The sequence below is a fragment of the Thamnophis sirtalis genome, unplaced genomic scaffold (genome assembly GCF_051295495.1).
Source record: "Thamnophis sirtalis isolate CommonGarterSnake01/CBP01778 unplaced genomic scaffold, rThaSir2_p1.2 scaffold_4, whole genome shotgun sequence".
Taxonomy (NCBI): domain Eukaryota; kingdom Metazoa; phylum Chordata; class Lepidosauria; order Squamata; family Natricidae; genus Thamnophis; species Thamnophis sirtalis.
Genome location: NW_028261384.1, coordinates 38592184 through 38736362, shown reverse-complemented (window position 1 = coordinate 38736362; position 144179 = coordinate 38592184). Strand labels below are relative to the sequence as shown.

Genomic DNA, 144179 nt, shown 5'->3' with positions numbered 1-144179 from the left:
ACTTTGTTAATGTAAAGTTTAAACAATAAGAAAAATAATTTGCACCATTGCTTAATCCATTTGTGAGTGTGAACAGGCTTTGTTATATTACCAAAATTAGTTCCTTTAATCTGCAGTGTGGTATCATAGTGGACCTAGATAATCAAATTAAGTAGGCAACAATCGATCAATGTGTTAGCTTGTTTCCTGCAAAGTTTTTCTGGGGGAATGGAATAAAAAACTTGCCTTTAAGTCAATAAAAGCTGAAAAACCCACTCCTCTATTTGGAAGTTTATAGCATTTTTCTGCCAAGTGATGTAACATTAGGCACTGATTTAATCAAATATCCATCACTAAATCCAGGCTATTTTCTGTACCCAATCTCTCAAAACAAAAATTGAAATTTAAAAGGGAGTGAAAAAAATTACTTATGTCCAATCAGAAACTTTATTCTGTTTTGGGGTGGTAATGGATACTAAATGCATTTCCATATGAATTTTCCTATGTTCCCGAGCATTGTTTTGTACTGTTCAATCAAAAGTTATCTGGAAAAAAAGAGCAAATATAACAAACTACAGACCTATCTGACAAGCCTCAATTTTCTTTCTGATTAAATTAATCAAAGCTATGGAATTCCAGTCCTTCTGTACATAATATAAAATGTCAGTGAGAAAATTAAGTTAAATGAACCATTCTATATGACTCTTATGAGTGGAAATATTTTTCCATGCAGAAAGCACTACGTTTTTTAAAATCTTCCTACTGTGTGATATGATATTTTTCAGTTTGTGACATACAGTATGCTGTAATTTGGTGGTAGATGGTAGATATTTGATAGATGGTAGATATTTGATAGGTTAGGAAACGTCTTTCAACTAATGTCATTACCACTTTTTCCCTTGAAGAATTCTTTATTTGGATATTACCACCCATTGCTGGTCAATATCCCTTACGAATATATATCCATGTAGATCACCAGAGAAACAAAGCAGGACAAATGTAACAATTCAAACAAGGTGTTGATTTACTCATGAGTCAGTCTGATTTTGAAATGGTTATTTGGTTCAGTATGTAACAAAGTAGTTATGACCCTGACACTAGCAGAATAGGTCTTGTGGGACACTGCAGGAACAATTGCTTTTTTAAAGGATCACCTATGTCCATACTAATCACAGCCAACCAATCTTAGTTTCAAAATCCTGCAATAACCCTACCCTCCCTTTCAGTGAACACTCTGAGCATTATGTATCCACAATACATACACACACACACACACACACACATACACACACACACACACACACACAGCATTTCTGCTGATAAATAAATAAAGGGAGACTAGTATAGTTCTATTTCAAGCTATTTAGCTGTCATCAGCTAGCCATACTCTTGCTGGGATTCGAACCTTGGCTGTTTTTACATGTTAGGCAGTTGTATTATCCTCTAAGCCACAAGCTCTCTTTCCTTATCAGCTGAACCAAGAAAATGATTAAGTGTTATATCAAAGCACCTGGTATGCCCAAATATGGGAGGGAGAATAAAATTCATATTTTATGATTTTATTTTGTGTGTGTGCGTGTGCATGTATGTATGTATGTATGTGAGTGTGTACACACACACACACACACACACACACACACACACACAAAATAAAATAATAAAATATGGATTCATAATATTGCCAAGCATATGAGAAATGGGAAAAGTCACATCATCAAATTACTATTCATGATTTCATTGGAGCACATTTATATTTTAAAGATGCTTAACATTCTCTATAAAAAAAACCTTCCCCCTCCCAAAAAAAGCTCTAAAGGTTGATGAACTGACATGTAACTTGTTGATTGTCAATTCAGTAATTTAGCACACCTAGCACATGTAAGAATGAGTGAATTTTAATATTTCTTAAATATTTCCACTTTTTGTATACAATGTAGATGAAGGCCACAACTGCAACCATAACATTTTCCAATATTTCCAACATTTTAACATTGATACTATCACTTGTTTCTTAATATGGAAGCTAATATCATGAAAAAATGTTATATAACTCTGCAAATTGTTTGCAATATTTTTAAAGAAGTCATTAGGTCTTTGCTGACATCAAGAAAAATGGTGGGGGTGGGGAGAAACAATGTGTGTGGATAGGATTTTCAGTTTGAACATTATAGATGTGACAGTAACACAGATGCACATGTTGGAGCTAGTGTTGCTTCACACATTTTTGTGCCTGTGAGGGGATTACTGTGTAAATCTTTGACTCCGTCAGAATAGTGCCTAACCCTTCTAGGGCCTGGACTTTCTATTCCAGTCTCCCTTCCCTACAGTCAACTCTTTAAGAGGTCATTCCAATGAGAATGAAGCAGGAGATGATCAGACAAGGTTGACATCTCTCCTATGTCTCTTTTCTGTGTGCTAAAGAGAACTGGTGCTGAATTTAATCTGTTTCTGCCAGTGTTCAGGGATAGTTTTATTTATTTATTTATTTATTTATTTATTTATTTATTTATTTGGTTGTTTATTTGGTTGTTTATTTGGTTGTTTATTTGGTTGTTTATTTGGTTGTTTATTTGGTTGTTTATTTGGTTGTTTATTTATTTATTATTTATTTATTTATTTATTTATTTATTCATTCTTGTAACAAGTGTATCTGACTAGCCATATAATAAATACGTGACTTTATTAGGACATCAGCAGGGGGTGGAAGTACACGTGCTTTCAAGAGATCGAGCTTGAAAGACCCCTGTAATCGCAAGGACCTGAAGAGGACGCTCATTGCGAAAGCTCGGGAAGGAGGGATCAGTACCGCGGACAGCTCCCCACGGAGCCCTTATTAGCCCTGAATCTGCGAAGCAGCGAGCACCACTTCGCTCCCCCATCTCCGCTTTCTTCCCGGGACGAAAAAAAATAAAAAATAAAAAGATTGCGCGGTAGGAAATACGCCCAGATCCAGACTGCTGCATACATCATCTAGACGACGCGCATCAAGCTTCCAAGTCGGTACTGCAAAGCATAGAATCTCTTTTTATTGGATCTCCAACCGTGGCCTTGTGGACTGTGGATATCCCCTGGCTGTTAAAGAGCGGAGAAAAGTTTCAGCGGGTAGGGGGACGAGGAGAGCATTCCTTGTCTCCCCGCCCCAGAGAAGGCGAATGTCTGGTTTTAGTAGCTGAACTGGTAGGAATGATGACGGAGAGAGGATGTGCACCAGCAGCCAGATCATCGGGAGCCTCCTGCTGTTATCCATGCTGGAGATAGGGCTGGGAGTCTCTAGCGTGGCCGTGGGGGCAGTCAGCTTCAGCTTCGTTTTTGCAGGTTCTGAGCGTTCAACTCAGCTGGGAGACTCTTCTCCGGTATGGAGCGGGGTGTGTGTACGTTAGCTATTTCACTCTCTTTTAACTCTTGGTGGTGAATGCAGTCTGCTCTCGAATCCCCCTTCTTTTGTGCAGCTCTCCTTTCTTTCCTCTCCCTCGCTTTTCTTGCATGCTTTGTGTAGTTTGACCTGCATGATTCGACCCTAGAAGCTGCATCTCTAATTCCTAGAACAAAACCTGAACTATATTTGAGCAAGCAAAGGGAAGGCTATGCCCCCCCCCCCCCAGCTCCCTTCAAAGCCACAGAACACTGGGGGTCACATACTCAGGGCCAAAAAAATTGGGAATGTCAAACTCTACCCTCTCTAACCACACTCTATGCTGACGGTATAAAATAACCTTGTTCCAAACATCTGACAGTTTCAAGTCAGGATAAATAAATGTCTATGTGAAAAGTATACATTTTTGAAAAATTGGAAGATCTGAGAGTTTTGAAGCACTGCATTATATGCTTGTGCTTAGGCAGAGTCTTCTGCTTAAGGTTTCACTAGCAATTCAACAGGCCACTTTACATTTGGGGGAATTCATTTTTCATTGTGGCATGTTATATTGTTGATCAATTTCTTGGGAAGAAAAGCAAATAAAATGCTGGTGTTTACATTGTATTCAGTTTCATTGTATTCAATTTCATGAGCTGGACACTTACAGCAGAAGCTTAAGTAAGGATAGTCTTAAACTCCTTCTGAAAGGAGTAAAGTAATTTATAAATTTCATTGGCTTTTGTCTCTGTGTAAGCAAAGAATATTCAATTTCCATAGATATTACTGATCATTTAAATTTAATTTAGTACTAAATTAGTAAAGTATTAAAAACCACCTAAAAAGGTAAGATTTAAATATGCTTAATTTTCTACATAGTGCCCAGTACTGCTTAAAGTTACAGTGATGGCAATAATAACTAAACAGTCTCATTAAAACATCAGTGGAACTTTTGTCCTGAAGAGGAAGTATAAGCTGATTGAAGAATTTACTTTCCAGTTATATTTCCTGTAAATATAATATGAAATTCATAATTTTAGTTTTCATTTGCTAGAACAAGATAAAAAAGATATGATACTTTTATAACCTGAACTGTTTTTTTTTTAAAGGCAACCAACTGGAAATAAATGAAATATTATTCGTAAAATGTCTACCTCTTTGATAGAATGAAAAATGATGTAGCAATGCTTATGAGTGCATATACTCTCTTGTTTTAAAGTGAAAACTTTTGTTTTGTTTAAATGTCCACTTTTGTATACCTCCATACAATTACTGACATTTATAATAATGGAAAATAGTAACACCCGGATTAATTTTGGGGAGCAGGAAAAGTATCTATAGATAATTGTGATAACTAGGGCTCATGTCTTCATATTTTTAGATTGTATCATATTTTTGTGCAACTGAACCGAGAAGTATTCAGGCCACCTGCAAAGCAACCAAAATGGCTGTTGGGATTACGCAAATCCCACTCTTTTTACTTTTTTAAGTTCACAAATTTGTCACAAATTAATATTGTCCTGTTGATATTGTTCTATTTGAAAGCGGACCCTGCACCTGCAGGACTAAGCTAGGAAAAAGAATATTGTTTTATTTGTAATGTTTAGATTTAGCCTTGTATCTATTATGCCACTATATAGTTTAAGAAAGATAGTTCACTCTTTTTCCTTTCTAGATCACTTGTCTCTGTGCATACCCATGTGTTGAGAATTGTGTGTCTCCTACATAAGCAGCATGTGAATTGTTGCATCATATTCATTTCCACTGCAAAATGGCTTTTTGTGAATGACCTGTATATATCTTTCTCCATTAATACTGGATCCTTAATAAGGAGAAGAAAGAAATAGTGTGACTACCAGATGGCTTGTAAATTTAGCATTTTCACCAACCAAAACTTGTGTTCTTATGGATCTCCAGTTTTTATCTTCTAAATTGTCATTTTCAAGAAGTTTTGGAAATTGCCTCTATCTATATTATACTGAAGTGTTCTTAGCATTACTTCAGATATAAAGCTCCAGTAGTTGCTTGGGACTAGAAAGGATGCTGAATTTATTTACATAATTAAATGTCCCCTAATTTCTGGCTTCTAAAAGACTAGTTAATGTAAAACCTTCATATGAATGGCTAGTGAGAATCAAACCAATAATCTGCTTTTAATTACTCTAGTACTGTGATGGCGAACCTATGGTAGTCGTGCCAGAAGTGACATGCAGAGCTGTCTCCCTAGGCATACCAGCTGTTGCCTGTTTCTCTTCCGGGTTCTGGCATGTACATGATGATGGCCAGGTGTCTTTCACATGCATGGGAGTACTGGAAACCAGAAGAGCAGCTCCCTGGCATGCATGTGCTTGTGGGAAGATGAGTTTCTGGTTTCCAGTGCACATATGTGCGCTGGTCAGCTAGTATTCACCTGCACATGCATGCCAAAAAACAAAGACCAGTTGACCTGGAAACCAGGAGTTCAGTTTCCTGGTGCATACATACATTCCAAGGAATTACTCTTCTGGTTTCTGGTGCTCCCACATGTGCACTCCAGAGAGCTGCTCTTTCAGTTTCTGTTGCTTCTCCCACCCCTGCACATGCACATATTCCCATTTCGGCACATTGTGCCAAAAAGTTTCGCCAACACTGCTTTAGTATAAAGCTGATGATTTTATAATTAGGGTCATATTACATTTTAAATAATTTAATATGTATGATTTCATGTGTAACACATCCTTATACTGTGATTTTATATAATATGCTATGCCATAAACTCTTAATTTGTAACAGAAATGACTGGATTCAAACAACAGGCAATTCTGCCCTTAATCCACTGTCTATATTCTAGGAATTCAGTTCATTAATCTGAAAAATCCCAACTAAATTTAATTTGGGGGGTGGGTGTCAAAACTTAATTCAAATAATAGACTTGATTAACCACTGCTATGTTTTCAACTATGATAGACTCAGGTAACAAAAATAGGATGAAGCAAAAATCCAAAAATGAATAACTTCTGAGGCATAGCATTATGGCAAAGCTAATTTGCATCTACTTATTTTCTATTTTCTAAAAATAACATAACATAAAAATGCAAAGACCTTTGACCCACTTCAGTTTTCAAATAGCTATATAGAAGCCCAGTTTCATACCTAAGGGACTAGCAGAAAGGTTACTATGGAAACCTTAACTCTGAATATCCCATTTTACATAGATGGAAATAATCCATATCTCTATTTCATCTACATCCTTACAAACTACAAAAATCCTCTGAAACTATCACATAACATGTTTTCTTATTTATCTGCATCTTTCTTACGTATCTTACAAATTGCTTTAGCAAACTCCACATGATATAATCCAAAGGCCCAGAAGATAATTATAAAATACCAAATAACAATGTAATAAATCATCACAGCCTATAAATGTTTAAGCTCAGTTTAGAATTATTAACATGAAATCAAAATCTATCACTAAATGTGATAGTTAAAAACTATGTGAATTTTTTAAAAAATTAAACATGTTTTCCAAAGGCAAAGATAGATAAAGCAAAACAGAAAAAAAGGATTTTTTTTTAGCATCATCCTTGTTCAATCGCTAAGACCACAGCACACCAAGCATAGGCCTTAGTTACCATTATAAAAATGATTTTTAGCAATAATAACAATAGATAGACAAAAGCAATCATATAGCATGATGCTATTCCAATAGTCAGTGTTATACTGATGCTTTCCAAACCATTAATTAAACTTGATATCTCAGTTCTAAGAACTATTTTTTCAAATAATGAATATTCATAAATAGAAATTAATGAAACTATTTAATTATGCACAAAAACTAATAGCATACAATTAACGAAGTCTTAACAAAGGTGGTTAAAACATCCTATTAGCCTCTATCAATATTCAAACTGGGAGATGGAACAATTTCTGGCAATAGGAATATAACTGGACAACTTAGAAATCTTTATTCTAAAAGCAAAAGAACTAGGGGTTTTGTTATCAGTAAATACAATCACATTTATTTAAATGTGTATATATATTGTGAAACTTGAACCACATGATATTCATCAGTATTATGTCAAAATATATTCTGTAGTATAGGAGCCAATGTCCATGAATATAAAGATTTCCTGGACTACATATGTAAAGAATCATAAAACTGAAAAGGGCATTACATTTTTGGGTACAGTCCTCTGCTCAATGTTAAAGCATCCCCAATCAATGAATTACTAACCTGTGTTTGAACACATTCAATGTGTTCAATGTATTCAAACACATTGAAATGAACATGTTTCAATGAAACTTTCAAGAATTGCTTTATTATGAAGAGCCCTCCTCCCCACTTTAAACTGCCTTCCTGTATTCAGTAATCCATGCTCTCTACTCTCGACTGATACAAGGCTAGATTATTTTCCTGTATGGTTTCTTTTCAGATATTTGAAGACTCCTCCCTCAGTCCTCTCAAAGTATACATGCTGTTTCCTTCAATTTCCTTTTATTGGAATTAGATCATTTGAACTTCTTTATTGCCTGTGTTAGAACTTTCTTCAGTTTGATATGGTCCTTGAAACACCATTTAGGAGTTTTAGCAGAGCAGAATAGAGTGAAATAATGATTTCCTGTGGTTTAGAAACTCTTCTTCTGTTGATACAGCCTACACTTCAATTTGCATTTTGGCAGCCTTGACACATTGCTGACTCATACTAAATTTATATCAACTCCTTCTCTGGGATGTTTTCTCCAAATATTATTAGAGGCCAGGTTAACCCCATTCTGTACCTGTACATTGATTTCATTTTCTTAAATGAAAAATTTGGTATTTGCATTTTCAGATAATTTTAATTATATTTATTAGAATATAATTTTTTTGCTCTCCGAAGACTGAAGAAAATTTCATTAAAATTATTTCTGAATTCTGAATAAATGTGCACATTGCACTAAAATATCAAATTCAGATAAATTTATGGACCTTGTGAGTGAGACCAACCTAATATCTCAAAATATAAACATTACCAATATATCTTAGAATACTTGTTTACATTTATTTTGAAACTGAATTCTATTCAATTGTAAGATATGCAGGGTACTGTAAATTCTCATGTTTCCTCAAAGCATTTTGAATCACATTAGGATATGGAGATGGCATGATCTGTCTATAGAAGTTCTGACATGTAGCAGTTTTAGTAGCAAAAAGTGGTTTCTATACATATGTTGCACAGAAATAGCTGGAAATATTGAATAAAGTGATTGGTGTTTCCAGATGAGGCCTAATAATTCACAGTAGTTTTCCAGACAAAATATTTTGTAGAGAAGATTCGAGGAGATTCTTTGCATAAATCATCTAAATATAGCATTTCTTTAGCTTTGTGAAACTCTTCTGATTATTAATATATCAAAAAAGAAGAGAAAAATAGAAGGTTCATTATCTTAGAAATCACTTAAACAACTAATTTTATAATGCCAAACTTTGAGATGATTCTAACGGTTTATAGAAAAATGAATTCAATCATAGAGCAATTAAGATCAATCATTCCATTAATCAAATCTATATGGAAAGCATTATCAAACCTGGCTCTCACACATAAATATCAAAATGTGGAACTCTTTGGTATTTTGGAATGTTATCTTCTTTGCTTCTAAATGCCTTATTTGCTTGTGTTTAGCCATACAATGTGATCTGTAATTGGTCTCTTGAGTGGAATACAAATACGTCTAAATTTTTGAAACCAAACAAAGAGTTAGTTCTCCATAGAAACAGAACAACCAATCACCAGAGTATGTGTAATACTGAGACATTCACTATTAAGACAACAGCATAGCCACCCTGAAACAAAGATTAATAAAAAAAATACTTTTGCTAAACAAGCCTGTACTGCAACAACCAACTAGAAATGAATTTACAACATGATCCTGGTTATAAATGTTTATTTTTCTGGTATTTAATTTTCCACACAAAAATGCCTAGGCTCTATAGAACAATTTTCTAATATAGATACTGTAATTACTTTGTAGGATTTGGAACCTGTTTTTATGTATGCTATTCTGTTTTACTTAATCAGGGCTGACCTCCGGTACAGGATGTGGGATTTCTAACTTCTTAAGAATATTTATGGAAAAGATACTGGGATAGTGGCTGACTACAAACTGAGTATGAGTCAGCATTTGAGGAGGCTGCCAAATACAAATGCAATTTTAAACTGCATCAACAGAATATAGTTTTGAAATCATGGGAGGTGAAATTCCATTATGCTGATCAGCTGATGCATGAATATTGTGTTTATTTCTGGATCCTATCCTTTAAGAAGGATTTAGATTAAGAGAGGGGAAAGAAGATGATCATGGACTAATAATGAGATTTTGCAATAAAAGACCAAAAGACCTGGGTTTGCCTACGCTAGAGAAGATCATAGGTAGGATATAATCAAATATTTGAAAGAAGAACATTGAGACCTGTCCTCTGGCAGCCTAGAGAACAGGACATGTTATATTGTATTTAACCCACAGAAACGTAATTTCTGATTGAATGTTGAAAAGCATTAGCTTCCGCAGTTTAGAAAAAGAACAAATGTTCTGGGATCTCTTCTTTTTCACTGACTGTACCCAAAATATAAATTAACTTGGTGCATATTGGAAGTTCTTTAATTTGTGCACTGAGAAATGGATGGCACCTAGGGGCCACATGATTTCCTCAAAGTGTATGATTCTATAATTATATTTAGAAGAGATCTTGAATTTCTATTCTTATATTGATTCTCATGTAAAGATTCAGTATTTCTTTTCAAATTCAGAATTACATGGATACCCGGACACCTGGTTGCAACATACTTTAATGATTAGTGCATTTAGCCTGCAATCTCCATCTTAAATGTCTGTGGAGATTCTCAGTCTTAAGTCTTCATCTTAAACTTTAAATCTCCATTTTTCAACTATAAATCTTACAATTAAAACAATTGTTCCATTTTATGTATTGTTTTCTTTAAATTGTTGGATGCCATGCCATTTTTCCCCCTATGAGTAATCATTCTAATGAATGAAAAGAATATCCTAGCTTTCTGAAATAACAGTGCATGGATGCTGGGATCCAAAGTACATATGAGTAAGAGTGGGTAAAAGGGTTGATTTAAAGTCACTCTGCTGAAATTGCTTCCAGATAGACAAAAAGACTCCTTTAAGTCTACTCGGATGAATTTTAGGAATGAAAGTTGGGAGAGACCAGGGAAATGACACAGAGGGGACTATTGTGCTGACTCAACAGTATATAGCTAGAATTAAGAACTGTCTCCTTTAAGAAACTACCTCATGGGAAATGTAACTACCTTATGGGAAATGTAGGCAGAACTGCCTTGTGGGAAATGTAGTTCCATAACATGTGACCATATCTATGTTCCCCAATTGGGCAGCGAGGTACTCTGCCCGGGAAAAATGATTTATTACCGGACGCTCCTTGAAGAGTTTTCTGTGTTAATTGAGAACAATGGGCTAAACACATGTATCCTCACCTCTGCTTCATCAGAGCAATGGAAAAGCATAGTTTTTTCACGTTACACAATGGACAGATCAAAGTCAGATGTATCTTAATATTGAACTGTATTTTTGCTACTAAGAATTCCTATTGATAAATTGATCTGAAAGACACCAATCCTGAAGCGTGAAGTTTAAAGCTGACTGGCTGCACACCGGGTCCAGAACAGTGAAAAAACTATGAATGAATATAGCAATAGCAATAGCAGTAGACTTATATACCGCTTCATAGGGCTTTCAGCCCTCTCTAAGCGGTTTACAGAGAGTCAGCATATTGCCCCCAACAATCTGGGTCCTCATTTTACCCACCTCGGAAGGATGGAAGGCTGAGTCAACCCTGAGCCGGTGAGATTTGAACCGCTGAACTGCTGATCTAGCAGTAGCCTGCAGTGCTGCATTTAACCACTGCGCCACCTTGGCTCATCAAAACCATCTCCTCTAGCAAAAGGACTCTGTGTAGCTAAGTTCCCCCAGTAACAGAACTCATCCCCTATCTTCAACAGTTCCCTTCTTGAGAACAGAGAGTGTTATTTCTAACCACCTGCCTTCTCTCAAAGCAAAAGTAAAGCAAAGTAACAATGTGAGTTAAAAATCTTTGCCAGTGCAACAAAGCTGCCTTCATAGGATCGGCTCGGTCTGCAATAAATTGAGCTTCAGGGAAACATCTTGACATCAGAGAGACAAGAGACTTTAATGTGTTAGTTTGCATAACAAAGCAAGAGCAATTTACCCTGAAAAGCCTGTATGTCTTACTGAGGGTTTCCTACAGAATTAAGAACAGCGTTTGGAAAGGTTCCATAAAATCGGTATTTGAATGAGTGAGAGGTCAGCCAGACCAAATTCCTTTGAAATTTTATTGCATGTTGTCAAGGCAACGAAAGCCATAAAGGGGCCCATCACCGCCCAAGACAATTCAATTTGTGTGTGCAAGCAGCGACCTCCAGTGGGCCATCTGCAAATTGCAGTCCAGCCAAAATATAGTTTATCTTTGAGTACAAGCTGTAAGCAAGTGCGACTTCCGCTGAAGAGATTGAAGTATGTTTTTGTTATTTCACTACCTTTTGTTTATGAGTTATTGAAAGAAGGTCAAGCCCTTTGAGAAGTTTCACGTCCAGGCAGGTCACCAGATGGATTCCGAGTTTGGGTGAAAATCCCTTAGGAATGCCAAAACTGGAGAGGAGCTGAGTGAGCCTCAGAAAGGATAACCATTGCCAATAACTCCAAACAGTAGTATTGTAACGCACCCTAGTGGTTAATAAGTGAATTGCACTTGCTTCTACAAAGTATTGCAACATGTTCTAATGACTGACACATGAATAGCCCCGAGTTTGCAAGCATAGCAACGCACCCCCAAGTGGCCAACAAGTGAATTGAACTCAAAGAATTTAAAGAAATTCTTTGAATTAATCCTGGTCATATAGTTATTAAATCTTTCCAGTCATGGCAGTAGGATCAGACTCGCCGAACCCCATGATTGAACCCAATACAGATTCAGTATTAGTTAACCACAGCTCAGATTTAGATGTCCAGCTAGCAGGAAGGTTAGAGGCAACTCAGATATCCTATGACCTAAGGCAGTACAGAAAGCCTACACAGATTAAGTAGTCAAACCTCTTGGAAGAATGGGACAGCTCTATCAAAGGTACGAGAGTTGTTGGGAGAGGTTGTAACATTTCTATGATGAACTTAAAGATGATCTACCAACCGAACGTCTCTGAACCTTAAGTGAGGACATAGACATATGCTACGCACAAGGGGCAATATATGGAGAATGCCTCTGCAACATCCAGAGTCAACTAAAGGATGATGAAGAAACCCAAGATAAAATGCTGTTCAGATGTTAAAAGAGGATGCGTAGAGCAGTTTCGACAAGGCAAAGACCTTATCCAAACCAGCCTGAGGAGGGAGACTGCCCTGGGCAAGAAGGATGAGTCCAATGTGCCTCATCCTTCGCATGCATCATCTAAGCATCCTCATCTAGTCCCAAGGATACACAAGGAGAGGAGGCCACATCTCTGGTATCTCATCGTTCACACAGGTCACTACGGCAGTCTCACGCAGCTTCCTCCCACATCTCCTGCCTCATCTTTCCGACTAAAATCAATGTAATCTCAAGCGGGTAGCAGTGTCTCACAGCAATCTTCCTGCTACAGTCAAAGGTCACGGGCATCTCTAGTTGCAGAAGCACAAATGGAAGCTGAGTTGGTCAAAGCAGATCTACAAACAGCTAAAGAAGAGCAGCTGCTGAAGGAAGAGATGGCAACCTTGAAAGCCACAGCTCAAGCAGAGATGGCAAGCTTGGAAGCCAGATCTCAAGCAGGGAGAGCAGCTGCAGAAGCCAGACTTCAAGCAGAGAGAGCAGCTGCAGAAGTAGAGAGGGCGGCTGAGAAAGCTAAAGTTCAGGGTAAAATATCTTCAATGCGAGCAGGAAGCAAAAGGGAGACTAATATGGGCCAAAGCTCTACATGCTGAGGCTAATAGCGGCTTCCCTGACTTTGACCCTGGAAATCTAGAGGAAGAAACCCCTAACACACGTTTGAAAGCTTACATAGATGACCAACGCGCGGCACAACAGGGAGAATCACCAAACCAACAAACTAAGGAGGTGGATCACGTCGTTCAAGTTGCATCACTCGACCCCTCCCTTGGAATGGGAATATTAAAGTTTGAAGAAGTAAATGGATCCTTCTCCCATTTATATACTTTATATAACTTGTATGCAGTCATGTCTAGTGAGGTTTATGGCTGGTGAGGCACTAACACAGTGGTGGGTTTCAATTTTTTTTAGACTTGTGGACTTCAATTCCCAGAATTCCACAGCCAGGCATGCTCAATTCCGATTTAAAGCGACAGCATTTGTTTTTCTCCTTTGCGAAAAGTTTCCTTCATTCTTTTTCTTCTCCCTCCTCCTCATTCCTCCCCCTCCCTCCCCCTCTCAAACAGACACACTCACACAGAGAAGTTGGATTGAACTATTTCTCCTACCCCCTTCCCTCTCTCTCTCACTCTCTCTCAAACAAACACAAACAAAGAAGTTGGATTGGATATATGCCTCACCTACGTCAGGAATTTTTAGGCTTTTAACCTTTGCTTAACTCTGCTCGAGTGATCATAAAACGCCTAAAGTCAGACTAGATGAGGCACGTCATTCTCCTGCCTCCTGTAGAGGGTGCTTTTTTAGAGGCTTTTTTAAATATTTAAGCAGAGTCATCCACGGCAGCAACTAGCTCAGCCTGACCTCAGCTCTTGCCTTTTTCCTTTTACATTTTTTTTCTTTTCATGATTACAGTGGTGAGGCTCTGCCTCCCCTGCCTCCCCTGCCTGCATGTCCCTGCTTGTATATTGTGTTCGCATTAGTTATTTTTCTACCAAGAACCGATCTGTGTGCATGAGTGGGTAGATGACAGAGAGACACACAGAGAAGAGGGGGTGAGGGAGGGAGGGGAGGGAGAGAAAGACAGACAGACAGAGACAGAGAGACTGTGTGAATGAAGTTTAGCATTACTACTAATAAATTATGGTCTTTTCCTGTGGTTAAATAACTGGCCAAAATATTTGATTATTGCAGGATATAAATGCAATTAATAATTAATTAATTTCAGGATTAGTCTGACTTCAAAGAACAAAGAAGGAAAATTATTGGACCTACTGAACCCTGAATTAAAATGTTCTTAGAAAAACATTTTGAGCAGGACACTTCTTTAGCAGTTGCTTTAAAATAATAAACTGAAATTATGTCTGTTGAACGTTTCAAATTTGAAATTGTTTGTGATCACAATATTCAAGCTCAAATAGATGTGGGTCTTTTGTTTGAATTTTTTGAAAATCAATCTGGAAGTGTTTAAAATTTAAGTTGCTCTATTTCAAAAGAAATAGGGTTTTAACATAAAATGAGTATTTTTAAGCTTAGAATATTTCCAGAACCTATATAAAATATTACATAAAATGTTGTGTACATCCTACTGGTTTTATCTAATAATTAATTGTGCATAAATTTCTTAAATTCACCAAACAGAAAAGAGCTGTAGTATTTAACATTTGGAAGCAAAAGCCATGACAATAATGTTTTTATTTAGACATTTTTCAGTTATAGAAATTATGTATATGTAAATACATATATACATACAGACTTTCACACATGGGGAAAAAGAGAATTTATCACAATTTTTTTCAGGGCCATATAACAATTATCATATTTAGGAAACTATAACAGATCACATGATTGAGAGTACTGTTCAATCATTTATCAATAATCCAGAATAATGTGTTCCACTATACCCATTTATTTCATTGATAAATAATTTGAATTAATAAATTATAGTGTTGCTTGATGCATTGCTGTGAATGTGTTGACCCTGACTAGCAATCATGTATGTAGCTGAAATATGTAAAATTAAATAGATAATTATCAAAGAGAGATGGGGTGAATGAAATTTGCAACAAACACAATATGAATGAAACACAACAAACTATAATCTTTGGAAAATCAGGAATAAAAATGGATATTTTTAAATATATTCATGATCTTGCAAAGAAGTCCACGCTTGAAATGAAATCTATGCTCCTTTACTTAAATATTGGCATGTGCCAATATTTAAGTAATATTCTCAAAACTCTGCTTTAACCTACTACATACTTTAGTGTTGTGGCCCAGCAGGAGTAGTTGAAGCTGCCACTAGACTCCGACAGCAAGGGGCCCTATAAGTTGGCTTTGGAAGATGTGGAGGATGCTGAACAGGGTTCCGACTCCAAGCAGGGCGCAGAGAGGCTGGTTGGCCACTAGGAGGCGCCTGAGACTTGGACCAGTGGGGAGGAGACAAGGGAGTGTGATCTGGATGTCAGCAGTGGGGAGGAGCCAAGGGAGTTGTTCCTAGATGCCCAGCACCAGAGAGCTAATAGGTGTAAGGAACAATTATGCAATTACAGGAAGTAATTACACTCAGCTGGTGGTCATTAGGCTCCTCTCCAGACTATAAAAGGACTGCTTGTGCACACATCCCTTTTGCAGAAGTCAACGCAGGAACAAATGTTGGAGAATATTATTGTGAGCTTGGCAGGCTGGATTGCTGCCATGGCTTATATGTGCTGGATTGCTGCCCAAGCTTGTCTGTGCTGGTTTGCTGCCAAAGACCTGTCTGTCTGTTAATTAAATGCTGTAACTTATCTTTGGCTCGAAGTGTTTGTTGGTATGGGAGGAGGGAGGTCAGAACACTTTAGCATAATAATTTTGGGGCGTACCTTTTTTTTTTTAAAGGTTAAACAAGATTTAAAGAGATTTCTCAGCCATGATGAACAATTTTAGAAATCCCTTTACTGTACGAAGATTATTTTTTTTAGGAACATATAACTATTAATCACATTTTGTTTGGTGCTTTGCTTGCATCTCTTGACTGTTGATTATAGCCTGCAGACACTCCTACCTTCTAGTCTTTGATTTCCTGTGTTGCATATTATCATGAACATTCTTACTACTTGGCCAAGTTTGAATTCATAAGAAAAATAGAGTGCATTACAGTTGTGTTTTATAATAATCAAAGACTGGTTGAAAATTATTTTACAGAAATAAAAAAAACAAATTCTGGATAATATACCTACTATACATGCTGTAGTATATAGTTAAAGAGAGATCTTGCTTAGAAGCATGCAGTATTTGAACTTGGAAAAAACATTAGAAATAATACTACTAAATATACAGAGGTTTGGCTAAATTGAATCTCGACAAACAGAAATTATAATTTAGACATCATCTGGTTGATAAAGGTATTCTGTTAAAATACAGCAAGGGTTCAACTATTGTCCTAGACCATAAAAATATCATGTATGCCTTTCTTCTTGCAGTTTTTGCTTTGTGGAGTATGCGGAATATTCTGTGCCAAAAAAAAGTCAGGACTTATTGTAAGTGTTTTACTAAACTTTTTATCAGTATTCATAAGTGAAATGTAAGCTTTGCATATCGTGACTCTTTATATTTCTTCATTTCAGACTCAAAAAGTTAAATATAAGTTAGAGAGAGATATAAGAATATATATCTAAGTTAGAAAATTAGATATATCTTCATCTAATGAAATGGATACAGTAATTAAAGCCATTATATAAAACAAAGTACTAAGTCTATACTGTTCTTGATTTTGTTCCAGTTTTAGCTTGATAGCAAATACTGGACTGAACATTAGGTGTTTCTGAACTATGAGGTAAACTTATAAATTTCTTAAGGGCAAAGAAAGACTTATTGAGGCTATGGAATTTCCCAAGTAAGTAAAACTGCTTATAGGTAGTCCTCTAATTACAACAGAAATTGAGCATGGATTTATTTTAAGTTAAAGTTAATTTATTTTAAATTATCTTAAATTAAATGGTTCATCTGATTTTATGTGATTACAGCTGATTTTATGGGTGTTTTTTTTGTAGTGGCCATAAAGCAAATGTACTAGTCATTAAATGAACATGATAATCGTTAAATGAGGCTGTTTTCCCCAATGGGTGTTTTTTTTTTGAAAGCACAAAAAAATCACAGTCATGTGATGTGGGATGATGCAAATAGCCATAAAAGTGAGCCAATTGCCAGTGGGCTAAAAATGCAATCAGATGACTGAAATCATATTAGAATTCTAAAACAGGTTGTAAATAAATCTGTGAAGGCCCATTATGACTTCAAGTGGTCACTAAAGAATTGGTCATTAAGCGGGGACTACCTATATAGTATATACTCATTGCAACTAGATAGTAGTTGAAATAGAACATAAACATGTGAAAAAGAAATGCAATATTGATGTTGATCGAGGGAGATGTTCAAAAGATGATTTGTATCCGCCTTTACCCTTATTCATCATTCTGCAGGTATTCCACTTCTGGCTCATAAAACAGCAGATCTTTCAAAAGGGTTGTTAATGAAACAGGACTAAGCAAGAGATTTTAGCAAGCATCTAATAGTGGTAGATTTATTCAGTTTCTCTGATTAATCCTTCTTTAATCATTACAGTTCCATATGGCCAGCCAATGCTGCTAATAAAATGTAAGCTATCATTGAAAAAAAAACTACAAGACATTGGAACTGATAGAGGAGCCAGATAAAAAATATATTTATATATGTGCCCTACTTTCACTTTTCATATCTTCTTCATTTTCAAGTAGTTCAGAATAGAAAATCTACCAAATGTACTTGGTGTTGGTTGCTTTGGTGTTGTATTCCAAATTGCTGTTGGTTAGCTAGTCCAGTATATTATTTGCCTGAGACTTATTAATACTGAACAGCACAGTTCCTAGCATAGGATATGTTTGACCACAAAAATCATTATTTCATCATTATAGCATGTAAAAAATGTATATTTTTCTTGCTATTAAGTTTCCAAACAACAATTCTTATTTACCAGCTTAACATTGAATGGGAATGGGAAACAATGCCATAATGGAAAGGACATGCTTTAATCAGTCCATATTTTGTAAGTTAGCATTAAAACAATGACACTCAATTTTCTTAACTGAAACAAAAGAAATATAGTAAATAGATGTAGTTATTGAAAGGTTTGCAGCTACTATTCTTATTGTTCAAATGTATTTTTATCAACATGTTTGATTGATTTTTTTGATGTGACGATTGAGTTCAAATTAATATATAACTCAGTTGTTTTCTCCATCTTATCATCTCACAGAAATGTGAATTTTTTTTCCCTATCAGATGATACTTTTCTCTGCTTGCTGTATCTGTGGGTTAATTGGAGGAATATTAAACTTCCAGTTTCTTCGAGCTCTAACAAAGAAATCCTCAGCTCTCTATCCACTGTACCTTACCTCTATGTCTCTAGCATGCATTGGAATTGGTGGTTGTACCCTTTCTTCATGGCTAACTTGCCGACTAGCCAGCTATGAACAAAGAAGAATGTTTTCAGAAAGAGAACATTCATTGCATCACTCTCATGAAATGGCTGAAAAAGTAAGTTCACGTTTTTTTTATTTGTTATGCTTTTTTAAAAAAAATCTATAATATACAGTCCGCCTTACATGAAAATTCTCTGATCGATTTGTAAGTCACTGGAAAATAATGCACATCTATGTAATATCAACTATATTACAATTTGAAACATTACACTTATATATTCCAGCTTTTCCAGTAGTCTCATTTCAATAAAATGCATCCACTAACTACACAGCTCCATTGTGTAACTATAATGCTTTGCACTAAACATAGAGCTCCTTAGAGCTAAATAAGCTAATGGCTGCGTAATTGTATATCTGTTTCACTTCCTGCATTAAAATATATTTTATAGTCAGTAGAGCTGGAGCTTACCAAAGATTAAGATCATGTGTAGGAGGACAAGCAACACAACCTGCAGCTTCATACAATGAACATGCCATTGGATTGTACCACTTTAGATTGCTGATGGGAGAGCAAATAATTATATGTCTCCTGATTAGTTCTTGGGCAGGATTTGGCAATCTACCTTTAATATAGCTAAGGATACAGAGCTATTTTGAAAAAAAAAAAAAGACAAATTGTCAACTCTTAAGCTTAGCAGGTATTTCAAATACCTATTTTTCTCATGCTTTTATTGGAAACTTGTGTATGTATGAGACCTGAAACATTCAGTTTACTAAATGCCTACATTTTGCTGCTGAATCTCAGAAAAATTATCTGAAGGAAGTCTGAGGCTGTCTACAGATTGTGTGCTGCCCATCCTTGCCCTACTGAGGAAAGAGTAGGATGTTAGTTTGAAAGCTAAAAAGTGTTGTGTTGAACAGGAAGTCCAACTTTGTCTAATACTAATATGCACCAAAACATATGGAAATGATTGTGCTTTATTTATAATTTATTTTGTATTAGAGATTAAGGGGTATTGAAATAATCGACCTGCCCAGCTGCCCAGTGATACCCCCAACACCAGAATTACCTCCAAGGTATGCTGAATTCTAGGGAATTATGATGAATTAAAAATGTTGCTTTTAACAGAAACACATAAACTAATCTTTCTTTATGCTTTTAAAGAAAATTCTTAACTTAATGATTATTCACAGAAATCTTCATCCATATTATACGAAAGACTTTATTAAAATCTATGTAGAATAATGCTAGAGTAGGAGGCTTGTCATCGATATATTGAATATACAAATAGCTTGTTTACACATATGCAAACACACATATATACTGTATACCCTCTCTTTTTACATACAGTATATTACTTTTCTAATCAACCTGTTGTCTTAGCTTCATACACATTGCACTACCACTATGAAATATGTTCTTTGCTTACATAATTATTATACTTCTTCAATTATTCCATTTTACACTTGGGCTATATAACTCTGTCCCTGTTGTTTGACTGACCAAGGTCAACCAGTTTATTTATTTATTTGCATACACACAATTGCATATTTATTTGCATATATACATACAGAGGTAGATATTTTTTAAGAAAATATATCTATTTTGTATGAAAATCATAAAATGGAAGAGGGAAAAGCTTGAAGAACAAGAGGAAGAGGCACTGCCAAGGGGCAATAAAAGGTGCTTATGCGCGGAAATTTGAGAAAATGTCTCAAATAGCCTCTTCCTAGTTTACACAAAAATAAAGAGGAAGGGGCAAGCATATTCAACTTGCAAATTTTGTGGCCCTTGTTGCTATAATAAAATAGTCCTAAACCAACCTAAATGGCATTGGTTTCTTAATTTGGACTACCTTGTACAGCTAACGCTCTTCAAGTAAACAAGCACCATTGTTTTATATATTGAGACAGAGACTTGGGTGAGTCCTGAACTTATTTTATGAGACTGACTTGCATTATATATATCCACTGTTTCAAAACTAAAGAAGGTGAATTTATGCATCTAACTCTGTTTCACAGCAGACAGGTGTCTATATCACCACACCCTCACCTCAATCAACATTATCTGGCACCTTATCTGGAAATCCCAGCTGAGTCCAAGGTATGGGCATTGGAAAATGTTCTAACATCATCTCTTTTGTCAATGAACATTTGGTCCATTTCCTTAGGTTGAGATAAAAATGGAGATGGGATAAACATACAGGAAAAATAGTTTATGGCAACCATTTCAGATGGTGCTTCTCACAGGAAAAAAACATTTTCCTACATGTGCTGCTAGTTAGGAATATTAGTTGGCGTATGAATAACAGTTGTGGACAAGTGTAACACAGCCAGGAAAGGAATCCTGCCAGGAAAGATTCAAGATCTAGGTGTGGTCCACTTTGAAAAGAAGATGAAATATAAATAAAAGCTGAAGTGAGAGGTAACCCAAGAATTAAAAAAAACCACCCATAAATGTCTCAATCGATGAATAAGTCAAGATCAATAAGCCTATTTTACTTCAATGTCACTTGCAGGCAATCAAGGATATCTTCATTTTAATATCTAGCACATATATTAATTAATATATGTGCTAGAATGTCTAAGGTCAGTTTGTGAAAAAGATTGTGCTCTGCATACTTTATAATTTTCTGGCTGAAGCATGGCTTTCACTAATCTTTCGTATTTTTGTTATGTTACATCATATCCTAGATATGTAAGCTATAGCTAGCTCAACGTTGGCCCTATAAGCAACCTGAGTCTTTACAACTGAATAAGGCCAAAGCTTTCCCCAATAATACAATTTATCACATTGTATATCAGTTTATTTATATAGATTCATTCTTTTGTGTGGAAAATGATCCTTGAAAGTAGTGCTTACATGGGCCAGATGTTGGCTACAAAGGTGTGCTATTTAAATCTGGGCTAGGTTATTGCAGTATAACTGACTTTGATTACCCATTTCAATTCTCACAGGAAGTGACAGATAACATGTGTAATGGAGGACCACATCTAATTTATAATGGAAGAGCATACTGAAATATTTACAATGTTTAAAGAACAACTATGTTTAGGATTTTCTTGAAGAAGAAAACTCAGAAGCCAACAGCTTAGAGACAAGGTCCTAAAACATTATGGCTCTAACTTGCAATAATTTCGCAACTTCAAAACAACAGCACAGTCACATTTTCTTTCAGAGATTTGCTTTGATTCCCATTAACTGAAGTTATATAATTGCACATTACTATTTGTAATGTTGGAAGATAACTATTTGTAAAATTGGAAGATATTTGGAAGATAAGTATTATCACATTTGATTTTTTTCCTGAGTAATTTTTAATGGCTGTGATAATATATGAAACTTACTTTTCAGATTTTACTGATTTTTTTTAGGAATTACTTTTTGATTTGATTTCACCACTATATAAAAAAAGAGGGTTTAAATATTGGATTGCAAGCTAACAGGAAAAGAATTTGGACATGAAAATGTTGTCTTTCCTATGCAGAGTGTAATGAATGAATTATGAGAATGCTATTCTCCGCACCACTGTCTGTGTTTTGAAAAGTTTTGGGAAGTTTTAAGGATACTATGAGGTCAAACAATATTTTGCTGTAAAAAATGTACATTTTTCCAATTTATGGTATATTTCCTAATTTGTTCATAAAAGATGTGAAATAAAATGAAACATAGGAATGGGATTATTTTTTTAATCATCCTAACAATTTTTACAATGATCTACAAATCCAAGTGAGATACAAGGGAGCGTTATAATTCTCCACCGAATTTAAGGCAAGTGTTCAGAAAACGTTCAGACCTTCTTTATTTAACTACAGCTCATATAATATATTCTTGTTGTTTTACCACATTTGCATCTTTTAGCAGATAAAAGTTTGTTATCAATATTATGCATTAGAAATAAACATAACAATCTGTTATTATATAATATTAATAATACTAATACCCCGTTTCCCCAGAAATAAGATCTCCCTGCATAATAAGCCCAATCAGGCTTTTGAGCACATGTGTTAAAATAAGTCCTGTCTTATTTGGGGGAAAACACGGTAGCACTATAACGTCTCCCATAGTCAACTGATATACGCACCAATTACATAGTCATAAAAAGAACAAATACAAAGAAAAGTACAAACATTGATGGTACAGATATGCAGAAGAAGGATGATATAAACTTTGAACCTCAACTCAATGGTAAGACTTTCAAGATGCCAACTAGAGAAACTAGGATTATGAACAATAATGATGAACCTATAAAATGCTTGCTAAATACCACAACATTTTGGGTGACACTTGAGCATCCACCAATACCCAACTATATTCTTAAATATCCTTGTATGCTCTTCTCATGTGATTTTTGGTGGCTGAAAAAGCACCTGAGAATGGGTTGGGGTTTTAAGTGACTTCTGAATTCTCTGGAAGTCATTTTTCTGTAGTTTCTGTAGTCCTTGAAAATCAAATGAGAATGGGTATGCTTGTGCAGTTTTCAGAGGCTGCGCAATGTTCTAAGTTAGAAAAATCCTCCATATTTCTTGTAGGTGATTGCTCCTGAATCCAAATCTGGCATCAGTACCTCAAATTGCAAAGATCAAGGATTTCTTCCATTTTTCTGCTGGTTGGGTCAAAAGTCACCCAGTTTTATGGAGTTCTGTCAATCCTAAAGGGTTAGAAGTGCAAGAGTCTTGTAACTTGAGAGCTTTAAGACTTGCAAAATGCCAGAGTTTCTGAGCCAACATTTTGGTTGCTAAGCAAGAGCGTTGTTAAATGAGTTTCACCACATTTTACAAGTTGGCCACGCCCACACAGTCACATGGCTGGCAAGCCGCTCCCACCCAGTCATATGGCTGACAAGCCACTCCCACAAAGCAGGCCACACCTACAGAAGAGGTTCTAAAACATTTTGAAACCCACCACTACACTGCTGCTACATTGGGGAATAATTGTCCAGTAAACAACAGCTGGAATGCTTGAAATTGCTTATGGAGAGAAGATGATCTGGCCTACACCCAGTTTGTGAATTGCAATGGCATGATTGCTGTTACTTTTTGAAACACACAAATCTTACTATGTATGTTTGTAGAAGCAGGATAAGGACCAAGGACAATAAACTTAGTATAATTAAATTACTTTTTCAGACATTGCTGGTAAGTTCATAGAATATAAATAAATAGGCAAAGGACTTTGTAATTAATCTGCGTTTATCTTTTTCTATATGTAGCTTTCCGTGATGCATGCCTTTTCATATGCAACTGAATAAACATATCTTTATACATCTTTGGAATTGACTACACTGGGCATTTATCCGAATTTTGCAATCTGAGCAACAAATTTAAAAATATTTATTTGTAATTTATTTATAAACATTGATCAGATAAATTTCTCAACTCATTCTTAGGTTTAAAAAAATCAAAATATTAAGTTAAAGCACACATGTATTGTTTATATACTTTTAGTGTCACTCCTGAAAAGGTTTTATTACATTTATGTCTAATAAATGTACTTGAGAGACCGCCTGCTGCCAATTACCTCCCAAAGACCCATTAGATGACACAGGGTTGGCCTCCTCCGGGTTCCGTCTACTAGCCAATGCCACCTGGCTACTACCCGGGGAAGGGCCTTCTCTGTGGCAGCTCCAGCCCTCTGGAACAAACTCCTCGCAGGGATTTGGACCCTCACCTCTCTCCAGGCCTTCCGAAAAGCCATCAAAACCTGGCTTTGCCGGCAGGCCTGGGGTTGATGAGCTCCCCTCCCCTCTTGACTTGTATGGTTGCGTGATTCTTGCTTATTTTAATTATCTGTATTCTGTTCTATGTTCCCCTTTTCCCCTTTTTGAATTGTTCGCCGCCCTGAGTCCTTCCCGGAGAAGGGCGGCATACAAATAATAAAATTCAATTCAATTCAATTCAATAATATTAATTTAATTTAAATTAAATTAAATTAAATTAAATGATACATGATTCTTAGCTTGTCCCTTCTCCCACTTTTTGTTCTGGTGTCCACCAAACTGTAGGGATGGCATAAACTTTTTCACACCTTTAATCTTTTATTTAAGTTCTTCTCTACTTTGGTCAAGTTCTAGTCAAAATAATAAAATTATTTCAATCCATCTAGTCCTTTGTGTAATATTTTTGCACTCAGCTCAGTTGCTTTTCTGTCTGGAATCCAGCTTTTCTGCCACTGTCTGTTTTTCTTTTCCAATTTCCATTTTTTGAACTGACTAATTCTTTGGCAGCTTCACTTTGATAGTCTCCCAACTGTCCCTCCTGGAATTTGGGAGACAAAAGGAAGTAGAATATAACTAGTTAATTTTAAATGCTAGGCTTAATTGTCTTAGGTATTATCGCTGTACAGATGCTGTACAGAGTTTTGTTGTAGAAATAAAAAATGTGTTTAAGCATAAATAGTTAAATGAACATCTATAATTAGCAATTTATAATGATATTCATGCCTGGCACACTTCTAACTACAGGTTTATCGAGGCAAAGATGTTGCATCAACTGTTGTCAACTTGTGAATGAGTCAACATTAACATTGGCTTCTTTGGGTAATCATCTGAGATATTTTTGGCCCTAGACTTTGACCCTGAGGTCCACCATAAATGCACCACTGTTAGAATGACCCATTCAATAGCTGTCACCCTGGGATGCCTACAGAGCAATAATGAATTTGACCTCATTTGCTGTATTTGTTCCAGCAAAAGCCATCAAGGATGTTAAAATGGAACAAATAACAGCACAGCCATTCCCCTTCTGATCTGCTCGGAGCACTACTTTCTGGATAATTGGTTTTCCTCTTAAGCTTTAATAACTGTTTTGAATAGGAAGATCTGATCACTTTGCATATGAGACAGAAAATCTCACATTTTTAAAATTATAATAACAAGGTCATTAGTAACAAATCAATGTTTTAATTTAAAATGTTTTCTGTAACACCAATTATTTTATTTGTTAAGCTGTTTAATGCTAAATTTGGATTTCATTTGTACTTTGCTTATTAGAGTCTTTATAAAATTAAACTAAATGAATAAAATTAATACAAAGAACTTTGTAACAGCCTTGCAATTTATTTTGCACATAAGTCAGAAATTCCCACAGACATCTTCCATTCATGAAACAAGGAGGAGAACTATTTTATCTATAGCTACTCTTTCCCAAACTTTGCTGCCCAAGATGGGGCATTGCTTTAACTACAGGGCCACACATATGAGGCATTCTAATTGCCTCAATATAAGATAAGTTATTGGAAAAGATTTCAGCGGGATTCAACATGATTCTTATGTTTTAATGATTGTTTAATTTTAAAGATATATGATACTTGACTATTTTGTAAAGTACTCAAAACTGGAACACGCTGCATTAAAAGACCAGATAATTTTAAAAAGGCTAGAAGGTTCACTTTTCATTGTGTGGATTAGCCCTAAAATGCTGATTACTATTCTAGTCACAGGTAGTCTACAAAAGGCTTAATCAAATAAATTTCAATGTGTCAGAATAATCTTAAAAATTCTCATCCAAGTGTATATTAACATTTAGACAAGCTATAGAATATTGCCTGATGAATGGAATGATGGAAAATGAGTTATGTAGACAAGATGGTTTAAATTTTAAAAATCAGAAGAGAAAGTTCCAGATTACAAGTAGCAAATTGGTTTTTGTGATTAATGCTTAAAATTTTACATTGACATGTCCTGAATACATATTTATGGCATTAATATGAATTAGAACAAGATTTTCACAATCATTCATTTATACCTACAGTATGCACATCCAGAGGCCTGGGTTTTGCCTTAAAAAACTATTTCTGAGCTGTCAAACTGTCAAGAATTGAAACAAAATTGGATGCTGACTAACACATTTTATAATATCTTGATTGGGCAAGTTTTCCATTTTTAGATGACACACTTTAACTATAGTTTCCATGATAGTTGCATCACCATATGATAGATGGGACTTTGAACAGAATTTATTTTTGGGACTAAAAGGACAAAAAAATTTCGAGTCTGCTTTATCCGAGCTAAAGATCCATTGTTAAATGGAAATTCTGTTGTTTTCTTTTTGAGAACACAGTGTAAGGATAGCTTTGTATTTCAGGTTCAACCTGACCATTTTCACTTTTCTAGGTCCTGTTCTGACAAAGGACTTCTTCCTGTTTATGCAATGAAAGAAACATATTGGGGGCCTGCACTGGTTTTCAGATCCATAAATGCTCTCAGAACAGAGCTTCTCTACAGATACAGATAATAGTGGCATGAAGTTAAAAAAAAAGAGATAGGTTTATTTTACCAATGCATTTGTTTCCATTCCTAAAAATTATTTGTGTAATCAGCATCCCTATTTCTTTACTTATTTTAGTTATGAGTGTTTTTTTTTCCATCACAGAAATAACTACACTAGTAAAGGTATGGTTCACATTTAATGTGGCTTGTTTGGCAGAAAAGACTTTACTTCCATAAGACATGAAACCATAATTGCTATCTTCAAGTGGTGCCTATGACACAGTCCTATTAGCTGCATGGAACTTATATTTAGGAGATAGTCCAGTCAGTTAGTCATAAAATGGAGAAGAATGAGGAAGAATAACCATTATTTACTTACCCAGGTGCAAAATGTTTAGTTTATGGAAAGAGGGTGAAATATTTTCAAGGCTAGCAAAAAAACCCCCACATTTCTTGACTAACTTCTGCTCATTTTGACTTCTTTTTTAAAATGACTGTTTATTTTACTAAGAGCATCAAATGCCTAAATTTATATGCTGGCAATGGAGAATGTGGGCAGTGGTTGTGAGGTGGAGATGTGGATTGCTTCCAGCAAACTTCAGTGCAATTTATTTTAAGCTTTCATTAATTCTTCTAACCAATTATTAATCTTCTATTATTAGTTAATAATTAGCTCAAAAAACCATATACTATTACTCTGTTGTTAATCTCAGCATGCTATGAATAACTCTAGCCCATAGGGAAACTTGTTTTTGGAAGTTTCACATACAGAATGTTGAACTGTATACTTTGGCAATGTATTGCAGGAAACAGGATATTATTTCAATATATTTGAACCTTTTTACCCACAGGAACATACCCACATGCTTCTGTTAACTTAAAAGAAAATAAATTAAATATTTTTAAACTGAAGAAATATGAATACTTAGCATAAGAATAGTTTTGACTACTTGGAATGTCTTGGTTGCTGGGTAATGCATATACATACCCATACATCAAATCAGTCTTGACTTCTGGCCATAGTCTCAACTAGTCCCTGCAGTTTTCTTGGTAAGGTTTATTGGAAACAGTCTGCCATTGTCTACCTCCTAGGGATGAGAGAAAGTGTCTGACCCAGGCTTTGTGCTTAAGGTGGGGCTAGAACTCACTGCTCCCCAGTTTCTAGTCTGATACCTTAACCATTGCATCAAAATGGCTCTCTCATGTATATACTACTACCATCAGTAACCTGATATTGTATTACAAATCAAATACAAATCCTGACTTGATTTAAAGTGTCTGTTAAAATATAGATACAAGAAGTCCTCGACATATGACCACAACTGAGCCCAACATTTTTGTTGCTGTGAGATAGCTAAGTGAGTTTTGTTCCATTTTATGCCATAGTTGTTATGGGAATCACTGCAGTTGTTAAGTGAATCTAGTTTCCCTATTGACTAGGGGGGGTCGCAAAAGTGATCCTATGACCTTGGGACACTGCAACTATCATAAATATGAACTGGTTGCCATTTTGATCATATGACCAAAATGTTGCAATTTTCATAAATGTGAAAAATCGTCATGAGTGACTTTTTAAAGTGCCATCGTAACTTCAAATGGTCACTAAATGAATGGTTGTAAATCAATAACTAACTGTAATTGCAAGAGTCCTTTCCAAAAGTGCTTAGTATATTCAACTAAATCTATTGCTATTGAGTTATAAGTTCATAAAAGGAAATGAGCCTGCCAAAATTGATAAAATATATTCCTAATTACAATGTCATTTGAACATCTATCAAGAATGCATTTCTATCCAAATGAGTAATATTTTCACCGCTTTTGTTTTGTTCATATTGTAAATGATCTGACTTTGCCTGAGTTTCAGGGTTAGTTAGCAACAGCGATAGCAATAGCAGTTAGACTTATATACCGCTTCATAGGGCTTTCAGCCCTCTCTAAGCGGTTTACAGAGTCAGCGTATTGCCCCCAACAACAATCCGGGTCCTCATTTTACCCACCTCGGAAGGATGGAAGGCTGAGTCAACCCTGAGCCGGTGATATTTGAATAGCCCTACTGCAGAACTGCAGTCAGCTGAAGTAGCCTGCAGTGCTGCATTTAACCACTGCGCCACCTCGGCTGATTAGTTAGTTAGTTTCTATTCTGTTTAGATGGGAAATAGCTATAGATGTAGATTAGACTGGGAAACCACAGATTAGTCAAGATACCATATCCGAGAAAACTATTTCTATATTGAATCTATGGACCAGAAGACTTCTTGGCAATAGCAATAGCACTTAAGACATATACCGCTTCACAGCATTTTACAGCCCTCTCTAAGTGGTTTACAAAGTCAGCATATTGTCGTCAACAACCTGGGCCCTAATTTTTCTGACATTCGGCAGTCAACAGAATTAGCCTGCAGTACCGCATTATAACTATTGAACAGCTCTTTGTTTGATTCTATGGACCAGTAGTCAACCTAAGTAGAAGAAAACAACTTTTATTTTTATTTTACACATTACGTTTACTGAAATAAACTTAATGTGGACATGCTACCAACTTTTGGGATGATCTCATTTATGACTGAAACTTGAGCCCTTCTGTTATTTTTTTCCAATTTCATATTTTTATATTAGTTTAGAGACAACCTATTTACACTTTGAAATGGGCAACAAAACAAACAAGCGAATAAACAAACAAATAATGAGGAATATCTATTATTCCCTTCTTTCCAGTTATAGAAATCAATGGGATTAATTAATTAATTCAATCAATCAATCATTCGTCTGGAACATGCTGCTATTTTGCACCCTTTAAGATGCAATCTGTTAGAATTACTTTACATTTATTTGTTTATTTATTTATTTATTTGACTTATTTATTTATTTATTTGACTTATTTATTTATTTATTTATTTATTTTGTATGCCGCCCACTCTCGGAAGACTCAGGGCAGCTTACAAATAGAAAGGGAAGGGGGAATATAAAAAATAAAAAATAACAATTTAAAAATTCAACAACATTCATAACCTAGGATGGGGCTTGATAGATCAACAGCCCCAGGCCTGCCGGAACAGCCAGGTCTTGGTCGCTTTGCGGAAGGCCGGAAGGGTAGTAAGGGTCCGGATCTCAACAGGGAGATCATTCCATAGGGCCGGAGCAGCAACAGAGAAGGCCCTCCCCCGGAGGGTCATCAGCCGACATTGACCAGCAGATGGAATCCGGAGGAGGCCTAGTCTGTGTGATCTAATACAGCCTTTTTTGTGCAAAGGCACACTTTTTTCATGAAAAAAATCACGAGGCACACCACCATTAGAAAATGGTGCACCCTGGTCAACACTGAGTAAGGAGCCTCCCTGCCAGGCCACAGTGGAAGGCCAGCTCAGTGGTGTGTGTGTGTGTGTTTGTGTGTGTGTGTGTTATTTCAGTCAACCAAGGTTGGGAAGCAAGACTCTGTCCAGCCATCATTTGCTAATGCGGCCCCAGCTGACCTCTGCTCTTGCCCAGCAGCAGGGGCTGATTCTTGGTCTGGTGAACTGTCTGCTTGTGTGTGTGTGTGGTGTGCGTAAAAGAAAGCAGCCCTGGGCTTGGGTTCTCAGTGGACCCCCTGAAGAGCCTTTCCTGTGGCTGGCTGTGGAGGTGGGATCCTCACTCCCATGGTCTCAGAGGGCAGGGGCTGGCTGGGAGGGCAGGGGCTGGCTGGGAGGGTCTCTTGGCCTCTGTATGCAGGCCCAGCTCAGACCCCTGCCCAGCATCCCCTTCCACCCAAGCTCACATATTAAGTAAAGCAAAACAACCCTCGCACGGAATAAAAGCTTCGAATTTAAGTCCTCCTCACCTTTCTGAACTTCTCCTTTGCTGGATAAAAGTTTTCATTTCTTTTAAAGCAAAGGGTAAAAAAAAAAAAGTTAATTTTTGGATCCCTCCACACCAGCAAGCTCATCTCACCAGCCACGCGCGCGGAAGATCCACAGGGGGGGGAGGAGGAAAGGATGCGCCTTTGGAGCGGCCCGGGGAAAGGGAAGCGGGTGGAGATTCAGGTGATGGGGGAGAGGTGTGACTACGCGCCCTACCTTCCGCAGCCCGTTCAAATATCACATCCTACCGGCGAAGGGAGCATGAGGGGCGGCGCGGCGATGTCCTCCCTGAGGCCGGCCAGGTGCGGCGCTCGCTCCCTCCCCCTCCTTCCCCCTTTCCGACTGGCGCAGGTGAGGTGGGGCGCGTGGACTTGGCCTCCCGCTGAGCCTGGGCGCACGGCCGTTTGGCGCAGCCTGTTCCGGGACGGCGCTGGCACTTTTCTCCCCCGGTGGTGGTGGAGGAGGAGGACATACAAAAAGGGAGGCGGAGCCCGAGTTGGCTTGGTTGGGCTCCGCGCTTTCCTCCTGCGACGGGAATCCCACGGGAAAAGCCTCCTCAAAAACCTCGCCTTTTGCGCCCTTCCTTGGAGCAGCTCTTCGCTCTCCTCCATTGCTCCAGGGCCCCGCGTTGGCGGGGGGGAAGTGGGCGGGAGCGGGGCGCGTGTGGCAATGCCGGCGGGTGTTTTTCCCATGGCACACCTTACACTATGTCACGGCACACTAGTGTGCCGCGGCACAGTGGTTGAAAAACACTGATCTAATAGATCTCTGGGAGGTAATTGGCAGGAGGCGGTCTCTCAGGTAGCCAGGTCCGATACCATGTAGGGCTTTAAAAGTAATGACTAGCTCCTTGAAGCGTGTCCGGAGACCAATGGGAAGCCAGTGCAACTCGCGGAGGATAGGTGTAACATGGGTGTACCTAGGTGTACCCACAACCGCTCAAGCGGCTGCATTCTGGACTAGCTGAAGTCTTCGAACACTCTTCAAGGGCAGCCCCATGTAGAGCACGTTACAGTAATCCAGTCTTGAGGTGACGAGGGTGTGAGTGACTATCCGAAGGGCCTCTCGGTCCAGATAGGGTCACAATTGGTGCACCAGGCGAATCTGTGCAAAGGCCCCCCTGGTCACAGCTGACAGGTGACGTTCTAGTGTCAGCTGCAGATCCAGGAGGACTCCCAAATTGCGAGCCCTCTCTGAGGGGCATATAATTTCACCCCCCAGGCTAAGAGATGGATTAGCTGGACCATCCTTGGGAGGCAGCATCAATAGCCACTCAGTCTTGTCAGGATTGAATGCAAACTTGTTCGTTCCCATCCAGACCCTGAGAGCCTCCAGGCACTGGCACATCACTTCTACCGTTTCACTGAGTTGACACGGGGTGGACAGATACAATTGTGTATCATCCGCATATTGATGATATTTAATCCCGTGCCGGTGTATGATCTCACCCAGCGGCTTCATGTAGATGTTAAATAGGTGGGGGAACAGAACCAAACCCTGCAGCACCCCATGATTGAGGGGCCTAGGGGTCGATCTCTGCCCTCCGACCAACACCAACTGCGACCTGTCCAAGAGGTAGGAGGAGAACCACCGAAGAATGGTGCCTCACACTCCCACCTCCCGCAACCGTTGCAGAAGGATACCATGGTCAATGGTATCGAAGGCCGCTGAGAGTTCAAGAAGCACTAGAATAGAGGAGTGACCCTTATCCCTGGCTTGCCAGAGATCATCGATCAGCGCGACCAAAGTAGTTTCCGTGCTGTAACCAGGCCTGAAACCAGACTGAAAGGAATCCAGATAATTGGTTTCATCCAAGGACCGCTGGAGTTGAAAGGCCACCACTTTCTCAACAACCTTCCCTACAAAGGAGGGGCACGGGTCCAGTATATAGGTGGAGGCACTCACCGCTCCCATGGCCTTGTCCACTTCCTCAGGAGCGACAAGTTGAAACTCGCTCCATAAAATCCGCTCAAGACCTTCCCCCGGTACCTCGGCTGGTACCGTGCAATTGGAGTCCAGATCTGTCCGAATCCGAGTGACTTTATCCGTTAGAAACTGAACAAATTCCTCTACCCTGTAAAGGGTTGTCTGCATCCCTCCCTTTCAAGTGGGAGCGGGCTATTCTAAACAAGGCGGCTGGGCGCGATTCAGCGGATGCAATAAGAGCGGCAAAATACGCACATTTCGCCGCCCGTATTGTCACGAGATAGGTCCTGATATAGGCTCTCATCAGTGCTCGGTCAGCTTCAGAGTTACTGGCCCTCCAGCGGCGCTCTGGGCGTCTCTTTTGGTGCTTCATCTCCTGGAGTTCCTCGGTGAACCAAGAAGTCCTCCTGTATCCACTACCTTGGAGAGGCCGTAAAGGCGCAATCCAGTTTAGAGCCCCTGCCACCGCTGTATTCCAAGCAGCGACTAAGGACTCTACTGGACTGCGGACGAGAGCATCAGGTATTTCTCCAAGCGCTGTCTGAAATCCCATAGGGTCCATCAGGCGCCTGGGGCGGAACCACCTAATCGGTTCCTCCTCCCTACAGTGGGGGATTGGTTTCCGAAAGTCAAGCCTCAGTAGGAAGTGATCAGACCATGACAAGGGCAAGATCTTAATGCCCCTCAAATCTAGATCACGTCTCCACTGCTCCGAGAGGAATATGAGGTCAAGTGTGTGACCCGCTGAGTTAGTCAGCCCTCTCTAAGTGGTTTACAGATTTTTAGCAAATTGAGTCAGCAAATTGCTCCCACAGTCTGGGTCCTCATTTCACCCACCTCGGAAGGATGGAAGGCTGAGTCAACCTTGAGCCGGTGAGATTTGAGCTGAAGTGGCCTGCAGTACTGCACCCTAACCACTGCGCCACCTCGGCTCCTTAATTAGGAGCCTCCTTAATACTTTACATTTAGATAGCTATGAAAATTATCTAGGACTGACTGCAATGAAAATTGCATCTACAAGTATGTATTATGTAAAATGTTTCTTACAAATCTATGTAACTCACATTAATGTTTTTGCCACTGTTCTCAGATATTCCATCTTTCTTATGTATTGTTTTTCTAAAAAAAAAAAAACACTGACTTTTAACATCTTGGGGTTTCAATTGATTTTGTACATGTGGGTGTATGAAGGAGATGATAAACAGTCAAACTAGTTACATGGCGATCCCAAACAGCTGCCAAATCAAATCTTTAGAGGAAGTTCAGAAGTTCTCCAAACAACACACAGCTTAATGCCGAAGTAGCACATCATTCTATCTTCAATGAAGTTTTTTAAAAAACTTCAGCCAGTTTCTTTTGTATATAAAATATTTTGTTTCTTTTGTATATAAAATATTTTGTTTCTTTTGTATATAAAAAGCATCCTTTTTCAAATCATTACCTTGGCCTGTCAATTGCTGTTCTCCTTTTGTTACTTTTGCTATCTAGTCAGATGAAATTTGCTCTATACCTGTCATTCCTACATTAGCATCTTTTTTTTCTATCAGCAATTTTTGTCACTTCACTGGGGACAAAAATTAAGCTCAGTTTTGCCTGGTAAACACCCGGATATTTAGATTTTAAGGGAAGAGATTAGGAGAAAGACTCAGGTTATTAATGGAGTGGTCCCAATCCAGTATAACTAAGGGTAGTCTGCAACACAATCATTCCTTTAGTGATCATTTGAAGTTCCAATGGTACTGAAAAAAGTGACCAATTATGACCAATTTACATACTTGCGGCTCCCATAATTATGATCATCCCTGTGGTCACATATTCATTGGATGGCCGTGTGATCAAAATTGGACACTTTCCAATTAGTATGCATTTATGACAGCTGCACTGTCCTCAGGTTATGTGATCACAATTTGTAACTTCCCAGCCAGCTTCCTACAAGAAAATGGGGGAAATCAGATTTGCTTAACAATCACATGGTTCACTTAACAGTTGCAATGAATTGCTTAACAATTGTGGTAAAAAAAATCATTCAAATGGGGCACAACTCACCTAACAACTGACTTGCAATGTAAATTTTGGGCTCAGTTGTGGTCTACTTGTAAATATAATGCATGGGATGATTTCCCTGATACTGTATATAGAATAATAGAGTTGGAATCTACCATACTATTCAGCGCAGGACCCATTCGAACATTTCAGACAAATGACCACTCAGACTCTAAATATCTACAGAAGGGGTCCTCCAACTATGACCCACCAAAGCCATTAATCCAGCCCACACGGGACCACAAGGCTGCCTCATCCACATCACCCTTTCCACTGCTGGCCCACACCCTTTGTGCTTTGACCAAGCACAGGACTTACCTTTGAGGCCTGCAGGCTTGAACTGGAAGGTAAGGCAGAATCCTACTAGAGACAGGGGAGGCAAAAAAAGGGCCTGTTTTTGGTCACCAGAATGCTTCTGGAGGCCAGGGAGGCCAAAAATGGGGCACACTGAAGCTGCAGGAGTACTGGATTGGAGGAGAAGGACCGCCCACTTGCTCACCCGCTGACTGGACTAGTCTTCAAGTTTCAAGCAAAAGAAATATTATGTTTGGGGAGACCACAGGATTGCCCCGCCTCCCCGCCAGCCAGCTGGTCTTCAGCACACCGTTGGTAGGCATCCGGACATCAGTTTCCCACTATCCAGCATCAGTTCAGGGTTTCTCCCCACCCCCAAAAGGACAGAGAGAGAGACAGAGAGAGGGAGGGGAAAAAGAGAGAGACAGAGAAAAAGTGCACCCAGGTGGAAGAGCTGCTCCAGGATGACCAAAAGGTTAGTCCTGTTACTACTACAGCTCTGGAATATGGGACTGATGTGTAGTGAGCCTGGAAATCTCTGCCATAGGGAGTGGCACATGCAATGTGCAACTTTGCAGGTGGTACAACATGCAAAAAGAAGTGCAGCCTTCACCAGCCAGAATGAGGCAGTGGTGCTGTTGCAGCAGGGGTGTGTGGCCCAAGCGGTCTGAAGCGGCGGTGGTGATGGCTGGAAGATGTGAGTGTGAAGCGCTATGTGAGCATTCCAAATACCATGTAGAATCAAATCAGAATCAAAGGCAAAACTATGCTTAATAAAGCAGGCATGTTGGCACATAGCTGTGAAGATTCCAACTCTGGAAGTTACATCAGAATCCCACCCAGTTAAAAGTTCATGATCTTGTCCCCACACCCACGGTCCTTCACATGGTCCAATCTCCTTCTTTCACGCTGGCGTCCATGCCCAGCTTCTTCTGGTGAGGCGAACTAGTGTGGAGACAAAGAATGACCTTGGCTTCTAGCAAAGAATGAAAAACAATACATTCCAAAATCCTACTCCTTCTAATTCCCCCTTCCATTGACTATACTTAAAGAAACAGCATAATGAAATAAGAGAAAGTGTGGCAGGCCAAAATTCCAAAAGGAATATAAATGCAGGCCTGACACGCTACTTGCATTTGCATGGCATGAGCAGTCCATCTTCGCCACAATATATTTGCACCAGCTGCTGGCGCCAAGGCAGCCCTCGTCTCCTGCCGCTTGGGACTCACAGCGGTAAACTGAGAAAAACTGCAGCAGAGAGCAGCCAGAGTCAACCCTAGCTTTGCTGTCCCTTGCAGACACTAGATCTGTTCCCTGCACTATCGTCTCTCGAGCCCAACCAAAGTTTCCTGTGCTGCTTCAGCGAGCGGTCCTCTAGAGATGAGAGTTTGTACGGGGGTGAGCTAACATCCTGGCTGGCTACAAGAAAAAAGTTCAGCCGTATTTGAGATTTCTAGCTGCTATGGACAGCAAAGCTAGGGTTGACCCTGGGTGCTTCTCTCCGCTAATACTGTAGGTGGCCAAGCTAACTGCCTGAAGTGCTGGCAACCTTCAGCGTTAAGTGACGGCCTCATTTAGAGAACATTTGCAGTTATGCTAATGATGCAAAAGTAACTTTATAACCAATCCTTGCTGTGAACAAAAAATTGAAATATCATATTCAAGTCAGTTTCATCCAGTGACCACTTTACTTAATAATGGAGTTATCAGTCCCAATTTGGATAATCTCTTTTTTTTTCATATGATAGGTTCTAGCAATTACTGCAATTTATATTACAAAATTATAATTTTATAGTTAAAGATTGTGAATGTATTATATATGTGTTATGTATTGATCTGATACTACAATGAGACACTTAAATACTCTAATTACAGAAGGCAATAAAAGGAATAGTTAAGATTTACAAGGGTGGCCCACTTTTCACCTCTGGGAATACAGATATGTTCTCTGGAATATAAGAGAGCTTCTTTGTAACTATATCTAACACAAAAAACTCCTCATTTATTTTTTTTATTTTTATTCATTTATTTTCCTGTTTCTTGACTTTTCATTGCCTATGTGCATTTCTTTTATTCCAGCAAGAAGGTCTGGTAATTTGATGCTGGTTTTATATATACCCACTTAAAAAACTTAAAGGGATGAGCTCCCATTACTTGCCCAGCTCCAAAAAGCATGCAAATGCAGGTAGATAGATAGGTGCAACTTCAGTAGGAAGGTAACAGTGTTCTGTGTGCCTCATAATACAGTCATCCTGGCCATATAACCAATTATCTTTGGACAACTCTGTCTGCCTTGTCTGTAAAGATTCTCGGTCATCCAGGTCATGGTTGTCCTAAATCAACTTTGGACCAGGAAGCAAGTTTTTCTTTTGAAGACATTTCGCTTCTCATCCAAGAAGCTTCTTCAGTTCTGATAGGATGGATAGTGAGATAGCTATATAATTTGGGATGAATACCTTTGAATGGTGTGGCAGTAGGAATGGATTTCCAGAAGAAAAATTGCAGACTACAATAACCAGGAGCAATACTCAGATGACCCTGAAGTCACAGATAAACCTCCAAGTGCTTCAACAACCCACTAAAAAGGATGCAGATAACCAGTTGTCTGAAAGGAATATAAATCCTTCAATTTTTGTCAGAGCTGAAGAAGCTTCTTGGATAAGAATGAAACGTCTTCAAAAGAAAAACAAGAAAGTCCAATTGCTTCCTGAAAAAGGACCTTTGGGTCTGTCTGCCTTGGCTAAAAAAACAGAGATAAGCCCCACTCCCTAGTCAGAGAAGATTGGATTTACCTTTAAAAAGTTAAAACTTTATGCCTACTGAAAAGTTTTTAGCAAGTATAAAGTTTTTAATGTTTCATAGATTTTTTAAAAATTACTGTTAAAATCCAAACCCAATAATATTATGGTGATCAGAATGAAGGATACAAATCTTCTGAACAAATTAAGATTTATTTGAAGAACAATAAGAATCAATAGATTTTCCTTCTTGACACATGAGGTTTGTGCATTAAGTAAGCATAACACATTGACAGTTGATGAAAGTTTGAGTGTGAATCATTTCAAATAGAAAAACAAACTGACAGATTATGGAATATATTTAAAAGTAAACATAACATTTCAGAGGCTTTCAGTTTCCAAATGCTAATGAAAATGCAGATTGTCTAGTTCACAATATTTAAAAGGTTCTTTTAGGATGTCAACATTGCCTTACCAAATGCTATTATTATCAACAAAGTGAGTAATGTAAATGTGTTTTAATTTTCTTAAGAAATCTTTGTTCTCCAAAAGCCTAGACTACAAGCCCAAACAATTAGAATCATTTGAAGATATTTCAGTCCAGAATTTAGTAAACATTCTCCAGAAGTGTTGAATTGATCAATTTGATATTATGGTGGAAAATGCTTTACTGATGTCTAAGAACTGAATATCCATCCAAGGCTCAAGTATGCCCCCCAGTGACACCTTCTTAAATTACAGCTATTTGCTTATTTACTTATACAGGTTTTATTTCATCTACGTATCCACAAAAGATTAGAGAAATTTGAATTACAAAAAAGAGAGGAACAATTCAAATATGCCAATCTTGCATTTATTACAGAATTTTTTTCATCCAGAGTCAAATGTTGAAAAATAAACACTTAAAAACAGTGCAAAGAATATTTAATTGAGAAAGGAATAAAAAAAATTAGGCTAATGTTTACACAATCATAAAATTATAAATTAGAGCTTGTGAATTTGAATCTAGTCATTTTCACCTTCCAGTACATAAAATATGGGTGATAGAATAATTGATTTAAAAATCAATTTTAGTTGAAATAGTTAATGAAAATAATAACCACCATTTTAACCATTATCTATCCACTGCAGGATGAAGGTCTCTTCCACATTTCCAACCAATATAGTCCTGAGCTTTCTTTTGCCAATTGGGCCCATAATTCTTGCTGATTTCATCGATCCATCTTGTTTTAAATCTCTTTTTAAATGTGGGATCTATTCTGATTGCCTTGGTCCACCTGCCATCAGTTCTTCTTGCTATGTGAACAGCTCATTTCCATTCCCATGTAATATTGCCCCTTAATAATAATCTGTATTTATATCCATTCTCATGTCCTTGCAAATCCGCTAACTTTAAGGGCTCGGTCTTATCCCCCCTACTATTCAACATATACATGAAACCGCTGGGCGAGATCATTCGGAGGCACGGAATAAAATACCATCAATATGTGGACGATACACAGTTGTATCTGTCCGCCCCGTGCCAACTCAATGAAGCGGTGGACGTGATGAGCCGGGGTCTTGAGGCCGTTAGGGACTGGATGAGAGCTAACAAACTGGTACTCAACCCAGACAAGACCGAGTGGCTGTTGTGTTTTCCTCCCAACAATTTGGCCAACGTTCCACCACTCAGGCTGGGGGGTCAAAATTTATACCCCTCAGACAGGGTCCGCAACTTGGGAGTCCTCCTGGACCCACAGCTGACTTTTGACCATCATTTGTCAGCTGTGACCAGGGGGGCATTTGCCCAGGTTCGCCTGGTACGCCAGTTGCGGCCCTACCTGAATCGGGAGGCCCTCACAACAGTCACTCGAGCCCTTGTGATCTCTAGGCTGGAATACTGCAATGTGCTCTACATGGGGCTGCCCTTGAAGAGCATACGGCGACTTCAGCTAGTCCAGAATGCGGCCGCGCGAGTGATCGTGGGCGCACCACGGTTCGCCCATATAACACCGATCCTCCGTGAGCTGCGCTGGCTACCTGTTGATCTTCGGGTGCGCTTCAAGGTGCTACTTACCATTCATAAAGCCCTCCATGGTAGTGGATCTGACTATTTGAGAGACCGCCTTCTGTCAATTACCTCCCTGCGTCCCATCAGATCGCATAGAGTAGGCCTCCTCCGAATTCCATCCGCCAGTCAGTGCCGACTGGCGACTACGCGGAGGAGAGCCTTCTCAGTCGCAGCTCCGATGCTTTGGAACGATCTCCCCGTGGAGATTCGCACCCTCACCACCGTCCAGACCTTCCGCACAGCCCTCAAAATCTGGCTATCCCGTCAGGCCTGGGGATAAGACCTTAACCTCGCCCCACCCGAATGCCGAATGAATGTTGTGTTTTACTGGTTTATTTTTTTTATTCACATTTTTCTTTTTTCTCGTGTTCTGTCTTGCACTCCCTCCCTATTAAGTGTAAGCCGCCCTGAGTCCCCTCAGGGAAAAGGGCGGCCTATAAATGTCAATAAACATCTAAAAAAAACATCTAAGCCTAAAAGAGCAGCGGTGTCGCAGTAGTTACAATGCAGTACTGCATGCGGCTACTGCTGATCACCAGCTGCCTGCAGTTTGGCAGATAGAATCTCACCAGGCTCAAGCCTTCCATCCTTCTGAGGTAGGTAAAATGAGGACCCAGATTGTTGGGGTCAATATGCTGACTCTATATAAACTATAAACTGCTTAGAGAGGGCTGCAAAGCACCATGAAATGATATATGTCTATTGCTATTGATAAAATGTTGATATATTTTTTGTTTGAACATTTTTTTAACCCCAGTATTTTGCTACAGGTGCTGGTTGTTTGAGAATACTAATACTGGTAGTTAAAGCTCAGTTAAAGTCAATTGGATATGTGCAATGGGCTTATACCAGTAACAGGCTAAATGAAATGGTTGCTTTAAGTGTGATGACATTCAAAGTATCTGAATTACTACAATGGCAAATGGAACACTTTATGAAATTTTGTACCTTTTTCATCATCTTCTGTTCCACCCCAACCCCCTGAAATAATACTGGATTAAACTCCTGAAGGAGAAACAACTGCAAATGTAAATATTTTTATTGTATTCTGCTTCAAGGTATATGAAAAAGCAAATGTGGGTAAAACTGGGACAATGATTTATCAATAAATATTTGCAAGTTGAGTTCATGATTAATGCATAACAAAAGTATTTTTATTTTGTTTCGTGTACCCTGTCTCCAGGAGTTTAAAGTGACCTATAATCTTTCTCACAACAAAAACTACATAGAACAGGATGGCCTACAGGCTGCATACAGCTTAGTAATGCAGTCCCAATAAGATAATAAATACAATAAAGAAAGTTTGTTATTTATATACATTAATTATATTATATACTGTGTGTTTTATATGTTGTGCAAGACCATTCTTCTTCAGTCACTATGGCCTAGGGAAACAAAATGATTGGTCAGTCATGACACAGTATGCAGGACCGTATTGGTTGAAAACATGCAGAAGAGGCCTTCATCCTGCAGTGGATAGACAATGGCTAAAATGATAGTGGTGATGATGATGAGGCAATCGATGTATACTGTGTGTTTTATATGCGGCCCAAGAAAATTCTTCTTCACTCATTGTGGCCCAGGGAAACCAAATGATTGGTCAGTCATGACAGAGTACGCAGGACTCCAAAGAAGATGGCTAACAAGGTTATTGAGCACACTGGAGCAGTTGTAAAGTTGGGTCTACTAAGTTTTAGTCCCATACCTTACATATTATAACTTACTAGTGCAGTATGTTAGGGATGCAGTGGCTCAGTGGTTAAGATGCTGAGCTTGTGGATCAGAAAGGTCAGCAGTTTGACAATTCGAATCCTATCATCACGTAATGGAGTGAGCTCCCGTTATTTGTCCCAGCTTCTGCCAACCTAGCAATTTGAAAGCATATAAAATACAAGTAGAAAAAATAGGAACCACCTTTGGTGGGAAGGTAACAATGCTGACCACATGACCACAGAGATAGCTTCGGACAGAGGCTTCGCCTTTGAAATGGAGATGAGCACTGCCCTCTAGAGTCTGGATGACTAGCACATACATACATGTTTTACAGTTTATTATCAAAGAAAAAGGGTGATAATACATTAATCATGTCACATTTCTTCTTTTGCAACTTTAACAGAAAAATTCCCTCAAAAAATTTGGAACGATACATTTGAAAAACAAATGAGCTACTATATGATACAAGTTACCATTTATGATCATTAAAAGGCCAAAAAAAGCGGGGACAGGAAGGACTTTATTTGCAGCAGAACCTTTTTCAAAATCTGTCTATGTGGCTGCTAAGAGTCGAAAACAACTTGACAGTACATCACCAATTGTTAACCATCCAGAACTGAAACCATTTAAACACTGATAGTAAATCAGTAGACCAGACCACCGGTCCCTCTAGCAAAGAAACTTGTCACAATAGATTTTCATATAATTTTTTTATAACTTTTCGTGTAAAATTCTATTATGTGTTATAAGTTTTAAAATATTTAATAAAATTCCAGCGCTGAGCCAGATGACTGGCGATCTCAAAGATTTCCCCACCTGGCCGTCTTTGCCCGAGATCCATTTCCGGAGAAATCCTTCCGGACTAGTAACACGAACATCGCAATACGAGCCGTTAGAGCGCCACCTCCTGGTTTAGAAACTCCGTCGGCTTCGGGAACCGGATGAGGAAGTCTTCACTCTTGCACGTGCAGATGGTAGGTAAGCAAAAGGCACCACACACAAGATGGCCGCTGAATCACATCCGGAAAGGGAAGGGCCCCTTTTCCTTTTCTATTTTCAGCCATTTGATAGGTTGGCACCAGCAAAAAAAAAACCCCAACAACAATCCTACTTTATGGTAATGACGTCATCACCAAGTGACAGCAAGGAAAGAGGGCGCCTTGGGACATAAGGGTGATCCATTTTTTTTTCATGGCGGAGATGAAGGCCGGCTCGACTTTGGAAGCGACGGAGATTGAGACGGCTGTTGTGATCTCAACGGCGGCGTCTAGTGATCCGACGCCCCTTCCCACCTGCGTCAAGCTGCCTTCTTTTGAGGCTGCGCGAGTACTGGCGGAGAACCGCTACTCTTGCCTTGTGGTGGTGCCGCACCGGAGGCATATCGCGCTCCCGCCGCGCTTCCTGAATCGCAAACGTACAGGGATTTGCGCGCAGTTGGATGCTGAACTGCGCCGTTACTCAGATAGGTACGTTCCCATCATTGCCTGTAAAAAAATATTCCGTTTAAATACTCCAGGTTCTAAAGGATAAACTGGTGAGAAAGCGAGTTGTTCGATGAACTTTCTAGAAGTTGTTTCCTATTTCCCTTCTTAGCCTTATTGTTCCCCGGTTCTAAAACTGAATACAGGTCTCGAGGAACCTAATTCAAAGAATATTTCGGGAAACCTGAAATTTTCCTCTCAAAAAGCAAATTAAATTCCCCTTCTCCCCTCCCCCCACGGATATTATTATATTAGAAAGTTTGTAGGCAGCCTTTTGAAACAAGAGCCTACAGTCCCTGTCTTACTGTCCCCATTTATCTGCATTTAGTTCCTTTGCTCATGTTTATATTCATACCTGTACTCGTTATCTTGTACGTTTGACAAAAAAAGCCCCCAGATTTGCTGTTTCATGCTTTTCAGTGTAACCAGTCTTTTAATAAGTCACCGCCATATAGAGCTACCCATCTTGCTGTTCTTTTCACGGTAGTACCTTATAAACAATACAGAAGATAATTCAGAAATACCTCTCCCCCTCCAAATTAAAGATTGACTTGCATAAACACCATTCTTTATTTCTGTATTCTATATTTTTGTCCTTGTAGTTTTATTTTTGCTCCCAAACAGTACATTGTTGTGAAACATACAGAAACCATACTGCAAATGTAATTTAAAGAAATGTAAAACCAAAATTAGTTGATTGAATTAAACATTTTTGAAGGAGTGAAAATTTTGGTATCTCATTTGTAACTAGTAAGTGGTAACTTTGGGTAGAAAGAACATTCCATTGCTAAGAAAACCTTTTTCCAAAAATACCCATTAAGTCTTTATTGGCAGGAGCATCATTGGCTATCTTGGTTTATGGCTTTAAGGAGCTTCAAAGATTAAGGTCTGAGTAGCTAACATGAGCTAAATGTGGTGGGGGTAGGGAATAATCATTTATATGCAATTAAAGTTCACTGAATAAAAAGGGAACAAAAGAAATTCTCATCCAAGTTTATTTTATGGCTAACAGAGATAATGAATGTTCACGCAAGTAAAGAATTTACTCTCTTTCCTAAATTAATATTGTGGCTTTTATTTAAGCAGTTACCTCAGTTGCGTCCTTCTTGATGCTTTCCAATGTGCAGTGATTTGTAATTAACACATTTTAATTAAGGCATTTGTATAACATCTTAATTATGTGAGAAACTTGCAGAACAAATTTATTTTCAATCAGTATATTTTTAAGTAATTCATAAATTAATGGTGTTGTAGTCATAATATTGTACACTACTAGGGGGACCTCCTAACTATGATGTTTTTCTCAGCATCATAAAATCTACATTTGTATAACTTTCATTTATTTGAATTGCTTGTAACTGCTTTGTCATGGTAAGGTTCATAATTACAGTGTTTCTTCTAGACCTTAGGTACACTTGCTGATTATATTGCTAAGTGATTTATTTATTTATTTTATCATGTAGTTTTCAAGGAGTTCCTGTGGCATATGATGATATTAAAATAACTAAAGAATTGGGTGATATAATTGATGACATTGGGGCCATCCATCTGGATATAGAAGCTACTTTTGTTGTCTTTCAGCCTAAGCCAGGGAAAAAACTCGTGGTATGTATATAAATAACTCAGTACTTTTGTTTGTACAGTTCTTCTCATCACAAACATATATAGTAAGTTCATTTGCTTATTTAATTATTTATTGGATTTATCCTGCCATAATGATGACATCAACAGTAAATAGTAATTTACAATATAGTCAAGAAAACAGTAAAGCATAAATAATATAATTAAAACATAATTTGACCAGTGATCAGTATACCATTACTGGTCTTACTATTCGACGTACACACACACACACACACACACACACACACACACACACACACACACACACACAGACAAATTCTAATTTTCCCAAAAAAACAACCATGGGGGTGGTTGGGCTAAGAGAAAGCAACTGGCCCAAAATATTTCAGTTTTCTTTCATGTATAAGGAAGATCAAGAACCAACAGTCCCTTGGTTTCTAGGACAGTACATTTACCACTATGCCACTTTAGCTCTTTATATTGTATATATAAATAGCGTATACCATCTTAGATTTTTCTATAACATACAATTTTTAGAAATTTTTATTAGAATTGATTATACTTAAGCATGTTTAAATTTTATATTTTGTGATTTCTTAGGTTATAATAATATTTACAATCTTTGATCTTTTTCAAGTATGGTTCTTTATAGTTAATTGTAGGAATAGTAGGCTAAACGAACACTCCAATTGTTTTATATGAAAATATCTTTTAAAATGTTTCACAAAAAATATCAAATGATCTTATTCCTAACTTTTGAAACATTCTTACTGGTAACTGTTAAAAATTAGTTCCATTGTTGATCCGTTACAGAGAAACAATTTATAGAGTTTCTGAAGTATTAGTCAACTGAGCAAAAACAGAACTAGATTCAACTTGGGATGAAAGGATATTGGACCAGTTGACACCTAAAAAATTAAAAATAAATTGTTTATGTATATTTAACATTCAAAATATGTAAGAATACACCCTAATTCCATGTACAATGGTACCTTGGTATTTGACTGCTTCAAAACTCATTCAATGTGGTACTCAATATATTTTGATGTGAAAATGTTGTTCCAGTACTTATAGTTTCTGCATGCTGCAAAAGAAGATGGGGATAGTTGCAAAAAACTGATAGGAAGTTGCCCATGCTAGTATGTTGCTGCAAAAGGAAGAAGGAGATGGCTAAAATAAATGGTTTGTCACCTGCTTTGTTTGGCACCCATATTTTTTAGTTCCCATCATGCCTGTCAACCAATTAATGTCAAGTACCAAGGTACCACTGTACTTGGTATGTACCTATGTTGAATATTGACAGAAACAACAGTATAGTTTTTGCCAAAACATGTGATGTGGTGCTAACATTTCTTTTTTTCTTTTCCTTCTCCAGGGTATAATTAATAAAGTGGCACCTAGCCATATTGGCTGTCTGGTTCATGAATGTTTCAATGCTTCTATCCCCAAACCAGATCACATATCAATAGAAGAATGGAAAAATTTTGGTTTTCAAATAGGTATTAGACTGGTATTTAAGGTGCTGCATTTTGATTCAGACGCTGCTGGAGTATTCTGCATTCGAGGGAAACTCTGTAAAAACAGGTAATACATATATTTTTTTACAAATTGCTTGATTATAGAATGTAAGGCTTCGTAACAAAGTTTATCTTATTACGCAGCATATCGCAAAAGTCTTAAGATCTCATTTATTTTTCAAAAGTTTAATGGAAAACTATGTGAGATCTATCAGAATTTGAAAAATAAATGTGGAAAAACTACTACCAATAATAATAATGGTTTGTGTCCCAAAATGTCTGTTTATGCCAGCACTTCTGTCTTCCATTTAAAGAATATGTCAGGATAATCCATTTAAAAGATAAAGAATAATCTAGATGTGAAGGTACTATTACAACTGAAACAGTCAAGTATTAATCACTTTGGATAAACTGTACAGTGTTTTGCTTCTGTATAACTGTAGGTATTTACTAGTCTTGTAAAAGTTGTTTTCTCAGTTATTTTTTTATTTTTAGTCTTGGAGAAGAGATGCTGAAGGAAAAATGCAAGAAAAAATATGAAAAACATTGTGATGTACATATTGGCTCAGAGGAGATGGAAGTTGATATATCAAGTGTTGGGATAGAAGACAGAGAAATGCATAATTGTGATGATGAAGATGATCATGGTATATTTGATAAGCCTGAGACAGAGAATGGGCAAGATGGAGCAGAGGTGGGAATGCATGCCAGTGACTCCAGTGGTTACCATAGTGATCATGGTAAATCTAAGAAAAAGAAAAGAAAACTTTTTGAGGAGGAAAATGGACACTCTGCTGCTTTGTTAAAATCTAAAGCTAAAAAGAAGAGAAAAGATTGAAAATGTCTGAATGATACCAATGTGCCTTACCTGTATTTGGAACTCTTCTATCAGTAATTTTTTGACATTTTTGTTGCATATTAGCATCTCTAATTAATGTCTGAAGAATTCCATTGTAGATGCTGGACTTCAATAATGCCTAAAAAATAATAAATAATATGAGAAAAGACATTTATGTTATTGTCTAGCCTTTAACTAGCAGTGTATTTAAAGGTGGGGGGGGGGAGTCCAAATCCTAAATTAAGTTTTTCCTCTGAGCTATTTAGTTTTAAGTATTTGTTTTCAGAGTGATATTAAAGGATCTTCCTGGAAAGTTACTATATGAGAACCTATTTGTACTCTTGTGTTAAAATAACTTTTAAGACTTCTTTTATGCCAACATAGTGAAGGAGAAATTGATCCCTTAATTATGGATGTATATATATTAGGAGTGAGACTTGGGGTTTCTAATTTGGTCCTTTGAACTTCATCATACTTACCTGGATGCCACTAAGTTCTCTCACCACCTTATGAATAAATGAGCAAGCAAATTGGCATATTTAAAATAAAAATTCCAGATCCAAATATCATCTTTATATACAAGGATGGTTTGGGGCTCTAATAGACCCATCAGCATTATTTAAAAATAAAAAGAGTGGAAGGCTGTATTTGTGGACCTTGTTTAAAAGTTTCCATTACTACAAGAAAATGTTTTGTATTTGTGTTCTTTGGGTAGTCATGCAATTTCAATTGTGAAAATCCTCATATCCCCTCAAATTTCTAATACCACAAGTTTGAAAAGAAATAGTAAGAGTCTTTTAAAACTATTCTTTTATTACAGATACTTTTGAAAATTATTCATAATAACAGAAATATCCATCTATTTTTGTAATGAATGATCAAAGGAATTCAGATTCTGTTTCTGAGGAATTTTTATTTTAATGGTTTTATAAATTATGACACAGATAAATCTATGCACCATATCAGAGTTGGGCAAGCAAGGGGAAATGGAAATTGGGTTTTGAAGAAACAGATAGAAATAATATTAATGCTTTTGAAATTGGTATTGGAGAAGACTTCTGAGAATGCATGGAGAGCCCAGGAAACAAACAAATGTGTAATAGCAGAGTCACAAATTATTGTGTTTTGAACATAGGTATATACTGTCTCCTAGAGATCAATACATATAAAAATACCAAGTAAGATATTCACTATTTAGAAACAGGGAAATCCCCCTCCTTCCAATCTATGGAAAGAAGTAGGTCTATGGATAAGTAGGTCAGGTTAAACCTTGCAGGTTAGTGTATGATTCATAACTTGTCAGAAAACTTAAGAAAAGGAGGAGAGACTTATCAGTCATCCCAACTAGGTGACTAGGCCAGTCACTCACACTTAGGTCAAGCCACTATATAGGATTGTTGTAGGAAAAATAGGAGGAAAGAGTATTATGTATTTTCACTGTTCTGAGTTATTTATAAAAGTAATATATGTGGTAATAAAATAATAAAGTAATAAAATCTTTAAAAAGTCTAAAGATAGATGCTTTTATAGGATAAATATTAAGTGTTCTCTTTCACACAAGAAAAAGCACAGCTGGATCAGATGAACAACTATTTTAGTCTGTTACTTCACATTGTCAACACAAGGTGCTCACAAGCCAAAGTTAGAGACTTGATTTGTGCATTAAAATATTAAATATGCAATATAGACATTTTCCTGCCAAAGGAATGCTGTTGGCCGCCATCTAAAATGACCCAGAGTTTATATTTTTATTGTTACCATGGGTTTAAAACTTCAGAATGAGCAGAATCCAATCAGTTGGATGTAAAACTCAGTGAAAACACTTGAATGAACTATATATCATCTTCAACTGTAACTGTGAGATTATAGTCCATTGTGGAAAAAAGAAATGATTTCTCAGTTCCACATAAAATTGATGACTGAAACGTGGCAACTCAACTGAGAGTTGGTGTTAATGTGAAATAAATGGCTTTTAAATGAATAAAGATGCTTTCCACAGTGTAAAGTGGATTTGTGATTAAAGGGGGAAAATACCTGGCAATCTCAGTGGAAATATATAGAAATTCAGCTTTTACTTCCCTTACTATATAATCACAGGGGGATACACTTTCTTTGTTCAACTCTGTGTTTAATGGTCTGCAGCACTGTTGACTGCACATTCCATTGAATCCCAAGTGGGAAGTCCTTCAAGGCCAGCAGTGGTGGACAGTCAGATATCTTTTTCTTATTTTCACCCTATCTTCCCCACCCTATCTTCACAACTAACTTGGAACACAAATTCAGAAGAGACACATACAACGGACTATTATATCTCTAAACTAAACTATCTAAATATCACAGGATGAAAACAAGCTAGAGAGACAATTAAGCAATACTAGAATTCTGCAGACAACAAATAGGAAATAATAAAGGCTTGCCAAAGTTAGTAGTATTAGTATTTAAATCCTAGTCCAAAACATGAATAAAAGGATAAAGAAAGTTGAGAAATTTGTCAAGGATCATATTCCAAATTGTACTCATATGTTTGATTGATTTTAACACTTAGGCCAGGGGTGTCAAACTAGGGCCAGATATGTCATGTGCAGGCCATGCCCACTCTGGCTCTGCAAAGGCAAAAAATTGTCACGATACGTCATGTGACACGATCAAGTTTGACACCTGTGACTTAGACATTTATTCAGTAATAACTCATCACATACTGGTAAAACTAAATTAAGTGGGATTACTTTGGTGAGAGAAAGCTTTTACTGTAAGGATCGACATGCTATCCTGTTAGAGCCTAGATGAAGAGCATTCTCCAAAGTTGGTGGAGACAGCGGTCATGCATGGGTTAACTCAGTCAGTAACCAATAGAACTAAGTCTGCCAAAGTGATGTCATCACCTCTGAGGAGCATGGTCCTGTTTTTTTAGACTCTGTTCGATTGGAACTGGCTGTGCTAATCGCTTTCTCCTCAACTAATACTTTATAATTGGATAATTTAATTAGATTTCTCTCAAACTAAGAACAGAAATTGTTTTCTAAATTGATCTCTGAACTGGGTTCCTGTTAGGTCTCAATAGCCTCTGGAGGCTGGAGAGTGCTTGCCCCGTCTCATCAGAGGCTTGCCTTTGAAGGTCTTCAGGCTTCTGAGGCTTCATATTTCAGCAGAACTAACTGAAATAGCCGAGGGAGGATCTGATCTCTGCGGGAGAATTCCCAGCCTCTGCCTTGCCACCTGCGCCACTAACTGCCGCTACCACCTCCAGGAGCCTCCGAATGCTGCAGGGAGCCTCATTAAAGTCACAATGAGCTGCCAGCCACTGGGAAACGCCACTGCAGCCACTGTTCCTCACCGCCGTTCCAATCATCACTCCGAAGACCGCTGCACGTCCGTGGCTTCATGCCTGGCTCCTCGACCTTGCCGCAGGGTCTAACCCGCCCACACTCATCGCGAGTCTTCGGCTACCTCGTGGTGCTGGCTCATAGTCTCTGTAGCTTCAGTGGCCGTTGAATTGGGCATGAAAATCATCTGGCAGCCATTTTGGATCAAGGAACTGTGAGTACTGGCTATGGCCTCTTCTCGTCTGGAGCCTCAACTGCCTTCACCTTCCTTGGCCCCTGCCCCTATCACCAGACCCCCTGCTCCTTGGGGTCGCAGGTGCAGGCCTGCTCCGGCTGATAACACCAAGCCTCCATTAGGGACCCAATGCCTAATTGGAGGCATGGAGGATCCATCTCCTTGGGAGGTTGACAGGGCCCCTCAGGCCCCGGCTAAGAAGGCTAAGAAGGCCAGGTCCAAGACCAAACACGCTGAGCCTCGCATATTCCAGGCCCAGAGGCCTATTCATTCCAGTCCCCCTCTTGACTTTTCTTCTGATTCGGAGGATGACCTCTCTCCTGCTGCATCCATCCTGCAGCCCGAGGAGGCTAGGGGCATAGATGCTTTGGCCTACAGTGGGAATGATTCAGATTGTGGCAGGAGCCTCACTCCTGATGAGGATCCCCTCTACCAGGAAAATATTTCTCACACTCCCCACCGACGCCGTTCTTACTCATCGGGCATGGCTGATATGATCTCTGAGGCCATAGAACGTGGTTGTGGCCGGCCTTAAACACAGGTCTTCTAATTGTTCTGCTTCTTCCTCTAGTTCCAGGCTTCTTCGTCGCATGAGTTACCCAGCACTTCCAACCAACCGTCGGTCTTTGGGGAAGAGGAACGCCCTGCAAGAGACTCAGATCTCTCGGAGGATGAGGGTCTTCGTCCCAATCCACCTCCCTTTGTTGGCTTGTTTAAACCTGCTGTTTTTCGTTCTCTCCTTTTTAAGGCCAAGAAAATTGCAGGCATTCCATCTCCAAAGGCAACTCAGAGTTCGGAAGCAGACAAGGCTGACACCACTGACCTGCTCTTCATTCAGCCTATGGTGGAAAAGGAGGTGATCCCATCACCACGGTTCTTCATAGACGTTGTCCAGAATCAATGGGCTTCTCCAGGTACTGGAACCCTCCCAATGCCTCGGAAAAGCGCCTGTACAATGTCGCTCCTGACCTTGCCAAGGTTTTAGAGGTACGTTCTGTTGATTTGTCTATAATTGCCCTCTCTTCTCCCAACGTGGCCTGAGCGGCTCTGAAGCTCTGAAGTTGAAGACATGAAGACCTGTGACCTGAAAACAAGAATACAACAAATTCTGGTCAAGGGTCACTAGGCTTCAGCTTGGGCATTAGAGCGGGCACCTCTGCTTCCTTCTTTAGTCACTCCGCTCTTCTGTGGCTGAGACAACTCCAAGCTCGCCTTCCAGCCAGGGATTCTAGGGCTTGCAGGGACATTAACAAGATTAAGGCGGTCCTAGAATACACTGCAGATGACTCTTGGATGCAGCCCATTTTGCGTCCAAAGCCATTGCATCTTCCATCTCCACCCACCGGCTTCTCTGGCTAAAACAGTGGCAGGAAGAAGCACAGGCCAAGTGGAAACTTGCCTCCTCTTCCTACTCTTCATCCCTTCTCTTTGGTCCTCCATTAGAAACCCTTCTGGTAAAGTCCAAGGATAAGAGGAAGGTTCTGCAACCAGCCACTCAAAAGCAGGAAGGTTGGAATCAATCCTTTTACCACAGGCAGCTCTTTCGTGGCCAGGATGGGAGTGCTTCCAACTCCCATCCCCAGCGACAGGCCCCACCCAGACAGCCCCCCTCCTTATCCAATAGATCAGGCAGGAACAACCAGAGATTCCAGCCCAGAAAGCCTTTCAGGGATAATTCCAACCGTTCCTTTAAGAGGCAGAAGTGACTGCCTGGAAAATCTCCCAATTGGGGGGGTGTGTGTGTCTGGCAGCCTTCGTGGATCGTTGGGATGACATCACCAATGACGCGTGAAAAAACAGAGTATATTGTTCTGCTCATCTTTATCAAGAATTAATTTCCAATTAGTGAAATAGATTTATACTTAATCTCAGTAAAAATGCATAAACTTCCAGCCTTAATTCTCTTTACAGCTATACATTATATTTTTAAAATTACTAAAAATATTTACGATATACAGGTAAAACTCAAAAAATTAGAATATTGTGCAAAAGTCCATTTATTTCAGTAATGCAACTTAAAAGGGGAAATTAATATATGAGATAAGACTCATTACATGCAAAGCAAGATAGTGATAGCCGTGATTTGTCATAATTGTGATGATTATGGCATACAAATCCACCATCACAGAAAATTTGAATATTCCATGCAATCAATAAAACAAGGATTGTACATAGAACAATATTGGACCTCTGAAAAGTATAAGCATGCATATGTACTCAGTACTTGATTTGTTCCCCTTTTGCAGCAATTACTGCCTCAATGAGGCATGACATGGAAGCTATCAGCCTGTGGCACTGCTGAAGTGTTATGCTGAGGTGTTATGGAAGACCAGGATGCTTCAATAGCGGCCTTCAGTTCTTCTGCATTGTTCGGTTTCATGTCTCTCATCTTTCTCTTGGCAATGCCCCATAGAGATTCTCTATGGGGTTCAGGTCAGGCGACTTTGCTGGCCAATCCAGCACAGTAATCCAACATTCATTAAACCAAGTTTTGGTGCTTTTGGCAGTATGAGCAGCTGGAAAATGAAGTCAGCATCCCCATAAATCTCATCTGCAGAAGGAAGCATGAAGTGCTCCAAAATCTCCTGGTAGACGGCTGCATTGACCTTGGTCTTAATGAAGCACAGTAGTCCAAAGTCCTGTTGTTCAGTGGTCCAAAGTCCTCTTTTCTGATGAGAGCAACTTTTGCATCTCATTTGAAAACCAAGGACCCAAAGTATGGAGCAAGAATAGAGAAGCCAATCGATCACAGTAATCCCACGATCATTGAACCAGTTTTTGGTGCTATTGGAAAAAGTTGCTTTCATTAGAAAAGAGGACTTTGGACCACTGAGCAACAGGACTTTGGACCACTGTGCTTTATTAAGACCAGGGTCAACGCAGCCGCCTATCAGGAGATTCATATATTCGTTTTACCTTTTAAGTTGTATTACTGAAATAAATGAACTTTTGCACGATATTCTAATTTTTTGAGTTTCACCTTTAATTCTCAAGAGAGAAATATGGAATGTAAATAATGTTTTATATAGGATAAGAACAGAAAATAACCTTCTGAATTTTGGGTCCATGTTCTGGAATTTTTTAAGAATTATTTTATTTTAGAAGAATTACCTATCACAAAATGACTCCTTTTCACAGGTTCTACGCTGTTCCCGTTTTCTATTGTCCTAGAATGAGGAGACAGATGGGTATACTTCCAAATATTGGAAGGTAGCTATTAAACTTTAGAAAAAAATCTAGAATTATCTGTATGACTTCATAGTCGCTTCAATAAATAATATTTTGTAGGAATATTTTAAAAAATCATGAGCAGCAGAGAGCATGATGGACCCTAGCTTCCTATTTACTGGCTTCATTGTGGCATTTGAATGTTTTCCCATCTCATTATTTCTGTCTGGTTTTATAGGCCTCTTTCAGATTCTTTATTTGATTCCTTGAACTCGAAATACCAAAAATCTCCCTGTGGGACATTCTGATGAAGAATGATTCATCTCCCAATAAGTAGTATTGTATTTACTTAGAGTTTTCTAGCAGAAATTTATAAAATGCTTTTAGGATTTATTTAGTTTTGAAACTTTCTCAAAACATTTTTGTGTAGGGGCACCCTATCTCCAAATTATTTCTACTTATTACCCAGTATCTATAAACATTTGTTTTATATACAGAAACTATGTGTATTGAAATCTTCTAAAAGACTTTTATTTTGCTTTTCTATAATGCCACAGGGTGGAGTATTGTTTTATATATTGATAATAGATCCTATGCTTACATAATAAAAATTGTGGAAAAGTCATCAGGAGTTTTTCATTTACAAGCCACATAGAACTGTAAGGACTTTTTCTGTACACTCAGTGTGGAACAGGGGTAAAAAATAGTAAGCCAATTATATTAAACTTTTCTATGAAAAAACAAAACTAAAATAATTATATCATCATCATCATTTATACCTCTATTTCTGTTCTTGCAAATGATTCTTAAATTATTTTCATTATAATCATTGTTTCTTGTATTATTTGTTTTTAAAACATTTCACCTCACTATTTCTCAAAATCTCAACTTTATCTAAAAGTAGTGCAATAATCTTTTCTTAATTTTTAACATTTAATCTTTTTCATATATGTGGTCCTCATTCATTTTTTTTGTTTGCCACAAGCTTCTGTACTCTTCACTGACTTTTATAATCAGTTCTCATTTATTAACATCTATTCATTCTGGATCCCACTTCTTTTTTATCATACACTTCTTAAGCATCCAATTTTTCCTGTATTCAACTCAGTGTCTATGTTTCTCTGAACATAACAACTTTTATTTCCATGCAGCAAAACTGGCAACAATATGCTCTTGTGAACTGCCATTTTATATTGTTTTAACAAATTCCTTACAACATCCCCTGATATCTTTTTACCAGCTTTCTCTATCCATTATCTTAACTTTGGTAATTATTCTACCAAGGTATCATAATTCTACTTGTTCTACCTTTTTGCCATGTATTTATAACCTGCTACTGTTCACCCCATTTTCCTTGTCATCCTTTGTTTTAGACATATTGATTTTCAGATACATACTGTATCATTGCATACAATATTTGAGGAAAATAATTTACATTGTCTAGTAATAACATAGAATCAGTGCCGTATAAAAGTACATATACGTTTGTCTCCAGCTATTTGTGATCTCATCACAAGCATTTCTTATTCATTAATACATGAAATTACTAAGATAATATATGCGTCCTTATTTCACATCTATTTAATGTTAACTGATTGGCATTCTATTTCGTCTCACACATGCTTGATTTCTATCATATTGCTCTTATCACATCTAGCAACCAATTTTCAACTGAATCATTCTAGCAAAATTTCTATAATTCAAGCCAATTCACTTTGTCATATGCTTTCTCTAAATCAAAAAATGTATAATAAACTTTCCCATTTTCATACATTTGTAAATGATGTGAAAAGAAAAATCTTTTATCTGGTAAAAAAGAGCACTCCTTTTGCCAGAATTTAGGCCATTCATACTCTGACAAAAATTTTCCAGCAGCTTTCGCAAATTAATCCCACTTTAATTTTGGTAGCTTTTTCCTATTAGAAGGCCTTGATGTAATTTTGACACATGTTCTACAAGTGGCATAGCAATTGCACTATAATTGAATTGAATTGAATTGAATTTATTATATTTCTATGCCGCCCTTTTCCCAGAAGGGACACAGGGGGGCTCACAACCCAAGTCAGGGGTGGGGATAGGGGATACAAATAGGGGGGAAAAAGACATAGACAAACAATACCACAATTTTAAAAACAACTCAACAGGCACACCATTCGAGCGGGGACAGGAACTCATCAGCCCCAGGCCTGTCGGAACAGCCAGGTTTTAAGGGCTTTGCGGAAAGCCTGGAGGGTGGTGAGGGTCCGAATCTCCATGGGGAGCTCGTTCCAGAGGGCCGGAGCAGCCACAGAGAAGGCCCTCCTCCGGGTGGTCGCCAGTCGGCATTGGCCAGTGGATGGAATTCAGAGGAGGCCTAATCTGTGGGATCTAATCGGTCTATTGGAGATAATTGGCAGCAGGCGGTCTCTCAGGTACCCAGGTCCAATACCATGAAGGGCTTTATAAGTGACGACTAGCGCCTTGAAGCGTATCCGAAGACCAATAGGCAGCCAGTGCAGCTCGCGGAGGATAGGTGTAACGTGGGTGTACCGAGGTGCGCCCACAATCACTCGCACGGCTGCATTCTGGACAAGCTGAAGTCTCCGAATGTTCTTCAAGGGCTGCCCCATGTAGAGCACATTGCAGTATTATACTTTAACATTTACATTAGATGTCTCTTTTTCTGTTGTTTCACAACATGCTTTTCTTCAGCATTCCACAAAACATTCTTTGTTTCTCATGAACATTATTTTCACACTTTTATAGCATTCTGCACAAAGTCTTTCCAGCCTCTTCCAAGCAGCTTTATATCTATGGTGTTGAGACATAAATCTATTATTTAGATTAAGTTCTTGTTCTCTCTGCTTGATTACTTTTTTTCTTGCAGACATTTTATTACCAAGCTAGATAACATCATCTGTTCATAGGAAAGGAATATTTGCTGATTGTTAGTGTTTACTAGCTTGACTTACCAGTCTTGATTGGAGTGTAGTTTCTTCCTTGATTGTTACTTGGATATAGTTTCCTGCCTGGTTGTTTATTTGGATGTTGGCTGCTATGAGTGATGTTTGTTTTCCTACTTGAGTTTTGGTGCTATCTTTTAAATGGTATGTTAATGGAGTTTATTTCTATGTGTCTGTTGATGGCTTATTTATTGCAATATCAAGCCTTCAATAATTCCCTAGCATTTTATGGATTTGGCTTGGTAAAAATGCCACAATTTTTCTGTTATAATTGTGGAAAGAGATTAAGAAATTTGTATCCTGTTTTCTGACTGCTAGCTGATATTCATGGATATGTCATGATTTTAATATGAAAGGGCAGAACTTAGATCATGAAATCATGATGCATCATTCTGATAACATCATAATTAGGAATATGTAAATTTGCACCAATAGACAAATGCATATATATGTAATGTATTACATTTGTAGGCTTGTACCCAAGATGCAGAGTTTCTTTGTGAACAATTGAAGAAGCTATTAAAGAAAAAATTTAGATGACAAAGTGTAACTTTATATTAATTATTATATTAATTAAGAAGTTCCATTTTTTCATATTGCAATGCAGTAGGTATTGGTATCTTAAGCATCTTTTACTTAACTGCCAATATCTCAACACACAGATTTGGCAGCTTGTCTTTGATCAAATGCTTTTTTCTGCTCTGCTTCTTCTCATGACCTTTTGAACATGATAGGCTCTTCCTTTGCTTCCCTCCCCCACTTTGCACATCTTTTCCCCTATGGAAAATCAATCATCCTGTCTAGAGTATTTTAAAATGATGCCAAGCTTTTCAAGTGCACCTTCCAGCTCTCTTGTGTTGATTTATAATTTTGCATGCCACTCTGCTCTCTTCACTTCCCCACTGTCTGTTATTTCTTAAGAATGGCTAAGGACAAATTCTGCGTTAAATTAATTCACACTTTCAGTAGCCTTTCCTGCAGTTGTAGGAGGTTACAGTTTGCAATTCCCTTGATACATTCCTTTAAAAAGTTCCATATGATTCTCTTAGCTTAACACATTTTTTAAACCATTTCTGCCTCCTTCGGTTGACTTTTACAAGTTTGGAGATTGATGGCAGCTACATTTGATTAATGACTTCCCCAAACATTTAAACAAACATTAAGATGTTTGAGAAGAAGAAGAAAAAACCAACTACAAATATTTTTTATGCAAGAACTTACATATGTGAAGATGCATATATGCATTCTATTTGTTTTCCAGAGCATAATGATATGTGCTGGATCACATCATTATGGTCTGGAAAATATAGAATTGGTTATAATTCTGAGGCCTCATTTGGGGCATTGTCCCTTAGATGGTCTTTTTTTTTCCCTGCAGAATTTTCCCAAAATAATCATTAGTCCCATGATCATTAAAATACCAAAGGAGAAATGATTTCCTAGAGTAAATAAAAGTTGTCAGAATGGGGTATCATTTTACAGGTGGGAATTAGCACCTGTAGGAGATTTCTGCATTTAGAAGTAGAAAAGAAACAGTCTCATGTGGAAGTTAGAAGTTAAATTTTTCTTTTAAAATTATCATGATAGCAAATTTGGAAACCTGCTTGGAGTCATGGAGCCACATTTCCTTTAATATACAGAAGGTGACTTTAACTTTGATATTACAGTATAAAATCTGAAATAGTAGGTTGTCTCTAGGATAATTCCTAAGGTAACCTTAGGGTAAGTAATGGAATGTTGAATTATAGGATATATAAACCTCATTGTCCCAGAGGCATTCTTGAAAATGAAGATGAAGCCACAGATTGTCATTGGGCCATATTTTGGCTTCTTGCCTGTGTGTTTGTGAGTGGGCTTGATATAGAGCAAAGAACATGGTAGAAGTAGGGCTTTCACTGCTACCAAATTACCATGTTCTAAGCAAATAGGAATTGGAATATTTTGAATTCTTCTTGAACTAGGAAAGGTCACTGTATCCCGCCCCCCCCTTCTCTATATTGAAATATATTCTAAGAATTGGCATTATAATAAAAAGGCATGGCTGCTGTGCCAATGGCTGTTTGACATCTGAAAATGCTGATATGAAAACAAAGTGAATGAACCCTGAAATGCTTTGAAATGCTCCTGGCCATTGCTACTGATCATATGTCCTGACATATACAGTCCCGGATGCATCTGTTTATCTGATCTAGATTGGAAAGAGACAGAAGAGAGCTAATGTTGCACTTCATAAAATTGCAGCCAGACTGATAAATCTGTGTTTATTTGTCTCAGAATGCATCCTGGTTTCTTTAACAGAGACATCTTGTATTTGTGCTGATGGCAACATTGCTCTCCTCCCCCTCCCTTTCCCTAACCCCTTTGGGAGAGTTTGCTGAGAATTCTTTAACCTCAACCACTCACACACACCCCACTCGTAATTCCTCCATGGCAACTGAAAACTTGCAACTGGCTTGGTTTGAAGTCTGTCCTGGTGATTTCAGTACAGCTTTTGCTTTGGTGGCAAATTATGATCTTGGGAATGATTGATACTGTGTGGGAGTTGATGACATAAATCTGCTAAAGTGTGCCTGATGTACAGCTTCCCAGACTTCAGCTCTGGAGCCATGATGCTGTTCTTAACATAGTGACACTGAACAGATTGTAGCAAATAAAAAAGGGAAAGAAAAAAACCTCCCAAGTCTTTTTGTGCAATAGGTACGAATAAAGTTTATTGCCTTGAAACTAGCAAAACATTCAAGTACTATTAAATGATTTGTCATTGGGAGGGTTGAAAGAGATGAATGAAGAATAGTAAGACTATTTTGTTAATGGGTACAAAAAAAACCCTAAACAAAAAATACAGTAATTAAAAAAACCCAGACATTTAAAAAACCCAAATTAAATATTCTCAGGTTTTTGTGGTAAGGGATCAATGCTGCAATCTTGCACTTCCCTAATCCATTACATTTTAAATCTCAAATGAATTTAAGATTGACTCCTAAATTTTGGAAGAAGCCGACTACTCTGCATTTATATACAGAGAGCCAGCACTGAATTAAATATTGCAGGCAGCATTTATAAATCCTTTTGAAATCTAAATTATTAATGAACACTTTTGAATAAAGTTGATTATATAAACAGGTTGCATGAGATTGCATCAGAGAGTAATACAATACACTACTTAAGAATACATTAATATTCTATAATATGGTTATTCTAACCTATAATATGGTTGCATTCATATTCACAGAGGCAATCAAAATGTACGTATAGATTTTTGATTGCATTAGTCTTCCAACAAGCTTCTATTTTGCAACCAATACAAAGCTATTGAAAATTAAAATTATTTCTTATATATAATTATTACTAAATATAAAATTGTAAAGTTATATTATTTACTTCAATACAACTTTTAAGATAAATTATATTAAATTATTATATAACATAAAATTATAAATAAATAAATTAAGAAGGTTAACCATATAATCTCTTAAAGCATTATATTTCATTATATATATGGGTGATTAAAAATCTTGTTTAGGGTAAATAACATGGCTGTAAAGCTTTAAAGTGGGAGTTAGTTTATTGGCAAGTAACTGCTGAAATCTGTTCAGAATAGCAGAAATCAGAACCTGAGCCAAAAATGTTATGGCTTTATCACTATCATAGGCCCAAGAATTATCATATGTATTGAAGTTCCAATTGAGTTCTAATTTTCTGTTCAACCAATATGGCAGGTAGTGGATATAAATTGAATGCCAAGTCAAGAAATAAAGAAAGTATTTTATATGCAGTCTTCCTTTGCATTTCAGGAGACGGTCTAAACTTTGCCCAAATGTGCAACATTTCTTCCAGAGCCCATTTAACACACCAATGTATCTTTCAGCGAATATTTTTTAAAAAATTAGTTCATATTTCAGAGAGTATGCTGAGTCTGCATTTCTCTTCATTTTTTAAGAATTCTACTTTAAAATAGCAAAAATGCAGCTTGAAGTGTGGGCAGATGAGGATAAGTTTTTTCAGGTTTGTTTGCATGCCCAGGAGTTGTTTTGGACTTGAGCAGTGCCTAAATATAATAATAAAACAAATAAAGACATACGTAAAGTAACCAGATTTTAAAATTGGTTAAGCAGGACACCATTGAGGTGTGTGTGTGTGTGTGTGTTCCTGATTAAAAATTTTGCCGCCCGGTGTTGCGCCTAAGGTGAAGCTGCCAAAGCTCCCGCTGGTGCCTCGCCTGTGGCAGCGGCAGTGCCGCCTCCCTCACCCTCCATCCAGAGCACCTGAGCTGGGCACCGTGTTACCCCTGCCGCCACAGCCTCCTCTGCTGTGCTTTTGAGAAGCCATGGGGCCTTTTGTTTTCTGCTCCCACTCCCTCTGCCACCTTCCTACTGGCTCCCGCAGCCTCATGGCTCTTCAAAAGCATGGCGGAGGAGGAGGGGGCAGGGGTAATGCGGTGCCCAGCTCAGGTACTCTGAGCGGAGGGGGAGGCACCACTGCCACAGGTGGGGCTGCCGGTGGGAGCTTGGCAGCTTCACCTTAGCTGCAGCACTGGGTGGCAAAAGTTTTAATCAATAACACCTCCCCATTCCATTCCCAGGCAGAAGAAAGAGACTCCGGGGAGGAGAGCTTGGCCAGTCACTGGAAGGCGTTTGAGAAGGAGAAAAGCAGGCAAGGAAACTTCTCAAGAAGTTCCAGAAGCAACTGCTTCTCCTCTGGGCTGGAGGGAGGGGAGGAGAAGGAAGGAGGGAAGGAGGAAGGGAGGGAGAAAAAGGAAGGAAGGAAGGAAAGATGGGAGGGAAGGAAAGAGGGGAGGGAGGTGAAAGGGGGGAAGGGAAGAGAAGGGCACCTTTTATTATCCTCGTCTTGTAAAAGCTCTGCAGGCTGCGACCCGGGCTCAGCTCCTTCCCCATGGCCCACCTGCTCTGCCGGCCCCGCTTCCTTCTGAAGCAAAGCTCCCAGGTGCCGGCTGCCTCTTTGTTGGAAGGAGAGGCAGAGCCACCCCGATTGAAGCCGTTTCAAGCAGGGCAGCGGGGAGCAGGGCAGCCATGCTGCCCGGGGAAGCTGGCGGGCTTGTTGCAATTGCCGTGGCAGGCTGCAATGCCCTACCTTTTGTGGGGACCTCTGCTCCAGGCACGCACGTGCAAAGTGTGGGGCCGAGCTGGGAGGGGCGTCACACCAGCGCCGAGAGCACTCAGCCCGCCCCCTCATCTGCATCCCCCTCCGGGGATGGAGCAGCCACAGTCCGGCCACTGCAGGTGAAACAGCCGGGGGCCTCCAGGGTGTTTGGAAAAGCCGGATAAAAGCCCTCATTGCAAGTATTACAAAGCCCTTCTAAAAATCGGGACTTTTTAAAATGCCGCGGGACGTGGGACAAATTGTTCAAAAGTGTGACTGTCCCGCCAAAAGCAGGACGTCTGGTCACCTTAAACATACGTAAGTAGTAAGGGATACATATTTCTAAGGGAATGCGTGTCTGTGTGTATCTGTTTTGAGTGTCACAAGAAATAATATCTAGGTTTATACCTGATCAAAAGAGGCCAGAGTGAAAGAAAAAATGATGTGTAAAACAGTGTATTATTAAGGCAGAATAGGTTTCTAGGTAGTCTACCTGTTGCTGTTTTAACATATCATTTTGAAAATATATACATTTAATGTGTGTTTTCCATATTGTCAAAGTAAATCATTTCTCCACCAGACATTTGGCAAAATTATGCCATTTAATGAAAGCTTTTGCACTAACAGTAAACATTGGAAATTATTAACTAACAATATTTTTTTCTTGAATCTATGCAAAGGACTTATATTTCATTGGAAATTATATTTAGTCATTTACCAAAAATGCTAGATTGACTTTGAGATAATTTACTAATAGTATAACAGTCTGATACTTGTGTCTGGCTCATAAAAAATCTTATGTAGTTAATACGAATGTTCCCAGCATTTCTGACATTTACCCTGATATTCCTGCCAACAAAATGCATACAAAAATGTAGGCAGAACTTTACATCTGTTTTTCTAAATGGGCACTTAACAAATATAAATGAAGAATAATTCGGTTATTTGGTTATATCACTTTTTTTTACCAGCCATATTCTAACAGGATTGATATCAAGTGGTTTTATCCAAAAGATGGGCTGTAAATTCAGCATACCCCCCAAAAAAGCTAGTGTGGAGAAGCAAAATAGGCATTTTATAATATCTACAAAACTTTGAGATGTTCAAACTTGTAAATACTAAAATATATTTTGCTTTCTAAAGAACATACAGTATTAAATGTTGCTATTAATCAACAATTTGTTCAGTAATTCAATTTATTCCACTAATTATTTTTTGTGCCATTTGGTCCCATTTAAGGCTAAAATAAGAATTGGTAAAAATGTGCATTTTGTTTCAGATAAGCAGAATAGATACTTGGCTATGCTTCCTCTCTAATATTGTGCAAAGAAATCCATTTCTGTTTTAAGCTAGAAACAGCATCAGATAACATGTAGAAAGACCTAAAGTTTGTTTAACTTCAAAATTTTCAATAAACTATTATTCAATCTTGGATAGTTGGGACTAAGGGGCAAGCAAGGAAATGGTCCTATCATTGTATCCAGGCACTTTTATGAGCAGATGTACTTCTTCAATATTCTGTGTAATTCAAGAAGTTGGACTAGAACACCATTTTTCAATGTTGGCAACTTTAAGATGTGTGGACTGCAACTCACAGAATTCCCCAGCCAGTATACTAGCTAGAGAATTTTGGAAGTAGAAGTTCACACATCTTAAAGTTGCCAACATTAAAAAACACTGACTAGAATTTCCAAGTCTTCTGTTATTGTGCCAAGAGTGTAGAGTTTCCATTACCATTTCTATGCTAATCTTTTCTAACATAATATTGCATCTTTTAGAATTAAATAGGAATTCTGGGGGTCTCAAATCTCTGACAAGTAGAAGATTTGAAAGAAGCTATAGCTCCTTAGCTGGCAAACTTCCAACACAAATCTCAGAATGATTTCTCAGAACATTATTCCAGTATCTACTTTAAAAAGTTGTTAATAATATTCTTAAAAGGATTCCTGTTACTCTCAGTGAGTTTAAGACCAAGTTAGGGATTCTGCTTTGGTTTCAGTGAAAGATTTGTGCTTAAGTTTAATTGAGATTTTCTATAGCTGCCCATCTTAAATCACACTTGGCTCATGCAGCAGTATAACCCAATAACTTGACAAAAATGATAAAACAATAAAACAGAAACAAAAAAGGGCACCATAAGCATCCCATAAAGAGATATTCCACAGCCAGATCTAACATTTCATTCTGTCTATTCTTTATTATCACAGTGATTGTTTAAAAAACTGTTTTGATGGCCTTCCAAAAAGCTAAAAGGGTGGGGGTCTGCTGAATCTCGGGGGAAGGGTGTTCCATAAGAAAGGGACAGCAATAGAAATGGCAGATTTCAGAAGTCCCATTAGGTGGCAGATCTCAGAGAAGGGATCTGGATCATGCCTATACTATGCATTCTGGACAGATGGACAGACATTCTTAGGGAGCATCATGACTAAGGCATGAGTTAATATTAAAAGTCCAGGAAAGGATGCAATTAGCGTACAAGATGATCTATGCAAAAGCCTGCTTAGCTATGATTATTACCTGCTCATTAAGCAAGAGCCAAGAATCCAGAAGGACCCCTTACTGGAGTACCAGCTTAATCTAGGGAATTACAATGCCATCCAAGTGAGAAATGAGAAATCAATAGAGGAGCCAAAACCCAGAGCCACTCCATATTTCAAGCATCGAGCTGAGGTCAGTTCCTCCTCATCCTGAACTTCATATCCTCCAGAATCCATAACAGCCCCGGATGGAGATGTATAACCGGTTATCATCAACCTACTGATAATATCACACCCTGTGTTCTTGGATGACCTTCCTCAGCAGTTTCATGTAGATATTTAAAAAGGAGACTAGAGCAATCTGAGCTGGAGGCATCCCGTACTGCAGGGACTAGCACTTGACACCCTTCTCTCTGAATACCAATACTACTGGCTCTGGAGAAAGGAGCAACGCAAAAAAGTGTCTTCTAACCTCCAGACCTGACCAGAAGAATACTGTGGTTGATGGTATTGAATAACAGTGAGGAGAGTCAGGTCAGTTGTACCACCCTTATCTTGAATCCTCCAAAGGTCATCAACAAGCATAACCAATCCCTTCTCAATGGCTTTATAAAATGGTAAGATCTAATGGCCCATATGATCTCCTGCTTAATATTTTCAAGAACTGGGGGACTTCAAAATTTATATAAATAAATAATAATAGTCTAACCACAAATCCAACAAATCGTATTGTATCTGAACATCTTTTATGGCAGAGATTTCCCTCTGATCCCTATCTCTCTTTACAATGAAGATGAGGTCTCTATGGTAGCACTGAGATTATGGAGCTCTTTTTCAAGACATTTTACACAAGGAGAATGGTGACAATTTCATTACCTTTATAATCAGCAAATTACTAGGTTTTAGTTTTTTCATATTTTACTGCAGTTGTATTATAAACTTTTATATTATTGCATTCTTTCTCAGCTCACATTTTTATGTATCCTATTCCTAGAACTTAAATAAAACAGAAGTATGGCTAAATAAGGAAACAAGTGAAATAAAATATTCCCCAAAAGTTGTAATTGCTTATTCTTTGATAAGACCTTTTCCAGTCGATGAACCAAAAATGACCTGATATATTATTTAAAAAGTTGATTTCTTTCTAATAATAAAATAAAATAGCACATAGAGGGAAGAAAAGAGCAACCAGATTTAAGAAGATAGTAGAATTTTAAGCATTACTATAATTTTATTCAATATAATTTTTGTTCCCACTACAAGGGAAATGCATATTTTCATTCAAGGTTGTTCATAAGTTTGCCCCTGATTTTTTTATGTTTAAAAAGCATAAGCAATGCTGTTAAATTTCTTCAAAAAGATATGATTTTGCCATGAATCTATCAATGTATGTATTTATGTTATCATCTGTCTAGGATTATTGCCTACTTTAAAGGAATATAAAGAAGAAAATTAAGGCCATTATTCTGTATCTACAAACCTGATGGCTAAAACATATGGAGTTTTCCAGGTGTCTGATCAATGCCATAGATCTAAAGCTTGATGAATAGGCATATAACAAAGTCATCACCTTTTAAGGAAGGATAAAATGGGCGGGGGGGGGGGAACTAATTGGCTGAAGGGTATATTAGAGAATGTTTAAATTGATTCCACCATACTACAAAAAAGAGAATGTTATTTATAATGAATTTGTTATTGTTTTTCTACAAATGACCAGACTTTGCAATTTGATTATATTTTATTGAAAAATGGCAATTAATTTTCCAGTAACACTTCTGCGGGAACTGATTGGTAAGGACTGAAATCAATACATTGTAACATGTCTTAAACATATCACTGCAGAACAACATTTAATAAACATGTAATTCAAATTTACGCTGAGCAAAATGAATAGCTTTTAATAGCGAAATACTTTCATTTGATGCATCTCATATTTTATGCCTGATGATTTTATAGATATCTATTCTGAAACAATCCTTGCTTCTAAAATCCGGTAGTTTGGAAATTGTATTTCAAGATATTATTCTTAAAACAGAATTTAGAGGGGAGAGGCTTGTTTATTCTGATGGTTTGGGTGACTTTTTGCTTCCTCTTTTATTTGGCTGTGTTTCTTATAGCCTGCTCTGCAAAATGTCAGAGAACATAATGTATAGCTACACTATTCTTCATAGGGGCTATAAAAAAGTTTCCCATTCTAACAGAGGTCCTCAGACACCTGCCCAGAATGCACTAGATATAATCAAAGACTTTTTGAGCCAAGATATGTTCACATCCATACTTGGCACATTCTCATAGCTTTCCTAACTCATCTGACAACTGCTTTGTTGTGATTTCTGGTCTCCTACATCATCTTCTATATAGTTTTGTAGTATTCCTGGGCATACATAACTGTTTATTTATCGTATAGTATCCTGCCTCCTCTTTCTCTATGTCTGTGTGTGTGGGGAGTAGATGTGCTTGGCACACAAGGTACCTGACAAAATAACAAAATAATAGCTGGATTAAAACAATGATTACTATCCTTATCTAACAAAGTTTATAATAAAGAACAAAAATACTGCTTGTAATATAACATCAAGCAATATGAGTAATTACATTGAAAGGATGTATTCTGATTCTCTTTTCAAAAGAAAACACAGGATTGGCACTCATTGGAAATCCAACAATAGTGCATTGATACAGGAGAAGGCTCTTTCCTGTATTCCTGAAAAGCAGGTCTGTATTACAACAATCTCTTCTGCAAATCTGGGAGGAAAAAGACACTTCCTTAGATAGCCAATCTCTGGGCCATTTAAGAGCCCTAAAATCTGTTCCTCCTCCTTGACATATTAGAGGGAAAGTGGAATGCAGTTGGTAACCAAAGCAATTTTTTTTAGTGTGGGTGTGGTCTGATCGAATATCTTCAAAGCTATACGTTTCTAGAAGATCTTTGAAGAAGTTTTAGGTGTAGTGCATTGAACTTGTGCTATCAATGTGCAATAACGGCCAGAAACAACTGGTTTAAGGAATAGTTAAGTCCAAAAACTTTGGCTTTATCCTCAGATTTAGTTTTCATAAATTCAGGACAACTTGAAAAATGGTAAACAATCATGGGACTTGTAGTCTAAAATAGCAGAAAACGTGGGGTTATTTATTCTTTTTCATGAGAATCCCTTGTTAATATATTAGAGGGTAGGTCATTCATTACCTGAAACTACGGACAGTGCATTATTAAAAAATGAGGATTGAATACAAATTTGCTAAATGTTATGGAAAGGCATACATTTAAAAATAGTTACTATAATAGAAATAGAAATGCAGGCTATAGCTGTGACCATATTTATTGTACAATATGCCTGCTCAGCTCTCCCGGTATTAAACACTTCTGTGCAACATTAAGGTCCTTGTTCCTCTACTTATGGCCACCCACCCCACTGTAAAACAGACTTGAGCTGGAAGCCATTTAGAAATGCAGATTTGTTCCTTGACAAATCATCAAAGCGAAAGATAATCTTTTTAAGGATAAGTTACATATAATGTCCAAATATGACATAGTTATGTTGACCTATGCTTTACTGAATAAACTACCACATGCTATGTCATAAATTATGGTTAACACAACATGCTAATCTGAATCCAAACTAAATACGTTATGGCTTAGTGAGCCAGATCAATCTTAAAATACTTGACCACACGCATTGAAGCTAGAAATTTTGCTGATTTTGCTAATTGGGCATAGGTCCCATTGAGTTCAATATGTATTACCTTCTATAGGTAATACATTTATTGCTGCAGCCTTAATATAGTAAAACTTTATTACTTCTCCTCTTAAATTCTCTTCTGTTCAATGAACATTTCTGGGGAGGTCAGCATTTATTGATCTCAATACTAGATTATTCAATATATATTTTAAGAATTCATATAGGATTTTACATGCAAATTATCAAACACAAAAACTGTGTTGCTCCATATCTATCAAGCTATTCTGTTGCTGAAAATGTTAAGACTTCCACATGCTTTAAAAATAACCCCAGATGTACAGATATCCAATTTAAGGGAGCCAGGGATGAGATACTTTTTTCCATGACTGCTTCAGCTTTTCCTTATTAAAATATTTATTTGTAATACAGTAGCAATTACAGTGTATTTTGTGGTAAAACACAATATAATCCCTTCGTTTCAGATGTAATGGGATTTTTTCACCATGCATGCACCAATGCCATGCTAAAAACAATAAACCAATAAAATAAATCTATGTTTATAGAAAGGTATTAGAGATCATAGATTCTTTAAGAAGATGGATAATGTATCCAGATCAAAGTAGCTCTGTCTTTAATCATCTGCAGTAGTTTTTTCATTCAATTTATTTTTTAGCAAGAAATAACCAAAAGATATATAGGATTTTTAGATGAGATGCTTCAAATATTGTTGCCTTGTTATCTCACTCTTTGACCATAAATGTTAAGCTAGCAATTTGGGGAAATACAAAAAAGATCTCCTCTTGATTCCCAATACTGGATATTTTGCTGAATTTGTCCTTTATTACTCATCCCATATCTGCTGAAAATATACCAATGTGTACTAGCATCTAATTAAAAGAAAATTTACAATTGATCTAAAAGTAAATGCAGAATAATTATTGAGGCCAGAAGTGGAACTCCAAACTTTTGGTGGCTGGAACCTTCTAGGATGAAGTGAAAACACTGCTAGATAGACAAGTCTACATATAGACAAAGTAAAAAAAAAAAAAACTTTCCCAGGACTGGAGAAGCAGATAGGACGTAAGGAAAAATGAAAGTAGAAGAGGACTATTTCTTTATTTTAAAATCCTTGCTACATTGATTTACGAGCTTATACTATAATGAGATCATCATGTCAAAATGGCAGGAAACTATTTATTGCCAGGAATTGGCATCAGAAAAAGGTCTGTAAGCCACAGGCTCACACACAGAGGGAGGGAGAGACACAGAGGGAGGGAGGGAGGGAGAGAGAGAGAAAGAGAGAGAGAGAGAAGAGAGAAAGAGAGAGAGAGAGAGAGAGAGAGAGAGAGAGAGAGAGAGAGAGACTGAGAGAGACTGACTGACTGACTGACTGACTGACTGACTGACTGACTGACTGACTGACTGACTGACTGACTGACTGGCTCAAGGTCCATATGTGATCCCAGGGTCATAAATTGCCTATCACTGATTTCGGTAGTGGATTAAATATATAGTAAATTTAACTAATACTTAGAAAACAGCTATTGAAAGTAAGGGGACCTAAAGCATTCATGACTCTGATAAAAAGATCCAGCTAAGTTGGTCTAATGTCCCACTAAATTCAATAAGTAGTTGAATAATTACACTCTTGAAAAGGCATTTTGAGCATTAGTGGATAGCTTTATTTTATTATTTATATAGGATTGGTTACAAGCAGTAAAATAAATAAACAACTAATAATTCACTTTTAGAGAAATGTAACAGAAAGTACTTGTTAATATTTAGTTCCTACTTTGATACTGATGGAACACATAGCCATAATAATCAAAATTGGTACATGAATCAATGATGTGGTTTAACAGTTTGTATTTTTATATGCCTAAAGCTCTGAATCATGTATCTTTCTTTTTATAAATGGAATGCTTTAAGCAGGATATAATTGTCTAACAAATACTTACACATAACTTTTAAAGCCACAATTCTGAGTGCACCTGCATTTCAGTTTAAACATGGAGCATCCTATTAATACTCTCTCTCTCTCTCTCTCTCTCTTACACACACACATTTACATTTTTACTTCTGAGTCTTTGCTTTGATTTGTTAAAAAAAATCTGGAATTCGGAGTTCTTACTCCTGAATAACTGTTAAACTGGGAGCTGTAGACTTAGATTTTTTTAAAAATTCTTTTATTTACCTTGTATTTGACATTTACACTTAACTGAGCCTTTGCTGCTTTGCCTCTCTGCTTAAGATGAACAAGATCTTGTTTGGGATTGCAACGCGCTCCCTTCTACAGCTCTGCAAAAACAACATAAAGGAGCAGTTGGTAAAGCCATCAGTGTCTCTCACTCAAGCGTACAGCAAACATGGACTGTGACCTTAGCCCTTCTCCTTTGATTTACAGCTGCAATGGAAGGCAACTTAACAAGGTGGCAGGGAACTTCAAGAGCAGTTGAAGTCAATTTATAGTCTAAGTGTTATGGATGTTAATTAGATTAGGAATATGCTGAGGCTATTACAGTTATTTTAGGGGAAGAGAGAGAGAGAGAAGAAAACTTTCTGAGACACCCTTTTTGTGGCATGAAAACACAGGAAAAGGAGAAACTCTACACCGAAGGAAATTGTAGGGTTCCTTTGGAGTCCACAGAATTGTAAAAGCTCCAATAATAATAACATTTAAGAAGGAGCCAAGAAAGTACCACACATGTTTTTAAAAATAAAAGACCTCTATTATTCTTGCATTGTTTTTGCTATAATATTGATAACCAAGAGACAAGTAATGACAAAACAAGTTAAAGCATATTTTCTGCATATGTGGAAATATGTTAAGAAAGGGATCAGTGGGGAAGATAAAAGGTAGGAGGGAAGAAAAGTAGTATCTTAGCTGTAGCAGCCTAAAATAAACCAGTTATGGTGTATGTGTGTGAGTGAGTAAGAATGTGTACACTAAAATAATTGTTCAGGAGTCATTTAACACTCATCAGCAGCTTTAAGCAATTATTTTAAAATTTTGGGAAAATATGCTTAATTCATTAATTGTGGCTATGTAAGTGTAGCTTTAAGGCAACAGATGGTTGGTGTGAATTGATTATTTAGAGAGCTTTTAAATTTGGTAATGGTTGCTCACAGTTTTCAGGTTGTATCTACCATGTCATAAAGGAACAAGATATAAGTACTTTTTAACAAAATCAAGAGTGTTTTAGAGGAGGCAGAAGAAGAGGAAACAGCAGTTGTAGCTCTCCATTTTCCTCATTAGAAAGATGTTAGAAGAGAGTGCTCAGTTACTAGGAGAATGGACGTTTCTGCCAGATATTATCTATTTCCTCCTCTTTCATCTTTCTTTGTGAGATTGGAGAAAGCACTGAAGCTGATTTGATATGCAACACAGAGAAAATAATTTGCATGATGTAGGAAGTAGTAGTGATAAAAGTAAAGTCCCGTGATGAGAAAAATAAGGTCCAGCACTTAGGCAGGAAAAACTAGATACAGTACACATGTTCAGGATAGGCAGTACCTGGCTCAACATTAACAATTCTGAGAGGGATCAAGAAATCCTAGTGGAACACCATCTAAGAGTCCATAGAATGCAGTACTGCCAAAAAGCCAATGCAGTGCTAGGTTACATCAATCTAGTTAGTATCGAAAACAACAATTATAACCACTCTATTTTGGATTAGTGAGGCGACATTGGTGAGGCCACATTTGGAATGCAGTCCTCGATTTATGATCACAAGCCGAAAATTTCCATTGCTAATCAAGATGTTAAGTGAGTTTTGTCCCATTTTACAAATGTGATCATGTGATCCTGGGACACTGCAGCCATAATAAATACATGCCAGTTGCCAAGCATCTGAATTTTGATCACATCACCACAGAGACACTGCAACAATTAATTCTTACTATGAAAAACGCTTATAAGTCATTTTTCCAGTGCTGTTGTAACTTCAAATGGTCACTAAATGAATAGTTATAAGTTAAAGGCTACGTGTATTGGGTCTAGTTCCATTACACTACAATAGAAAGAGGGCACAGAAGCACAACAAAGATAATAAGTGGTCTGAAGGCTAAATCGTATAATAAACAGCTAAGAATGAGGTATTTAGCTTAACAAAGAGAAGGTTTAGGGGAGATCTAATAGCAGTCTTCCAATATTTGAGCTGTCACAGAGAAAAAGAGGCTGACTTATTCTCCAAAGACCCTGAGGGCAGGACAAGAAACATTGGGTGGAACCTCATCAGCGGAAGATCCAACAGGGAAATGAGGAGGAAATTTTTGACAGTATGAATTATTAATTAATGGAACAGCTTGCCTCTGGAGTTATGAATGCTTATTTACTGAAGATTGGACAACCATTTGTATAAGGTGATATTAAGATCCTTGGGCTAGTAGGTCTCCAAGGTCCCTTCCAGTCTATAATTCAATGATTTTAGACTTCCATCTAAATACCTGGGGGTTTTGGGATAGTTATTGTACTTAATTGTAAATTGTTAAGTAATTGTCATAGAAAGCACAATTAAAATGCATTTTAAAACAATAACAACAACAACAATAATAATAATAAAAATCACCATCAGTCAAATGCAAAAAGCCGCACTGCTCAGATCTGCACGCATATTACGAAAATACGTTACGACGTCCTAGGCCCCTGGGTGGAGCCCGACTAGTAACCAATGCCAAATCCGGCGAAACAATTGGCCGCTGTGATACAATTGTATAATAATAATAATAATAATAATAATAATAACAACAACAACAACAACAACAAACAAATGCAAGTATTAGAAATAACAACTGAGATGGTCAAAAATCGAGTTAAAAAGGTAAAGAATTGGACATCACCTGGAAAGGACCAATTACATGGTTTCTGGCTCAAATATCTGACCAGTTTACATGCAATATTGGCCAGGCAACTGAATGAAATTTTACAAAAGGGCCAAATTGATGAATGGTTGACAACTGGAAAAACATACTTGATTCAGAAAGATGCAACTAATGGAACAACACCTGGAAACTACAGACCAATAACATGCTTGCCAACAACCTTCAAATTACTCACAGGCATTATTGCAGATAACATGATGGATTATTTGGAAACAAACAACATCTTGCCAGTAGAGCAAAACGACAACAAAAGAAGGAGCAGAGGCACAAAAGATCAGCTTCTAATTGATAAAATGATATTAGAAAATTGTAAGAACAGAAAAATGAACTTGAATATGGTCTGGATTGATTACAAAAAGGCATTTGACTCACTGCCACATAGTTGGATCATAAAATGCTTAGAAACAACTGGCATTAGCAAAAATATTACATCCTTTACTGAAAAGGCGATGAAACAATGGAGAACTGAGTTGGCAGTAGGGAATGAGATCTACGGAATGGTTAATATCAAGCGAGGAATTTTCCAGGGTGATTCACTTTCACCTCTTCTCTTCATCATCGCAATGATCTCACTATCAGTAATCTTAAAAAAAATGAAATTAGGCTACCAAACAGCCAAAGAAGCTGAAAAAATTTCACATTTACTATATATGGATGATTTGAAACTCTATGGAAAGTCAGAAATAGAAATCCAATCATTGACAAACACAGTCTGAGTATTCAGCACCAATATTTCAATGCAGTTTGGCATGGAAAAATGCACCACTGTATCCATAAAAAGGGGCAAAATCACTGCATGTGAGGGAATTGAAATGCCCAATGGCCAATTAATTAAATGCAAAGAAAATGAAGCCTACAAATACTTAGGCATTCTGCAGTTGGATTTTTTTTTTTTAAACATCAAGCATGGAGAAGTAAAAACTATTGTCAGGCGAGAGTACACCAACAGAGTTAGGAAAATTTTGAAATCTAAATTGAATGTGGAAATATAATCAAGGCCATAAATACCTGGGTAATACCAGTTATAAGATACACAGCTGGTATAGTTAACTGGACACAAGCTGATTTGGACCTTTTGGACCGAAAAACCAGGAAACTAATGACAATGCACTACAGTTTACATCCACGTGGTGATACTGATAGACTATATCTGCCCCGAAAATCAGGTGGCAGAGGATTATTACAAGTGAAGCAAACAGTTGAAGAAGAAAAACATGCACTGGCTGATTATTTAAAAGAAAGTCAAGAACATCTATTAATCGAAGTAAAGAACAAAAATCTACTGAAGGCCCAACAGATGAAACAAGAATACAGAAAAGATGTGATAAAATCAAGAATGGAGAGTTGGCAGAACAAAGCACTGCATGGCCAATTTCTGTAAAAAATAAAAGATAAAGTGGACGGTGAACAAACTTGGTTATGGTTAAAAACAGGTACATTAAAGAAAGAAACAGAGTCACTAATCCTGGCTGCGCAAGAACAAGCTATCCGCACAAATGCCATTAAGGCCAAAATCGAAAAATCCTCTGATGATGCCAAATGCAGACTTTGCAAAGAAGCTGATGAAACTGTTGATCACATACTCAGCTGCCGTAAAAAAATCGCGCAGACTGATTATAAATTGTGTCACAATTCAGTAGCACAAATGATCCATTGGAATTTGTGCAAAAATTATAATATTAAAACAGCAACAAACTGGTGGGAACATCAGCCTGAAAAAGTCACCGAAAATCAGATGGTCAAGATCTTGTGGGATTTCCGTATACAAACCGACAAAATACTGGCGCATAATACACCAGACATCACACTGGTTGAGAAAAATAAGGTCACAATCATAGACATCGTAATACCAGGTGATAGCAGGGTTCCGAGAAGGAACATGAAAAAATCGCAAGATACCAGGACTTAAAAATAGAATTCAACGACTATGGCACAAACCAGCAGTGATAATTCCAGTGGTAATTGGCACACTGGGTGCTATTCCAAAAGCACTGGAATTACATTTAAAACAGTTAAAAATTGACAAAATCACCATCAGTCAAATGCAAAAAGCCACACTGCTTGGATCTGCACGCATATTACGAAAATATGTTATGACGTCCTAGGCCCCTGGGTGGGGCCCGACTAGTAACCAATGTCAAATCCGGCGAAACAACTGGCCGCTGTGATACAATTATATGATAATAATAATATACGTTACGACGTCCTAGGCCCCAGGGTGAGGCCCGACTAGTAACAAATGCCAAATCCGGCGAAACAACTGGCCGCTGTGATACAATTGTATAATAATAAATTTCACAAACTGACTACCTACAATGCCATGACTGTGTTGCTAAGATTATTCACTGGAAATTGTGCCAAAAGTTTGGATTTGAGTACAGCAAAAACCACTGGGACCATCAGGTTGAGAAGGTTTTAGAGAATGAGAAAGTCAAGATCTTGTGGGACTTCAGAATCCAGACTGACAGGCACTTGGCCCACAACACACCTGACATAACAATAGTTGAAAAGAAAAAGGTATGGTTCATTGACACTGCAATACCTGGTGATTCACAAATTGAAGATAAACAGCAAGAAAAAAATCACAAAGTACTGGGACTTGCAAATTGAAGTTGAGTGACTGTGGAAAAAGAAACCGTGTGTTGTCCCGATTTTAATTGAAGCCCTTGGAGCAATACCTAAAGGGCTACCTCACTATTTGGAAATTTTAAATTTATCAGATTTGAACATTCTGATTCTATAAAAAAACCACCCTACTTGGAAAAAGCTTATATCCTCCGACGTTACCTTAACATTTCCTAGGTCTTTGGTTAGGACTCAAGCTGTTGAGCTACCAACCAGCCCCAAAGGCTGTGAATCTCACCAAAGATTAACCACATAATTCATATTAAGAAAACAAAGGAGCAAGCCTTCACATACACTATATTGCCAAAAGTATTCGCTCACAACTGATTCTGATTACGTGGATGGGTTTTGGCAATATAATGTATTTTTGAGATAAAATTAATTTCTCTTTATGTCATCATATGTTTCATAGGAATTGAAAAGTAATGAAAAATAGCATATTGGGTGTTGCCAGTTGTGTCCCCATTGCAGGATAATATTTTATCTGAGATCTTATCCAAATTTCTTTTGAAGTGTTCAACATCTTTGTATCCTATCAGAGAGAAGCTTTTGTCTGCTATAAAAAAATAACTTTTATGACTCTCAGTAGAGAGTAATTGAGCATTTCTGAGTGAATTGTTCAATTTTCAATCAATTTGCCAATGAGTTTTTATAATTAAACAGAGAATTCCAGTAAGTTAGAACTGAAACTGTTTTGTTTTTTCTAATAGTAACCTGAATGCAATAAGAAAGTGGTGCTATCTATTTAAACTTTTTGATAATAAGCAAGTTTATTTTATATTTTGCAGAATAATTGCCAGTTATCATAGGGACATACTGTTTATTGGACCATATTTCGTCCAGTGGGTTCCTGTTTGAGATCTAGCAGAGAAGAAATGCTCTAAGTCCCCTCTGCTAAACATTGTTGCCTTGTAGGATTCAGCAGTTGTGCCTTCTCTCTATTTCTTGCTGTGTGGAATAACATTCCCACAAAAATCTGAATGGACTTAACCCTGTTATATCTGGCTGTTTCCCCAGGGTTTTGGATCCAGTGCTTTACTATTGGAAGATGTCATTTACCAGAAATTCTATCGATTATTGTTTTAATTGTTGAGTTTTAATATTGTTTACTGCTCAGTCACTGCTATGAGATGGGTAGTCATGTAAGTTATTTTTTTCTATCTATCTATCTATCTATCTATCTATCTATCTATCTATCTATCTATCTATCTATCTATCATCATCATCATCATCATCATCTATCATCTAACAGTGAAATGCAATAAAACATAAATCTTTTAAAGGTGAGACTATTGTACTGGAATAATTCTCCACATTCTAAATTTTGCCAAGCAGAGATTGGGATATTTCCAGTAAACATGTCTAACAAACTCATAAAAAGTTCCAAATAGAATGATTACTTAAAGTCATAATATCAAATATAGAACCACATAGCTTGTCTTTGCAAAATTTGATGGCTCATGAACCACAAATCAAAACTTAGTAGAACTGCTGCTTTTCTTCTTGGAAAAAAAAACAGCATTCTGAAACAAAGGAAGGAGAAAGGAAGGAAGAAGGAAGGAAAGAATTTTGAAGTTCATCTTTAAGGGAGGAAAAATGTAAACAATCCATTTACGCTCAAAGATGAACACTTAAAAAGAATTATTCTTAAGAGTAATTAAATTAACGGGACAGCAATCTAGGAGTTTGGATCTGTGTAGTAAGCTAGGACTTTAGAATTTCCCTTCCCTGATGCTGTATTTCATCAAGGCGTTCTGTTTACAAAGCAAAGGGCCTCACTTAAGCTATGTTTGCTGAAAAAGAGTGCTGTGCTGAGGAAATGTGAGTGGGTTGAACCGGGGATCCCTGTAGAGCTCACTTGGCAGGACTAGAGATCCTGGCTCTGCCTGATATTAAAAGTGAGTCATCAGTTTACCCACCCAGCAGGGCTTCTCTCTGGCTTTCTCACAGCAAGCAACTTGACAGAGATCCAGAAGTTTATTGTGTAATTAATTTTTAAAAAACTATCTGAAAGAAGCTCCTTGTTAAAAAAAAATGCCTGCCTTCGATGTGTGGCTGCTGTCAGGAACAATCCATTGATAAATAAAGTAGAGAAGTGCAAATCCAACTTATCACTTATAAGGAGAGTTTAGATGGCAATAAAACGCACACTTATGGAAATGGACTGAAAAAAGCATCTGAACTTTCTCTGCATGATTATCAGTCTGTTTCTATAAATTAGTTATAAATATTTCAGAATTCAAAATAGCTATAGGTTGGCTAGTTTTTTAAAAACCAGGCCGAGAAAGGGGGAGTCATAAAAAGTAATCACAGTAGCTGTGATTGCACAATCAAAGTTGACCTCCGCTTTTTTTCATACAAGATTTGCATGCAGGGAATTCTGGTTATAAAGCAAGATTTAGGTATGCATTTGAGACAATCTGGAAATGAGAAGTTCTCAATGCTCCTGTCTCTGTGAAGGGAAAATTCCTGGATCAAGACCACTATTTCTGTAACAATTGTAGAATATACCTCTAAATAAAACACATTTGTATTTGGAAGAGGAACACTAGAAAACAATCATTTTAATGAATTAACTTATTATTTAATTATTTATTGTTATTCCCTTTTTTTCTTTAAACTACTAAAGGTACTGATGAAAGAAATGTCCTTCTGGGTTTGGCTTCAAGTGGGGAAAAAGACACTGGAAACAGAGGCTGCTTGGAAAGATGGTTTAATGGTGGTCAGGACCACATGGCTTGAGTCCTGAACAGAAAAAGTGATCACATGCTTCAGTGTTGGTGGAGAAAAAGAGAAGGAAGGGTGAGATGCTGAGTCCCTGGTTTTATGCTCTCTCTGGTCTTTGATCTTGATCTTGTATTCTGATTGGTTGTCATATTTCCATGGGGCCATGCAGGAGCAACTCTCTAGGCTGTGATTTGAATCCAGGTTTGGTTGAGTTCTCAGATGACATGTGGTGAATTGGGTAAAGGGCCAATATTAGCATGCCTTGATTCCATCATCTGGAGCTGAAGGGGAGAACTCTTTATTATGTAAAGGGACTGGCTGGACCATCTTAATGGCCCATTGACAAAGGAGTTGGGGGCAGGAAGCTGCAGGGAGCTATTCTCTCTTTAAAACATGTTTCTTCCTTTTCACATCCAGGGAAATATTCTGCCTTTTCGATATTTCCTAGGTTATTTCATTTTTCTGGGAGAAGGATGGGTTTTAACTTCATACAATCCCTCCTTTTTTTTCAAAACATGTGAGTGGAACACATATGTTCTTGACAAAAGATTAAAATTGGTCAGATCAGGGAAACTTAATTTTTTTGCTGGAAAGGCATTGAGAGAGACAGCAGAAGGATTCCTTCAGTGGCTCCCAGAGAGCTTTCAACCATGAAGATCTAGCAGCCAGGGCACAAGTTCTGGAAAGAAATTTACAATGTCCAATTTTCCATGCCAAGTAATATCAGATATCACTTTCTGTGAGCTTCCAGACAGGTTTCAAGCAAGCAGAAGTCCCAAAATTCTTCACAGCCATACTTTTCCTTTAAGTTACAGGCTGCCCATTTCGAAGGGATGGTTCTTGAACCTGCCCTAGCTCTTATTTTAGTGAGGCCAAATTGAGTTTAGCTAGTGGGCAATCCAGGCTGTTTAGTATTTTTAAAATTACACATAATGAGCCCGGGGACTCCTACTCATGAGACTACCAGTGCAACATATCCTGCTTTACTGGCAATGGAGCAGCATGATTTTTGAGTCAGTCAGGGCTCAGGTTTTGAAAATCCTTTCTGCTAGCTCTTCAAGTGAGCAAATTGCCTGAGGGGAATTGACCCTCCCCCACAGATTTAACAGAGAGATATCACTGCTTAGGCTTTTGTGCCAGAGCAAAAATCAACCTAGGAGAAGCTTTGTGTGGAGGTAAGTCAAGGATATACATAGTTTCAGTCTAATTCTGAATAGGTTCTCTCTCCCTCTCTCCCTCTCTCCCTACCTCCATCCCTCCCTCCCTCCCTCCCTCTCTCTCTCTCTCCCTCTCTCTCTCTGTGTGTGTGTGTGTGTGTTTGTGTAGCTGCTTCTACAATCCAGAAAATGCAGACATTTTGGACAAAATTTCTCTCCCACTAGACAGAAATCTAAGGTGTTCAGAACTTGCTGTGCTAGCCATTCACAAATACAATTCTTACATGAATACATTAAACTGATTACAATATAAATGAGACAAGAAAGAAAACCTTACAATGAATTTCTGTGAAGGAAGCAAAGAAAGAAAACGTTACAATCAATTTCCACCCTTCCCCATAATCTTTACAGCTGTCTTCTGGAGATTGAAGAGAGTCTTTTGGTCTTTACTTCATCATCTCAGGGTCCTTTCTTTCATGTCTACTGGATGGTATTAGGCTTGGCTTGCTGGTAAGAGTGGTCATTCAGGCTTGGTAGAGTCTGTCCCAGGCTTGGCTAAGGTTTTTCCTCATGTTGGGTTTTATCAGGACGTAATCACCAGCAGCCAATTTGAGAGTTATGGTTTGAGCTAGCACTCCTTTGTTTCTGAGGTTAAGAAGAGGAGAGGCCAAGTATACATATCTTTAGTCTCATGTTGTGGAATTTCCCCCATTCTGTCCAAGTGTGGAATCCAAACATTGTTTCAGAAGGCAGTTGATGTAAATTTCATGGAACATGACATTCCCACTGCCTCTATGATTGAAACATTTTTGCAGTAAAATGAATAAATTTCCAAAAGGGACAACAACTTGTGTTGCAAACAAACAAACAAACATAATATTGTAGGGTAGAGTGCCTTGAATCATAAAAATTTAAAAATTCACTCAGGCGTAAAAGTGGAAGGGAAGACGAACAGGTTCAAAAAAACAAAACTAGCAATAAAAAAGAGGTACTTTGAGTCAACACTCCAAAATATCAGATTCCATTCAGATGGAAGCAAATTCTCATTAAGTATGTTAAAACATGTACAACTGTAAGCAAAATATCTCAAAATCAGATGGAAGCAAATTCTCATTAAGTATGTTAAAACATGTACAACTGTAAGCAAAATATCTCAAAATCATTTCTTTTTATAGATTTAATTAAGCATTTTAAACCTCAAAAATTTCCAGAAGAAAAAATCAAAATTGTATTCAGAGCTGAAAAGGAAATGTAACTGCATAGCTTTTATATGCAGATGAAAAATATCACAACAGTGAAAGGTAAAGGTGCAGGAGCAGGTCACCCATTTACACCAAATTTCTCAGGAGAGAGATAGAGAGAGGGAGGGAGGGAGGGAGGGAGGGAGAGAGAGAGAGAAGTGAGCAGAAAAACCACAGCTGCCTTTAATGACCCAGAAGAAAGGAGGGAAAGTTGGGGGGATGCAGAGAGAGATTCACAGGTATCACTGGGGGCATCTCATACACACATTCATGGTAAAAAATGAGCAGACACTCACTACCACCCCTTTCCTGCTTCCATCCAAAGAATGACCCAGAAGGAAGAGAGGGAAAATATACAAAGGCAATCACAGATCTCTGGATCCCTTCACTTATCACTCCCTTTGGGCAATGGGGACACATACTCACATTCATACTGCAATCAGACCTTCATGCTTGCTCATGCCAACCAATAGTATGTATTTCAGGAAGCTTTTTCACAAGCCAATGAGCTCCATTTTGTGCTATTATTAGAGGATCTCACACTCCCTTCAGGTTTGGAAATGGTAACACACAAACATACACACACATACCATTAAACAACCTTGCAACTTACTGTTTCTTTATATGAAATGGAATCAAAGTACATTCACACCAACTTTTACCATCAACATACTCACATTTGCACTGCAATCAGACTGCTTTTTAAAATTAATTTCACATACAAAAATTTCATTTCATTCGTCCTTCCTTCATGCAAAGCAATTATTACAATTATTTCAGGGAGCTGTACATAAGCCAATGAGCTCCATTTTCTATTACGGTATCTCAACTTCCCTCCAGGTCTGAAAACGATTACACACATACACATACATGCAGAAATACCATGGAACAACACTTTCAGGCCTGGGGGAGGTTCTGTCCCTTTAAATCTTCAATTTTCTTTCCTTGGGGAACATGTGGCTCATTCTCTAAGCAGTGGGAAAACTCAGAGAGCAGTTTAAATCCTAACTATTCCCCTGTTCCCCACAGCTTCAAGCCCAAACTGAGAAGCTTACTTATTTTGACAGCTGATCAAACATATCACAAACAATTCAATGCCATTCAATTCTACATGCTATTAGTATAGATGCACACCTAAGAATTTCAACAGATATTACATCAAATTAATCAAGTCCAATTACCTAGGTCTTCCCATTCAGATAGGCTTTACCTTTTATTACCTGCTAAATTTCTTACTTTTGCTGGAAGTTATGCCCATTGTTCTATCTCCTTAAGCACTAGATTGTTAATACCTGTCTCTGCCCTGGGGTGCTCAGGGTCTTTTTCTAGTTTGGATCTGCCAGCAGATGTTGGCTGATTTTTAAAATCCAAACTCTTCTATATCTATCTTGATCTCCCAGCAAGCACTGGCACATTTTTAAAGATCAAGATGTATAGAGACGATGTATAGAGATGTTTGTTCACACATTGTTTGCATCTTGCCAGGGTTCTAGGTTGGATCTCTCAGCAGGCGCTGACTGAATTTTTAAAGATTCAAACTCTTATATCTCCCAGCAATTGCTGGCATAGTTTTAAAGACCAAGATGTATGGAGACTTTCATTAACACATTGTATGCATCTGGGTGGGGCTCTTTAGCTCTACTTTTCTTTTTAAAGAACTATTATTGCTGCAACTGCTTTTTAACATATCCCTGTGGACTCCTCAATCACTTTGGGAAAGAAACTTAGGTAGAGCTCCTCTTAAGTTCATCTGATGGTGGCCAAAAAATCAGCAAATTTGTTGACAAAATCTAAATCAAAACTGCCTTCTAGAGGCCAGGTTTCTACTTTAGGACCAATAGAGTAGGTTGGCCAGATAGATGTGCAGAGGGTTTTACTCAGGTCCATGGCAAACCTCTAGTAGGAATTTACTTCATCTCATATGTGCACACACAAGGCAACCCTCTACTCCTCCCCCAAAAGGAAATTTTTAAAAAAATAATAATTATAGTCAAATGAAAATGTATATATGATGATGGTGACATGTATGAATATTTGAGTTAAAATGCTCGAGTTAACATGAACTATGTTTCTTGACTGTGGAAGAGATGCGCCAAAGTCTATTTGTAACCAACTGATACACTTTCTATAGCATGTAAAGAAGGATGTTGTATTTGTTTTAAATTAAAAATTAAAAAACTTTAATAATAATAAAAAAACCATCAGTTATTAAACAGATAAACTTGTAACATTATGGGAATATCACAGATGAGAAATGGGGTCCGGATTCACATGCTTCAGGAAAGAAATGAACAGGTAAAATCATTTAAACACACAATAAATGCAAGGATGAAACTTTTCTTGTAAATGAACTTAAAACATTCTCTGGGTTGTTACTTGAAGGTACAGGGAAAGAAGGAAGAAAAAATACTTCTCTTTACTATGTTTTTGTTGGCCAAACAAACCCAAAATAAGACTCTCCTCTCCCTTCACTCAGTTTTCTGGGCCCGACAAACTGAGCAAAGGCAATTTCTGCCAGTTTACTCTTTTCTTTCATTGAACAGTTTAAAATTCTTGTCTTTTTGGATTGAAGACATTTTATAGTTACTTCAAGGATGCACAAAGATTTATACACACATATACACAAGGACAAGGAGAAAATAAGAGGGGGGGGAAAAGAACTCTCAGGTTTACACACCCTAGTCATTCCCAGCACAAATCTGTTAAATTAGGGAAGGCACAAATCTTAACAAACAAACCACGTGGTTGCATAGAAGACAGAGAAAGAGACAGACTAGAAGAAAAAAAAACAGAAACCTCAACATTTTCCCTTTTCTTTTAAGTATCTTTATGTAGCCAATTTAGTTTTCCTGTATTATCTTTCAGCAAAGCCCATTTGCCACACAATTTCCTTGCTCTCTTTCTACTCATGTCTTGGCATCTTGGCATCTGAGGAAATCTCTGAGGGCACTTCTGGTCACCCATGAGCTAGTGCTTCCCATGACCCTTTACATGTAGGGCTCACTTTGGCCTAGCCGGGTGACCACCCACATAAGTTTCAGAGAAAAAAAAAGATTCTGGGAAGGACTTTGATACCTCACAAAGTCTTCAGCCCCTCCTCTCAGGGAATCACCTGGGTTTTGCAGATCAAAAAGATAATCTGTGAGGACCTTTGCCCCTCTGCAGTTATTACCAGGCACCTCTACTGTTTTCCATACACCTTGGGCCTTTGCTTTTTTTTTTTTTTTTTTTTTTGCTTTCACAGGACAAAAGCAAAAACAATAACAACAAAAATTTTCCATTCACTTTTCCATCCATTTTCACATACACTCTCCTTTCCCTAACAGAAGGCCCTGTGCTCTGGCCTGACCCTAATACTTTCCAGGTTCTTTCCAGGTAAAGCACACAGAGGAACCAAGATCCAGCTGTGATTGGGAGAAGGATCCTATCAGTCATACACTTGCAGGCATACACACATTTCCCACGCTTTGCCTTACTTTAAAATTAAATTTTAGAGAATTAAAATTTAGAAGTACTCACCTTTCCAGGCAGCCTTTGAACTCAAACACAAAACCCCTTTAAAACCTACATCCAAATGGCTAATGGCAAGGTAAAGTCCACGCACAGACTCAATGGGGTCTGTGCCGGCATGGGAGGCTTACCTGAGCCATATCCATTGGTTAGGCTAGCTTGGACTCCCATCTCTGGGGTGCCAATTGATGAAAAAAAAGTCCTTCTGGGTTTGGCTCCAAGTGGGGAAAAAGGCACTGGAGACATGGAGGCTGCTTGGAAAGATGGTTTAATGGTGGATAGGACCACATGTTTAAGTCCTGAATAGAAAAGGTAATCACATGCTTCAATGTTGGTGGAGAAGAAGAGGTTTCAAGCAAGCAGAAGTCCCCAAATTCTTCACAGCCATGCTTTTCCTGGCCCATTGACAAAGGAGATGGGGGCAGGAAGCTGCAGGAAGCTATTTTCTTTTTAAAACATGTTTCTTACTTTTCACATCCAGGGAAATATTCTGCCTTTTCAATATTTCCTAGGATATTTCATTTTTCTGGGAGAGGGATGGGTTTTAACTTCCTACAGTAAAGTGTAAAGTAATCAATATTCTTCAATCTGAGCATGTGGTGCATGGTGGCTGTCCTTTTTTGGACCACTGATAAAAATTTGGATAACATAACTTAAAAACAGAGGGAATTCTAAAAAAAGTGTTTCTATATAGACTAGAATAACAGAGTTGGAAGACACCTTGGAGATCTTTTTGTCCAACATTCTGCTTAGGCAGGAAACCCTACAACACTTCAGACAATTGGTTATCCAATATCTTCTGAAAAACTTCCCGTGTTGGAGCATTCACAACTTCTGGAAGCAAGCTGTTCCACTGATTAATTGTTCTAACTTTCAGGAAATTTCTCCTCAGTTTTTAAGTTGCTTCTCTCCTTGATTACTTTCCACCCATTGCTTCTTGTTCTACCCTCAGGTGCCTTGGAGAATAGCTTGACTCCCTCTTCTTTGTGGCAACCCCTGAGATATTGGAACATTGCTATCATATCTCCCCTAGTCCTTCTTTTCATTAAACTAGACACGCCCAGTTCTTGCAAGCGTTCCTCATATGTTTTAGCTTCCAGTCCCCTAATCATCTTTGTTGCTCTTCTCTGCACTCTTTCTACATTGTGGCGACCAAAACAGAATGCAATATTCCAAATGTGGCCTTACCAAGGCATATCATTTTTATCTTATCTCTATCTGTATCTCAGCATTTTGATTTTTCTTTTATATATTTATAGTCTGTTATTAGGTTTTTTATATATTTATAGTCTGTTATCAGGTTTTGCACATGTGCGAGTTTTGGAATGGCCGCTCCGCTTTTTCGCTCCATTCAATCCGACGAAAAAGCGCTGGGAAACCTTACAAACTGACAGCATAATCCTTCGGAAAGGTCCCCGGGGATGACTGAGATCCAGGGGACCCAAAGAGACCACATAGCTGGGGTGGTCGTCACTCCTGGATGATCCCAGACCTCGCAATGATCAGCAACTTTTGAATGATCTATGCTGCTTGATGGTGGTGGCGCGCTGGTGATAGCAGCATTTCTTATTGATTCTTGGCACCTGCGATATCTCCTGATTCTGCCCGTCCGACCTGGTGAGCCTTTGGGGACCTTTTTGGACTACCATCACCCCGGAGGGGTGAACGACCTGTGCGTCTGTCGAGGCTGGGAGAATTGGGCAGCTGGCTGTATTTGCCGCTGCCATGGCCCTTCCGGACACCCCTTCCCCCCTCTTTGTTTGGCTCGGCCTCTTCATCAGCGCTGCCTCCTTTTTCCTCCGTTTGTTGCTTGACTGGACTTCTCTCCTTGGTGAGTTTCTTCCTCAGCCCACCATCGCTGCTGTGGAGCCCTCTCTACTCCCCCTGCCTGACATCTGGCTCTTCTCTATGTGGGCTTCTGAATATCTAGCCTCCTCCAACCGTAACTCCAGGGCCCCTGGACTTGCTGTTTCAGCCCCAGTCGCATCGATCATTGCCACCTGCCACTACCCCTGGAATACCATCTCGGACAGCACTTGTTTAATTCCTCTCATTACGGTGCCTTGGACTTTGGATAAGTGGGGGGAGGCCCTCTGCCACTCCTCAACTGCCCCAGACTTTTGGACCTTTTGGACCTTGCAGGCCTACAGGAGAGGAGGAAGATGAGACACCCTCCTGTATGCCACTTGTGGACCATTGCTGGTTTTCAACCAATTTAACCATTTCAAACTCTAAGAACTATTTGCACAACTACTAAGACCTGCGCAAACTGCTCTTGTATGTGGAATGCTTGCTGTATGTATGTTAGTGAATGATCCCACTTTTTAAACTAATTTTTAACTTTATGCTCTGTTTTATTGTAATTTATGCTTTTAGTGTTATAGTGGGGCATGCATGTTGGGAATGACTGTTTAGTATATATGAGGGGGCCGAGAGGGCGGCCTGGAGCCCCCTCCACTGAGTGCAGATGCAGAAGTGGATGGGGGCCTGGACCCACCTTTCGTCCCGGAGTGCATGGGGTAAATGGCCTGACGAGGAGAATGGTGGCTGTGGGAGGGGAAGAGGGGTCTACAGAAACAGGGATGGGCCGGAGCATCCCGGTTACGTTTGGGAGAGGCAGGTACGACGGGAGTTTCAGGGCTGGCCATTACCGGGGAAGGAGGGCTCGCTATGTTACAGCGATCCCTTGTTCCGGCCCTGAAAACTCAACCCAAGGACCAGGTGGCAATAGATGTCAGGGCCCTGGTCTCAGGTTGCTGCTGCTAAATGCCAGGTCTGTGATTCAGAAAGCTCCCCTCGTCCGGGACTTAATATTAGACGAGGGGGGAGATCTCGCATGTATTACTGAAACCTGGCTGGGCCATGAGGGATGAGTCCCCCTCTCAGAAATGTGCCTAGAAGGGTTTCAGGTACTCCACCAACCATGACACCAGAGAAGGGGTGGGGAGTGGCAGTTGCCTTCTGGAAATCAGTACCTTGTGGGATCCCTGCTCCGGAGACTGGCGGATGTGAGTCCCTTCTGGTGAAGATGGACCTTGGGGGTCAAGTGGGCTTGTTTCTAACGTACCTACCTCCCAGCTGTGTTACAACAGCCCTGCCTTCGCTCCTGGAGTCAATAGCCAGACTGGCGGTTGAGTTCCCCAGACTGATAGTACTGGGGGACTTCAACTTGCCATCTCTCGGCGAACGCTCTGATGGGGAGCAGGAGTTCATGGCTTCCATGACAGCCATGGGCTTGACCCAGGTAATTCAGGGTCCGACTCACACAGCGGGACACACTCTCAACCTTGTGTTTCTCACGGGGCAGTGGAGATGTGATCTGGAACTGAAGGGCATAGAGACCTTGTCATGTCAGATCACTTCCTACTGAGGCTTGATTTTCAGAAACTACTCCCCCACTGCAGGGAGGTGGAACCAATTAAATGGTTCCGTCCCAGGCGCCTGATGGATCCTTTGAGATTTTAGACGGAGCTTGGGGAGATACCTGACTCCCTTACCCACAATCCGACAGAGTCCTTGGTCGCTGCTTGGAACAGAGCGGCGGCTGGGGCTCTTGATCGGATTGCGCCTTTGCGGTCTCTCCGCAGCAGTGGATCCAGGAGGGCCCCTTGGTTTACCGAGGAACTCCAGGAGATGAAGCACCAAAAGAGACGCCTAGAGGGCCAGTAAATCCGAATCTGACCGAACACAATTAAGAGCCTTTATTAGGACTTATCTAGTGGCGATACAGGTGGCAAAATGTACTCGTTTTTCCTCTCTTATTGCATCTGCAGATTCCTGCCCAGCCGCCCTGTTTAGGATAACCCGCTCCCTCCTGAAAGGGAGGGACGCAGGCAAACCCTTACAGGGAAGAGCTGAGGAATTTGTTCAGTTTCTGTCGGTCAAAGTCGCTCAGATTCGGACGGACCTGGACTCCACTTGGACAGTACCTGCGGAGATGCCAAGAGTGGGCCTTGATCGGATTTCTTGGAGCGAGTTCCATCTTGTCACTCCTGAGGAAGTGGACAAGGCCATGGGAGCTGTGAGTGCCTCCACCTGCTTACTGGACCCGTGTCCCTCCTTGCTGGTCTCGACCAGCAGGGAGGTTACATGAGGCTGGCTCCAGAGGATTGTTAATACCTCTCTACAGGAGGGATCTTTCCCGCTGCCCTTAAAGGACGCGGTGGTAAAACCTCTCTTTAATAAGCCTTCTCTGGATCCAGCTATCCTTAAAAAGTATCGTCCAGTCTCCAACCTCCCTTTTGTAGGGAAGGTTGTTGAGAAAGTGGTGGCCTTTCAACTCCGACGGACCTTGGATGAATCAGATTATCTAGATCCCTTTCAGTCGGGTTTCAGGTCTGGTTACTCCAGCAAAACTGCTTTGGTCACGCTGACCGATGATCTCTGGCGGGCCAGGGATAGAGGACATTCCTCTATCCTGGTGCTTCTTGACCTCTCAGCGGCCTTCGATACTATCAACCATGGTATCCTTCTGCGACGATTGGGAGAGGTGGGAGTGGGAGGCACTGTTCTACAGTGGTTCTCCTCTTACCTCTTGAATAGGTCGCTGTCTGTGTTGGTTGGAGGACAAAGGTCGACTCCTAGGCCCCTAAAGTATGGGGTGCCTCAGGGCTCGGTCTTGTCCCCCCTCCTATTTAACATCTACATGAAGCCACTGGGTGAGATCATTCGCCGGCACAGGATCAAATACCACCAATATGCGGATGATACCCAGTTGTATCTGTCCACCCCGTGCCAACTCAGCGAAGCGGTTGAAGTGATGTGCCAGTGCCTGGAGACTGTCAGGGTCTGGATGGGAGTAAACAAGCTGGCACTCAATCCAGACAAGACCGAGTGGCTATTGATGTTGCCCCCCAAGGATGGACCAGATATTCCATCTCTCAGCCTGGGGGGTGAAACCCTTCACCCCTCAGAGAGGGTATGCAGCTTGGGTGTCCTCCTGGATTTGCAGCTGACATTAGAATACCACCTGTCGGCTGTGACCAGGGGGGCTTTTGCCCAGGTTCACCTGGTGCACCAGTTGCGGCCCTACCTGGACCGGGAGGCACTTCAAACGGTCACTCATGCTCTCGTCATCTCTAGGCTTGATTACTGAAATGCGCTTTACATGGGGCTGTCCCTGAAGAGTGTTCAGAGACTACAATTGGTCCAGAATGCGGCCGCGTGAGGTATATCGGGTGTACCTAGATACACCCATGTTACACCTATCCTCTGCGAGCTGCACTGGCTTCCCATCGGTCTCCGAATGTGCTTCAAGGTGCTGGTTATTACCTTTAAAGCCCTACATGGCTTGGGACCTGGATATCTGCGGGACCGCCTCCTGCCACATACCTCCCAACGACCCATAAGATCGCACAGGCTGGGCCTCCTTTGGGTACCGTCGACCGGGCAATGCCGGTTGGCGACTATCGGGGGAGGGCTTTCTCTGTAGCTGCTCCGACCCTGTGGAACGATCTACCCGCAGAGATCCGGACCCTTCCCACTCTCTCAGCCTTCCAGAAAGCCACTAAAACCTGGCTGTTCCGGCAGGCCTGGGGCTGTTGACCCTAAAATATGGTCCAGCCCCATTTAGAATGGAGTGTATCGTGTGTTGTTTTTTAAATCTATCTTTTCTTTTTCCCTGTATTTTATTTTTGATTTTATTTCTGTATTGTAAGCCGCCCAGAGTCCTACGGGATTGGGGGCATATAAATGTTATTAAACTCAAACTCAAACTATTAATTAAGTTGAACTAACATGTTAGTATGATTTGAATTTATAGTCCTTAAATTAAAATTATTATTTCAGAATGTGAAAACATCCAAACTCTGGAGATGATGTCTCAATTACTTAGTTCAGAAAAAGCACTTCTACTTTTGACATTTTTAAAATGCCAATAAAACAAATAGAAGCATTAGTTGGGCAGGACTTTTGCGCTAGTCTAAGACAAATTCATACACACACATGTGTGGGTGGGTGCGCGGGCACGCACACATACTCTGAACAAAATTTTTGTGGGATTACTTCTAGGTATTTTTCAGCACTGATTTCTATGCCATCTCTTTTTGTGGCTTATAGATGAAAATAAGGTTGTTCTGTTCCGATTGTTCTTGATGGGAGAACATTTAAAATGTTTTCTCCCAATGGAACATACCAGATAGAACATACACATGAGCCTGTTCTGTTCCAGGATGGAACAAAATGTTTTGGGTTATCATTGTGCATATCCTTGACCATGCTTTAGTGTAGCTTTCTGGTAGTTTAGTTTTAATACATATCTTATCTGGGTACAAGCGTCATTTAACTTAGTAGAACTTGCTGCTCAATAGATATTCTATAAGACTGTTTTAATTTAACTGGTCAGACAAGTAATTATTTCCAAGGAACTTCAAGTTTTATTTTTGCAGGATCGAAACATTTTAGCTAAATAAAAAAGGATTTAAAACTCTTTTAGTTTTGAAATAACTACTGGATAATATATCCCACAAAAATTGTAAAAAATATATATCAATTTTTTTCAAGTGTTCTTTCTTTTTTAATTTAAGCAAGTTAGAAAAAAATGCTAAATAAACAGATTCTTATTTAAGATGAAACTTATATAGAGAGAATGAATTTTGGGAATATAGTAACATATATTATTTGTAGGGGATATTATATGTATAGAATATATTTTTGAAGTATAGTTGAATAAAGTAGTGGAATTCAACCAGTTTGCTCGGGTTCAGCTGAATGTGTAGTTAGGTGTGTTTGCTAAGGTGACCAGACGTCCCGCTTTTGGCGGGACACACCCGCCTTCCAATGCATTTTCCCGCGTCCCGCCCGCCTTTTTAAAAGGCACGCTTTTTTTGGCGCTAGCAGCTCCCGCCCATCAGCTGCTAGCTTGCTGGGCTGGCTCATCGTTCTGTTCTATCTGCTACAAATTTAAGCCAGCCCAGCCTGCCGCTCACTGATTTAATTGGCCAGGACTCCAGCCAATCAGTGAGCTGAAAATTTTCCATCCCAACCAGCTCACTGATTGGCTGGACTCCTTAGCCTGAGGACGCCTGCGCAAGTCTCCATTTTCCTTTCGTCTTTTGGGGTTGCAGCTGCGCTTGTTGGTGAGTAATCTAATCTAATTCTAATCAGAGAATTTTCCGCTCGCCGCGGCAGGAGGAGAGGGTGGGGGCAGCGGCAGCCGCCCGCAGAGAACCTCCTCTCGCTTCCGGGGCTCCTGCCGCCCGGCAGAAGCCCGTGAAGCGCGTGGAAGTTCTGTGCGGGCGGCTGCCGCTGCCCCCACCCTCTCGTTCGTGCAGAGAATTAGCCTCGGCTGCTGAAGGGATCGGGCCGCCACTTTAACTTTCTCCTCCTCCTCCTCCCCTCCCGCCCTCAGCAAGAGAAACGGCAGCCCGCCCAGGAAATGGACACTTTGGCAGCGCTTGCACAGCGCTGTGGAAGCCCTGTCAAAACGCACGTTTCCCTCCTCGGCTGCTGAAGGGATCGGGTCGCCACTTTAACTTTCTCCTCCTCCTCCTCCCGCCCTCAGCAAGAGAAACGGCAGCCCACCCGGGAAATGGACACTTTAGCAGCGCTTGCACATCGCTGTGGAAGCCCTGTCAAAACGCACGTTTCCCTCCTCGGCTGCTGAAGGGATCGGGTCGCCACTTTAACTTTCTCCTCCTCCTCCTCCCGCCCTCAGCAAGAGAAATGGCAGCCCGCCCGGGAAATGGATACTTTGACCTTCCCACAGTTGCTTTTCTAAGCAACGGGGAGACAGAAGGGACGCAATCTCCTTTCATTCTCCCTCTGCCTTATTCACTCGTTCGGGCAGCAGAGAACGAAAGAAAATTGCATAGCCAAGGACAAAGGAGCCTGCAGCCTCCTTCATTCAAATGTTCAGGCAGCGGGGATGGGGGGGGGGCTTTCTCGCATGCCTTCTTTCTCTGAAGCCACTGCAAACCTTGGGATTGTGTAGCAGCCAAAGATCGCCTGGTTAAAAAGGAGGAAGAGGAGGCTCCACTAGTCCGGAGCCCATCTGCGGTGGCAGGGATCCCCCACACACATACACACACACACAAGGAGGGAGGAGAGACAGAGAGAGAGACAGACACACACAGAGAATGACAAGAGAGACAGAGAGAGGGAGGGGGGGAGATAGAGGTAAAGAGCCACACAGAGAGTGAGAGACAAACAGATACAGGGAGAGGGAGGGGGAGAGGGAGGGAGTGTTTATGCACAGAAGGAAGATTTAAAACTTCGGAGTGAATCCGGGAAGAGGGAAGAGATGGAGGACTGACTTTTCACTCCGATTTCTGAGCCCCCAGCTGTTAGTGACGGAGAAGGACGAAGGAAGAGATTGCATTTTTGTTAGGCTGAAAGAGCTGTGGCGTTTTAAAGAAGTCCCGTTCTTTTTATTTAAGCACAAAAGGAAAAATCTCCAAAAAGCCCGGGGAAATGTTCCTTGCAAAGCATCACGGTCTCAGAGAATGCAAATGAAGGTGCTTATCTCCCTGCCTGGCTCGGAGTCATGCTGAGTCCTATTCAGAGGGCGGAAGGACGCTGTGCTTTTTTTTTTTTGTTTTGTTTATGTTCTCACAACCATGCAAAGGTGGGTTTTGTGCTACAAGGATCTTTCTTTCTTTCCCTGTCTGCGGTTCCGATTGAAGTTGCTTCGGTTTAAAGCACCGTTTCTCATTCCTTGCAAAACTGGGGCAGGACTGCCTCTCCTTGCAGCAGGCTCGGTTGCAAAATGTTTCCCTGATTTGGTTTATAAGTTCGCAGCAAGGCAATCCAACAAATAGGAAAGTTTTAATAAGATTTTCTGACTTTATTTGGTCTCTGCTGCCACCCCCAACCCCAACCCCTCCCAAGGAGAGAGTGGGAAGGAGAGGAAGGAAGGAGGGAGGGGGAAGGAAAAGAAGAAGGGAGGGGGGAGAAGATGGAAGGAGAAAAGATGGAAAGAAGGAGGAAGATGGAAGAAGAAAGGAAGAAAAAGAAGAAGGGAGGGAGAAAAGAGGGAAGGAAGTGGGAAGAAAAGGGGAAGAGAGGGAAAGAGCAGAAAGACGAGGAGGATGAAGTTGATAGGCAAGAGGAAGGAGGAAGGAAGGAAGAAAGAAAAAGGGAGGGAGAGAGGAAAGAAGAAAAGATGGAACTAGAAAGGAAAGAAGGGAGGGAGGAAAGAGGAAGACAGGGAAAGAGCAGAAAGACAAAGGTGAAGGTAGATAGGCAGAAGGAAGGAAGAAATAGGAAGGAGGGAAGGTGAAAGGATGGAAGGAGGAAGGAACAGAAGCGAAGAGGAAGAGAGAAATGGAAAGAGCAGAAAGACAGAAAAGATAGATAGGTAAAAGAAAGGAAGTTGAAAGAATGGAAGGAGGAAGGAAGAGAAAAGGAGGAAGGGAGTGAGTGAGGAAAGAAGAGAGGATGGAAGGAGAAAGGAAGGAAGAGAAGAAAAGAGCAGAAGATGGATAAGGTGAAGATAGATAAGCAAGAGGAATGAAGGAAGAAGTGAGGTGTCTCGAGGAGGGGGAAAACATTTAGTGACCAACGTTACAATGGCATTGAAAAAAGTGACTGATTACCATTTTTTACACTTAACAACCATTTTCACACTTAGCGACCGTTGCAGCATCCTCATGGTCACACGATGAACATTTTGATGTTTGGCAACAGATTCGTATTTATGATGGTTTCAGTGTCCTGGGGTCATGTAATTGCCTTTTGACAAAGTCAAATGGGGAAACCAGATTCACTTATGTTAATAACTTATCAGCTGCATTTATTCACTTAAAAACTGTGGCAAGAAAGGTGGTATAGTGACCAAAGTTACAATGGCATTGAAAAAAGTGACTGATGACCATTTTCACACTTAGTGACCATTTTCACACTTAGTGACCGTTGCAGCATCCTCATGGTCACGCGATCAAAATTTTGATGTTTGGCAACAGATTCGTATTTATGATGGTTTCAATGTCCTGGGGTCATATAATCACCTTTTGACAAAGTCAAATGGGGAAACCAGATTCACTTATGTTACTAACTTATCAGCTGCATTTATTCACTTAAAAACTGTGGCAAGAAAGGTGATATAGTGACCAAAGTTACAATGGCATTGAAAAAAGTGACTGATGACCATTTTTCACACTTAGCGACCGTTGCGACCATTTTTCACACTTAGCGACCATTGCGACCATTTTTCACACTTAGCGACCGTTGCAGCATCCTCATGGTCACGTGATCAAAATTTTGTTTGGCAACAGATTCGTATTTATGCTGGTTTCAGTGTCCTGGGGTGACCTTTTGACAATTTTTTTTTTAATCAAGTGCCCCCCCCCCCCCCCCCGGTCAAGGGCGTCCCTCTTTTCCAATCTGAAAATCTGGTCACCTTAGTGTTTGCAGTTCAGCGAACTGGATAAATTACCATACTTGGCCCCACCTTGCGACTCACCCCTCCCCTCCCTACCACTCCTTGCCTCATCTGGCCTTTCCTGAGGCCATTTAGCATCTCAGCATTCCTCTAACCGCCCCCTCCCCAGCCCTCCAAGCAAACAACATTGGCCCAAGCAAAACGCTAGGGCAGCTCTAATGCACCTGAGGGAGAGGCTGGATCTACTAAATAGGTGGCCAAGCTAAGTGCTTGAAGAGCCCCATCCATCATGGGGAGTCCAGGTGCCTCAATGGATGGTGAGCAAGGCCTCAGCAGACGAGAGCTTCACAGGGATGCATCTAACACTCCTCTTCAAAGAGGAGCTTAGATCAGGTCCCTACAAAGTGCCATGATCCATGAGCTTCTGGCACTGCATGGGTGACCTCTTTGTGGGTGGCAGCTGCAGGTGGGCATGGTGGCAGAGCAAGGGGGTGGCAATCCCTCCCTCCACAGGCCAAGCCCAGCACCCTTCCTCCTCGTCCCTCACAGGGGTTTCTAGAGATGACACCATACTTTCACCTTAGTGAAGCCACCCTCCTGGCCCGTGTCTGCTGCCTGGGCACGTTCTATATCTGCCTGCATGAGTTCATCGAGTGGTTGGTTGAGGCTACCCAGCTGCTGCTGTTGCCACCAGCCTCAGGTGTGACCTTCCCATCCTGTCTGTCGGACTGTGGCACTGGGTGAGCCCAGAGACAGAGAGAAAGAGAGAGAGAGAGAGAGAGAGAGAGAGAGAGAGAGAGAGAGAGAGGGAGGGAGGGAGGGAGGGAGGGAGGGAGGGAGGGAGGGAGGGAGGGATGGATGGATGGGTGACTGGGCTTCCAGTTGGCTTCCAGCGCTGGAGTGAGCAGGGACAGGAAGCAGTTGGGCTCCTGCTAGATGAATCATTGGGGTGCATGGAACGAGACGGGGCTCCTCTTGCCGTCTCTTCTCCTCCCCTTCACTGGGCATAGCAGGGCTTCCTGCCCCTCACTTAGCCACATGCCTCCCTTTATCAATGCAATTTGTGGGTGGCAATTGGGGCAGATGGGACAGGGGAGAAACACTATTCTTGACTCCCGGACTAACTGGCTTCTTCCCAGCAGCTCTTTTTCTGATTTCAGTGTCTGCTGTCAAAGATGAGGTTTTTGTGGGCAGAAGAGCTTGTCCCACCCACCATACCCAGATGCCCTCGCTTTCCCCAAGCATTTTTTGCCTACCTGATTTCCAACTCCTAAGGATAGAACAAGCATATCCTGGATTCCTAAATATTTTGTTCTAAAAATATATATCAGTGGGATACCTGAAGATGTTTCACAGTAAATATTTCTTTATATTATAGACAGCAAAGGCCTAAATTTAGTTATTTGTATTTGTCTTCAGGTTTATACTTTATGCATTTCAACCACATGACAGGATTTTGTCTCTTGTACTCCCTTGAATCTTGAACACAATGTCCATAATGCTTGTGGACCTTGACATGCCTAACAATTATCAGAGTTGATTGCCAATCTGTTGCCATACTCACAGATTTTGCGGCTCAAAAGAAGACCAAGAGACAGATGCAAGACTTTCAAATCCCAACAACACTGCTGTGCTGTTACATCCACTATTCTTGCCCTGCATTCAGCAACTCTAACTAAATCAGAAGAGTTGTTTCTAAGTTACTAAACAAAGCTGTTGTCAGTGGCAAAAAAAACACAAACCAAAACCCCAACCATACATACTTGGGAGGGACTTGAGGTTTGATCTGGACTGGTTATGTCAGGTACAGTCAAAGATTGGACTATAATTGGAAATTGTCCAGAGGCATTCTTAGAAATAAATTTGAAAGGTCTAACTTTATGGAAGGTATGGCAAGAAGCCTGACCAATACCAAGGGAAATGATTTGAATATACTAATGTGTGTTAAGACTTTAGAGCTGTGGTTCTCAACCTTGGCCCACCTGAAGATGTGTGAACTTCAACTCCCAGAATTCCCAGGCAGCAGAGCTGGGAGTTGAAATCCACGCATCTTCAGGTGGGCCAAGGTTGAGAAACACTGCTTTAGAGGATTTTTTAAAACATGTGTTCTACGTTTCTTGCTTTTAGAGGAATCTCTAATTCCAGTATTTTACCATTTGAAAATAATAAATCCTACTTTTAAAATATTTCTGATTTGCTTAATTAAATCTTACAAGGCATAAGTAAGTAGTTTGCATTCAGTTATAGGAATGTGTAAGAAATTCTGCAAAAACCATGACATTTACTACCAGAGTATTTAAGGAACTGCAGACCAAATATATCTTATGCTAGTTTGGAATTCTGTTGTCTTAGCATGGGGTAGTTATAATTGCTATGTATTTTTCCAGGACAATTGGGTTTTCATCCCACTTTCCCTTTTCTAGCAATTCTATAATACTATCAGTGAATATATACATGAATCTTGTTTATATTAGCCCTATATCATTCTTTACTAAAATAAATTGATTTCTGATATACTGAGCTTTTGATGTATAGTCACTTCATTTCTATTTTAAAATAAATTACCATTATTAGGCTTATCTATTCAAGCAACTCCTATTAAATTGAAAAGACTTATTCCCAGGTAACTATATATAGGCTGCAAGTCAATGGAACATCTGCATTAATATGCATTAGTTTATGCGTGAAAATTAAATTTAAACACATTGCATTGACTTCCACAAATAGAAATTTCAAAAAAAAAAATATATGTTGAAAAATGTAATAACGTTCCTGTACATTTCAATGGGGAAAATCTGTAGGAAATCTGTCTTGCACAAGATGCTAATGTGACTGTCCTTAAATTACTCCCTCATTTAAGTGAATAAAACTTGGATGAGTCTGTTTTAGAAAACATGAGCAGATTACAAGTCAAGTACCTCTTGACTCTTTAAGTGTGCTGTGAAATATAATCACTTTAAACTGATTTGTCTTTCTGCACTCTGTTCCTAACAGCAACCATTCCAAACTTAGACATCCTATTAACCCTCCAGCAGATATATCAAAAGGAACTGGCAGATTCTAATGCACAGCATAGTTCCACTTTCATTACTTGCAGAACTGAAAACATACGATTTCAGTTTTCTTGTTAATATTTCAAGAAACCTGGATTTTTAATTTATTTTGGAATGGATTGCAACTCAGATTAAATAAATTTATTTTGTAAGGCTTAGGAACATGATTGAGATAATATAACTGCAGCAATTATTTTTGACATGACAATGTCCTGCTCTTGAGTTTAGATTAAGTGTATATTCACATGTAAAACTACTAGTTTCCACAACATTATGTTCCCACACTTTTCCAAGCAGATTTTCAAATCATCACCAAACTATTGTCTTCATTGTTGGCAGCCCTTCCAATCTTTCCTAATATAAGCTGGGGGCCAGGGATTGATTCAGTAGTGGGAATTTGGCCTGGGTCACAGAACCGGCAGCACCCCAGGCTGAACACGCCCCAAACTGATTCCCTAGTCTCCGCTGTTACCGGCATGTTTTATTAGCTTTTCATGGTCTTCGCGCATGCGCACAACAATTTACAGTGAACTGTGCATGCGCATGTAACGGGCGCAAAGCAAACCGGTACCAGTGCTGGTAGAAACCTATACCTGCAGGGTACCCCTTGTTTTCACTCTCTTTGACTTTACTCTACTCACTCCATATCTATTTACCACATTTCCACATATCTATGTATTTACTTGTCGCAAACATGTGCAAATATTTTTAATTGCCAGGTTATTATCATATAACCTTGCAGATACCAAATTGATAAATATATGATGTGACAATTCATACAGTGCTTAAGTGTTTACCTTCCACATACGCCATATAATGCCTTTTCTTTGTCTTTGTCTACAATACCTATATGTCCCTTATAGAATAATTTTAAAATTCTGATTTTCATTATTTATGCCACTGATAAAGACTCTAAAGATTTTATTATAAGATTATCTTTTTTATCATGCCGTCCAGCTCTGAGTACAGTCCTGAAGTGTTTTCGGTGTTTGAATCATACTATAACTGCTCTGAATTGTAGTATCAATTATTTCAGTTCCTTATTGTTTTCTGGGAAGTCCATGGCAGATTTGTTCCATTTCCAAGATTATTCCATGAAAAGTTCTTATGATATTTATCTACCATTGTGTTTGCCCTACTAAATACATTTTTAGGATTAGAATCTCTTCTTCCATGGCTCCTTTGTTCTCTTTCTAGATAGATCCATTTGCCTCTCATCTCACATTATTTTTTGTACTTATTGCACCCAAAGCCTAGTTACACAAGATTGCAGTCATTTACAGGCAAATTGTTAAAAGCTCTTGAATCAAATTCAGCCACTTGGTCATCTTCTAATTGACCTTTATTCTAAATTGTAATGGTTTCCTTTCTACATAAATTAATTGTATAAGAACAACCTTTGGCTATTTTTCTGTACAAGAGGAGATATTGAAAGATTGCCACTTATTTTATGTAACCCTGAAGCTGACTTTACCGAAACCATTTTGGCGCTTCAATGTTGCCACACTGGAGTTGAAGGATAGGGAGGGGAGATTAGAGATAGCTGAGATTTTGTAGCCACAATAAAATACTTTCTCTTGGGAACCAATGACGTTCTCACACCTGGCTGAGGAAGGAGGAGTGAAGTCACCAGCAACCAGGCAGCATCTTGATTGGACCATGTGACTGATTGTTTGGAGTTGAAGGGAACTTCTGCTTTTAATTAGGTGAAAACCACGGGAACCTTCAGAGTCGGTTTTCACCATGTCTGTGCCAATATGATACATCCAATAAAGCTATTATTTGAGGAAGCCACCTGCCTCGGACTTTTGCTTGCTATGGGTCAATTACTTGGAACCCGGACATCAAATTCATTAATCCAAAGTGGAAGATTAAAGATTGCCTCAACCATAATGTTATTTTAGCTATCCATGACCCAATCATGATCAAGTGAAGGTGTTTATATTCTTTTTTTTTTTACTCTATTTTTCTTCATTTCCTTTTCTGTTGTTTCAGTTTCAAGACTAACATTTATACTAGCTTTAAATTCTTATAGAAATTTGGACCTATCATTTCTATGATGTTCTTTCTACTCTTTATTTGGTAGCCTGTGGAGGAACTTCATGTATGTTTCATGTTTCACTAAGAACAGGTATGGTTAGTGTTTGGGAGGAAGACAATGAGAAAAGCCTGAAGATGTATATTAACCTGGAAATTGGGGAAAAAAGAAATCCCAGCAAACGATAACCACAAATCTTTTCTGAAAGTAGTCAAGAAAACTACAGGAATGTGTCTGTGAAATTATCAGGAGTTTTTCCATTTTTCTTTTAATTCCCCAAATTCTTTTTGTTCTACTTGTTTTTAGAACTAGTAGAAAGTAGTGTACCTATCCATGCACCGTGTTCATCCATCACGTTTTACCAACCAAATGGCTATTATCTTTTATAATCTATGTTTCTTATATATACTATGTAGTGTGTAGAGTGATGTTAAATAATAAATGGTTCAATGAGTCTATATTTATAAAGCATTTCCTAGGAAGATACCCATGAGAGGACAATATAGCTATGGACCCTCACATTAGGAGTTAATTGTAACAAGCAGCCATCATGCTGATCCTCTGCCAAGAGCCAAGGTGGCGCAGTGGTTAAATGCAGCACTGCAGGCTACTGCTAGATCAGCAGGTCAGCGGTTCAAATCTCACCGGCTCAGGGTTGACTCAGCCTTCCATCCTTCCGAGGTGGGTAAAATGAGGACCCAGATTGTTGGGGGCAATATGCTGACTCTCTGTAAACCGCTTAGAGAGGCCTGAAAGGCCTATGAAGCGGTATATAAGTCTACTGCTATTGCTATTGCTACATCAGTTTTTACCAAAAAAATGAAAGTTAGTAAAAATCTTGGTTGAAAAAATTGACATACTTGATGTAAATATCATTTTAGCCATCAGATAGTTGTGGACATTCTTTTCCCACTTAACTTGTTATTTTCCTCAGTAGTAGTTGTAGTAATAATTATTAGTATTCAATTGCAACTCATGTACAAATGTGCTTATATAAGATTTTCCATTACATATGCAACTTTAGGTCAACATTTAGATCAACTCCTTCTAAGGAGTTACAGGTTCCTAAGGGTTCCGGAACTTGTAACTTCATAAGATCATTGTAAGCTTCATATTATAATTATAATTAAGGCACATGGGAAAGAAAAAAACAACAAGAGAAAGGGACCCACCAGGCAAACGAACCTAAGTGTCACAACATATTAAGACAAAAACCAGAGCCCACTTTCCACTTCTGAACTGGCATTTCTATTTGTTGTACAGAACAAAATAAAGTCACTATATTTTTATGTGAGAGTATAAACAGACGGGTAAACCACTTTAACAGCCAAAATATGTTTCCTGAAATTCATAGAAGACAATTACATTTTCCTCCTGAGTGTGCAAAATAGATTATGCATTTTAACAAGCACTTGTTATACAGTACATAAACCAGAAATTTATAGATTTTCTTTAAAAGACTTTTAAAAAAATGAGAAAAATATCTTTTTCCTGTGTGTTAATTTTGTACAGCCAAAAAAGGTAAATTATATATATATATATATATATATATATATATATATATATATATATATATATATATATATATATATATATATATATATATATATATATATATATATATATATATATATATATATATATACACACACACAATTTTCCCGCATCAAACTATTCCCACATTCCAGATTCATCATATTGCAGATTGTTGTTTGCTGTATTGCAGTTTAAAACCATGTTAAAGATTTTAATGATATTAAATTCTACTTACATTTTATCATATGAAAGTATATTTAATTTGATTGTGTGCCATCAAATTTGTACTGAATCCTAAAAATCAAATCAAGTAATTCTTGTCTGAATATAAATTAATGCAGGAATAAATGAAGAATAAATTATCTAAGGAATAAGAGCCTGTTAATTATATTTTGATACCCCTTTAACTTTTTTCATTGATAATACAATTTTCTATGAATAAGTATATTCTGTATATGATCATAACAAGATGAAATGTACCCAAATCAAATTGACTATATTACTGTCATTAGGACTTGGAACAATAAAGATGTGACCAGTGAATGTCTGTGCAGCAGATTATGAACTGCTTGTGTGCAATTTTGAAGTCTGAAATAAAAGAATAAAATCAACCATCATTTATACTATGATATTGAACATGTACCCACCATTTCCAAGGAAAAATGAAAATCCTTTTTCAAGTTCTGCAGCTTATTGCTAGGGAACAAGAATAGACCAGGACTATTATTAAATTTGAATTTGAAAATATACTGTCTAAGACTATGACATGTAAGACAGAAAACTAGATTTAAGAAGAAATCATTAAATTGCCAAGAAAAATTGGCAAAGTCTAGAGAGAGAGAAACATCTCAGAAGGGAACCCAATGATGGATTTCAGAGAGCTGCTAAAAGAGACAAGAAACAGTATTTTCACTGACATCTGTAAATATATTCAAGATAAAAACAGACATAGAAAAACAAGGGAAAAAAACTTTCAAAGATCTTTGAACTCGAAAAGAGGTTTCAGCCTTAGATTGGTTTGCTGAAGGATGCAATTTGACAGCAAGCAACTGATACAGAAAAGATCAAAGATGGGGGGAGGGGAGAACACAATATAATTCTGTACACTAGAGGTATCAACATCCATGGTGCCTTAGAAAGGTATGCTGTATTATCTAGTATTAGAAGTTGAAATTATATCAGTATGCTACTAATTACAAAGTTGGAAGGATACAGCAATTTATCAAAGATCCTTCAATAAAGAGCAACTGGAGAAGAATAAAGGTAGGATAATAATTAATTAATTAATAAACTTTGTTAGGGTCAATCAAATAAACCAAAATTGTATTCATTTTTTCATAAAACAATCTTAATATTTAGTCCATTCAAATAATGTCATAGAACTTGATTTCTTAATGTCTTCTTGGTCCTTCTCATGAGATTCTTTAAAACTTAAAGGCCCCTTTTGTGAATTCTACATGGGAATATTAACCCGGTCACTCCCTTATATATTATTTGTATATACATTTAATTATTAAAACATCAGTGGCTTCTTTTGTATGTCAAGTGTAACATCCTTCTCCATTTCATTCTTGCAATCTGCCATTTATAAATCCATTTTCAACTCAGTTTTGATCCTGTGTCAGGAGTGAAAGATTAGGCCTGCATGTGAAAGTTTAATTAATTTGAAATGATTTATTGCTACTCACACTTAGGAATATTCTCATCTAACAGTTAGCATCTGCTAGGAATTACAAGGGGGTCGAGGGATTTCAGGGGGGTATTGGACTTAGATTTTTTGTGGCTATGTAGACATTCTAGAATTATCTTTCTTTTAGCTTTTAGTACCCCGGGTACTGACACTCCTTCCCCTATATTGTGCTAGGTAAGAGTTTTTCCTCTTCCGTAACATTTTTTAGACAAAGGATCATCATAAGGGCAGATGTCTCTGAAGATATTATTACTGAGTTCAGTTTTCAAAAATATTCCTCAATATATCCAATGTTAGAATATTTGTTTTCATTCTGTAATTATAAATTGAGTTTATGTATTCTTGCCTTTTAATTATAATCTTTAACTTACTGTCTAATTTTTAAGTGTACCTTATTTTTTAAAAACAAAGCAAAAGCATATTCCCATGGGAAGGAGTCTTCACAATTTTAAATAATATAATTCTAATTTCAAATTTATATAGACCCTTAGTTTATTTATAACTTTCCAAAATCAATTTTTAATCATCCCTTTACTGTTTATTCCAAGAAAAAAATAAGTTCTTAAGTTTGTAGTTAAAACTTCTGTTCACTAAGGACCTAAAGGAAAATTAGCCACTGCATCAAATTTGTCAATACAAAGAAAAGCAGCTAGCAAGCAACTTCCAAATGTGATTAGAAAAAGTATGTGAATTTACTATATTTTGCAAGGCACTGACTGTGGTTTGAGGGAGATGGTTATTCCTTCATCTCCAGAGTTCTGAACCCACTGGAGACTACTATCTTATAGTATTTTTGTGCGAAGCAGTTGTCTGGAGCACTTATTAGTAATGTCAAGTCCTCTCCTTGTTCAGAATGCTATGAAGTGGTTTACTTGTTCACTTGTTGGCTCTTCATTCTTCACTGTGATTGTTGGCTCCATTTTTTTGTACAGCCATGTTCAGTCTACCATTTGTTCCCTGGAAATAATGATGTGGGAGAAGATTCCTCAAAGTACCTGGATAGACAAGAAAACAAGCAGATCCTAGAACACATCAATCCTAAATTCTAATATAAGGAACAAAGTGACCCAGCTCAAATTAACCCATTTTGCACTCATTCTTCAAATACCTACCTATCTTGAAAATTTATAATGCTGGGAAAAGTGGAAGGATAGAGTAGAAGATAAGCAGCAAGATAGGTAGATTCAATTGCAGTGGCAATGCATGTACCATTGCAAGACTAAAAGGATTAAGGTAGGAAAAGATTATCTGAGTAGGTTCTATTTATGTCCTCCCTAACAGCCGACATTGTCTTCATCATAATCAAATCCCTTTGGACATTAAAAATATTATTTGCTCAATGATGTTTCGTCAACTGGTCAACTGGAGAAGTTTTATTGTACTGTAAGCTATACAGAGTCCATAGGTCTGCACATATTCTCCCCTTACTAGAGAGATTGCCAGGGAGGGCAGACAATTTTTATGTAGGCTTTCTCCTACAGGACTCAAACCTGTCTATCATGCATGCAGTGGCAAAATTCTGTGTTGCTGCAATGTCCACAAGAAAAAAAATGGTTACAGAATTATAGCTGTCATCTATACATCTATAATGTACCAATTATCTGGAAATATCTCTAATCAATTTCTGGATCATTATATTTATTCCCATACTTATCGGCTTTTCACCCACTTAAACCAACGGGTGACCCAAACAGTTTGAGAACATGTATATTATTATCCAATTTTAATGTCAGTACTTTTTTTTAAATATATTGTAAAAAGTAATGTCTACTACTGGTCTTTGACCATGATAAAGATATACACACACATGCATGCATGCATGCATGTGCGCGCGCACACACACACACACATATTCTTCAACTGGTCAAATGCATTTAGTGGAAGCATAAGAAACAAACAATCAATGTAGCCTTGTACTAAATCACATAATGGGTGTATTTCTGTTTACATGTACAAATATAAAGTTGCATATGAATAATAGCAATAGCAATAGCAATAAATCCCAATGACTATCTTAGATGATAGTTGAATTTACTACTCTGAATTAATATATAAAGAAAGAAAATTATCCGAGTCGCATTATTAGGTTGGCATAAAATTAAAACTTTATTTGCAAACTTGGCATGATAAAATTATCTTCTGCAATGTTCTGAACGCATAGTTTAGAAGCCATGGGCTAAGATGTGTTTTAACTATTTGAAACCTGGCTTGCCTCAGTTCTCTAGCAAGCATTCCAGACCTGACCATGAAAGCAAGAAATATTTATTGCAATCTGTAGCAGGCACACTTTGTTGCTCATCTAAACATATTGCTGGCATTTCACTCCATAAAATAATGAACATTGAAGCTGTCTTTTCTAAACTAGGCAGGCAGACTTATCTAATTTTAATGGGAAAAGGTAATAAAAGTCAAGCGTTCCAGCAGTGATAGCAACTACGTGATTGCCTTAAAAGGTTTCTTTTAGTCTTGGCTTTTACACTAGGATATAAGAATGTCAACGGCATAACATGGAACAAGGACTTGTTCTAACAATATTATAATAATATAAAGTTCTTTAAGAATTATGGGATATTTATTTCTGTTTTTTAAATTTTGTTACCAGACATTTTTCTTTTGTGGCTTCATGCCCAACAATCTATTATTTTTTTACACACACACACACACACACACACACACACACACACACACACACACTCTTAAAGTTTTTTTTAAAAGAAGATAAAAACTAAAGGGAAAAGGGAAAAAATAAAACAAAGCAAAAGATAAATATGCAACAAAAAGTAAAAGAAAAATAGGAAGGAAAAAATATATCAAACAGACATGGGTGCACAGAAATACATTATAGTGCTATAGGAAAGTAAAATGGTGAAATTGCTCGATCATATCTAGCAAAAAAGGAAACACTTCAGGGCAAGTTTATCAAACAATGCTATCTTCTTGGATTCTAAATTCTAAACATCCCTTCACAGCAGTGTTTTTCAACCTTGGCCATTTTAAGTTGTGTGGACTCCCAGAATTGTCCAGCAGGTGTAATAGTTAAGGTGCTAATATAGAAACCAGGAGACTGTGAATTATAGACATGAAAAGCCAATTAGGTGACTTTGGGAGAGTTGCTGGTGCTGAACAGGAGGCATTTTTAGTTGGAGCAGTTACTTTCATTGTCATTGTGACTCCTTGATGAAGGCTGAAACCTGGAAGGGAGATCAGCCATCTTCTAGTCACTCTGCCTTTGTTTCAAGAAGTTATACCTCACATCATTTCTTCCCCAGGTGATGAACAAGTGCAGAGATTTAAGACCCTACAGGCAATTGGGACTTTTTCTTTTTTTTGTAGCAAAGGCCAGGTTATCCAGAATGCTTATTATCAGATTACTATTCAATAATGCTGAAGGTCATTGTAAATTTCATGGCTCAGAAACATACATGCTTCTTCCTGAATCTTGATTTTTTAGTAGCTAATTAAATGTTTATTCTGCTTTTCTACCAGGAGAAAATAAATCATCTGCAATATTGTCTTCATCCAGCAGCCAACATTTCAAAAATATTTGGGTCTCTGGTCTTAGTGTGGCTATGCTAGTTGAGATGGGCAGACCGAGTAAAGATTTTCCCAGTGATGATAACCACAAACCGGAAGTGAGCAGGAAGTGCCTCATCAAAGTTAGAAATAGTATCACTGAATTCTACCATCATTTCTGTAGCGCATTTCTGCAGGTAGAGTTTGAACCAAAGTCAAAACACTCAACATGAAAATTTGCACAGTTGACATTGCAGTGTGAGGTTCTGACCAGTTCCCATTATCCCTAAATATCTTAAGATCACTACAAAAATAAACTGTAAACTATCAAATTAAACATTGTTCAATTTGCAATACAATGTATATGCCTTTCTCATTGTAATTGATTGAAATTATAAATATTGATGAATCTTATTTCATAGAAATTTTAACTGTTGCTAGGATATGGGGAGATTCTAGATTGTATGTTTATGGAGATTCCCAATCATTCAGCTCAAAGTTATCCCAAAAATACATTAAGGGCAAATGTCTTTCTTTGAAGACTTCGCTTCTCATCCAAGAATCTGAAGAAGTGAAATGTCTTCAAAGAAAACCCAGAAAGTCCAGTTGCCTCTTGAAAAAACACCTTTGGGACGTCCTAAATTGGATGTGAATAAAGCTCAGGTTAGAAAAAAAATGTGCTAATCCTGAATCAATAAGGAAACAAACCCAACTGCCAAGAAGAATTTGGGTGATGTAACAGCTCTCTCAAAAATTACTGTTGAGATTTCTCAATTGGTTCTGCATAGAAAATATACTGGAATATGGTAGCATCTTTTTTGGAATAAGATTTCATAAGCTGATTTTTTTTACTATCATGGACTAGCACAGCTGTCATCCTACAATGCATATTATTATTTTTCTTTTTGTAACTTTCCAGTCAAATATCTATGTGGCAGGTATCTTACTCATCTATGTCCCTCAACACTCATTATTTTTAGAAAGTTCAATACCTGGGAGGAAGATAAATTTCATCATTATTCAACCCATATTTAAAAAAGTAACTCTCATCCCATCCCAATTTCCTGTGAATCTCTTATGATAAAAATTGATCTATAACTGGTGGATTGTTGTAAGATGCCTAGTTAAAATTGTTTCTACCTTGGGAAAGCCTTTGGCCTGCCATAGCTACCTCCCTATTGGGGTATCATTTTAAAAATCTAGAATGTAATTTTCCTTGTGTTATTTTTCTCTCTGGCTGTCAAAAAAGACATACCACTTTGGTTATTAGATCCATTAATTATATCAGATGTTAAAAGACTGATTTCAGAAAAAAATAGATATATCATTTTGGAGAATGGAAAATGGATTTTAACGCACTTTGAAATGTACATATGTAACCAGCATTTCTAATATATAAGGATTTTTTATTTCAACATTTCACTTCAAGACTATTCCTACACGTTAAAATTTTGTTATCGATGTTAATTGTTGCTTTAATTTCAGAAGTACTAATTAGATATTTTTTTGCAACAAATGTCAGAAATAGTCATTGCTGTTCTGAGTGGTCAAAGAAACATTTAGGCTATTAATCCTTTAGAAAAGGATAAGACCATTTTCAACGTCATCGCTTAAAATCAAGTGAAAATGTATGCTGAGTAATCCAGACAGCACCTTTAGGCTAGGAAAAATACCTGAATTAAATATTAGTGAACATATTTCTTAAGGCTCTAAGCCAAGAAAAGCAGAGTCAGTTGCTATTAAAATAAAAGGAAACAGAACTAATTAAAATGTAAAAGGAATTTGAACCATTAGCAAATGTATTTTATCACAACAGTTTGAAAGAATTAGTTGTTTTGATTCCATAATGAAGTAAGAGTCTATTCTTGACACTTCAACAGCACTTCAGACCAAGGAAACTGTCACAATACAAGAGCAATAGAAATGTAACATGACTCATAATACTTGGGATAACTTTTTCTTAAGTCCTGAAGGTGTATTTTTTTTCAGGTACTGTTTTACTTCAAACTGAATTTTAGTAAAAGGCAGCTTTGGATGTGTAAGAATTAAGATTTTATAGGCATAACCTCATTCACAGGCATAACTACAATTAATATCAAAATAATGTTCCATTATAATGTCACACCCCGGTATATAAGAGGAAGAATTCACAACACAATGGGGAATTAATCACTTAGTGCCTCTTGTCCTCCCCCGCAACACATCCATAAGCTACAAGTTGTATCCAGCTTTGTTATTATAAGTTTCTTATGCTCCCTGCTGAGGCAGAAGAGTAACTTACAAACTGCATTTTGCTAATGGCTTCTTCAGATCAGAAGAATTTCACAATTGTCCAGTATGATGCAAACGCTGTCTCTTATGAACTTGAAGTTCTGGAAATTGAAGTCCACATAAGTCTTAAAAGTTGCCAAGTTTGCAAAACAGAGTTCTAAAGTCATATCATAAACTGTTGCAAAAACTGATTATAACATATTTTCTATTCTGTACAATGCTTCCTTTATTTTAGTAGCAGAGATAATCTAAATAACTATAAGTATGCAGCGGATTCATGATTAATGTTTTGATTATAAATCTACTGCCAAGGAAATAAAACTCCTAACTTAAAAGGGTAAAAAACACTCCAGTGTTGAGATGAAGGCTCTTCTGCAGGATGGAGGCTAGAGGGCGCTGTCTTTCTTTTTTGAAGCTGATGGTACTGTAATCACCTTTGCCAAAACACAAAATATTCAAAAGGAAGATAGTAAAACATCTTTCTGAGATGATATTTCACATCTGGAAGGTTGCCAGAATATGATAGAGCTTGTGTGTGCATAATACCACAAAGGCCATATGTGAAAATGTAGCACAGTCTTCCAAATCTTTCAGTAAGATCTCTTGTCAGTTTTCTTACATTTGGTCAATTTGGCACTTCAAAGGCCTTTGCATCTGAGTATTTTCTGACTCTTTTCTAATGTGTGTTTTAGAATGATGTTTTCCAAAGCTACCTAAGAGCATATGAACTTGGAGTGAGGTGTATTTTAATAAAAACTAAAGTGGTTTAAATTAACAGCAGAGCAAATAAGGGGCAGATTAAGTAGTTTCTTTTCAATTATGCATATGCATTGAGCATTTTGCCCAATTTCCCACAAATTCACTGGCATTAAAACTACATTTTAAGTTTTCTAGATACATGTTATTGATTGATAAATTCATTATTACTGTAAATGAAATATATAAAAAAGGAAAATATAATAATGATGCTGTTGACATGCATCTTTTAAAATGCACTTCATTTATTGCTTATTTTAAATTAAGCAGAGCAAGATAATAAAATAATTATTGTAACAATGAAATACATGGTAAAGTACTTACATGCACATTTAAACAATATTATTGGGACTCTTTAGATGTAAGTATCCGTGCAGCTGATACCAGTTATGCACTGCCTCCTTGTGACCAATGCAACTGACACATAGAACATATGCTATGTACACCTAGAAAAAATGAATCCCCCCTCCAAAAAGGTTACGTGGTATAATCATGTAAAACTCTATATGTGGCTGTTTAGACACCAATAAATATCTTCTCAGAAAATTAAAGGGAAAAGAGACTGCATTTACCATTCAGATGGCGCTATACAATATTATGAGAAACTATAATTAAAAGCTTTACAAATCAATGAAATGACGCTGAATCTATCATTGAGAAAAAAAATTAAATCATGCTCATGAAAACCTCTAGACTTCCTTAGTAAAGTAAGGATCTAATATACGTGGAAGAATAAACCTGATAAAAATTATATACATTTTTTCCTCTAATTGTATCCGTAGACATCTCTGTTTCTCAAAGTTTTTGTACAAATCGGACAATCATCCCCCTCTTATCCATGCTTTGCAGATTACAATTTTGTCCAGTTGTGCTTCTAGCATTTACTAATATGTACATAGGCTAGTAAATACTGCTTCTCATTGTCCAACATAGATCTTTTATGATGTTGCCTATCATGATTCAGCAAGACAGTGTCAGTAGATTGTCTTCTTTCTGAGCATTATGCTTCTCATCAGCAGGGCAGTTAGATTTATAAGCTTCTCATTGATAGGATGACTTTTATACACTTGAGCTTTAAGAAATGCAACTGTGAACAATGTCTCTGTTATTTTGCTTTCTTCTCCATTTCCCTAGCAACTAAACCCATTACTATCCAAATACAAATCATTGCTTAGGATTAGTTCTAACAGTTTTGAGTTACCAGTAGGTTTGCCAGATTTTGTTAGAAAATGCCGCAAAAATTTCGAAAGCTTCATATTATCATTTGACAAAACGTCTTAAAGAGCAGAAATACTTGTACCAGACGAAATCAAAGTGACAACATGCATGAACTGATGCCACTATATAAGCTATAATTATGAACTTGACTCCTAGTGCCTGGTGCAAATATGTAAGTCCCAGCATTTGTACTTTTTATCATTTATTCCTCTAATGATCTCCCTGTGGAAGCTCATGAAACAGAGACCCAATTCAGTGAAAACCCAACAGTATTTCCTTTTTACACTTTTCTTTTTGAATTACTTCTGAAAGATCATAGTTGCATATACTGTAGCATATATAATCTTAGAGCTAGTAAATGCACATCAGACTTATTGTCAAATTTTCTAAAGTTGAGTTCTAAATGTGATTTATATTATCACTTGTATGTTTCAATAATATATATTTTTAGCTTGGTGTAGTGTTAAGGCATCATATTAGAAACAGGGAGATCATGTTTAAACTTTTGCCGATGGTACAGAAGCAGGCAATCATTGCTTCCAGTTTAGATCAGGTTGTCAGTTTGGTGTTGATCTTTAATGCACCAGGTTGGAAACCAGGAGACTGAATTGTAACGTTACCCCGAGGCACAAAGCCAACAGGATGACCTTGGACCAGTCATCTTTCTCAGTTGCAGGATGCATCTTTCTCAGTTGCAGGATGCAGATAAGGACAAACTGCTTCCAGAATCTTGACAAGAATATTGCAGTGATTTGTCCAGGCAGTTAGCAGATGTTAACACTGGCTTGAAGGGAACAAACAAACAAGCAAAACAAAAAGCTTCAGTGGAACACATTACATACTAATTTTGTGAAACAGTAAGAACTTGTCATGATAACTCACATTAAAATAAATTAAAACAAAATATTTGAACTACCAATTTATTGAAAGCAGGTAGTCTGAGAATGGAAGATATACTGCAATAGCTTGTCTTTCCCGTGCAGCCTTGCTGTTTCATGGCTCCAGATAACCATAAGAAAAACATAGTTTTACAAATTCTATATATAGAATGATCGTGTTATGGAAACTGAAGTTCTTTGACATCTTTCAAAACATAGATACCTCAATCTAAGGAAACAGTCAACAAACAGCTGAATTGGCATTGAAAGCAGGGAGGTTAGAAGGATTTTGTCCTAGAAACTTAAAACATACACTGGAGATTTGATAGACCTCTGTAGATTCAGTATGATAATCTTACAATTTTAGAAATAGCTCTTATCAATCCTGGACTACTTTATTTCATCTTATCATTATGAGTCAATTCCACTGGTACCATGGACAACAGATATCCCAAAGTGTATCCCTTGCCATAAGGTATACTGTACTGAGCCAGTACTGTGGCTCAGTGGTTAAATGCAGCACTGCAGGCTACTTCAGCTGACTGCAGTTCAGCAGTTCGGCTGTTCAAATCTCACCGGCTCAAGGTTGACTCAGCCTTCCATCCTTCCGAGGTGGGTAAAATGAGGACCCGGATTGTTGTTGGGGGCGATATGCTGACTCTGTAAACCGCTTAGAGAGGGCTGAAAGCCCTATGAAGTGGTATATAAGTCTAACTGCTATTGCTATTGCTATTGTACATTTAATGTCAAAAGTTCCATTTAGCTTGGGGGATATATTTAGTTTTGCATGCGTTGCCTAATGGGGGATGTCAATTTTTTATAACTAATCTTTTTTTCAATATTACATTAGTCATTCTACTTGTCACTCTGTATTCCTTTGTCCACTGCTGCCAAATAATAATTTCATTTTAAATGATTGTACTAAGTCATACTAAATCGTAATATGTAAGAAATTTAACTCTGGCTCCAAACATAGTTTTAGAGAATAGTTTATTGGACCAGACAACAGAACTTGATTGTTACTAAACTACTTAAAAGTAAAATTTCCAATATTTTAAATAGAACTGATCAGGAACACACAGGTCTATTTTCAGTCACCAAGTTGGGGGGAAAATGTTATTTAGCTAATATAATACATTTAACAAAGATTTCTGTTGCATGACTAACTTCTTTTTAAATTAAATGGCAAGCATTCTTAAGCTATAATTTACTAGCACAGCTGAATTCCCAAAGGTAATAAAACAATCTATAATGTTTTATTATGGAATGCACTATAATTTTCCAAAAGTGGACAACATTAGGTCGACAATAAACCCAAGCATATACATAGGATAATTACACTTTTAGTAATAGATTGAAAATAAGACAAGACACAACTCATCCAAAATTAAGGACTTTTAAGCCCCATTGATTAAAAAAAAGAATTAATTGAATACATAATTCTCAAATAATCCTTTATTTGAAATAAAACAGTTTTAAAGGTACAGTCTTAATTTTGGGGAAATAGAATTCATAAACATAATAGAGCTTATTCCAAATAAATATGCATAGAACTGAAATGTTTAATTTGTCCTGGAAACATCCTCAATATTTTGGTTTTATGTAGTGTTTTTGCTAGCAGTAGTCACTGATATCCATTAACCCTTTAAGACACAATTTAACTATTAATGACTTCAACATTGACTTAAGAAAATGGGAATCTGAAAGATCATAGTTGCATATACTGTAGCATATATAATCTTAGAGCTAGTAAATGCACATCAGACTTATTGTCAAATTTTCTAAAGTTGAGTTCTAAATGTGATTTATATTATCACTTGTATGTTTCAATAATATATTTTTTTAGCTTGGTGTAGTGTTACGGCATCATATTAGAAACAGGGAGATCATGTTTAAACTTTTGCCGATGGTACAGAAGCAGGCAATCATTGCTTCCAGTTTAGATCAGGTTGTCAGTTTGGTGTTGATCTTTAATGCACCAGGTTGGAAACCAGGAGACTGAATTCTAACGTTACCCCGAGGCACAAAGCCAACAGGATGACCTTGGACCAGTCATCTTTCTCAGTTGCAGGATGCAGGTAAGAAAATGGGAATCGCCTTAGTCAGTGAGAACTTCTTTCCCAAATTCTTTGAATTATTGTAATTTAATCCTTTCCCCATAAGAAAACTTTCCTATTTTTTGCTTTGAAATATGCAGCTTGCAATAAGAGGAAGAATGAAACTATTTACTCTTCAGATTTTCTACTGTGCACAGTTTTAATGGATTACTATAAATATATCTTTTAATAGTAAACCATTAAGGTTTTAATTATTCCACTGAAAATACAACCAACTGATAACATGGAGTCCATTTTTAAAAAACTACTCAGGAGCTTCATTATAGTATTGCTTGGGGTGCTACAACTTACCAAAACTCATCTTCCTAAAACTAAAACACATTTCCCTTTGAAATACTATCTTCTGAAAAATGATATTTTTGCAGCATAATTTTTCTTTCCTCTTTTTCAACTCAATACAAGTTTAAAGGAAATTAAAACCTCTCTACTTCTTCCCTTTTGCAGAGGCCTTCAGTCATATCTTGATTTTCCACCTTTTGCTTGACCTACTTTGATCACATCATTACTGCCCATAGCAGCCACGCCTATTTCTTATGCTTTTGTAATTTATATTGAACTGTTGAGCAGCAAGTTGGTTGTAAATAAGGTTGATTCTTTGAAATACAAATTCCTATGTAAAATTCTCTGCCAGGATTCAAAGATCAGGTTTGGAATCAAATTCATGTTTTTGGTTTCTAAATAAAAGCCCATTTAATGTACCAACTCTAGCATAGAAATTGCAGCCCTCTTGATATAGTGTGGGAGTAATGGCAGTTGTGCAATACCTGGTAAATCCAGTTCAAATCATAAGCAACCAGTGACATTAGATGAAATAGGTGACAAACAAAAAAAAAAAAACTCCCCCTGACCATATGATATGTTTTACTAACTCATGACAGGAGAACATACAGGAGCTCCAAAGCTGTGTTAATTGACAGTCAATTAATTCAGAGTAGTTTAGATTTATGTACAAAGAGGCCCAGAGAGGTTTAATAATGCTCTATGTCATGTAAAATACATATTGGATAATTAATTTCACTCCATTTAATATCAATGACCAGGACAATGTCCTTAAACATGTTTCACAAAAATAGAACTCCTCTAGTCATTTCATGTCAGTTTTACTCTCCATCTACGATATGATATATGATAATGAAGGTGAATGAAAATCTACTTACTGCAACTCTGTGCTATGTGCTGGTGCTACAGGGGCCAAGATAGAAGAAATTGGGAAGAAATCTCAATCGTTCTGAAGAGTGTTCAGAACTAGAAAAATTTCTGCCATAAAATTGAGAAGGTCATTCAAAATTATGTTGCACTCCAAGACAAAAATGACCAATTTGGTTGGAGGAGTGATGGCAGCTCAGTTATGGAAGAACATTCTGGATAGGTCACTGTCCTCCAGACTAATTATTGTAGAGAGAAACTATCAACAGAAAATGAAATGGGACATTATGGACAATAAATATTCCTATAATGTAAGGTGTTCTTTGAATAACATTATCAGGTGACTGCAGACTATGATTTATGTCTGTTATAATATTGTTAGAGAAGACAGCATGTGAAGATCAAAATTTATTAATTTAATGTCTTCTTGTTATTTTGTAGATTTTTTAATATATGAAAATATTATTCTTTTGTTGTATCTATGGGTATACCATTCTCTTGAATTCCTAACTTATTACTATATTTTGTGAAGGTTGTCAGAATTATAATCTAGGACATGTGTAAGTCTTGACCTAGAAAATTGGTTGTTTACTTTGATGTCCCCCATAGATATCTAATACATATATCAATAACTCTTGTTGTTGCTAACTATAAATCAGTAATTGCACCATATGATAAAAATCATATCTGCTAATACATATAAGTGACATTGCTTTTGGCATCCTAAAAAAATTGTATTTATCATCAAAAATGGGAATGAAAAATGTAAAGATTAGAATTTCAGAAATACATATTTTTGAAAAAAAAATACAGTGCTATTACTTTCCGTAAATTGTGTTATGACACCCAAAGAATCTTAGGGTTGCCATCCTAAGCTCATTTGAAATGCACACCTAATTCAGTGGGATAAACTTCTTGATTCACATGAAGAAGTTCTAAGACATTGGAATAGAAGTCATGTGTGACTTAAAAGTTCAAAATTAATAGTATTAACCCATGTTTATGATTTTCACTTCATTTCTGTAGTTACTAAGAATTAACACAAAATGTGGACTAAGATCCACATTTTGAAACCATGTAGTCACCATCACTAAGTGATGATATTAAAGGCAGGAGTAGGCAAGCTTTCACTAACTTCTAATATGGACCTTGGCTGTTGGTGGGAATTCTATAACTGTTTTAACACTTACGATCATTAAAGCTTCCCTGTGGTTATGTGTTCAAGATTCAGATGCTCGGCAATTGGCATGTATTTATGACAGTTGCAGAGTCCCAAGGTCATGTGATCACCTTTTGCAACCTTCTGAGAAGCAAAGTCAACGAAGAATCCTAATGCACTTAACAACCATGCTGCTAACTTAACAGCTGCAGTGATTCCCTTAACAATTGTGACATAAAAGGTTGTAAAATGGACAAAACTCACTTACTAACTGACTTACTTAACAGGAAAGATTTTGGGTTCAATTGTGGTCAAAGATTACCTGTATTATATTCAAACCAGGGTCCCTCCCCCAGAAACAAACAGTTGTATTATAATTAATGATGTTTGAATCCATGAATCCTTGACTATGTATCAAATTAAGAATAGTGGAAGCATTGTTGTCTAACTTCTGAATTGTATAGTACTCATAGTGCTGACAAAGAAATTTTATTTTAAAATAAATATCTTCTTGCCGTTAGTGCTGCTGGATAAGTCTAAAGCAATGAATACTTAGATGGTGATATTCAAAATTAAAGTTCAACAGAACTTCTGAAGAAACATGTGAATTGAGATGTAAAATTAGATGTTGTTTCAGGAGGTCTGATTATACAAACTATTTTTCAAAACTTGATTTCATCAAATACTGCAAACCACAATAGGTACTCAAAAACTAATTCTAAACTACTATTTTTATAAAACTACATTTTATACAATGAATTAATATTTTCTTTTTCCTCATGTAAACTTGGAAAACTTTACTTGTAGTATTCTGAAGTTGAAAAATAGCTCTCTTCCTTCAGTAAATGGAGGTCTTCTATTGACCCAGTGATTTTCATGTTTACAATGTGCACTATAGAATTATTAATTTATTAGGTCTCCAGTTTTGACTAAAGATGGAACATTCCACAAATCCCAGCATGGAGGTTATTTGATGATCTGGATTGTGCAGTATATCCAGGAGTTACAGAGTTCTTTTTTTTTCCCCCAAAGAACTTTCATTGTCCAAAAATTTATGGCAGCAATATAAACTTACAAGTGTCTCTTTGTTGCAGGGAGTTGGCTTCAGTAGCTGGATGATGGATGATATGACTAAGGGTGATAGCAAGCACAGCTGCAGGGGAAATAAGAAAAATAATAATTAGAAAACAAAACTTAACATCTCATTTTAAATGATAAGTAATGCCCATATTATAATATATTTGGTTTAATTGCTAAATTCTTCATTTCATTATGTTAAAAATCATAGAATTATAGAGTTAGAAGACTTGATTAAGAGTATCAAGTCTTACCTTCTGATCAATGTAGAAAAGTAAAGTATCCATGTCAAAAAGTTATGTAGCCTTTATTTGAACATATTTAGATCTAAGTGCTGAAAATACATGCTATATTGTTTTGGACAGGAATACAAAACACTTCCATTAATTAGATAGCTCATAACTGCAAATTAAATCTTTATTTATTTTCACATTGTTTCTTAAGGTCTTGCCAATAGAAGGTTTTTTTATTTCTTCTTCTGGTAAAGTGAGTAACAGATTTGTTTAGGAACCGCATTAAATTTCTCTATGGAAACTGCAGACAAGTCTGCCCTTTGGAGTATTGTAACCCTTGAAGTGAGATTCATACCAGTCTCTTGGCTATAAGAAAGGGCCTGAAATCCTGTCTCTCACAATTGTCCTGGTGGTCTGATAGAAGTGGGGCCAACTGGAGATGGATAATGGATTAAGATTATTCTACAGTATCTCCATCCAGGTGAAACTTTCTCCCTTAGTTTTATTGCTAATATTTATTAATGGAATATTTTTATTTTGTACTCTGTTGCTTTTACTTATTGTAAGCCACTAGAGTCGTCTCTTGGTGAGGTAGCATATAAATTTCATAATGAATGGATGAATGAACAAATAAATAAATAAATAAATTCTGTTATCAATTTCTAATGGATTTGCATGGTTATTGATGGGAAACTGACTGTCTTATATTCCTCTTAAGGCCTGTGTAAGGTGACCAGATGTCCCGCTTTTGGTGGAACAGTCACGATTTTTAATAATTTGTCCTGTGTCCCGTGGTGTGTTCAAAAAGTCCCGATTTTCCAAAAGAAAGAAAATCAATTTTAAAAAGGACGCCATTAAAAAATGTTTTTATTTCTCTGAAGTGTCATTCCCAATGTGGCCTTTATAGGGCAGTGGTTTCCCTCCCTCTGCAGGGAGAACGATGGCTTTCCGGTGGCGGCAGTGCTGCAAGGCAAGGAGGAGGCTCAGTCCTGGGCCAAGCGGATCAGCCTCCGGGTGAGCCAAGGGGAGGCAGGCGGGGATCCGGTTGGGAGAGACTGGCGATGGGGGTGGCTTTTGAAAGGGTTGGGGGGCATTGGGGGAAGGCAATCGGGGGAAGGCAATCAGGGGAAGGTTGCTTTGCAACCACCAGCGAAGTCCCATTCCCCTCCCACTTTTGCCTTTCTTTCTGCTTGCTCCATCCCAGTGGAGGCTGAGCCTGCCTCTTATTTGGGCCTCCTGCATTCCCCGCCAATTTCAAGCAACGAGGGGCGCCAAGCAGGGCAGGGTTGCAAACACTCCCCTCCCCCCAAGGCTATAGGTGAAAGCTGCTCTCCCCCAGAGCCATCTCTGTGGAGGTCGTTTTTGGCTTTAATGCGAAGCCTTGAGGGGGGAACAGGGAGCACCCAGGCACCTGTCTTGGACTCTGCCCCTGAATCAGGAACGCTGGAGAAGTGGGCGCGGATTGTTGGCTTTTTAAATCAACTTTTGGAAGGTGGATGGGAGGACGGATGGTGCGAGTACTAAAGGCATCCCAGCTGAAATCACTTTAAAAAAAAGCAATTTTTTAAAAAATCCCACTTTTAAGGTGGTGAGCAGATCTAATGCTCCTTCCGACTCCCCACAACAGAGAAAGGGAGAGGGGGAGAAAGTTAGGGAAGGAAGGAAAGAAGGAAGGAAAGGAAAGAAAGAGGGAAGGAAAGAAGGAAGGAAGGAAAAGAAGGAAGGAAAGGAGGAAGGAAGGAAGGAAAGGAGGAAGGAAGGAAAGAAGGGGGAAAAAGAGTGACTGGCCTCATTTCATCCAAGCAGGTTTTTATGCCTAAAATGGAACTAGAAACTCCTGATTTCTTGTCTGGTGCCTGAACCACTACTAGGCAAACTGGCTCTCTTATCCATATTTGATCTACTGTGACCAAATCTCTTCCAAATCGTGCCCGGAAAGCAGTTCAGCACAGCTGCATTGAGCAACAGGAATTATTTTTTACTGCTGTGTAGTTTGTCCTTTTGCAAAACTAGCAGATTAAACAGCAAACTTGCCACAAGATTGCAAGTAACTTCTAAAACTTCTCCTCAAATAGCAGTTGTCTGAAACTACCCAGTGAGCAGAGTTGGGTGTTGATATTATTTTATTTATTTATTTGTCTATTTATTTATTTGTCTTGTATGCCGCCCACTCCCGGAGGACTCCAGGTGGCTCACAAAAAACAAGGGAAGGGAGGAACGAGACAAAGACAACATATTAAAAACAAAACCAACATTATTGTATCTCTGTATAAAGCCATTAATTTGTTATAGAAGGTCATAGACAAATAGCTGTCCTTTGGGGTCATTACAGGTGTCTGGAATAGAAGAACATGGGTGTTTTCTGATACGGAAGCATTTTGTATAAAATAGAGTGCAACATTGGCTAATAAACAATAGCTCCAAACTTAGTTTTAAATTCATACATTTAAATTCATTGCTATTTTCACATACTATATTCCAACACTTCAGGATACAGTGTTAAGCTTATTGCATTGGGAGATTTTGTACAACATTTGCTTAAAATATTTAAGAAAAAAATGGTTGGATATTTTGTTGTTTAGGATGCAAGGCAAACACACTTCAATTTTAAGGGACTGGGATTATTTCCATATACTGTACAGCTAGACCTCGATTTACAACCACAATTGACCCTAAAATTTCCATTGTGAAGCAAGACGGTTCCTTATTTCGTGACCTTTCTTTCCACATTTGTTAAGTGAGCCACTGCAATTGTTGAGTGAACCATGCAATCATTAAGCAAGTTTGGCTTTTCCCGGTCACTTTGCTTGTTGGAAACCAGCTGGGTGGTGGTTTCCAACAAGTCCAAATGGTGATTGCATAATCTTTGATACTGCAACTATCATGAACACATGCCAGGTGCCAAGCAAATTTTGACCATGTGGTCATGAGGATGGTGCAGTGATCATAAAGGAGAAAAAGATCACAAGTCAGAAGAGCAACAAAGATGATTAGGGGACTGGAGGCCAAAACATATGAGGAACTGTTTCTGGAACTAGGTATGTCTAGTTTAATGAAAAGAAGGACTAGGAGAGACATGATAGCAGTGTTCCAATATCTCAGGGGTTGACACAAAGAAGAGGGAGTCAAGCTATTCTCCAAGGTACGTGAGGGTAGAACAAGAAGCAATGGGTGGAAACTAATCAAGGAGAGAAGTTGTGAATGTTCCAACACTGGAAGTTTTTAAAAAGATGCTGGATAACCATTTGTCTGAAATGATGTAGGATTTCCTTCCTAAACAGGGGGTTGGACTAGAAAATCTCCAAGGTGCCTCTCAACTCTGTTATTCTATTCTAACATATACTGTTTTGAAGAAGCACAGAGGGAACAATCCTCCAGGCTTTAGTGACTATCACTAAATGTTGTAGCTTATGATTCTTGATGAATGTATTCTATTTTATTTTTCTTTATGTACACTGAGAGCATATTCACCAAAGACAAATTCCTTGTGTGTTTAGGAGTTTAGCTTCTCTCTCTTGAAAATGTAAGCTAGCATAAGGCATTATAATGCAAGCTAGCCTTAGCTTTCAAACAGTTCATTTAGTGACCAAGTTACAATGGCATTGAAAAAAGTTACTGATGATTATTTGTCACACTTAGCGACCATTTTTCACACTTAGAGACCGTTGCAGCATCCTCATGGTCACGTGATCAAAATTTCGATGTTTGGCAACAGATTCGTATTTATGATGGTTTCAGTGTCCTGGGGTCATGTAATTGCCTTTTGTGACCTTTTGACAAAGTCAAATGGGGAAACCAGATTCACTTATGTTACTAACTTATCAGCTGCAGTTATTCACTTAAGAATTGTGGCAAGAAAGGTGGTATAATGGGTTTAGTAACCAAAGTTACAATGGCATTGAAAAAAGCGACTGATGACCATTTTTCACACTTAGCGACCGTTGCAGCATCTTCATGGTCACGTGATCAAAATTTTGATGTTTGGCAACAGATTTGTATTTATGATGGTTTCAGTGTCCTGCGGTCATGTGGCCTTTTGACAAAATATAAAATTTTTAATCAAGTCCCCCCCCCGCCCCGGTCAATGGTGTCCCTCTTTACCAATCTGAAAATCTGGTTACCTTAGGCCTGTGTCCCATCATCCACTATCATCAGCTCTGAGTTCTCTGACAATCACTACAGTAGCTTAAAAAATCCCCAACCACAGAATTTGCCAGAACAATTATTTTCTGGATAAAAAAGATTTATGTAGGAGGAGTCAATGAACTATGATGAAAAATTGTACACTTGCTATTCAATAAGGATAATAAATAATGAGCATTAATTGAGAAGAAGTGATAAGTCAGAAAGCATGTATGTACACACAAAATGTTTGAGTTACACATTGAAGTGAACAAGTCTATTCTAAATTTATGATGAGTTTGCATGTTTTCATTTATAAGCCTGTTGGGCTTTTTATAATTCAGGTCTGGAATTATATGGAAATCTATGGACCTGATTTAGAAACAGATGAAATGAAAGTGAGAATGGTGTTGATGTCCTTAGAGAAGAAGGCAGCCGAATGGATGGTCGGCCTATACAAATGCAATTCCCCTCTCCTGAGGAATTTTAATGACTTTATGGCAGCCATGAGAAGGAGGTTTGATGACCCATTGACTGAGAGACGCAGGCGCCTGAAATTTATGGCTCTGAAGCAGGGAAACAAATCTGTGCCAGATTATGTCCAGGAATTTCAAGAGTTGTCAGCTTATATGAGGGGGTGGTCGGAAGAGGTTTTGCTGGATCAGTTTGCTGAGGGATTGAATGAAAAAATATACCAACAGTGCATAAACAGATGCCTTCCCCGCCATGTAACTGCTTGGTATGAACACGCGGCAGACGTTGAGTTGGATTTAGCCAGGCTTCAATGCATGAAGGAGGGAGATATGGAGAAATCCCCCCCAGCAGCCCCAACCCCCCCCTCTGCCCCAGGAGTGAGGGAAAAGGAGGTTTCACAGGCAAAGCCAAGCCTTTCACTTGTTTCTGATGTGGGAAGGAAGGCCATTGTGCCATAAATTGCCACGTAAAATTGGCTCAGACCGCCCCACCCCCCTTACCAGAGAGAGGGAACAGCAATAAAGGCCCCGGACAAGAAGAGGGAAGCTGCGTTCGCCGCTGAAAATGTTCCCCAGCATTTCCAGCCGGAGGAGGAGGGAGGCATCAGCCCCAGCTTGTCTGACGAATCGGATGAGGAGGAGTCCTATCCCAATTGAACTGAGAGTGCCATCTTCTGGCACGATGGAGAAACTTTTAGCTCTCCTTGATTCTGGATGTTCTTGCTGTATGATAAGTCCTGAAATAGTGGAGAAACTTGGCTTAAAATTGAGGACTTTGAAAACCCCTATTGTTTTTTGCCAAATTGATGGTTCTATTGCAGGAGGTGGTCCTGCTCATTTTTCTACTGAGCCCATAGAGATGAAGATGGGGACCCATTAGGAGTTAATAACTGTTATTGTGGCACCTGGCATGGACAGGTCCCTTATTTTGGGACTCCCCTGGCTTCGTAAATGGAACCCTCGCATTAACTGGAGAAAGGGTTGGTTACGTATTCGCACAAACATACCCCCTGAACGGGAGATTGAGACTTCAGATTCTGCTGCTACTAGCCCTACATTGGCAGCCAGGGGGCAGGGGAGAATCAAAGGGGAGGAGAGAATACCAAAGGAGTACTGGGATCTTAGAGGAGTGTTTAGTGAAAAATCTTCTGATAAACTACCCTCCCCCCACAGGACCACTGATTGCACCATTGATATTTTACCTGGGATGAAGCTTCCAAAGCCCCAAATATATTCAATGTCCCCAAGGGAAATGGAGGAAATGAGAAGATTCATCTATAAGAATTTGGAGAGTGGGTTAATTGAACCGGCAAGACCCAAGGTAGCGGCTCTTGTGTTGTTCAGGGAGAAGAAAGATGGCTCCCTTAGATTGTGTATTAATTTTAAAAACTTGAATGGGATATCATCTTAAAACCTCTACCCGTTGCCACTGATGAAGGACATGCTGGCCCAATTGGGGAAGGGCCGCATCTTCACTAAGTTGCATTTAAGGGAAGCGTATTATAGAGTCCATATTAAAGAGGGAGACGAATGGAAAATGGCTTTCAACTGCCCCTTGGCTGTTTCCAATTTTGTGTGATGCCGTTTGGCCTACAGGGGGTGCCTGCAGTCTTCATGCAGCTAATTAATGAGGTTTTACATGACCATATTTACAAGGGCATTATCGTATATTTAGATGATATCCTTATTTAAACGAAACACATGAGGAGCACATAAAACTGGTTCATACTGTGCTGAAGAAACTTCGGGCAGCTGAGCTTTACGCCAAATTGTCCAAGTGTGAATTCCATCAGGAGAAGGTTGACTACCTGGGCTATTGTATCTCCCACGAGGGTGTTGAGATGGACCCCACTAAAGTGAAAGCAGTCACTGAGTGGGAGGCCCCTTGTACATGCAGGCAATTGCAAAAAATTTTGGGTTTTGCCAATTTCTATCGCCAGTTCATCCCCTCTTTTGCTAAGATAGCTCTTCTCATAACTAACCTTCTGAAGTCCAAAGGTGGGGCGAAACCCAAGCCTAGCAAGCCGCTGGATTGGACCATGGAATGTCAAGCTGCCTTCGAGAAATTAAAGCGGCTTTTTGCAGAGGAAATAGATCTCAAACACCTGGACATGGGTGCGCCTTTTGTGGTTCAAGCTGACGCCAGTCACATGGCTGTGGGGGCCGTATTGCTTCAAGCCAATAGTCAAGGTAATTTACAACCCTGCGCATACCCCTCTCGCAAACTAACTGACACAGAGAGACGTTGGGCCATTTGGGAGAAAGAAGCGTTTGCTGTTTGTTGGGTTTTGGCCACTTGGCGCCATTTTCTGGAAAGCGCCAAACACCCATTCGAGATGTGGACTGACCATAAGAATTTGGAGGCTTTGAGGACTCCCAGAAAACTTTCTCCTAAACAGATGCGCTGGGCTCAGCATTTCAATCGGTTTAATTTCACCCTGAAATACATTCCAGTGGGAAATTTTTTTATGGCTGATGCTTTATCCAGGCTTCCTCAATACAACTGCTCTAAACTCAGTGTGGTCCAGCCTGCCATTCCCATGACAAACCTCGCTGCTCCGGTTGTTACTAGGAATCAAGCACGTTCTAAAGTAGAGATGTCTCAGGACTTTCTTTCCAACCTGAAGAAAGCTCTCCCTGATGATAATTGATTCCGGCAGTATGTGAATGAATGCACTATGAGAGATGAGTTGCCCTGGATGAGGCGAAACTTTATGTTCCTGCATCTCTTCGACTCATTGTTCTTCAGCGGGCTCATGATTCCCGAATGGCAGGGCATTTTGGTTTCGTTAAAATGCTCCATCTCGTCAAGAGACAGTTTTGGTGGGCTTCTTTGAAAAAGGACATTGAACGATATGTTGCCAGTTGTTCCATTTGTGCTGCTGCTAAACGCCCGCCGGGAAAACCACAGGGATTGCTCCAAGCTGTAGCTCGCCCTGTCGCCCCTTGGAAGGAGATCTCTATGGATTTCATTGTCGAACTTCCTGAGAGGGGCACACTGTTATCTGGGTTATTACCAACTTGTTCTCCAAGCAGGTCCATTTCATCCCTTGTTCCAAGATTCCTTCTGCTAAGACTCTTGCTAAGATGTTCATCTCCCACATTTACCGCTTACATAGGGTGCCCAACTGCATCATTTCGGACAGAGGTGTGCAATTCACCTCCGTTTTCTGGAAGGAGTTTCTGAAGCGGATTGGCTCTGCCCAGGGATTAAGCTCTGCCCACTAATTCTGTACTAGAACAATATTTACATTTTTTCATCAACTACCAGCAAGATGATTAGGTGGATTTGTTGCTGCACGCGGAGGTGGCTTATAATAATTCTGTGCATAGCAGCACTGGGTTCACCCCTTTCCATGTAGTGTTTGGCCAGGATTTTGTTCCCATTCCTGAAGTTCCTCGTGACCGGCCCCAAGTTTTGTCACTGTCCGAGTGGAGTGTTGTCATATAACTCCTTGTGTAGGCGTAGTGGTCACCCATGGCCCAGTGCATAACAGGGCATGCGCAGCCACACTGAACCACATAGGAAAAAACAAACCCCTAAAGTACAGAACATCCTGATAGTACTCCATAACATCCTGATAGTACAACATAACATCCTGGTAGTTCACTCTAGATGTGCCTTACCCAATGACGCCCAGGATTTGACCATATATAGACAGAACTTCCCTGAGCAGTAGATTAGCAATTGTAGTTTGACAGGCTGTCTTAAATCACATGCTGATCGTTCCTCCTGCCTTTGTCCTATCTCAATAAAAGGGGCTACCAGGGTCCAATCTGGGTCACCTCATCCCGAGAAGAGCTCGTATACGTGTCTTTTCTCAACATTGGCCTCATGAGGTGAACCATGGGTATTTCACAGTGGAGTGACCACCTTCGGCGCGTTTGGCGTTTAGCTCTCCAAACTTTGGATGCTGCGCATCGTGCTCATAAGAAACAGGTTGATAAGAAGCAGACTAAGCCGTGTGATTACAAAGTTGGTGATCAAGTTTATTTGTCCACCAGATTTCTTCAAATTCCCCAAAAGTCGAAGAAGTTGGGGCCTAAGTATGTTGGCCAATTTCCCAATATCAAGGTCATCAATCCTGTTTCTGTCAGGCTGCAGCTGCCTAAATACCTCAACCAGGTTTACCCTGTTTTTCATGTTAACCTCCTGAAACCTGTCTCCAGTTCATCGTTGCGTCCGCCTATCCCTCCTCCACCTGCTCCGTTTTTGATTGAGGGTGAGCAACTTTTCGAAGTTCGCGAGATTTTGGACTCTTGTAAACGCCGGAACCGTGTCCAGTACCTGGTGGCTTGGAAGCATTTTCCCCCCTCTCACACCGAATGGGTTGACGGATCCCATGTTCAGGCCCCTCAGCTACTCCGCAAGTTCTATTCTACTTATCCTGACAAGCCCTGATTTGGCCATTCTCCTAAAATTTTTCTCTCTCTTCTCTCTCTCTTCCTCTCCCCTTTTCCTCTTTCATGTCTTGTTGTTCATCTGTTTGTTTGTGTTTTCTCGTTTCTGCAGGTCTGACCACCCTTTTCTGGAGGAGGACCGGATGTCAGCCTCTGCTTTGCTACTGCTTCGGCTGCCATTGAAACCGAGAAGGGGGGCATGGTATTTGGGAGGGGAATCCTTGATGTGCTGGAGGAAGTTTCTAGACACTGAACTGACCACCTTACTGCGCATGTGGAGGAGGGGTGTTTCCCGCCAAGGCTAATGGTCCAGCATTCCATCCTGGTGATGCCTTTCGAAGTTATCTCACACCTGACATTTGGGGGAAATATGATTGGATTGTGCACGAGGATGCCAAGGGGAGGGGAATGAGTTATACATTATATTATTAGCTTTCGCGCCTAATTAACCAGACTCGGCTTAGCTTTGCAACTGTTCATTTATAATTAGTAAAAGTACACTTGATTTCAATGCAAATGGAGTCCAGTGGTTTTCTTTCCTGATTACTGAATGAAGTGATGCTGACAGGATCAGACTATTGGCAATAAGGAGGTATCATAAAGTTTCCTGGTATTTATGTAGAACAATAGTTTTATATTTTGAAATAGATTCTTTTTCCATATTTTTGAAGCCTAATGAAGACTGGATACCCACAATCCTTGCTTTCAACATATAACACGAATGGCAGTTTATTTGGGATCATTTTCTTGAACCCCCAATTGCTATTTCCATGCCAAACTGAATGCAAAGCAATTTCCAACCAGATGAATGCATTGGGTCAATTGTCATATATCACCCATAAATATATGGCAATGGATTTCAGCATTTATGCTTATTTTTACTAGAAATTATGCAATTTACTTTCCAGTTCTCTGACTTTCTACTCTTGCCAAGTATTCAACACATTTTCATATTGTAAATATATTTCAACTGAGATCAAACTATGGAATTTTTATTTAGTAATATCTTTATTCTAAAGCTAAGTTTTACAAGAACCATCAATAAGTACTCTAGCTTTTGAATTATATGTTGATTTCTACATATCATTTCAGTTGTTTTATGAGATGTACTGAGTGCTTCCATTATTTAGTCATATTGCTTGAGAGATTGGTTTGTTTTATACATACCATGCCTAAAAGGAAAACCAACAAACACTGTTCACTTACTTAAAATGGTTATAATGCATTATTTTACTTAGATAACCACTGAAGAAACAGTTTCCATAAAAGACTATCTTTGGTTCCATATTCTATAGAAAAATATTTTCTACATAATCAATATGCCAAGTTGTCTTTTTGCCATCCTCTTTTTTCCCCTTTCCCCTTTGTTTTTTTTAAAATAAAAGTTCAAGTTTCCTTCATCTTATAAGAATCAGACTTATTTTATTCCTAAATATAAATTCAAGCTACAATTAAAGATGAATAATTTCTTAGTACCATCAAAAATTAGCCTTTGGTGATAAGAATAATATGTGGCCATGATGTAGTTGGCTTTCTCAGTTTTGTATATATGCCCTGATAGGAAGGTGGTGAAAAGTTTCCTAAATCTTGTCATAAATTTGCATTCATCATGTTATTTATTTCATTTCCTTTTATACAAAGTTCTCTTCAATCCAACAAGATTGTCAAAGTTAGCCACTGAATCTGATTGTGTGCTATTACACTATTCTTTTAACTTTGCTTGCTTTCACTAGTTGACCTAGTACTTTCTTTCAGGAACTAGTAATTTTAACCAACAACTGAGAAAAAGAAAGAACAATTGAGATAGAAAGACATATATTTCTTTGTCAAGTAGATGAGAGAGTGAGAGAAGTTGACAAGTTCTAAACAGGTTATTAGTTAGTAGACTAGTACAGTTTTTATAGAAGAGCTGGATATTTTTATTTCTGGAGACATTTCTGCTTTTTCAGACTGTCCACAGCATCACTTCCATTGTATATCTCTACAATACGGAAAGATTATAAAAATAACCGCAAAATCTAGCACGTGTGTGCTTTTTTTGAAAGAAGGCCATTTTACATAGTTGGCTTACACCCAGTTAATTGCATGTAGGGATTATAGCTGACGTCATCGTTGCTTGCTTTCACTGGCTGACCTAGTACTTTTTTCAGGAACCAGTAATTTCAACCAACAATTGGGAAAACCACTCAGTCACATAAAAATAATCCCTTTTAGCATCCAGGATTGAATTAGTAATTATGATGAGGTAGTTTCAGTCTTTTTAAGACAAATCCCTCTCTAGAGAGCCAAGCTACATTCCATATTTCCCAAAACACAGTTTTCTAAAACAAAGACTACATTTAACGCATTAAAAAAGCTTATTTGTAACCCAAGTAACATGGCCCTGGAATTCCCCCCCCCTTCATTCTACCCTAATATTTGAATAAAGCCTTCCTGAAGCTGGTTTGCCATAGAAACGTGGCCAACCCTGAAATGGCTACTGCAGAGACCTAGCTAACCAAAAATGGGCAAGAATATAATTCCGTATAATAAATACAAAATAAATCTTCATGAATTTTATATGGCATTTGCCACAAACCATCATAAAATTAAAGTTTATGTTTATCAACTATACATTAAAAGTTATAGATTTAGAATTTGCCATTGTCAAAGAAGGACAATAGATGTGAATCCAAAGTACATTATGGAGCATCATGATTGTTACATGGGACTCTAACAAACTCAGGTCAAATTATAGGCTACTTATAAAGACAGAGAGATGACCTATAATTTTATTATACTTGTGGAAATATACTTTATAAAAATCATGAGGATATATAAATATTCAAGCTTCAGATGTATATTTCGGTGTCTTGGCAGAACAGCTGGGTCTGTAATATTTAGAGTACAATTCACCAACCCTAGTATTCAGTGTAATGTTATAGTAATAGCAGGCAAAAATAATAATGCATATTAGGAAGAAGCTGTTTATGTTTTCAAGAATACAAGAACAGAGAAAAAACCACATTAAATCAGATCAAAGGCCTACACAGTTCAACTTTCTTCTTCCATAGTTGTTAAAATTGTAGATCTGTAGCACTGTATGGGGAAATAGCATAGGTGCATTGTTAATTGAGGTTTGTCAGAAACAATTTGCAAGGAAAAAAATTCAAATATAAAATTTCCAGCTGTTGGCTGCTAAAGCCAAGGTAGTGTAAACCTAGGCTTTAGGAAGGAATATTCCATCCTATCACTGATTATTTATATTGGGAGAGGAAGACAAAGAGTTGGTCTCATAATGTTGTTCATACAGTTGCAGTTGCTCATGCCATTGTTTCTCATACCTTGGGTTTCCAAAGATTTTTCCCTAACTTTTTGTTTACTGTGGATGAAAGCTAAAAAAACTTTTCTGTAGATGATATATGGGACTTTTACCATTAAATATATCTTCAGGGTGATGGTTTATGCTAGCACAATTGCACAAGAAGGGAAGGCAATACTCAACTTGAAATGTTGATGAACATGATACATATCTCTTTTAAAAGAAAGAAAATGTGTGTGTTAAAACTAGCCAGAGTTTAATAAACTTAAAACTTTTTGATTTTACAGCAAAAGAGGGAATAAATGATTTATTTAGAGATGTCTATTAATTTTAAAGTAGGGTAAAAAAATGCAAACGAGAATATTATTTCATTCCTTAGAAAACAAAAACAATAGGTGTCATAAAAGGCAATTTTGAGGCAGATGGATAGACTTAGAAAATAAATATTTCTGCTGGGAAACAACATCATAATCCCATTCACATTTCATTTGTTTCATTTTAAAGCCTAGTCCTTTGGCACTATCTCCATATTATATTAAAGATCTGCACTGTTTAAGTGCTTTCCAAAATAAATGCATAGTTATGAAGTTTAAGATAATTTAGAAGGATAAATGGATGATGGCTGAATTTTCACAGTACACTTAAAAAACACATTTCAACAAATGTAGTCAATTATTAGACAGAATATCAGAGCAGAGCAGTTGGAAATGTCTCAAAAATAGGACAATATCTGCTGTTCAGAGAAGATGGTAGGACAGTAAACAATAATGAAAGGAGGGCAGAATTCCACTACTCCCCTTCTTACCTTTGCTTCAAAGATTAACTGTTTTAAAACTGATCTAAGGTGGGGAACCATGGAGAGAGAGTCAATAAAGTCAAAATGGCAGCTATAACCATACACTCAAAACCATACACCCAAACCCACAATCATGACACACAAAATCATCATGTGTGTCAAGATCTTGATTTTGTTATACTCCTGCAGGATAACATATTCACGCCTCTACAGAATAACAGATCTCTCTCTGATCTACGAAAAGCAGCTGACACAAGGAGGAACTGAAAACTCAAGGGAAGTAAAGAGATGAATAGAGACCATCTGTCTCTTATAATAAGTTTAAGTCTCCAGTGCTAGTTAAATTATATCTGAAAAGGTTTGTGAAATGACATTTTCAAGCCCTCATTCTGTGATCTTTGAAAGCTCTTAAAATTTGTTCAGTGCCAGAGAACTGATGAGAAGGCAATATTTTCCTCTCTTCAAAACAGGAGGTGAAAAGATAACTCAAGGAACTGCAGGCCAGTCACTTTGTATTGATATAGGCAAAAATACTTGAGCAGTTGATCAGGTTGGTCTATTCTTAGGAAAAAGATACATTAGTCAGAGAATCAGCATGAGTTTAATTAGAAAAATAATTAGATAGATAGATAGATAGATAGATAGATAGAGATAGATAGAGAGAGGGGGGGGAGGGAGGGAGGGAGAGAGTGAGAGAGAGAGATATGAAACAGTCAAATCAACCAGATTGGGAACTCAGTGGATAAAATGATTCCAGAAAGAATTCAACAATGTCTTCTAAGAGATCCTAGTATGTGGCAAAATGTCAATTGCCACAGTAGTATATAGCACAGGTCTAATCATGCCCAGCAAAAGTATATCAATGGCTCCATGTCAAGTTGAAAGGAAGTAATAAGTGCCATGTCTCAAGACTATTTCCTAGGCCTTATGCTGTTTATTTATAAAGAGTTCTGCAGGAGGGATAAGAAAATGTTTTGGCCCAGCAGGAGCTGTTGGAGCTGCCAATGAACTCTGATAGCGAGCAACCCTATGAGTCTGCTATGGAAGATGTGGAGAACCTTGGGCAGGGTTCTGACTCAGAGCAGGGACCAGAGAGGCTGGTTGGTCACCAGGAGGTGTCTGAGGCATGGAGCAGTGGAGAAGATCAGAGTTTGTCCCTGACGCCAGGCAATGGAGGGCAGAGAAATGGAGGCAGCAGTTACGGAGACAGACTCATAAGAGATAATCAAGTCCAGGTGGTTGTGGCTTGACCCTCCCAAGAGAATATATAAGAAGAGACTTTGGGAGGAGTCCTTTTGCAGGACACAACCATTCGTACTAATCTGGAGCACTCCTTGTCTGGTCTGCCTTGTGTTCCCGTGTTTGTTGGAGTCTGAGTTGCTGCCAACTTCTTGCCAGTGAGTTGTGTGTGGGCTTTCAGCCAACAGGATTATAATTGCTGTGAATAAAGAGTGGCAAACAGCTAAGCCTGTGTCTGCATTCATTACCGGACGGAGAGGGCCAAAACAGAAAATATGCACAATGGTACAGGGAAAGCAAGCACTATAGAAGGCAGAATCAAGATTCAGGAGGGCTCAGACAAACTGGAACAATATGTAGCTGAATGTCAACATAGTCAGATGCAATGTCCTAGTTTTAGTTGGTAAAAATCAACAGAATCAGATGAGAAAAAATATGTGGAAAATTGATCATGGGTCAATGTCTAAAATAGCTGTAAATTTCACCACTGTTCTACATACTGCACTGAGACACATTGAGAAATCTGGGAATTATGTCAGAATGCTTTTTATAGACTATGGCTTGGCCTTTAATACCATCTTATCAGGCATACTTATTGAGAAGCTGACTGACCTGAATTTCCCTCCCCTCACTTGTGATTGGGTCAAAGACTTCCTGACTGACCATCCACAAACAATAAGGATGAGGTTCTTGACATCTTCCACCCTGAAGCTCAACACAGGCTCCCCCTAGGGCTGCGCACTCAGCCACTACCTGTACTTGCTGTATATACATGACTGCATATCCTCAAATCCATCCAACATGATAATAACATTTGCAGACAACACAACAGTTCTGGCGCTTATAACTGGAAGGGACAAATCAGGATAGAGAGAAGAAGTCCAGAAGGTATCCATATGGTATTCAAAAAACAACTTACATCTAAATTCTAGCAAGACAAAGGAGATGGTGCTGGATTTCCGAAAGCACAGAGAGAAACCTGCCCCACTATATTTCAAGGTGGACTGTATGGAGATGGTTTCCTCTTTAAAATTCTTGGGAGTGCTCATTAGTCAAAATTTCACCTGGAAAAACAACACATCCCTGGAGGTTAGTAAGGCTTAACCGAGACTTCATTTCCTAGAGCCCTTTGGAAAAATCAAGTAGAACAATGGCTGATGATTTCTTTCTATTGGTCCACAATAGAAGTGTCCTCACATACTCTATATGGTGCACTGGTTTAACAGCAGTGGACAGGAAGGCTCTACAGAGAGGACAGGAAGGCACTACAGAGAGGCACAAGAAACAGTTGGTTATCCCTAACACCACTGGATGACATTGTCAGGTCTCGTCATTTCAGCAGAGTAAGGAAGATACTTAGGGATGTGGACAAACAGATTTAAAAACAGCTTCTACTCATTGGCTGTCAGATTCCTAAACACAATCACAATCACTCTATGTTCATATGGAAACGTATGACTAGTTCCACCCCCACCCCACCCCAATTACTTGTATAAGAATTATTCTCTGTATTATTCATGTTGTGTTGTATTTTCTATTATGGATTGCACCAGTAGAGACTAAATAATTTTGTTGTACACATGATGTTACAATGACGAAGAATATGACTTTGGATTGTTAAGATAAAGGTTTTTTTCCACATCTTTTTAAATTGCTGTTTTCTTATGACTTTGGTATACTATTAAAATGTATTTCCACTGTGGTTTTTCTGAACTAGACCAGTGTTGCTCCTGCCCTTCATATGTAGCTCAATCCATTGTACTTGCATGGAGATGGGGGGATTAAAAGAAAATAAGTCAAAATGATAATGGGAAATCATGCAATCAAGGTTCTGTCTTTTTTCAATGTAAATTACAATGCAAGTAAAGAAGGACAGAATTTCAATCACATGGTTGGGTATACCATCTTGATTTTTTTAAATCTCTTCTCTGCAGTCACCCAGATCTCCATCCTAAACAAATCTGAAAAAATCATATCTTCTCAAGCTGTTTGTAGAGATTATGGCATAAATTGTTATAGCCATAGTTCAGGGGTGGATTTTCATTTTTTTACTACCGGTTTGCTTGTGCACATGCGCGCTCATGCAACACTTCTGCACATGCACAGAAGCATCTGGGTGGGTGGGCAGAACCTCCCACCACTGCAACTATCGAAACACACTCTGCTATGGTTGGTCCAGAGGTGGGTTCCTACCACTTCGCACCTATTCGGTAGAACCGGTTCGTCAAATCTACTGACCCGTTTAGAAGAGATTCCACCAGTGGACTCGGAAAGCAGGCCATACCTACAGAAGAGGTTCCAACATTTTTTGAAACCCATCATTGGGTTGGTCACATAGTTATCTTTTCTTAAATTATAATTCTAACTTGCATATTCCATGGAGATCTCTCTCTCTTTCCCTCTCTCTCTCTGCCCCCGTCTCTCTCATCTCATCCTCCCTCCCTCCTATAGATTCCCATTCTACCATAGGTCACTGACAAAATGTAAATAATAAATAAATAATATTTTTCATAATTAAAAATAACCATCAAATCACAAGTTTTTAAACTTTAGTTTTTACTTCTGTCACCAATTATGGACAGTCTGTAGAAGAACTGTTATTATAGGAAGAGAGTTGTGTTAAGTTAGCAAGAAATAAAAGGAGCTTGGAGCCACCTTTTCCAACATTGCTAAACTTGAAAGTTTTCAAAGCCATTAGAAGGTCACAGCAAACACAATGGGCTTTTTACAGTTTGTACTTATACAATCTGTCTCACATGTGACCTGCTTCTGCCTAACCAACTTGTTTCCCCTCCCTTCTCCACTCATCTCATACCAGTTTAAATCAGACTCTTCTATGCATATGATGAAGGGAGCTGGAGCTCACAAAAGCTGATCCCTTTCAGTGAAATCAGTGAGTTGGAAAAGGTGCTACCAAACTCCTGATGTTTTGCTTTTTCTTGTGGTGTCTTGCACTAAAGCTAAATGTGGCCAAACAAGTTATTCTAAATTTAAATCAAAGGGAATACCACTTCAGTTCAATTTCCTGCCTTGAATTGTTGGCCACCTATTACTTCATCAATGAGAGAGGAAAATCATTTATTTACTTTTCATTAAGATGAGAATTTAATTTCCTCATGTAGAACTGAAAAACCACTACCTTAGGAAATGTTTCATAAAAATCTCTATTGCATCAGTCCAGCCTTCCCTCTAAATGTGTTGGCCTGTAACTTACATTACAGCCATACACCAACTGTATCAGAAAAGCACAAATGTCTATATAGATTAATGTAACAATATGTATATTCTCCTTCTTCTCCTTCTCCTTCTCCCCCTTTTCTTTCTCCTTCTCCTTTTCCTCCTCCTCCTACTTCTTCTCCTCCTCCTCCTCCTTCTCCTTCTTCTCTGATTAAAGAGTTTTAAAATGTGGTTTTACTCTGCTCTATTATCTTCTAACAGGTGCTGGCTTGGATTCAAATAGAAATACACACTGAAAGCTTTTGGCAAGACCAAAGCTTAATCAAGACCAGAACCCTTGTCTGATTCTACCATTGCTAATTTATACAGTAGTACTGTAATGAATACTGCATTGGTTAACCATAATCTTCATTTACCTCATACATCTTTCAATTGAGTTAAGTCATTAGGGTGGAAAAAATAGATTAAAGAATGAAGTATACAGTGGGATAATCTCTTCTCTGCTGAAAACAGCAAAGTTAATGGAACATTAATATTAAAACATAGGATGTAGGCTAATCTGAAGACAAGTCTTCACTGAAGTGGTAAACTGTACCTGTACCCATTTCAGACATCAGATGAGGAAGTTCCTCTGCAGGGGAAAAAAGAAGACACTATCTATGTTGCAAAATCAGATATTGCTAAATTATAACTCCCAACATTTTTACCATTAGTAATTCAGGCTGGAACTGTTGGGAACTGCAATTCAGCAAAAATTATAGGTTGTGCCATATCAGGACCTACATAAAATACAGCCACAGTTAAGTATTGGGAAGGTGGTTTGTAGCTTGGTCCTTTCATGAAACACTTTGGCATGGAGGAGGTAAGTCACACTTTGCAGGCTTGGATTTTTAATGTGCATCCTAAAAGTGTGATTCAGAAGAATAAACAGGACCAATTACCATCAAGTGTAATATTTTTTACAACATTTTGGAATAAGTAAAACACTATACATTTATTTCGTTGATTTTAAATTTGTATCCTATTTTATTCTAGGTGCCCTAGGTAGTTATAACAATGCTATTTTCAGAACTCTGTAAAAGATTACGATTGGCCCTTAATCAGTGAATTTATATGGTAAAGGATAAAGTTGAACCTGATTTCTCTGATCTCCCATAGCACCTTGAATCATACTCAATCTGGCTCTCAATATTGCATCTAATTCATCAGATTGTTAGGTCTAAATTTACTTGCTAGCATTATCAGACAATCATTTAATCCTGCGAAAATCAGTTTTTTTTTACTGTACATACGTACCTCATTAAATTGAAAGAGAGCTGTACAACCATTTTATACAGTTCCCATTTATTGAAATTGAACTTAAGATTTGCTGCTGCATCATATCACACAAGAGTACATTATAAAGAAAGGGAATATTTTGTTCTCTATTCTCTGGTTTTGTGGATGTGTGCTACTCCTGAAGTATTTCAGCTGTTAGTATTTATCTCCCTTCCCCTCTCTCATATCTATCTATTTTATATGACATTCATCTTCCTAGAGGCAACTTTAGGCAGATTACAACCAATAAAATCAAGATAAGCAATAAATATCGATGCTAAAATTTATTTATTTATTGGAATTTGTCAAACAAAAATGAGAACAAAAATAAGAGAGTAAATATACAATGACGGGGACAAAAGGCACATTAGCACGCCCCCTCTACTGACCACTTACGTATGAAGTAAGGTACATGGAAGTCAATTTGTGACTTAAACTGTGAAAATTTGTAGCTTCAAATTGACTTCAAAAACAAGGGAGCTAGCAAGCAAACAAAGCAATATTCATTTATCTATGCATTGCCCATGCCAAGAGCCACTATTTGAAGGATTTACTATCCTGATTATTTTATTTATTATATTTATTTATTTCTTAGATTTTTATTCCACCTTTATTACTTTATAAGTAAGAGAAGGTGGCAAACATGCATAATACTCCTCCTACTACCTTCTCCAGAACAACAACCTGTGAGATGGGACTGAGAGAGAGTGCTTGGCCCAAGGTCACCCACCTGGCTTTCATGTCTAAGGTAGGACTAGAACTCACAGCATCCTGGTTTCTAGGCTAGCACTTTAAGCATTGCACCAAACTGGTTCTCACACTCTCAATGTACAAATGCATAAAATACATTATTACTGTAATAGTAGATATAAAATTTCTATAAAGTAGAATATAGTAATACACTATAATGTTGACTGTACTGTTTACTCAGACAATATACTCTAACTTTGTTCTTCAAAGGTCTTCTGGAATATTCAGGTCTTCATAATCTAGGCAATAGTTGCCTGTTCCAAAGAAACAATTGCTTCCAGTCAATGATCTCAGTGCAATAGTCAACAGGTTTGTACACAGTGGGCAGGCAGATTCATCTGGAGCAGGATTTTATATGTAAAGTCACTTTCATGGAAAAGTAAACTATGTCTGTCGGTTGCAATGAGGCATTCAGAATGCATGATTCTGGTCCATTATCTTACTGATTACGTAAGAGTTAAAAAAATAGCTATTGATTTAAATAAATATGGAATGATGGAAACTGTTGTATTTAGTTTTTCTCATTACTTTTCTATTTAGATGTTATCCTAAACATTACTTATTACATTAATCACAAATAGTATTACACCATAAACCATGATTTATAATCCATATAGTTTGTGGATTCCTGTAACATACTAAACCAAACCAGAAACAAACGAACAAGAAAAATGAACAAAAACATTGTGGCTTATACTTAGTTTGTTATGCTTCTTTGATGTACTGAGTAAAGTTTTTAAAACACTTTTCTATATGTGTTTTTTTGTATTTGTCTGATATAAAAACTTTAGCAATGCATTTTCCCTAAAGGAAAACAATTTAATGTGTTATTTTCTGTAATAGTATATGTTATGTAGGCCACACAATTAGTACATACTTTTTGATGGAATAATTGCATCTCAAAATTTACAAAAGTGCCAATTGTAAACAATGAGAGGCTTTTGTTTTCATATGGATCTTACTTTGGACCTTAATTTTGCCACAATAGGTAACAAGAGGAGTTGTTGAGAAGTTGGGTTATGTGTTCAAGCAAATACATACAGATCATTGGTTCAAACACACCCTATTGTGTCATTGTTGAAATGTTGATGAATATAGTAAAATTGTGGAAGAAATGGATTTATAGAAATGCATCATGACTTATCAGGCAATTCAATTCGGATGGATAAAACCACTGAAATATTATGCAGAGTGAAGGGATAAAATTATTGCTAGGCAGAGAAAGTCTCAATTTGATCTGTCAATTAATATGTTTTCAGAGAAACACATTAAGTAGGAACCATGGGAGAGGCCTCAGACCTTGGCTGAGATTGTTAAGACTCTTTGTGAACAGCTGGTCTCTTTACAGTCCTTGTGATACAGATTAAATGAAAATAATATATGGCAAAGAAAAAAAAGGTAAATCATTTGAACTTTGCAAGTTATAGCTCTGATCCATTTTACTACAGCTCATTAGGGAGTTTATGTTTATACCATAATGCCTTTAAATATATCTGGTTTTTCTAAACAGTTTTGAAAATTATAACTTTCCCAAGAGGCTATCTTAGTGCAAGCTGTTCTAATTGGACTGCAGCCTGGAAGAACAGGCGACAGCAGGGGTGGGCAATATGTGGCCCTCCAGATGTTGTTGGACTGGAACTCCCAACATCCCTAATCGCTGGCCATGCTGAGAGAAACTGAACACTAACTGGAAGGTGATGTGCTCCTCTGTAGGGATAGAAGAAACAACCAAAATAGGCAGGTTGAGATATCTCTGCCAAGAAGCTGCCTGTGGGTGGCTTTCAGCAGTCCATTCTTTCGCAGCTTAGTTTGCATTACAGAATTTTCCCCAAATCAGATAAGAGAAACATTGGAATAACAATGAAAAATGATGTATAAATATAAAAAGTGGTTTCTATTGTTATATATGACTGTACAAGGATAATTAAAAACCCATTCCGAATATATATATATATATATATATATATATATATATATATATATATATATATATATATATATATATATATATATATGTGTGTGTTTTTATTGTGCTGATAAATAAATAAAGGAAGACTAGTATAGATCTATTTCAAGCTATTTAGCTCTCATCAGCTAGCCATATCCTTACTGGGATTCGAACCTGTGCTCTATTGCTTCCCAGGCAGGGAGTTAACCATTTGAGCTACAGAGAACGACTCCTTTTATCAGCCAGCCAGGGTGGGAGGTATATACTTAAAGTCACAACCCCTGGTATGCCCAAGTGTGGGAGGAAGGTCACACTTCCACTCTCTGTCATTAGGCTCGTCACAAGAGTCCATCCAGACAGAAACCCAATATTTTTACTGTTGCCTTTTGTTATATTTGTGTTTTTATTGTGCTGATAAATAAATAAAGGAAGACTAGTATAGATCTATACTAGTCTTCCTTTATTTATTTATCAGCACAATAAAAACACAAATATAACAAAAGGCAACAGTAAAAATATTGGGTTTCTGTCTGGATGGACTCTTGTGACGAGCCTAATGACAGAGAGTGGAAGTGTGACCTTCCTCCCACACTTGGGCATACCAGGGGTTGTGACTTTAAGTATATATATATATATATATATATATATATATATATATATATATATATATATATATATATATATATATATATATATATATATATATATATATATATATATATATATATATATATATATATACACACACACACATATATATACATATATATACATATATATATATATATGAGTTACAACCCCCAGTATGCCCAAATATGAGAGGAAGATCACTACTTCCATTCTCTGTTCTTCGGCTCGTCACAAGAGACCATCCAGACAGAAACCCAATATTTTTACTGTTGCCTTTTTGTTACATTTGTTGTATTTGTGCTGATAAATAAATAAAGAGAGACTAGTATAGATCTATTTCAAGCTATTTAGCTCTCATCAGCTAGCCATACCCTTACTGGGAATCGAACCTGTGCTGTATTGCATCTTAGGCAGATGTGTTAACCACTAAGCTACAGAGTTCGACTCCTTATCAGCCAAGCCAGGGTGAAAGGTATCAGCACAAATACAACAAATATAACAAAAAGGCAACAGTAAAAATATGGTCTCTTGGATGGTCTCTTGTGACGAGCCGAAGGACAGAGAATGGAAGTAGTGATCTTCCTCCCATATTTGGGCATACCAGGGATTGTAACTCTAATAGATACCTTTCACCCTGGCTTGGCTGATAAGGAGTCGAACTCTGTAGCTTAGTGGTTAACACATCTGCCTAAGATGCAATACAGCACAGGTTCAATTCCCAGTAAGGGTATGGCTAGCTGATGAGAGCTAAATAGCTTGAAATAGATCTATACTAGTCTCCCTTTATTTATTTATCAGCACAAATGCAATATATGTGTGTGTGTGTGTGTGTGTGTGTGTGTGTGTGTGTGTGTATGTATATAATGAAATAATGTGACATTAGCCTAATACATGTCATTTAACATTATTATGACATCTTCCTGGCATGATGAATAAGCCCAAAATACCAATGCACTACAACTGTATATGAAAACATTGGCACATTGAAACTGCTCCAGATACAGTTTGGCTCCATGATTTCAGCAAAGCCATAATGAAAGACCAAGATATTTAATGTACTACATATTTGGTCACATCAATATACATCTATATGTTTGAAACATGTAACCCAAACAGGGCAAATATTGACTGATGTTGCTCCTTACATATATTTCTCTTATTCTATTTCCTCCCATATTCTTAGTTTGTGAAGGGAAATAATCCAAATAACTTGATTCATACTACTAGGTTTGAATCTTCTCTGTGGAAGTCTTAATAAGAAAGGACCATGAAAAGTGGCTTGAGATTTTATCATTTCCTCATGGAGCTGTCTGAGAACATTGGAAGTTTTTCCATGCTAAGCACATCTTTGTTCAGTCTACATAAATGGAAAATATATATAAACCAAAGGTGGGATTCTACCGGTTCGGGCAAACCTGTAGCTTCAAAGATCAGCTGGGAGTGAAATGGTTTGCTCCCACTAGCAAGTGGGTCCGCCTCCCCCTGCGCTTTACCTACCTTTATCTTTAGCGGTAGAGTGGATTGTTGTGCCTCAGTTGTTTTCCTTCCCATGTTGTAATCTGGAAGATAAGTCTTCTATAAACTGTGCACATGGGCGCAGCACATATTAGGCACATGCATGAGCATGCATGTGCAAAGCATGTGCTCAGCGAACCAGATGTTAAACTGGTAGGATCCCTCCCCTGATATAAACTGAACAAAGGGTAATGAGATCTAAATTAAATTTATCAAACATCTTTGGAGAACTAGAACCAGCTGATAGTAGATTTCCCCTCCTATTTACTTTACTTGGCCTCCACATCTAACGCCTGTCATCAGATAGCACTGCCATTTTTTACACAATATAATAGAATATTTTATCCTAAATATATAATGGAGACTGTTAGTCCCACTACTTAGACCAAACCAAAAAATCAATTCCACTTGAAGATTAAAATTATTTTTAATATTGGTTCTTGCAAATTTAACTATATTTTCTCCTCATCTGCCTTATATTTCTGTGAATTGAGGAGATGTCTGTCTGCCTTTTCCCCCTTTTTAACATAAGTCATGTGTTAGCCTTGGTCTGAATTGGTCTGATCTATCTCTATCAGGGTTACCTTCTGAAGCCTCCATAGAGACCAACATATAGAATTGAACATGCTAAACATACTGTATATGTTTTAATGAAAAAGAAGAAGTAGATTTCTCCTTAGTTTATAGACATTTTGAGTGGATAAATTGGGATATCTTCATGCAAGCCATAATGAATTATTTGCAGTAGAGATTCATGACAAATAATAAGATTAAGCACAGTTTAAAACCATCAATGACTAAGAGTAATCCAAACAATATTTGGAGAATTTGGAGTTCATATAATATCCATAGTTCAATTATTTCTCATAAGCATTTAGAACATTGTTCATTCAGGAAAAAGGAATCTCCCACCTTTCACACAGTGCCATGATTCTGTATAATTCTCATATATTGTAGATATAACTTTGTATGTACATATATCCTTGGCTTTGTGCAATTTTCATATAATGTAGATGCAACTTTTTCAATCAGTAGTAAATGCTTGATACAGCCAATGTCTATAACATCAAAAAGGACGAAGAGAGTAGATAATTCCCCAAGGTTGCTTTTAAATCCGCATTTCCAAACCAAACTAACAAGCAATGATAACTGTTTATAAAAATGAGGAGAGCAAGAAAAAGAAGATGTGGTTATTTTACTAAGACCTAATGAGGACAGGAACCTCTTCTGCATCTCTCGCACTGCTTTAAGATGGAGAAGATAGGCCTCAATACTAGGGTAGAGTTAGCAAATACTATATACTATCATTCAGACTTGTTTAGACTTTTTCTTTTGATTCATGCCGTTGCTGCATTTTGAACATCCTCCTGACCACTTTGAGCAGCTGTAACAACACTTGCGGTATTACCAGTAATTTGCAACTTATCAAACATGATTGAACCTTGTTCTTTTGTGTAAATGAAACAGAACTCTCTGGTTAGCTTTCTTTATACTTTGGAAATAGTGCAAAGGAAACCAAAGTTATATTTGCATGCCAGACAATGAAATATAACACACAATGTATACATGCCTTTGACACTGTAATTACTAGCTGTTGTTTAGATTCCATGTATGGTCACTGACTTTGGCGGTGTTGAAATCAGCTGTATCAACATTTAATCAAAGTCATATAGATTTGGGTTGTGTATTTTTCTAATGTCAAAATGGAAAAATAAGTTGGAGTGGGAGGAAAATGCTTGCTTGATAGGCTGCAAAAAAAATCATATGTTTGCAGCATAATGAGCAAAATCTCACTGAGATTTTGTCCCTAATGAAACAAACCAGAGCTAGCTATTTTTCAGTTACAGTGTTTTTCCTCTGAGTCTCAGCAACTTTTAATTAGTTCATCTGGGAATCAGATCAAACATTAGATATTTATGCTCTTCCATTCAATGCCTGTTTAATTGACTTGGGTGCTCTTTTGAGCTAGATATTGATTCCTTTACTGACACAGATAAAACATGTAACAATTTGTGGTTTATCTGGATGGAAAGAAATACTGAAACATCATTCGCTCTTAATCTTAGATATGCATATACTGTACATATCTTATTTTTATTGAAGGAAGGAGTTTGTAGTCCTCTAAATTGCATGTCCATGTATCCTTATCACTATTCATATTGAATCCTGGGAAATTTATTCAGCAATTTCTAAATATAAGACAAAATCTCCTTTCTGGATCTAATGAAATACTAATGCATAGGTAATAGTCCATTACATTATTTCCTACATAATTGTAAAGGCCAACAATAAAGTGTGCCTACAAAATAGGGCAAACTGAGCATATATTTTCTTTTTCAGGACATTTAATGTTGCAATAATTTTGTTAAAATTATGCTGATCTTCAGAGGCACTTTATGTGTATGTATAGATGTATATATGTGCATATATCTGATTATTATAATATAGTTGCATCTGTGGAAGATATACATTTATAGTAATTGAAATTTCATTCTACATATGTACTCAGGATTGCATAGTTTTATATAGTATATGGTTATTTCATTTGCTTAGAAGAAATATTTATGCCCATCTCTTATTTTCATCAAAATAATAAAATTTAACAATAAAAGGAATCAATCAAAATAATGCAGATTGGCAGCAGCATCAGATAATATGAAAAGAAGAAGAAAATAGCAGTACTTTCAAATTCATCTAAATTTCAGCCAAAAGGAAACTTGATCAGCAGAGGGGAAACTTGGAATTATTGGTCAAGATTTCCTGCATTTTGTAATCATATATCAGATTGCTCTGAAAGGTTTTGAGTTTATTTTATTATGAATAGAGTAAAAGGGTTGCATGCATTCTCTCATTGAATCTACATATATATATTTGGGAAGATCAGTCTTGATCCAAATATATTTTGCATATCTACCTACTTATCTACATTAGTCAAAAGGTGGAACCCATGATCAATCCTAGGAATTTAAGAATTGCTATGTGGACTGTTATTTAAATAAACGTTGTCCAGCCTGCTGGATATGGTTCAGGAATTGGTCTTGGTACTTGGGGTTATGAAAATGGAAGTTCAATCAGAGTACTTTCAAGTTTCAAAATATTTTGGGAGAAAAGGAAGGCATAATAGGTGAAATCAGATAAAGTGAAGATTGATTGGAAAACCAACACTAAGCTGTTTTTCAAGAATTTGAAACTATATGTTTGTAAAATTATTTGAGAAATGTAGATGCATTCCCACAAAATTGGCTAAAATGTATGTCGATTAAAGCCAAGAATTATAATAAATGGGGAAAAATACTATTGATGCCAATGATTAAGGACGTTCCTGACTCTACAAACCTTGTAAAGATTGTCTATCTTCCACTATGGTCTTTCAGCTTTCTTCTTCAGAAGACTTGTAGCAAAATTAAATTGAAACTTAAGAACAGTCCCTCCTGAGACAGGGGGGCTTGGATAATCACCTTCATTGCCATGCAGAGGAATTCATGGAACAACTGATTTCTGAGTTGAAGATCACTGAGTTGAAAATCACTCAAATCTATTCCCAGTTGGAATATATTTGGAG

At 38.1% G+C, this 144179-nt stretch overlaps 2 protein-coding genes across 7 annotated transcripts; both read left to right on the top strand.

Annotated features, from left to right (window-relative positions):
• The first annotated feature begins 2742 nt into the window (after positions 1-2742).
• On the top strand, positions 2743-22321 carry TMEM196 (transmembrane protein 196). Of its 5 annotated transcripts, none has more exons than XM_014076163.2 (6): positions 2745-3350; positions 16673-16729; positions 18510-18764; positions 19653-19726; positions 20675-20753; positions 21608-22321. In XM_014076163.2, exons 1-6 carry the CDS (start codon positions 3180-3182, stop codon positions 21668-21670), a joined length of 699 nt encoding a protein of 232 aa, XP_013931638.1. In that variant the 5' UTR covers positions 2745-3179; the 3' UTR covers positions 21671-22321. The 5 variants fall into 5 exon arrangements, with proteins under 5 accessions (XP_087568891.1, XP_013931638.1, XP_013931645.1 ...); XM_014076170.2 differs by having other exon boundaries at positions 2747-3332; positions 20672-20753; XM_087712764.1 differs by having other exon boundaries at positions 2747-3344; positions 20672-20753.
• A 20257-nt stretch (positions 22322-42578) lies between these two features.
• Positions 42579-126448, top strand: POLR1F (RNA polymerase I subunit F). Of its 2 annotated transcripts, none has more exons than XM_087712763.1 (4): positions 42579-42925; positions 44404-44545; positions 45900-46108; positions 126057-126448. In XM_087712763.1, exons 1-4 carry the CDS (start codon positions 42651-42653, stop codon positions 126247-126249), a joined length of 819 nt encoding a protein of 272 aa, XP_087568889.1. In that variant the 5' UTR covers positions 42579-42650; the 3' UTR covers positions 126250-126448. The 2 variants fall into 2 exon arrangements, with proteins under 2 accessions (XP_087568889.1, XP_013931859.2); XM_014076384.2 differs by lacking the exon at positions 126057-126448 and adding an exon at positions 46537-47562 and having other exon boundaries at positions 42584-42925.
• The last annotated feature ends 17731 nt before the right edge of the window (positions 126449-144179 follow it).

Bases quoted from the DNA above. Each gene is read 5' to 3' on its own strand.
- TMEM196 (XM_014076155.2), top strand. From the start codon at position 3,180: ATGTGCACCAGCAGCCAGATCATCGGGAGCCTCCTGCTGTTATCCATG. The intron at 16,730-18,509 runs GTAAGTGTTTTA...TTTCCCTATCAG, and splicing joins AAAAAAAGTCAGGACTTATT to ATGATACTTTTCTCTGCTTG. The intron at 19,727-20,671 runs GTATGCTGAATT...TCTGTTTCACAG, and splicing joins ACACCAGAATTACCTCCAAG to CAGACAGGTGTCTATATCAC.
- POLR1F (XM_014076384.2), top strand. From the start codon at position 42,651: ATGGCGGAGATGAAGGCCGGCTCGACTTTGGAAGCGACGGAGATTGAG. The intron at 44,546-45,899 runs GTATGTATATAA...TTCCTTCTCCAG, and splicing joins AGCCAGGGAAAAAACTCGTG to GGTATAATTAATAAAGTGGC. The intron at 46,109-46,536 runs GTAATACATATA...TTTTATTTTTAG, and splicing joins GGGAAACTCTGTAAAAACAG to TCTTGGAGAAGAGATGCTGA.